Genomic DNA, 139,298 nt, shown 5'->3' on the forward strand with positions numbered 1-139,298 from the left:
AGTATGTCTGTGTCTAACAGAGCATATGTCTGTATCGCAGATGTACCAAAGTGAGGAAACTGTGTGAATTTGTGTGTTTGGGCATGTAAGTAGAGCATCTAGGCTCTTCAAACTATAATAGGATGTACCAAAGCATCAAAACAGACTGCCAGATTTATTTTCGACTCTGTGGTTTACACTTCACTTGAGCGCCTCACTCTAAAATCACATAAAACCACCCACATGCTTTCACCCTTGGCAGTCATCATGAGGATATCTTGACAACCTGAGTGGACTGATAATGTGTCACACTGCTGTAAAGTTAAATAACTCTTGGGTTGAACCATGGTCTGATTTTATACAGAGTCCCACAATATTTAGGACAGAGGGGACTGTATACAAGATTCATTATTGGTTAATGATTGATGATTTGACTCAGTAGCACAGTAAACATATACAACTGTGTTATGGAAGCTATAAATGTGTTAAAGTCAATAAAACACAGTAAGGTATTACTGCATTGCATTATAAAGAAATATATCGCATTATTCACTTGTTCCATTTATACAACAGAGAAGTAAGTAACATTTTGACAGTTAGGATGCGGTCACACTTCCCTTTGTACCAGGAAATTCTGCGGGTAACAGGCTATGATATAGTAATGATATCAGATGATAATAACACAGTACTTTAACATAATGGTTTACATGATTATGTAACATAGTATTTATCCAAAGTAATTCAAAGCAAACCATGGTACAAGAACATGTCGCAATCTGGCTAGATGTTTATAATGAAATTATAATTTAGCAGTCTGCCAAGTTCAGCAATTAGCGATATCTGGAATTCTGCTTGAGGGATGCGAAACAGGGAACGTTCTCAGAACTTTAGCTAAAGTTCTGGCAAGGCTTACCCAAAGTTATGATCAAACAATAAAATAAAACAATAAAAGTTACTTTTTGTCAAAGTTTAGTATTTTTTGTACTGAAAAAAAATCTGTTTTTCAATATTATTACATTATGATGAGACCCCATTTATCCTCAAAATCAACATTATTGAAAAACTTTTTTTAGTACAAAAAATGCTAAACTTTGACAAATTTTTAATTTGTAATTTTTATTGTCATAATTGTTATTTCATAATATGTAGATATAAATCCAACTGAAAAATACTTGTGAAAAGATGTCTTTCAGTTAATAGTGGAGCTAAATAGTGGAGCTCTGCAGCCATCTAGTGGTAAAAGTGATAATATTTTTGACTTTTAAAACTGCATTTTCCAAAAGATGGGCAAAAATCTTACACTAAACTATGTCAAATTATCCATGTTATCCCCATGAATGAAAGTTAGAAATGTGGGTCTTTTATAAAGTGAATTTTACATAAAATGCTGTTTTTGTATAAAAACCTATTTAACAAAATATTTATTTATTTATTTATATAAATTTGAAAGATATGACAAATCATCCAAAAACTGCACTAATATGAAGTAAAAACATTAATAAACAGGGTAAAATTACATTTGTTTTTAAAAAAAAAATTGTTACAAAATTACATTTTGTTGCCTGGGGTCCCAAAAAGACCCTGAGTGTGACTTTACACTAACATAAAAACAAGATATCACTCCAATTTTTTTTTTTTTTTTTTGGATCTAGAAAGTGTTAACCAACAGTGTACAAAGTTTCATGTCATTTGGACAAAGATAACTTTTTTTTATTTTAGCAAACGTGGTTTGGGCCCCAAAAAGACCCTAAAGACCTTATAAGGGTTAATTGATGATATATCATAATAGAAACATTGTAAAAACAAATTGAATGATTTCACTCAGTTATTCAATAGGTTTTAATGATGTCTGATATGTCTAATTTTTGGAAATATTAAATAACCCCATTAATTACAATAATGTGGTCTATTTTTATCTTTTTACATCAAAATAAAAACTTAAAACCTTTACTCCACAAATCTAAAACTATTGTGTCAACAAACCCCTCATTAACAAATAGACACAAAAAAAAATTAATATTCAACATAATACAATGTCATAGATTATTTTACAGACACAAAACTAGATCAATTAACCTCAAAACTGACTAAATCTCACAGATGTTGATATTCAAATGAAATGACAAAATTAAAAACAGTGTAGCCATTCATCAAAAATGCTGGAATGAGATTTTGTGCCATCTATGATCAGATCTATGGGCATTAGTGATCTAGGAACACGGCCAATCAAATCCGAGGATCGGAACTCAAGATTATTTTGAGATTCTGTTTTGTCATTTGATTAAACTGATGTGAATCAATCCACATGAAGAGCATTATGTAAGGTTGAAAAGGTCACATGCGCTTTCTACATTTTTGTCTGAAAGACTCACACCAACAGAATAAGGTTGATGATAACACTTTATTACATTCATTTATCTCAACAGCAATAACAACATGATTCTGAAATCAAATGCTTACTAAACCAAAGCCGGCCAGTAGATCATGAGGTAGAAGATTTCAAACGGTTTGGTGCTACATATGTTTAGAATATTCACAGCTGACAGGAAAGATGCAAAGATTGTAAGAAGCAAATTGCATAATTTATGTGCACATCAAATTATCTACAAATGAGACACATTCTAAAGGTTGTCCAGTGGGTATTTGGCTTTCTTCATCATTACAATCATTATGGGACCTGATGCATTTTTTACTAAACACTCTAGTTGGTTCATACTGGCAAGTAATGTAATCCATACACTTGTTCTGCTTTTTTCGTTTACATTAGATAATTTCTAATACATCATCTGTACATAATTTCAATGGAAGTGTGCAAAGCTTTTGGTGATGAATTCAAGGACTTGACCTAGCAAAACATTCTTGATATTTCAATGATTATCAGTCCAAGAAGCTTGTTCAATAAATAAAACAATCCCTCGAAAAAGGGATCCATTTTTCTAATTTTAAATAAATCACCCGAAACAGAAACTAATGGGTCCTAGGTAGATTCTCTGTGCCATGGAAAAATAAAAGAATGCATTTGATCCGTGACACATGCGGCTCAAAGTGACTCTTCAGTAAAACTAGCCAGAATCCAAAGTGACAAAAAAAGTCTGTCATATATATTAATATTGGCATTTCTTAAAATGTAAACAAAGCTTTTTCTTTTAACATCCAAAAAGTCCTAAACACCAAAAGATAAACCATTCCTGAACATTCATATTCTCAGACATAGCATATAAGCTAGCTAGTCCTTATGAAATGGGAATTGTCTTACCTGTTTTACTAATATTAATTGTCTCTTTTTGGAGTGGAGTTTGGGATTGTGTCATCATCTTAAGGCATTTACAGTGTGCAACTCCAAAACATTCCCCGCTATTTCAAAATAAGGAATGTTTCAATGAAATATGATGATTAATAACTTCAGACAAAATGACCTTTTAACTCAATGACCTCAGTTAAAGCATAATGAGGTGGTTAATACATCAGGCATGTACCAACTAGCATTCACAATCATGAACACCGGCACACCTCGGCTGTTGAAGGCCGGAATCGAGAAGATCATAAATAGATTTTTCTTTCTTTAGATATAGTGAATGTTGATATCAGTAAGTGAACTTTAATTGAAACATCCGGACTTGGATGACTGACAACTCTGAGGAGCAAGGATTTGTTTTTTGGATAACATCAGGTAATATCTTTGGCAAGATAAAAGATATTTCGTTTTTTCACCTTGATGACATAGGTTGGGATTACCCAATGAAATTCCACCAGGATTACGCATCTAAATTCATCATGTGAGCTTCCATCTTGAGGAGTTTTTAAGTCTTTGGTAAATGGCGTTGATGATGAAAAGTACATAAAGCAGACAAGAAGAGCAGTAGTAAGTCCTTTTGTCTTGAGACAAAAAACCCTGAGATTTATATTTATATATAGAGGACATATCTAAAGATGTCCTTCGCATTGTCCTTGCGTGTTAGGACACACAAAATCACCAACAAGCAATGTCCTGAAAGCTTTTTCAAAATGTAAAAAAAAGGGGAAAACACACAAGGCGTAGTATCTGTCATTTGGACATAGTATCTATCCTCAAAGTCATCCGAGGTAGTGCTGACTGGAGAGCCCATGAGAATCTCAAGTCTTATTTTCTTCATAAGCAGAAACTCTCAGAGTTATGATGCTGGAAAACATCTTCTCTATGTGTTGGCCAAATGGTTGAAAGGAAATGGAGATGTGGAGATTAGATATGGCGGCCTGTGAGGAAGTAGAGGGGACGGTCCTCGCTGCAGTTGGCCGTCTGAAACTCATCTCGCAGACGAAACTGCCACTCATCCTCCAGCTCCAAACGCACAATAGTCTGACGCAAAGAGCTCCGGTCCTGACAGATCACACACAGCGTGGCGCCTGCAGGATGAGTGAAAGAAATGATGATGATTTAAAGCTTCTTACAGGACCTCAAAGTGGTTAGAGAGGTGTGCTGTCATTTTTATAGCAGCTCTGATGGACAGTAATATTTAAAGGGATAGTTTACCCAAAAATTTAAATTCTGTCCTTCATTTATTCACCCTCAAATTGATCCAAACCTGTAGGAACTTCTTTCTTCTGCAGAACACAAAAGAAGATTTTTTTAAGAATATGGGTAACCAAACCGTTGATGGAACCCATTGGCTTCCATAGTAATAATAATAAAAAAATAAAAATACTATTGAAGTCAAAGGGGCCCATCAACTGTTTGGTTACTGACATTCTTCAAAATATTTTCTCTTGTGTTCAGCAGAAGAAAGAAATTCATACAGATTTGAATTTTTATTTTTGTGTGAACTATCCCTTTAATATGCAGAATGGGATTTTGGACCAATAAGATTGCACTGTCCATTTGAAGTTGTTTTTAGAATGTTTAGTTCTAAAAACAAGGTTTTGTACGGAAGAGGATTAGGGCCAAGCAATAATAAAAAAATAAAACCATCTCGAGATTAAAGTTGTTAAATTACGAGAAAAAACTGGTTAAATTTCAAGAAAAAGGTGGAGATAAAATGTTGAGAATAAACTCGTTAAATTACGAGAAAAAATTGGTTAAATTTAGAGAAAAAGGTCAAGATAAAATGTTGAGAATAAACTTGTTAAATTACGAGAAAAAAGTTGTTAAATTACGAGAACAAATTTGTTAAATTATGAGAAAAATGTCGTTAAATTTCAAGAAAAAAGTCGAGATAAAATGTTGAGAATAAACTCGTTAAATTACGAGAAAAAAGTTGTTAAATTACGAGAACAACTTCGTTAAATTATGAGAAAAATGTTGTTACATTTCAAGAAAAAAGTCAAGATAAAATGTTGAGAATAGTGTAATTAAATTACGAGAAAAAAGTCGTTAAATTATGAGAACAAACTAGTTAAATTTCGAGAAAAAAGGCGAGTTAAAATGTTGAGAATAAAGTTATTAAATTACGAGAATAAACTCATTAAATTACAAGAACAAATTCATTAAATTTTATCGCGAGTTTATTCTCAACATTTTATCTCGACTTTTTTCTCGAAATTTAACAACTTTAATCTCGAGATGGTTTTATTTTTTTTTATTGATTGGCCCTAATCCTCTTCCGTAGTTTTGTGTTTGAGATACTGCTTAAAAATAAGGACTACCATTCCAAAGCTTGGGGTCAGTAAGATTTTTTTGGAAAGAAATTAATACTTTTATTCAGCAAGGATGCATTACATTGATTAAAAATTACAGTAAAGCCATTTATAATGTTCATCAAAGAATCCTGAAAAAATATATCAAGGTTTCCACAAAAATATTAAGCAGCACAACATTTTCAACATTGATAATAATAAGAAATGTTTCTTGACCAGCAAATCATCATATTAGAATTATTTCTGAAGGATCATGTGACATTGAAGACTGGAGTAATGATGCTGAAAATTCAGCTTTGCATCACAGGAATAAATTACATTTTAAAATATATTCAAATACAAAATGGTTGTTTAAAATTGTAATAATATTTCACAATATTATACTGTAGTTTTACTGTATTTTTTAAAGCAGCAATGGCGAGCAGAAGAGACTATTTTCAAAAACATTTAAAAATCTTACCGACCCCACACTTTTGAACGTTAGTGTTTGTTGGTGCTTTTGTTAGGAGTTAATTTTTTATAATATTTTATATATTCCAGCTGTAAGAAACTCAGCCTTACCTTTGAGGAAGTTGAATTTCTTCAGGAGGCTTGAAACGACAAAGGAATCACACAAATAGAGCAGCAGCCCACTGAAGGCCACGCATTGATAATCCACATTCACAGAGTGAGGCCGAGAGCTCATGTAACACACCTGAATCTGTAAACACAAACAAAACACAACTAATTAACTAATATGCACAACAGAATCTGCTTTCAGTCAAAAGTGCATCTCTAATTAATTCTTTTAATTTCCTGACAAGTCAATACTTATCCGTTGATAGCTAACTTTTGTTTTATAAGAAAAAGTGCAGCATGAACATTTTTCAAAAATTCTAATTTTCTGTTTCATGAAAAAAAATAACAGCACACAGGTTTGGAGTGATATTTATGCAAGTAAATAATCAAAACAGGTTCATTTTTGGGGGAAAAAGCCCTGTGAGACCCCCAATTTATATTTTTACCTCTGGGCCGAGGTTGAGGTAGCCATCTATGGACAGCACGGGGTTAGCGCTGTTACAGTGGGCCAGAGGAAAGAGACGATGGCTGCAGGACTGCAGAAACTTCTCCAGCAGGAACTGAGCAGGCGCAGACAGAAGTGTGTGTTCACTGTCCGGAGCGCACACATACTGAGATGCACACACACGCACCGGGGTCTCCATCCTCTGCAGGAAAAGAGAGGTGGAAGAAGAGGTTGTTTAGGAGCTGTTGGTCTCTTACAATGATACTGTTCTTTACCAACAACTGTTTTGTTTTTTGTTTTCTTGTTTTTACAGCCCCAAAATGTGATTCAAATGTCATTTATTCCTGTGATGGCAAAGCTGAATTTTCAGCATCATTACTCCAGTCTTCAGTGTCACATGATCCTTCAGAAATAATTCTAATATGATGATTTGCTGCTCAAGAAACATTTCTCATTATTATCAGTGTTGAAATCAGTTGAGCTGCTTTATATTTTGTGGAAACCGTGATGCTTTTTCATGATTCTTTGATGAATAGAAAGCTCAACTGAACAGCATTTTTTACAATAGAAATATTTTGTAACATCATAAATGCCTTTACTGTCACTTTTGATCAATTTGTTCCATTATTGTTTAATAACAGTTTTTTTTTTATGTATAATACATTACATTGATTTATACCTATATGTAATTATAGCAACTGCACAAATGTAGGCAAACACTGTGAATGTAAATTTTAGGGAGATATAAAAGGTAAATTGTTTAAGTTGCCATGTTCATAATAGCAAAACTGGTTTTGTAGCGTCCACTAGTGAGCATATAATGTAACTGCAGTTACCGTTAGCTATGCTAACAAGCTAATATTAGTGTTTTGTATGTAATATGAGTTTGAAGCGGCCTTTCTGTTTTGAAGGGACATAATGAAGCTCACCATAAGTTTGGGCTTTATGAGGAAGTCTTTATGTCCGCCGATGGGGATGTGTTTCTTCATGATGCTGAAGTGATTGAACCGACAGAGCAGAAGACCACTGCTGTTTGCCCTCAGATTAAAGTCCACCTCTTCACATGTGAACCTACATACACAAGTGCACACATTGGTTCAGACTCTACTAGTTGTCATAATTTATACTATCCTAAAGTTCTCCTCAGTTAGGGAAAAAACCTATATTTATGTGGCAGTACTCAAGAACTACATGCTCTTCCTCTTCAGAATGTAAACACTCACCGGTTGAGGTCATACTGGACGTTCTGAGTGAGGTCAACATTCAGCATGATAAGGTCATGCAGGTGACAACGAGAGAAAGGGCTTGCGGGAGGTTGAGAAGACAAACTACTGCTCCATTTCCGTAGGCCACATATGGCATACATAGAGATCTTAGGAGTGGCCTCCATGTGCTGTAGGACGCTCTTCAGCGACACATTCATCACCTCACTGAGAAAGAGACAGAGAATCCATGGATGATAGATATTGAAGATATTCCAATGAACAAATCCGTATATGGATCCTTTCATCATTACATACCTGTTGCCCTCGGGTCCATGTTGATGGGCGTTCCACAGGACGCAGGAGTCATCCATCATAACTATGAAGGGCCACACATCCTGTCGTTTGACGCCCTGCTCCTCTTGCCTGTTTCTCTCCAGCTCCAGGTTGTGGTAGGACAGTTCCTTGATCATGAATCGAGCCGCTCCTGAAACATCACATAAATACAGTCAATGTGTGTTATACACAAGCTGAATTTTCCAATATAAAGAAGCATGAATATTTCACTAGATAATGAATGCAATAAAAACAGAAAAGCCAATAATTATTTTTATACAATGGCTGAAAGCAAATATAAGTGCATTTTTAAAATTCTATACTATTTTATCTAAATTAAATAAGTAAAACGCAATCCTCTTCATTATTTTGGGCGGTACTCACCCACTCCTGAGTTGTTGAACATGGCGGGCAGCACCAGAAGGATGTGGTTGGGCCAGTATTTCCTGTAGAGGGGCATTTCATACTGCTTGACCACCAAAATGTGCAGGTGCTCGGCTCCCTCCATGGCATGGTAGATGTTGAGAAGCCCGTGCTCCTGGCGGCCCGTTGTGGGTGTGAAGATCGGACTTTTCAGCATGCCAGACTCCTGAGGCGGCAAACAGAGCAGCATAGTCACTTTAAGACAACTTGTGCAATATGTATAAAAAATTTTTTTTAAAAAAAACACGAGCAATGACTTGGAAACATACTTTTTGCATCACTCAGATATCCAGGTGCTCCTTAATTCAGGATATATCTCTAAATTGATTTTGTACTGACCTGAATGCAAGCCGTATGCACATAATTCATTTTATTTTGTGGCATTTAGTAACTACTATCTTTTGAAAGTCTATCTCTGAAAGTTTATCTTTGAATTTCGTCCTGTGTCCACTGTTCAGATGTATTTGTCTTTATATTTCTCAGGCATAAGCTAGCCTTTTTGTTATTTCTAATTATGCTAATTACATGATTATCTAAATATTTGTCACGATCACCAGATGGAATGCCCTTGATAGCCACTAGAGGGCGCTCCACCCTGGACTATTGCCTCACATGGACTCCATTTCCCATAACCCACTGCCCGGACTAATCAGCCATGATTACATTCAGCTGTTGCTCATTAGCTTGTCAGTTTCTGCCTATAAAAACCTGGTTAATTCAGTCACTCTTTGCTGGGTCTTGCATGTCTGTAATCGCTGCATTTCTGTGCCTATTCAAATCGCATTTCTGGAAATCCGTTTCAGTCTGACCACTCTGATCGGATTTCACGTGGTTTATGTGACTTTCTCACTTGAATGTCGGATGTTGTTAAAGGAAACATTTTTTCCATTACCATTGAAAAAAGGTTTACCTTTAAGTCAACTATATAGACTAAGACATATTTGCACTTCGGAGGAAGAATTTGATGTGCAATCTAAAATTCTATACAATCACTTTAGTTCAAGAGGATATCCATATACTTGGTTCAAATCAGCGTTTGATAAAGTTAAAAATTCTCAAAGAAGTCTATTATTAAATAACAATCAAACTAAAAAAAGCAGTTTTCGGTAAATTATATTCTTATACTAAACAAAGTCATCAGATAAAGTCTATTGTCAATAAATATTGGTTCATTTTGGCTTCAGATCTGTCATTACAAGATGTTTTTAAACATCCTCCAATGTTTACCTATAAGAGATCTCAAAACTTGTCAAACATGTTAGTTAGATCAGATGTCGTATATGATGACAAAAAAGCATACATTCAATGGTGTTTTCCATGCCGTAATTGCACATCATGTCTCTATTCTGAGAAGCTTTACGTGCCCTGCTACACAAAGAGTTTTTCATATAAAATCATGTATAACATGTTCAAGTAAGAATGTGATTTATCTACTCCAGTGCCCATGTCCACTGAGATATGTTGGAAAAACATCCAGACCGCTAAGGGTTCGAGTTAGTGAACATAAATCAGCTATTCGCAGACACGATGTAACTTCCCCGATTGCCAGACATTTCATTGATTCTAATCATCGTATTGAACAACTCACTTGTATAGGTATCGAAATAGTAAAGATTTCTTGCCGTGGTGGTGACATTGATAATAAACTTTTGAGAAGAGAAGCTTTTTGGATGTTCAATTTAAAAACTATGTCTCCTGTAGGTTTAAATGAAGACTATGACCTTTCTTGTTTTCTATAATTCATTTATTTTTTTATTTATTTTGGGTACAATGTTTATGAATGGCTTGCTGCCTGATGTGTTATTGTACCCCATTTATATTTGTTGTTGATGGAGCTATTCTGGCGTTTTGTGTTTGAAGGATCTATTCTGGTCCCTTGGAGATCGTTGTGTATCATTGCTAGATTTGTGAGTTTCTTGTCAGATATGTGATTTACTCTTGTCGTTTAATTGTGACCTATTATAGACTTAAACTGAAGTTTGAACTAATTATGTGATTGTTTTAATCATGATTATAAACACCTGTGGATTTAGAGTATATTTTCTATATAAACATTGAGAGTGAATGAAATTGTTACACTGATGAAGGCGAAGAGCCGAAACGTTTGTTGACTTATCTCCTGTGAACTTCTGTTAAAGTCTCTTTTAGAGTGCAGACCTTCTGTCTTCTTAAAGGAAACATGCTAAAAGGCACTGCAAAAACAAGGCTGTGTTGTTGTAGATATTCCAGAAAACGAAAAAGCGCCATGGACACACAAATCAGATCTGAACCTTTGCGAGACACAGTGTGGATGTTAATAATTTTAGATCAGATTCCAATCGGATACACAAATAATCGGATTTGGACTGAAAGTCTAAACGTAGCCTTGGGTCTCCGAGTAATTTCATTACAATATTATTTGTAATGAAAAAGCAAATATTCAAACATCCCCTCTGGACATCAGTATTGGCCATATTTTTTATATATATATATAAAGTGGCAGTAAAGACATTTATAATGTTACAAAAGATTAAATTTCAGATAAACACTGTTCTTTTGAACTTTCAATTCATCAAATAATCCTGAAAAAAAATATTGTACACAAATATTCTGTACAATTGTACACATTAAATGTTTCTTGAGCAGCAGATCAGCATATTAGAATGATTTCTGAAGGATCATGTGACACTGAAGACTGGAGTAATGATGCTGAAAATTCAGCTTTGCATCACAGGAATAAATTACTTTGTGAAATATATTCAAATAGAAAACAGTTATTTTAAATTGTAATAATATTTCAAATTTTTTACTGTATTTTTATTTAAATAAATGTAGCCTTGGTGAGCAGACGAAACTTCTTTTAAAAACATTAAAAATCTTAGTGGTTCCAAACTTTTGGACTGTACTGTATATATATATATATATATATATATATATATATATATATATATATATATATATATATACACTACACACACATATATATGATAAAATAAAAACAGAAATATTATCAAATATTATTGCAATGTAAAATAACTGTTTTATTATATTTTCAAATGTAATTTATTCCTGTGATGCAAAGTTGAATTTTTAGCATATATATTAGCTTGCACCCCCTTTAACCGGACAACTCACACAAAAATGAATATTCCATCAAAATGAACTTGCCCATATATTATTACAAAACTTGTATGCTCATATGATTTCAGAAGACAGCAATAATTTTACAGTGTTTTTTGGGTTGGATTATTATCATTATTTTTTTTTTTTTTTTGGAGCTTGACAAATGTGGTCACAATTTCTCCTTTTATTTTTCCACCCAAAAAAATTTAATAAATAAATAAATAAATTAAAACAGCTTACAGGTTTTTAATAACAACATGAGGGTGAGTAATTTCATTTTTGGTTAAAGCGACCAAGCAAAAAAGGCTATTAATTTGTTATTTGTAAGTACACTAAACTTACCTTGTCTGAGAGCAGTGGGAGCCGCATGCTCTCTAAGTGACTGCCCTGCTGGCTGAAGACAAAATGAGGCTCTTTGGCTTTAGGAATGATAAAGTGCAGCTGGACTTCCTCTCCCAGCATGGATGAGCAGAACGTGAAGGCGTGGAAGGTGCAGTCCGACAGCTAGAATTAGACACGCAGAACATCTTACTATAGCCATGTACCTTTCTAGACTTGCTATTACTTGACGATTCATCATTTTATGTTTGAGGTGTTTTTAAAATATGTTGATGCATCACATGATCAATCACATATGCCCTCACCTGAGCAGCAGGAGCAGGCTCACTGTAATGGTGGCACTGCTCACAGTGGTGAAATGCATTGTGGGCCGCAAACAGGCTGAGTCGAACAGACACTGTGTTTCTCTTCGGTGGCTCAACTTCTGCTTCTAGTCTTTCTACTTTAACCCCTGTGTTTCACGTGCAGATGCAAAACAGCACATAAACATACTTGTACAACATTTGTAATCTGCTTTGAAACAAGGCACACCATAATAAAAAAAGCAGTTTGATACCGTTTAGTGTCTTTGGCATCCTGTCTGTATACACTGGACTTGCATATCTGAACTTGTGGTCACGGGGGTAGAGGTCAAATGGCAGTTTGCGGATGTCTTCCACATCAGGCCACTGTGGCCCACTAGCAGGGGGAAACTTTGATTTGTCTTGCAGATCTAGAGAATTCAATTAAAGATCATTAGTGAAAAGATCAAGATGAGGACCATAAGGTGGAGTATTTTAATAAAGTGAATGCCGTTTGTGTGGCTGGAAAAAATAAAAAAGGACAAGGAAGCTTACCCTCCTCCAGCTCTTCTTCATCATACACATCCACCTCCAGAAGGCGAATCAGCATACGGAACAGAATTCGTAGAAACTGCAGATATGCACCTGTTTTTCCAACCTAAAACAGAGGCAGAATGAGAATGAGAAACTGGATGCTCAGCAAAGAGGTCATTGTAAATGGTTGTGGCTTAGCAACAGACTTTGCCTCTATATATATATATATATTTATTTATTTATTTTTTGAAAGGTCGGTTTATTAAAAAATACAGTAAAAAACAACAATTTAAAAAACTTAAATATTTCATTGTTTTACACTTAAAATGTTTTGTCTATTTTAACTGTATTTTGTATATATATATATATATATATATATATATATATATATTATATATTATATAATATATTATATAATTTTTTTATATGATATATTTTTATATTATATTTATATTAAATTTATATTTTGTATAAATTTTAAGTTTTAAGTTTACATTTTAACTATTTTTACACAATTTTTATATTTTTTAAATTTTAAATAATTTTGTATATTTTGTCTGCTTTACCTGTGTATTTTATATATTTTAACAATTTTTTATATATTAATAGATTTTATGGATAAATATTTAAGATATTAAGTATATAAATAACTATTTTTGTACATTTTTTCTTTTAAATGTGTATTATGTATATTTTAACTATTTAGCTTTTTAACTATTTTTGCACATTGTGTATTTAAAATGTATATTTTATATTTGTATATTTTAACTTTTTTTAAAAATATTTAACTATATATTTATATATATTATATGTATATTATAATTTTTTTTTTTTTGAAAGGTCGGTTTGATCAAAAATACGGTAAAAAACAACATTTAAAAATCTTAAATATTTCTTTGTTTTACACTAGTAAGATGTATACTAGTTTTACACTAGTAAGATGTATTTTAACTGTATTTTGTATATTTTAATTTTTTTTTAAATATTTAACTTTTTTTGAAAGGTCTGTTTGATCAAAAATAAAGTAAAAACAAAACAATCAAAAAAATCTTAAATATTTCATTGTTTTACACTAAAAATTTAAGATAATTTTGCACATTTTGTCTATTTTAACTGTATTTTGTATGTTTTAACATTTTTTAAAAATATTTAATTTGTAAAATTATTTGTATATATTTTGTTTGTTTTAAGTTTACATTTTTAAACTATTTTTAAACACTTAATTTTTAATAATTATAAAATAATTTTGTGTATTTTGTATATTTTGTATATTTTAACTATTTTTTACAGTTTAAAAGATTTTTATAGATATTTATCTATAATTTACCTATTGTTTTTTACTGATATATATTTATATATCTTTTAAAATATTTTGTATATCCTACATGTATTTTTGATCACTTTATTGTCAATAAACACCAGTAATAGTGATGACTGCCTTAACAAACACCAACAACTAAAGAAAAATACAGTATTTACAGTAAAAAGAAAATCCAGAAAGTACAATATTTGATTCCCTTTTAACCTTTTTTAAGCTACTTCTCACCTGTGGTGGCCCACTCAGCAGAAGTCTTCTGGGATGGGGTACAGCCGGCCCTTCGTAATCTGCGTGGTGCTGCCTGGCTGTGGTCCACTGGCGATAGTAGAGGGACTGCTCTGCTCCTCCGAGAACGTGAGGAACAGGCGGTCTGAGCGGACTGCTCCATGCCACATCAGCGTGAGGCAGCAGAGATGCTGAACTGGGCTGACCCAGCGACTCAGGGGCCAGCAGGGTGTACGCCGCCCTGGACAGCACCGCCGTCCGGGGGAAGACCTGTGTCCTGTTACATTCACGTGGAGCCTGCGTGGACTGGCTCGGTCTCTGAGCTGCTGGAGAGGAGGAAGAGGAAGAGGACGAGGAGGCAGAGGAGAACGAGGACGTGGCGGAAGAAGAGGGTGCCTGGGAGTCACACTCCTGTTTGAAGCGAATGGGAGAGGAGCAAGAGTCTATTGTATTTCTGCTACCGGACGGGTCGCTTTGCGAGGAGGGTTTGTCGAGCACACTTGAAGAACTGACGCCATTTTCTGTAGTAGAGCCTGAAAGATAGGAGAACATTTTATGAATTATATGAGGTCATGTGACCACACAAGACAAGAATCAGGCTCAATTTGTTTCCAGTGTCACTCACCAGAGGTCCTGGTAGCAGCACTGGCATTGCTGGGTGGTCTTTCCAGCTCCATGTGGAGATCATCATGTTCTGCTATTTCTCCTGAGCTCCTCTCTTCATCTCTCTGTCTCTCTTCTCTACCTGATGCAGTTTTTGTCTCAGGTATTACTCTGCGTGTCACATACGAACAGGCCAAACCCATTTCCTGTTCCAGTGCTGTACGTGTCAGGTAGCTGGAGTCAATCAGCCGCAAGTCACAGTACTTCAGTGACCTGAACAAAATCACACACAAACACGCTTAATCTTCATGTGACCCTTCAGAAGTCACTGCAGCGTTTAGTTTAACTAGTAGAATCTTATTTCATCTTTTGGATAGTGCAGGATCTTGAAAAAAACCAAACATGTATTGGGATAATGCTACTGGACAGTTAAATGAAATTACAGGGAAAGAGGTTCTAGAACATCCTGAAAGATTTTCTTTACATTTCAGTCCAAATAACATCAACATCTAATAATGAACATTTTAGAACTGTAGCTGTAACAACTGTAGTAACCACAAGGTGGTGTTCTTTTAAAAATAAATAAAAAGGAAACCAAAAGACTGGAATGCACTGTGTATAATTTAATTTATCCAGGTCATCATGTAATGACAGATAATATTAATATCTCTCTCATATTTGAACTAGAGATTTGCCACCTGAATCAAGCCTGAAGATACTCAACAAACTGACAGGTTTCAAGGTTGCAGTTTTTCTTGTATAGCTTCAGGATTGCTTTTAAGCTATGTAATTCATGAAAAAAATTCATTCATTATTATTATTATTATAAATATAAAAAATAAATATTTTTAGGCAAGCAAAAATATTTTCTTTTTACAGCTTCAAAAACAATACTTTTTTTAAATTAATTAATATTTGTTTATTTATTTAAGACCAATTTAATGAAGAAATTAAAAAAAAAAAATAATTTTACCAAAAATATGTTTTGACAGTTTTAATGATTTTGAACATCATCTTATGCTCACCAAGGCTGCATTTATCTGATCAAAAATACAGTTAAAAAAGTGATTTTGTGAAATATTATTACAATTTTAAATAACTGTTTTCTAGTTTAATATATTTTAAAATGTAATTTATTCCTGTGATGTCAAAGCTGAATTTTCAGCAAAATCACTCCAGTCTTCAGTGTCACATGATCCTTTAGAAATCATTCAAATATGATGATTTGCTGCTCAAGAAACATTTCTTATTATCAATAAACTGAAAACAGTTGTGCTGCTTAATATTTTTATTGAAACCGTAATACTTTTTTTTCAGTATTTATATGCGTCCGTATGTATATATAAAGAATAACATCACATAGTTGCCATGGAATACCTTGGGAAGGTCTCTCCTAGAGGATCTTTTCCTGTGAGGATGACAATGCATGGAAGTCCTTCCAGATCTTCATAAGTATGTGGGACCCACTCTTCATTTTTACAGCCCCTCCAAGCCTGAAATGCACAGATTATTAATTTAGAACAAATTTTGAAGGAGCACATCTTCATAAAGGGATCTAGTTCTTACCCGCAGACGGGCACAGAAGTGGACTGGCAGGCTGATCTCCGCAGCAGGGCTTCCCAGTAGCACTGCAAAGCGGTACTGTAGCCCCAGCTTGTCCCGGGCCTCTTCCAGCCGCTCCTGCGCCAGCCGTGCCAGCTGCAGCGAGGGTACGCGCACCAGTAGCATGTGCCCGCACCCATGCCTGCTGCGGCCTGGCACGCTCAGTAGATCCTCCACCATGGCGAGGGTCTGAGGGGTCACGTGATCCCGCAGTGAGGGGGCCGCTGTAAGGGCCATCAGAGCCTCTGTGTACTGCTGTATCAACAGGTAGCTGCGGATCACCATGCTGTGCAAATGCGGGTGCCTGAAAACAATGAGGAAGTCACAATGAGGGATAAACTTGGACATGGATCTGAGTCTGAGATGAGCATAAAGCTATAATGACATATTTACAGTGTAACGAACAGTTAAAGGGTTAGTTCACCCAAAAGTGAAAATAATGTCATTAATTACTCACCCTCATGTCGTTCCACACCCGGAACACAATATTAAGATAATTTTGATTAAATCCAATGGCTCAGCGAGGCCTCTATAGACAACAATGGTACTTCCTCTCTCAAGATCCATAAAGGTACTAAAAACATATTTAAATCAGTTTATGTGAGTACATTGGTTCTACCTTAATATTATAAAGTAATGAGAATGTTTTTTGTGCGGCAAAAAAAAAACAAATAACGACTTTTTAACAATATCTAATGTTGGCCGATTTCATAACACTGCTTCTTGAAGCTTCGGAGCTTTACGAATCAAATCAGTGGATCGGAGCGCCAAAGTCACATGATTTCAGCAGTTTGGCGGTTTGATATGCGATCTGAATCACTGATTCAAGTCAAAAGATTAACGCTGTGAAGCAGTGTTTTGAAATCGGCCATCACTAGATATTGTTAAAAAGTCATTTTGGGTTTTTTTTGGCGCACAAAAAATATTCTCGTCGCTTTATAATATTAAGATAGGACCACTGAACTCAAATAAACTGATTTAAATATGTTTTTAGTACCTTTATGGATCTTGAGAGAGGAAGTACCATTGCTGTCTATGCAGGCCTCACTGAGCCATCGGATTTCATCAAAAATATCTTAATTTGTGTTCTGGAGATGAACGAAGGTCTTACGGGTGTAGAACAACATTAGGGTGAGTAATAAATGACATTATTTTCATTTTTGGGTGAACTAACCCTTTGAAAGGGAAGGTAATTCACTTTAAAGTCTCATTTCGAACTTGTATTTTTATTTTAGACATACAGAATTCAGCTGTGAGAATATGAAAAACAGACTGACCTCTGAAGCAGGGTTTTGACCATCCGCTCAAAGGCGTCGTCACATCGAAGGATTGGACTTGCTACTCCCCACTGCAGGGATTTGCTGTAGTCCTTCAGCCCAAAGTAGACCAGGTCCTTAGGAGAAGCCTCACCCTGCTGGTAAATGCAAACAGTAAAATTTTCACTTTACTGAGCACAATCACAATAGTGTTCTTTTTTTTATGTAGCTCTTGCTTGAAAATGCGTCTATGAACACATTTAGGTCATTCATTTTAATGTGTCTGATGAATGGAAATCTCTGGCATTAATATCATACTATAATGTGTTAAAAATGTGTGAGTTGCTTAACCGATTATGTGAACTTTGATAAAAACTGCTGAAGTGAAGTTTTTTTTTAACAATGTTGTAATTTGCTTCTAAAATTCCTGGGATCTAATCTGCGCCACAGAATGTGCTGGAAAGACATCAAGAGTGAAAAAAAAATAAACATTAATGGGTCACTACCCTTTACGAAAAAAAAAAAAAAAAAAAACTAGAACAAATACATATTTAAGATTGGGGCATGAATATTTAAAGTTTCAATATTAGTTATTGGAGAAAAAACATACTAATTGACCACTTCACATTGATTTAAAGCTGCTGTCCGCGATTTTTGGCCCTCTAGCGGTTAATAAACAGAACTGCAGGTGTCTTGCGGAGGAACATTCTAGCCGGAGCTACTTTTCTCCATGTAAGTCTATGGTGAGTCACGCAGTTTCTGTGATACTCTGCGGCGAGTCCTACCAGTCGGGTTTGAAATAGTCAGAATATAAACACTTATTATAAGTGTACCATAATGATTCAAGATAAGACAAAAAAACGGTTTGGAAAATGGATTCATGTTGTATATTCTCATTATATAATTTTTGTACATTTTTAACACCCAAAAAGTTGCGGACTTGATGGATCTGAAATGGTCAATATTCATATTCATGCATTTTTATTAATATTTATTTTAATCATTTATGGCTTATGATTTATCAGTTTCACTTTTGATTTGCTATATTTATGTACTTCTACTTTACATATTAATTCACATCATATTTTCAAGTATTCACTTGTGATTGTACCCTTATGGTTATTCTTATTTTATATTTAAGAGTATAATTGTTATGTTCAATTGTTCTTCAAGTGTTCCAGTGTGACAGCCAGGTCACGCTGACACGTTTGTGGTTAGACATTGGACGCCTGCCAATTACGGCAGAAGTGATGTTTTTTCAGAATTAATGTTTGCTGACATTTAATAGTGTAAGATTTGCAAAATTCCCCAAAGGGGGTCAAAACAACTCTTATATCTATTTTTGACACTGGACCAGTCTATGACAAATGGGTAAAACCATTTAACCTTTTCTTTTAATATAAAAACATCCGTTTTTGTGGGCTGAGAATTTCCATGTACGCTTATGGTGGCCTATAATATGGACTGAGTTGCTGATAATTCAGCTTTTTTTCTCTACTTTGCTCTCCTGGGCTTCTGCTTCCTCTCTCTTATCTGCAAATGTCGTAATGTTTTAATTCTTTTTGATTTTCATCTATTAGATACAATACTCTAAATTTATTATTCACTATTGACTAATACTTTATGATGGTTATTTTACCTTTTGGTTTTATTAAGTATTTTCATTATCGATTTAAGTTTGCGTGTGAGGCTAAATTTAATTGTAATGAATAAATAATTTTCCATCAATTTTATCTACTGCCTGGATCTCATTTTCCCAAGTTTTTGCATCAGGACTGCAGCTTTAAAATAACTGTTTTCTATTTTAATATATTTTAAAATGTAATTTATTCCTGTGATGACAAAGCTAAATTTTCAGCATCATTACACCAGTCTTCAGTTCAGAAATCATTCTAATATGATGATTTGGTGCTTAAGAAACATTTCATTTTATTATTATCAATGTTGAAAACATTTCAGGATCTTTTGATTAATGAAATTCAATTCAAAAGAACAGCATTTATTTGAAATATAAATCTGTTGTAACATTATAAATGTCTTTAATGAAGCTTGAGTGACCGAATGGAATTCAAGCGTAGTTCAGGCAGACCACTCATTGCTAACTACATCAGCTGACGCTCAGCTGACCAAATTACTCCACCTACTCTAATCAACTGTATTTAAGCCCAGTCAAACGTACTCTTCTCAGTGTGTCGCACAGACATTTGCACCCACCACCAGCCCTTCACCTCCTAATACCTCCATTATACAGCGTTGGATCTTCTTAAAACATACAACTATTTGTCAATCTTTTGTAACTGTTGTATCTCTTCTGCATTGTGTATAGCTAAGAAATATTTGGTTACTGTCAGGCTGGGGGATTTATCCCTAAGGATGTATCTTAACTGTCTAGTATGGCAGCTGAGCCCCTTGATACCAAAGCCTTTCGCCAAATTCATTTTGTCAATAAATTTACTATTCTCAAAAGTGGTCCTGACTGAACTATCACTTTTGAGCCAGATTTTTCTAACAGCATGAATCAGCGCAAACCCTCTTTTGGTGTTAAAAACTACTGTCAGAATTTACTAAAGACACACAGTGAAAAATTAGTGCTGAAAAGGCATGGACACAGTTATTTTTGGAGCTGACCTTATTGCATATGCATTTGGAGGAGTATTAAAATGAATCACGCAAGGTGATTTATTAAGGTTTGTACTCGTAGATTGCGTTGGTCATTATGGAAATGATCCAGCTGTGTCTGTTCTTTAATTTGCACGTCATCAGTATATCAAGCACAGAGCTTTCCACTTCTCTCATGCTAATTTGCCTTGTTTAGTAAATCTGGCCCTTGGACTCTTTTCATCCTTACAGAATAAATGTATTCATTTCTTTTTTGTTTTTCAATCTTACTGACCACAAACTTTTCAACGGTAATGTATGCATACACACTTGTCAAACATCTGATTTATCTGAAATCTTATCTGTCCTCCATAAATTCCTTTACAGACCTTCTTGGGGTCAGTGAAACTCACCAGGTTTTCAGTGTTGGGCCAGTGCACTTCATTCTGGGTACTGATGCGTGACTGACGGCTCTGCAGGGTGAACGGGAAGCAGCTGACCTGCAGCACCAGCAAGTTTATTGCTTCCAGAACCTCTGGACAGTTCACCACGCGGTCGGCCAATCCCTGCAGCTCCCCGTGACAAACTGACCCCGACAGTGCGCTGACGGAGAGAGAGAATAAAGACAAGAATTCTTAAGATGTTGTCAGCGACATTTCTGACAGATCCTATTACAAAAAACGTAACTGTGTTTCTTACCTGGTCAGGTCAACGTGCGAGTTGTCGTGAATAAGGACGAAGAGTGTATAAGGATTCTGCTTGACCTTCCTCATGAAGGCCTCCATTTTTGTGTGGACCTCCGCGTCCAGACGCACCACATACTTGTCAGACTTCTGTAGAGCTAATGACGCGTCCTCTATACCCAGATCTATCAGGACGCCTAGCAAAGACATGAGTACGACAGCAACGTATAATATTATTGCAATGACTCTTTTATCAAATTACCTTTCCTGGCAAGGTCATTGGTTTTTTTTTAAACAGTGCTCTTGACATTGAAAACAAGTTAAATATTCCTTAACTCTCACTGTCAAGATTTTCAATCATTTATGACGCTTCCCAGCCACTGACTTGTTTTTGTCAAGTTTTTTTCAGCAGTTTTTCACTGTTATACAGTAAGCTAACGTGATCATCATACATTCAATAACATATAAATAAAAAAATGCCTAATGTTACCCAGGTACATGACTGTGCAAGTTTTGGCGGTGCTGATGGACTCGATCTACTCCATATATGTTTTGATCATCATTCTAAATCTGATCCGGACAAAAAATTATTTTTGTTCCAAATGTTGCTTTTTTATAAAACCAACCCACATTCAAGTGTTGATAAAGAAGAATGCATGAAGCTAAAATGGGTTTTCTTGTTTAGAAGCAGATTCTCTGTTCTTTCTTTTGACATATTGAATGTGCAGATATTCATACAACTCAATATTCTGGGGCCTAAGAAATTATTGTGAAAATGTTGAAAAACGCTGGTGCTGACTGGAAACTTTTTTAAAAACCGTCGGCAGAGAAAGAGCTCAAATCAGCCATATAGTCTCTTCTGCAGTGACGTACCTGATAGTCGTATTCGCTGGACTGTTTGGTGAACCAGGACGTGGGAGGGCGGCACCAGAATCAGGAAGTCTACCTTGCAGAAGCGGCCCAGATCTAAGCTCTGACTCCCGGAGTCAGCGATAGCACACACCTGCGACAAAAGGCTGCGTGCAACGCTCAGCTGAGGAGGGTGTATCTGAAAGCCATCACTCAGCAAATCTGTAACACACATCAAAAGTCAAATAGCATTTACAAGATTTGAGTGTCCAGATGAAAATGAAAAAGAGTCAAACATGCCAATAAAGCATTTTGAATCTGAAGGGTTTGAGACAAACGGAGACAGCAAAGGCTCACCTGGCCCTGATTCTGGTACCATGGCTGCAGCCTCTTGGGAGTGAATGTATTCGGTGAGATGTCCCTGAAAGGGCTGAACCACCCTGTCTTTGCGTTTTCGTTGGTACCGAACTAGCTGTTTGTCCATGTTGTCACCTGTAAGACCGCAATCAATTTGAAATATAGAAAGACATACACGTACTACCTTTCAAAACTCTGAGGTCAAATCTAACAAAAAAATATTTTTTTTCCAATTTTTAAATAAATTCTGCTCCTTTGAGCTTTCAATTCATCAAAGAACCCTGAAAAAATATATCATGGTTTAAACAAAAATATTAAGTACCACAAATATTTGACAATAATAAATGTTTTTTAGCACAAAATCAGCATATTATAATGATTTCACATGAAGGATCATGTGACACTGAAGACTGTTTTTACTAAATTTTGATCAAATAAATGCAGCCTTGGTGGACAAAAGAGAATTCTTTAAAAAACATTAATAAATCTTACCGACCAAAACTTCTGAATGGAGGTGTACAGCTGATAACAAGTCAATTTCACTGAGAAATAATTGGACTAACAGCAACAATCCAAAATTTGACTTCGCTTCCAGCATATAAATTTTGAACGGTGTGGTCTAGAAACCTAATTTCTCCCTTGATTCCTTGAATTGTGCTACATTTAGTCGAAAACATTTCATCAATTTTTCAAACCCGTCCTTTGAACTAGTTCCTATAATCACCAGAGAGGGCGCAATGACCACACAAATCTACTCCACCTTAAAATATGTGTAAACCTTGTGTGTAAATTAATTTTTAAATAGAAGACATTAATAAGTTGATGAAAACTTTGATGGATTCCACTAAATTTGTGCACTGAGACTCACCTAATGAGGTGCTTTGGAAGTGTGAGGCAAGCACACTAACTTTCCCTGTGATGAGCTCATAGCTGATCTCCTTCAGAAACTCATTTGTAGTGAGCATGCTCTCTGCCAAGGCCCGAGACTGATATTTCCCTAAGAAAAACAACAGCACGCGTTCACATATAAGACAATAACTCCAACAACAAAAAACGTACAGCTTATCAAATTTCATGCACAACCTGACATTGTGTGAACTCCTTAAAGGGTTAGTTCACCCAAAAATAAAAATTCTATCATTATTTACTCCAAACACATAACACTTCTCAGATTTCATTAAAAATATCTTCATTTGTGTTCCAAAGATGAATGGAAGTATTATGGGTTTGGAACAACAGGAGGGTGAGTAATTGATAACAGAAGTTTTATTTTTGGGTGAACTAACCCTTTAAATGGCATTCTTATATCATGTAAAGGTCACCAAAATGAAACTATAACTAAGAATAAGTCTCGAGAGCAGCAGAACTTACCCAACACGAGCACGCAGAACTCATTGACTCCACTTTTGGAGGTGCAGATAATGAGCACATAGTTGGGCAGACACTGCTGCTGCTGCGGTGGCGTTTCACTCAGAGAGCGCAGCGACTCAGAGATGCCCTCCCCCAGGGAGCCGTGGGTGGCCAGAACCTGAACGCTGCCCCCTGACACACTGGCTTCCATTCGAGCTAACCAGGGCAGCTGGGACGGCGACATGGGAGGGCCAGTCGGGCCACACAGCATGGCCTTCAGTACGATCTGCTCAAATTCTTCCCGTAACGGGATCTGCTCCGTACCTGCATTAAATACAAAAAAAAAAGAACAAACTGTGGTCACCTCACTATAAAGCAAGTACTAATTGCTCTTGTATAACACTTGATCTTGATGCATTTGAAATAAGGTATTTAACAAGCTGTGCACCTTTATCCATGTATCATAAGTGTGCAAAAGGTGGACTGATAAATTCACGTTACTAATGCATTAAAGGGGTCACGACATGGATTTTTTTATTTTAATATGTTCCTTTTGGTTCACTATATGACAGACAAAGCATTATGAAATCATTTACTTACGGTTTATAATGCAGCTGCTGTCAGATCCAGTACAGCTGACTGCTTCATCTGTCAACAAATGTTTCTTTGCGAACTCTACATTACACTGTGCCTTATGTACAAAACAAAATGCTCCGAACAACCAAAAAATCCTCAGACGAACCATCCACTCACTTCCAATGCACTTGTTTCTGACTCTGGGATCTTACTGAAGTCTGTACAGGGATGCAAACTAGCTGTTTAAACTGGACACGTCAAAGCGAACGTTCTTTCACTCTTCCATCTGTCCTGTTGACAGACTCAAGCACATGAAGTATGTCAGAAACTGAATGCGCATCTGTATACTATATCCAGTGTAGACAGCGTCAGTGATTATAATGGGTTCTATTTGCTTTTGACCCGACGCAACGCTCGCATCTGGTGTAGGCTAATATCAGCAGTTAGGTGACTGAATGCCAGCAGGCGGGGCCTGTGGTGCAATGATATATAACTATTCGAAGATGTCTTGCTCTGGAGGCAGTCATATGCAAATGTAAAACTCGCAATATCAAAACGGCAAAAAGGCAAATTTGAGTTCTCATGCCATGACCCCTTCAAAAGTTATTTTCAAAAATGATTATCTGTGTTCTGATGTCTTTATGTCAGTATTATTTACCCAGTCGAGCGAGGTATTGCAGTGTGAGCAGTATCATGGTCTCTGTGGTGAGTAACTGGCTTGCCGACATGCCCAGACTGGCGAGGGTCTTCTCATTGAGCTCTCTGCCCTTATAGCAGCTCACCAGCAGGGGGCTCACCACCAGATCACCCACATTGCCGAAGAAGTATGGTAAAGTGCCTTGACCTGGAGAGGAAATTCAAACAAACCATGCAGTCACACATCCAAACAGTTATTAGGGAAAAGATGATCTCAAGAGATCTAGTTAAATTGTGAGCTGGTGTGATGAACCTATTTCTGTAAAACTGAAAATGTCATGCATTATTATTTCTTATTTCAGATCATGCTAGATCAACAGAAATAAGAAATAATAATTAAGAATCCTCATGCCTATTTAAGATATAAATTAACAACTTTAAAAGAAGAATGAAGAAATACAAAGAAGTAACAATAAAGGATGATGCCGACTTAACAAGATATAGATTAACTGCTTTATAAGATTTTCTTTTCAAGAATTCCGTTCTATTTATAATGATATCAGGACAATTGCATCCTTCTGACATTTTTAATTATGCTTACTAAAAATATCAAAATATTAATTCCTAAAATAAAAACATTTTATGAAGACAGAGCACTGACCAATGAGAAGGACTGGCCGGACCCCGGAGGAGTTCAGAAGGTTGTCAGGAATTATGACAGTTTCTCCCGCTGTGATTGGTTGGGGTTGTATGACGCCTGACACTGATGGAGGCTGTTGATTGGACAGGGACAATAAAGAACCTGGAACAAAGGAGCAAAACATTAAATGTATTTTTTTTTTTACTGGAACATATAGCATGTGCTGTCAAGCATTTGTGGAAACCTAATAATACTTTGGATGGATCTCTTCAGCCTCTCAAGCTTTGTTAATGTGACACTCCAATCATTGGTGAGGACAGGAAAACTAAGCTACAGGGATCTCCAAGCTCCACTCCTTCCATTGTTTCAAGGCATAAACCCTCCAAGCTTCTGCTAAACACTTCAGGACCTAATTTAACGTGACCTTTCACCCCTGTTTTTATGGAAACAATGAATAAGTCATCCTTGTGGATGTAATATGTCATGTCCCTTGGTACTTGTTAAAATAAAAAGTGAAGGTAATCAAATTCATGTCTGTTTTCTGCTCTGGGACACGCATAAACAGATGGAATCAACTGACTGCACAGACAAACAGTGTAAAAAAGAATAAAAACAAATCGACTAATTAAGCTAATTAAACTAATTAGGCTAATTAAGTCGGACCCACCAGAGCTGCACGTCAGCGGTCGGATGGCTGGCACAGGGACAGCCGTGGCTGGGATGGGCACTAGAGAGGTGGGGTGCCAGCTACGGTGGCGCTTTTTGGGTGGTCCTGATGCCATAGAGGATGCTGCAAGAAAGAGCAGATATAGAAAAGAAAATGTTTTTTATCATCAAGATAATCATTTCATTTTATATTTTGACCAAATGCAAATTTCTTAGTGTAAACATTTGAAGAGGCCATCTAAAAACATCTGCTGAGTTAATATAGACTATTGCTGTTGTGCATCAGCGAGATGATTTGACCACTAATGACATGCATGAGGCAGCATTGTGATTGGCTGGTTTAATTCTTACCCGGACTGTCTCCAGGTTCTGTGGCCCTATAGCCATGATTAGGTGTGGCGAGTGGATTTGTATGAGGGGGGCTCAGTAGACTGGACCGCCCGTCCATACTCAGACCATTAGTTAGACCGTTTACTCGCAGGGCAGTGGGAACTAAACAACAAATACATGTTGGGAATTAAAGAAACAGTGTGAATATATATATATATATATATATATATATATATATATATATATATATATATATATATATATATATATATATATATATACACACATACACACAAATCATACCTACTTAGGATATAGATTAACCATTTTTAAAAGCGTTTTTTGTTAAAAATATATAACAAAACCTTTATACACACAAATCATGAAAAACAATTCAGATTAAAATGCATTCAAGTATTTCCCAAGTGCCCTGAGGGGTGTCATGTTTTGCACACTAATAGCTAATGTCCACTTTTCTGGTGACAGACTATGCAAACTCCCCTACCTACACACAAGCACACAAATTCAATAGGGAGGAAAGCATTCTTGCGCATTTCTGAAGGAGAATGGGTCCTGTGGAGCACAATTTATTGATTACCTTTAACTCATGGCATATTGATAATGAACTGCTAGGCCACTTTTGCATCTATTATTCCTGACACATTCACAAATAGGACACATGTGTTAAACATAAATCATTGGGAATTTGAAGCGTGGGTTGACATTAAAACCCTTAATACAGAATTCTACTCTTGTATTGATGACTTGGAGTGCGTTTATATGTGTGTGTTTGCAAAAGTGTGTACAGGGGTTGTGATGTGTAAGCAGCCAATACAAATGACCTTCTGAGAAGAGATTAATTCTGTCCTTTTGCAGAGAAAAACAAACAATGAAGCAGCCAACAACATTTGAACCACAAAGTTGACGGTAATTAGCTTAATGCTAAGGCTGAATGTACAGTTTGGTTTGTTCTCTAATTCAAAGTATGAGAAATTATGACCAAGAAGCACATTGAATTGTCAAATTCAACTGACTAAATTATTAACCCCTCAAAATTATTGCTTGAGTTGAACGTTTTAATGCAAAAGCAAGTTGAACTTCCATATATGGCTTTTTAGCTTGGTATTATGAGCAATCAATGCTAGTTTAAATAAAAAATTTGGACAAATATATTGTACCGATTGGTAATGTCTTGGTCCCGTGAGTCGGTGTGTTCAACGGTTTGAGGAAGCCCACCTCTGGGGGTCCAAAAATCCCTGAGGATGAGCCAGATTGCATGCGAGCAGGAGGCGAGTCTGTGGATCAAAGAACAACATATTATAAATGCAGCTTTACTTTTATACTGAAAATGGAAATTAAAAGGTTTGGCACAATATTTGGTTAAAAGACCAAAATTTGTTACATTTGGTTACAATAATGATGAGCTCTTTTCCTATTTTGTGCAATGTAAAAGACTGTTATCATCACTAATGAACGCACTCTGTGGCCAGCTGCCCGGCTCTCTGAATGGTGTTGTGAGGAAGAAAGAGACAATGACTTGCTTTCTTTCACCAAACACTGTTGGGTAAACACTGTGTGGCCTCCAGCCAGATGTCACCAAATGCTGAGTAGCCCCCCCCCCCCCTATTTAACCTTAGGTTTCACCCCCCACCCCCATATCTACCCTCCCCCAGAACAGAACATGACCTCTGTGCATGCAGGACTAAGCAGAAACCAACAGAAGATGGACATCCTCCCCTGGACAGATGCAGCATGTGTTGTCTTACACTGGACCTCCTATGAGGTTTTCACAAGGAGAAACATCTCTGTGCAGGCCCTTTTTTAAATACTAGAGAGCTTGGCACACAACATTTGATGGTCCACACCTACACTCACCTGAGAGGGGGAAGGGAGATGGACTGTGGCCATTTGTATCTCCATTTTCCTTGCTGCTTAATGAGGATGAAGAACTAGGCTTGGACGAAGAAGCACTGCTTGAGAATGGCCGGGTCTTACAATCTGTGAAAAACAGCATTTATCTTTAAATTCTCAGTTAATGTTGAGTGAACCGTCACCTTCTCATTGTCAAATCAAACAGGTTCAGTAACAACTTCATGTTTTTGTTTTACTCCATGTTATTGGTCTGGTATAGGCTGCAGATAATTTCAGTGAACATTCAAACTGTATATTTTTTCTATAATTTCTAGGGAATAAATCATCAATTATCAATGTATCAATTTGCAAATAAGTTTGAATTTGCAATTAAATAGACATTTCAAGGAATTGTGTAATAACTTTAATAAACTTTCATTTATTTTATGTTTAAAAATAAAGTAAAATATGTAATTAACAAAATAAGAACAAAGATAATACAATTTAGAAATTCTTAATATATAAAGGAAGACATAATTAATTATCAGTGTATTAATTTGAAAATAAAACACAAATGCAAATAAATTTGAATTAGCAATTAAATTACATTTAAATTATTTAAATAAATTTTTTACTTTAATATTTGAGGTTATTTAACATTTAAAAATTTAGCAGAAAATTCAACAAAAATTTAAATTTGGAAATTATCTTTAAATACAAGGGTTAGTTCACCCAAAAATTAAAATTCTGTCATTAATTACTCACCCTCACATCATTCCACATCCGTAAGACCTTTGTTCATCGTCGAAACACAAATTAAGGTCTTTTGATGAAATCCTAGAGGTTTTTTATCCTCCATTGAAAGCAACAAAATTAACACATTCGGTGTCCAGAAAAGTAGTAAAGACATCTTTAAAATAGTCAATGTGACTACAGTGGTTCAACCTTAATGTTATGAAGCGACGAGAATGCTTTTTTGCTCTTTATTGGCCGTCTCCTGCATCAGCATCACACGCATGCCTCGTGCTGCTCACGTGAAGAGGCATCGGCCAATACTGAGCCACTGTTTGGACATAGAACCTAGAAGCTGCAATGAAAACAGCGTACCAGAGGACAGACGAATTTGCTGAATAAAGTCATTATTCTTGTTTTGTTTTTACACTCAAAAAGTATTCTCGACGCTTCATAAAATTACGGTTGAACCACCGTAGTCACGTTGACTATTTTAACAAAGCTTTTACTACTAATTTCGTTGCTTTCAATGGAGGATAAGAAACCTCTCAGAATATCAAAATATCTTAATTTGTGTTCCGAAGATGAACGAAGGTCTTACGGGTGTGGAACGACATGAGGGTGAGTAATAAATGACAGAAATTTCATTTTTGGGTGAACTAACCCTTTAATCCATTTGCTCGGACAGTTAATCGTGAATTTAAAACTAAATTTAAACAAGGCATTATACATTATCTGTGCCATCATGCAACATGTGGGTACCTTTCCAGCAGATGAGGGCTCCCTTGCACAGAGCACCCTGAGAGTTCTTCACCAGGTAGTACTTTAAGTGCTTCTGCTTCTTCGGCTGAGTGGATAACTTCAGGTTAATGTGGTTGGAAAACTCTGTAAAGTAGCGGAATCCTTTCTCACCACAGCCTACACAGTTCCCTGAAAACCCTTCATGAATTCACAAAAAAATACATCAATATGCTTGCGAAAGACTAAAAGACTACACAAAGTATTTTGAAAAGTTTTTGACGTAACATTTCACAGATTTGTAGAATAAATTATTTATTTAACTTTATCCTACTGAAGTAGGTTGTGAAATTGAATTGGAACCCCAACCTAAAAGTGCATTTTTCCCATTCTCATCTGGCAGGAAGCGCTTGTCCACTGCACAGACAAGGATGTGCTCTGGGATGCTGGGCGATTTGGCACCAACCAGCTCAAACCCTGCGGGAACCTCAATAGATTCTGTTGCCATGGAAACCAGGCGTAGATCCTTTCCTGCTTGACAGAACCCTGGGCACAGATGACTTGAGTCAGCGATATAATGAAGATCGGCCATGTTGTTATAGCTAAATGTACAATGATTCAAGATTTACACAAAGTTTCAATGCCAGTGTCTCAAGTTTTGCAATGTCATTACCATAAATTTCACCTTGACACTGACTTGACACTTATTGTGTGTTCACACTTGGCAGATTTGGATTAAAACAAACTCTGTTGCAAATGCTCTGTTAGTACTGTTCATTTGAATAAACGTGAATGCTGCCGAACACTGTTGTGCACCAAACAAGTGGACCAAAAAGATGGCTCTTGGCCCATTTTCAAACAAACTCTAATGTATCATTTTCTATTTTGATCTGGACCAAAAGAACTAAACTACAAGTATGAACATACCCTTAAAGTTTGCTCTGTTTATAACACCCTGCTTTCATAGGACTTGGAATATATGGCATACAAGTTGTATTGACTATTGTTATTGTACTTTATTGTGCTTTTTTTGCCACCTTTAACAACATATTTTGCATAGCGGACATAATCTATTTTCCGTGAATGTGCAAGACTTCCAATTCATTAGCTGCATTAGGTAAATTACCAGAAGAAGTGCAGTAAATGGACCAATAGCCATGTTTCCATTACAGATTTGTGCAAAATTTTTGCGATATAACCAATATTATGCAACTAAAATATCTTTTTTTCCTCTTACAAGAAGTCATTCCAAAAATCATGGCAACGGATGTTGGTAGGTTTACGTAGCCTATATCCCAGCCGCTGCACTAGCCATTATTTTTAATCAAAGGAAACATAGGCGTGTTATCCAAGCATTTATGACAAGGAAAGCCTCTTATACTTGGGAGCGGCCACGTTTTCCCCTCCTATCTGCTTCGAGGATCTAAATTCAAATTGTGGCATTTCTTTGTTGTTTAGAATGCAGTAGTCCCATAATACTTTTGTCTTTTATGAGTTTAATGAAGAACTTTTGTCTTCTGTCCAAAAATACTGCTCCCTCTTTAAAGAATGATCGACTTTTACATACGCCAGGTGACCTGTAAATACGGAAAAACTATTTCCATAACAGTTTTGCAAAATTTTCCTTTTTCGAATTGCCTGAAAATCCACCTAATGCGAGCATAAACATTTTTTGCGATACATGGAATTGATGTGTTTCCATTAAGCATATGTTCAATTCGCAATTTTAATTTGTACAGTTTAAAGGGTAATGGAAACACGGCTACTGTGACCAATGTGTTTATGATTATAAATAAAAAATGATTTGAAAACAAATACCATTTTTCAATATCAGGCAGCATAACAGACTGATTTTAACTAAATTAACTGAAAGTGGATGACACCGGAAGCCTTGCACATTCAATTTAAGAATGGCCACACCTACTCTTACTTTAAAAAGAGTCAGTAAAATGTGTTTGGAACAACACATGTTTTTTTTATGTTATTACCATCAATAGTGCAGCAACCATCAGGAGGAGGTCCCTGCAGGTAAGGCAACGGTGGGCTGCTGGTGTCTGAATCATCCTCGTCATCCATATCATCAATGGAATTGGAGGACTGGCAGTTCACCAGCACATGGCTGGATGGGTCGGACCTCAGACTCAGGTTCATTTTGGGCTTAATATCTGGAGGGCAGAACCAGGAACATGTGTGCTATTGCTTTACATATACACATACATGAGCTTTACAAATACGTGTGCACATATGAGCTTTTTGATGAATTTGTAGAAAATCACTAAAGTAAGTCTCTTCATAAAATGCAAATTATGACTAATACCAAATCATGATGTGAAGACAAAATGTCTTGCTTACCTTCCAGGTTGCTAGGATACTGATCGGGCTCGAGATACAGCTGTGTGAATACAGGCTGTGGATCACCACTGCTCGATCTTAATGAGGCCTCTATAGAGTTGTGAAGAGCTTCCTCAAAGCGGGCAGATTTCAGCTGCCCTGCGTATGAATTCCCCATGGTCTGAAATGAAACCGCACATTATTCACATATTCATTTTGTTTAAATCTGCCCTATATAAATACCACATACACACACATCACAATTGGTTCAGTTTTATTTTAAACTCGAAAAAAGAACTTTTCATTTTCAAGGAAATCCGTTTATAAGGAAGATGAGAAGGAAGGAGACATTAATATAATGTTCTGATGGACTGCATGAATGAGATTTTAATTTCACCCTGAACAAGGCTATTTTTAGTCTTTCGTAGAATAGTCCTTGAAACGTTTGCTGCAGTATTAACAGTCCAGGCACATTTTCCTGAGCTTGAGCATGTTTTTGAGACAGTCAGACACTATACTGTATCAGAAGTGTTACAAGGCCTAATTTCAAACAGTGGGACCTACGCAAATCAAATTGTAATGGAGGTCTGATCAACTACATTGAAGTAAAAGGTAGCCTGTGTCACTAAAACAACCATCCTTAGGACTTTTCTGCAGACTCTGATTTGTTTTGTTTTGTTCAGACATACTCAACTATAAAAAAGAAAAATAAGGGATATTTTACAGTCAGTAAGACATTATCACAAAAGAAACTGTGATGGGATCAACAAGTCCCTGATGCTAATCTGAAGGGTCCTACATCGCCTTTAAAGGGTTTATTTAGCAATAATTACAAAGCTAACTGTACATTATCCCAGAAATATTTCAATGCAGAAAGGCGCAGTTGACCAAAAACAATTGGGTACTCCAGAGAGCCATGAAATACATTTTTTAATACAAATAATTATTAATAACTGTAGCCATTTATTAAAAGTAGCCCCTGACAAGTGACAACCTGTCACATAATACAGCTGTTAGCATGTAACTAGCAACTTTTACCTTTGAGCTACATGTCAGGTATAACCATGACATCTGTCAGACCATCTGCTCTGAATTAACACTTTCAATTGCACTTCTGATTGCATTTCCTTTACTCTTTTTAAATTTTTTTCTTGTGACAAAACAAACAAAGGCTCTGTATTGTTTGCTGTTTCGATCCAGATGACAATCAAGAAAGCAAATTACGACAAATGAATTTGTCGCCATCAATGACTCAGCAGGGCCCAACATTTCACATAAAAACCCTTTAAGACAGCTCTCATATTTGATAATTAACTAAGTGTATATAACAATAGAACTGTAACAATAGAAACATCACATTTAGAAAATATTATCAATAAATGACATTGTTCATAGACTTGATTGCCTATTATCATAGGAAGCCACTATACCTTTGATTATATTTCTTTAGCAGTAGAAGGACAGGATCACCTCTTCTCCATGGTATATCAATGTTGAACCGCAGTACTCCTGCACCTACAGACATATGGGAAATGGTCAGACACAAGACAAGTTTCATTTACAGTATAAATGCCTACATAACTTTGTTTGGGCAATAAAGTGAAAATATATTGGGAAAACCAATATAAAAGCCAATATACATGAGATATTCCCAGAGCAGCTCGGACTGATCACTGCAACTATTACAGCATCAGAGACTGGGTTTATTATGATTTAAATGCACTGAATGAAGAATTTATTATGATACTAATCAATAAGAATAATAGTGAGTATTAATTCATGTATTATCTCAGATCAGACAGTTGTTTGTAAAGTAGAACAGATTGCAGTGATCTTCAACATATGTAGCTGTTAACTGATAACACTGAGGGATGAGTTATATGACACTATGACCTCAAGGGAATGTTTGTGGAACGCATAGGGGAACCTCCATGTCTCTTACTTCCAGACTTACACAAAGACTGATGGGACAGGTTTTGTTCTTTTGGCCTGTTTAAAACAAGAGTGAAATGCAGTAAAGCCATCAATCAATCAGGTAAATACTTCTGTCAAGAGTATCCCAAATTTGCAAAGAATATATGACCTGTATACTTTTGAAAATCAGAAAATAAAATATATGGGGAATTTTTATTGTTAGTTTTTTAAAATCTAGATTACAAGATGGATAGATCTATTTAAATATAATGACCTCTGCCAAGTGACACCAGGATTAGCTTTAAAATAAATACAATTACAAATAATATAGTATTATATATCTGCATTTATTTGATAATTAAGTGCTTTTTGAATGAGATCTAATTGAGATTGCTTTCCTAGGAGGCATGCTAGCATCAGATCCACTTGAAAAACCTTCCTCTATGAGACTCCACAATGGATTTGGATCAGTTTTTTTCAGATAAAAGCAAAGAAAACAAAGATTTTTAACATGGCAAATTGTTGGTGGGATAATGCATGGGTCATGTGGACAACAAATTGCACCCACTTTTTTTTACAAACAGCTCACTAGAGGCCTGTTGGGCCACGTTTCAACTAATCACTCATCTTGGTACTGTGGTAAACAGAGAAAAAGTGAAATAACATTGCTTGAGCATAGTTCGGTCTTGCCTTCAGGGCTCTCAGGGTCCAGTTTGACTGCTAATGACATTTAGGGGTGTTAAATGCTAATGTGGACATGCCTGCAGAGAGCCCTGCCTTTAGGCCAAGAGCTCTTTCAGCTAAGTCACCTCTTACTGCTTCATATATAGGTTTTCAAATTGTTTTCTAATTCTGTCTGATTATCCCTACAATACATTAAACACAAAAATCTGACTAGACACAGATTTACATCTAAAATGACACCAAGCCCCTTTTATTTACAAAAAAAAAATGAAGAGAAAAATAATGTAGTTAAATTCTGCTAAAAACAAATATGACACTTAAAGTGTACAAGCAATGAACATATAGGCTACGTTCTTTCTTTCAGCAAAATGAGTTTACTGACAACCTAGGACTTAGTGTGACTCAAATGGTGTGTTTCAAGATTTCCCAATACCAACTAAAGAAATCAAAAGCTCTATAAATACAAACAAGGGGATCCTGAAATTGCCAAGATGGGAAACACAGCCAAAACAAACCAAACCGCAGACATAATTATGCAAAGCTGCAAAAGTTAATTTACTTTGCTGGTAATGTTTGTTTTGTCACAGATTAACAATTTTAAAACAATGTGCTCCAACAGACGCAACAAGTACAGATTTCAGACCACTGTTTGGGTGCCACATGTAGACTGATGCATTCGTTTCTTGAGCTAATTTTGTGAAGTAGATTTTAATATGTTCATTTAAAAGGTCTTTTTATTAATAACAACAGAAGAATGAATACATTTAGCATGGCCGTTATTAGTCGGTGGTGCAATTTGTCTGCTTCATTCAATAATGAACAACATGCTAAATATATTTATGTCTCTGCAATTTTAGAGTGCAGATCTTTTTGATTTCTTATTCTTGTAAAAGTTCTTTGGCCTCAGTACCTGAACATGTTTGGAAAGCTCTGTTTTATTTATAATATATTTCTAAAATAGGTGGAGGTCAAAAAGGTTTAGATGGAATGTGCCACATGTGGCAGTAAATGTGGCAACAGTCCCACACTGCACTGTACCACTAAAAGCCTTTCTCTCAATCCACTCCCTCTTTTGTTTCCTCTCTTATCTGCATAATTACATTAAACTGCTGACAATGGGAGAGGAGAGCTAGCTTTCAATAAACTTTCAATGAACAAATTCTACTTTTTGTTGTTTCACAAAAATGTCTGAAAATGAAAATGTATAAAGTACAAACATACAGATTAAAAACAAGAATTTAAAGCAACACACAATTGCATGTTTTCAATGATTCATATATTTATGTACATCTAAACATAAGAGTAACACTCTATTTTGTAAAGTTTGCTCAGCCCACATGACTGTCCAGTTCACACTTAGTTTATATTACATTCAGAGATACTCACTTAAGGAAAGACGATTTAAAAAGCAAAACTTCAAGCAGGGAAGGGGGATGGGACAGAGATTAGCTAATGCAAAAATGCAAATATCTTTAAATAAATGGGGCGCTAAGAGCCATGGTCATTGACACCATGTTAGCAGGAGCTGGAGAGTGTCAAAGAATCTAACATGACGCTTCTGTACCTTCATAAGCAGCCAGGGTGTGGAGTGTGCCTCAACGATTCCCACTGAAGACCTTAAATCAGATCACTAAAACACAGCCTATTTCCATAGCAAATGTCCTTTGGATATCCAAAAACAGCGTGACAGTATTCCTTGTCCTTGTTGTGAGCTAGGAGCTCCCTGGTCATGATAGTCCTGAGTTGGGGCAGCAAAGAATGATTCCAGGTACTCCAGCAGGCCAACCTTTCTGTCCTGCACTCAGTGGTTCTGGCTACACAAACCATCTAACACTCACATACACAATCAGCAGGCCCTCCCCCTGTTCCTTTTGCCTCCTCCCTCTTCTTGGCCATTTGCTCTGTGGGGCGAGAGGGGCATTCTCTCAGGACTCATTCATCTTGGCCCTTGCTGACCCCCTAAGGTGACAGATGCTGTTGTGGAGAGGGCCATACCGCCGAGCATGGCACAATAGAGGCAAGGCGCCTCTGCACGCCACACGCGTGCTGTGTTCGCAATGCATGATGCGCAGATGCCCCTCTCTCAACATGACACCGGAGACTTCTAAGTTCCATGCTCGCAGATGGGGGTACAACGTAAGGCAAGGGATCGTTTTCCTCCCCTTCTGCCACTCCCTGTTTTATTGGGGTCATTTTACTGATAGGACACACCAATGGCAAACTAGGGACACTTGCTAAAGAATGTGGGGTCGGTCCGCAGTTTGTCCGTTGGCCTTGCCTGAACTCACGGCCCTCCCCTCACTGAAGGTTGACGATTAACTGAGAATTTAGGCCCATTGTAAATAGCTGAATGGCGAGGACTCATCTGGTCAAAATAACTTGATAGGAGATTGATGTTTTGCACTTTACTGAATTGATCATTTCCTACCGTGTGCCACAGAGAAGTGGCTCAGAGGAAGTGGAGGAGATTTGAACGCAAATACAGGAGGATCAGGTTCCCCTGGTGCTTCAGGCTCTCTCCAACAATGACTCCATCTCTCTTCTTATCTCGCAAGATAATAGGAAAATATTCTCACTCAGTTCACTCTTTCATTTTGGGGCAGAAATTGAAAACAGGAAGAGTAACAGGCGGTATTTAAAAACAGCAGTACTGCTCTATTTGTGAACTGGTTCATTACGACTTATTATGGATCCAATATGCACCTCTAATAATAATCTCGCCCTACTCTGACATAAAGTGTTACCTCAAGTTTCATCAGCCTGACCCTATCTGATGACTTTGAAAGGTAAATATACACAGTAGATTTAATCAACACAGCCGAGATCATGTTTTGTCTGCAGCATGTAGTAGGATTTGTTAATAATTGATAACAGCCTTGTCCATAGAACAAAAAGCTGACTTGATGAAATGGTCAAAGAGTGTGCTGAGAACTGTATCAGTGTAATGCATTTGTCAAAGTTAAAAACACAAAGAATTTGTCAGGCAAACAACAAAACAGCCATGTCAACAAACCAATCCATTAGAGTCAAGCGCTTGGTACGGAATACAAATAAAAAAAAAATAAATAAAATAAAAACATTTAAATAACCTTGCAGGAAATGTGGTAGATTGAATTATAGATGATTTTTGATCTGGCTGTACAGTAAACGAGTAGTTTATTTTGTTTTCACAACTCTTGTTGTAGCAAAGACACAACAGTTGGTCTAAATCGAGCCATATACTTCTTCTCACCCTAATAAGAATTAGTAGATAGGGGCTAAAGCAGTATAGGAGTCAGCTTTAAACAATGACCTCCCACCCTCAGAGGGCTTTATTAGCCCCCCAGAGTCATTAATGCTGTCATTCCAGCTAATCTGGAGGCTTTGTCTAAACATTGTTTATTTTAATTGCAAGGTTTCTCCTTCAGATACCATTTGGACCACACAATGTCCCCAAGGGTTTGTTATCGACAAATGCTTCATATTCAATATCTGAAACTACTTTCTTTTTTTTTTATTTGTGTGAATAAATTTGAAAGGCTCTTAGCCAGATTTTGTGTCAAGACTGCAAAAAGAAAAAAAAAAAAAGTATATTAAAATACTGCACAAGTTCAATTTTCTAGGAAACCAAAGTGCTGATTCAAGTTTCTGGCTTTAACACTATCAGACCTTAATAGGTCACTGGAAAAGAAGAAAGAGAGCAAAGCGGAGGTTTCCTTTGCTCAATTGAGCTTGTGGATAGAACAAAAGAGTCAGTGAGTGAGCTAGCCCTCCTCTCGCCCATCCTTCAGCACTGCTTTGAGTCTCCAGCCCTGGGCACTGACAATGGGAAGTATCTTTTCCACTGCCACCTGAGTAGAGATGAGTCATGTGGTGGTGGCTCTTTCAACATCTTCTGGAGTTCTGCTTTGTCTTGTTCTCTACTTCCTTTTGAGAAGCACTCTATTCTCTTGAGGTACAGCAAAACTGCCTCATTCCGGAAAGACAGCACCATTGTTTACATCCAGTGAGACAAATACAACTTGGTGAATTTCTGGACCAACAAAAGCCCAGTTTGAGGTGAACCACAGCACTACTAAGAACTAACCACTTACAGAAGTCTTTTAAAAAAAATCTCATTATCCAAAGAGGCTCTAACTTAATCTAAATTTGGACCAACAAAAGCACAGTGTGAGGCCAACCAGAGCATAAATTCTGAGTTCAGAATGTAAGTTTTAGAGGTGTGACTTTTGCTCCTTGCTTTCATTCAGAGAATTGCTCAATCCAAATCCAACTGGACAAACCTAATCCAAAAATAGCAACTTAATCTGAATCTGGACCAACAAATGGCTTCTCTGGCTTCTTTCTCAGAAACACTCAATCCAAATCCAATGCCACAAATTTAATCCAAATGGAGCAACTTAATCTAAATTGGACCAACAAAAGCATAGATTGGGGCATAGATTATGAGTGCTATATCTAAACTTTGAAAAGAGAACTGTTTGACTGTCTTATTGAGTGTGGGTTTTTAGAAGTGTGATGAAATTCTCATCCTCGCATGGTTGTAAAAAACCAACTGAGCATCACATACATGAGGTGAGAGCAGAACGTGATTTTAACGTAGTGACAAATGAGCATCAGCTGGGTAGGAGGGAGAGATCGAGGTGGCAACTGCCACAGCCCATCAGGGTCTTCAGGAGCTATCTACTCAGTGTCAGAAAAAACAAATCTACCCTATCACAGGCCAATTACAACAGCCTGACAATGTCGCTGTCACGTGAAAGCCAATGCTGCCCCGGCACATTCGGCCTCTCTTACCACATAAGGTCTATTCCGGGCATGAGGCGTGGGGTCTCACGCCACTTGTCACACCGCTGGCAGGTTGTTGTTCCCTAAGCCCTGCGCTCATTTGCCTATTAAAGCCCTCTCACAGACTTCCTGCTGGGGTCCTGAAGTGCAAATAGGGGCTTTTCCAGTGAGGCCAACATAACCAGGGCTGTGGAGATAACCTCCTCCACTTGGCCACACGAACCAAAGAGGGGGAAGGGAGGCTTGGGGGGGAGGCAACACAACAAGCTGAAAGCCAAAGCTGAAATCGGTAGAAGAGAGAAAACCCTGACTGGTCAGCTAGGGATTGGCTTAAGGGGGGTGGAGGTGACAGCCTGGGGAGAGGATTAGTTCAGCAGTGAACGGGGGTAGTGGTGGGCCAAGGTTAGCCAGGGTTTAAGGGGGTGGAGGCCTGGGAGGTTCAACAAAAGGAGTATTTGGGCAGATGAAGAAGTCATCATCATTAAGCCACTGGAAGTTTACTGTCCAGTTATAAAAGTGACTGGAAAATGAGAGGGGCAAGAGGGCAACCCCAGAGATACGGTCAGTAGACTGCAGCGGGGTGGGACTGTGGGAGTGCTGGGCTCATTTATTAGAGTCAAAAATGGTCTTTGTGTGACCGAGGCACTGATTAGAGTGTTGACCTTGCCATACATTCAGCCAGAGTGAATGGCTTTAATTTAACCTTCAACTAAATCCTGCACTTAGACAAAATGCTTTATGTCAGTAATTAACAAAGACCCTTGTGGAAAACCTCCTATTAGTGCAATTCAAGAATACAGACAAGAAAACATTGGAAAAATATGAATTTACAGCACCATATCAGTTATTAATTATATTAGAGATTTTTTAATTTATCAATTTTGGTCAAAATATCAATAATATTTAATTGTGAATGCTCATTTTCTTTATTTTCACATTTAGCTTACATTTGCCATCCTACAACTCCCACTTATAGTTAAACTTTAAAAACATGAATACTGTTAAATACAATCTTTCATAAATGATGCACGTGAATGAACAAATATCCAATTTTCATACTGTCACGCTTAATTTAACCCGTATCATTTAAAACTATTGATTTTAGTTTTTAGTGTTTAACTTAATTTGACAAATTATAAAAGTATTTTAACATTAGCCATTTAACAGTTATTGGCCAATACCTGAAAATAATTATAAACCAGAATTGGAGTCACACTGGAAAAGCATTGGGGTCAAAATATCTGAGGTGGCTTCATTTAGAAGGCACCCAAAATGATCTGCTCAAGTATAAATTCTCAAAGATTGTGTGTGAATCTTTGAGCAATCCTGCACATCTGGTTAACTGGAAAAGGTCAACTACAGTTTTACACCTCAAAGCCAAAGTGTTGCTGCCACATGCTCAAACAACCAATGATGACAACAATATTGGGAGTTATGTGCATGAATATGACCAATTTTCCTAGATAAGGAGTAGATTCTCAACAATAAAACAGTGAGACCTAATCTTTATTCCAAAATCTATGGTGTCCATGGGAAAATCAAGTGTCCTGATACCATGACAACAAACAAAGAGCTCAATCTGGGTGAAGAACAGCAAGGCTGCTCTGGCCAATAAACCGGAGACCTGCCGATGAACCCAACCCTGCATTTTACAACACAGACCACAGCTGTTATTCACTAGGGACAATAATAGTTCAACTAACAGATTAAATGCATTTCTTTTTGCTGTATGATTTATTAATTGTTTACTGTTATGCACTGAAAACTGGTGGACATTTTGAAATAGACAAATTTAAGTGTTTATGTTCCAATGTAAGTGCTCTTTTTGGCTCAAACAATTGGTGAGCTCACACATTCACCTCATGGTTCATAATGGTTTGTTTGTCCTGCTCTTGTTTTCTGGATTAAATGGCCTTTATAGTCAGACATTTTTGTTACAGTAAAAAAAGGGCTCTTGTTTAAAGGCTCTGTGTCACATGAAGCACATATTATCAAAACAGACAAGCCTTATCAGGTGACAAGGGCCAAAGAGAGGTCAGATGTGTTTCCTGACACAATTCCTCATGCTTTAACGCTTCATCCATCATTATTCAGGTGAAGAATGGCAGTGCTGGTCAAGACACCAATACAACCAGATGTAACTGAGAGACAAAGCTTAGAGAACTATCATAAATAACAACATTATAATGTACAGTATGATAATGGAAATGAATATTCATTATGAGATTTGCAAAACATCTAACTAATTAAATTATTAGTGTTTTTATAATTAGTGTTTTTTAAAGATTAACTTTAAGTGGCCGTGGGATGTTGGCAAAAATAAACGTAAGAATTGGGAAATGAGCATGAACGACATAAAAAATAACTATAACAAAATGGTTCTAATCTAATTGGAACATGTCTCTAGTAAACTGTTCATATCTGTAAATTCATAATTTCAATGTTCTTCCTTTTGATTCTTTGAAACTCTTCAAGTTATACATTTTTTGAAAGTTCTTACATCTCTCACTAGACTGCTGTGATGACAACCAAAATGACAGAAGTCTAAAAGGTACATTTAAGTTAGATGCCACTTAATACCAAAATATGAATATATTACTGAAATGAAAGATTTTGCTGTCATCAACAACACATAGATGCCTTTTAATCATTGCCAAAGAAATAAATAATTTCCAAGAAATTAACAGCTCAGAGTAGAATCTCAGAGTAGTCACAATATTTATAACAAAGTGAACACAGCAGAAAACAACTAATAATGACATCAGTACTGGCCACTGAGTAGATAGCTCCTGAGTTATGGCCACTGACATGGCAAGTTATGCCTAGACATGGCTAGTTGGATTCCTCAATGACCAGAGTAAGATAAATATCCAGGCAAAAAAAACCTAAATGATTTAAATAAAAGCATTTGTAACTCAGAGCAAAGAAACTACGCTTTCCCCTTCTGAGAGTCACAAAGCCACCTTGGAAAAGTAAGTGACAAATGAACAATGAGGGTCTTTAATGTTCTCAGGAAAGACCCCTGTCCTCACCTCCTCCCCACTTCCTCGCGGAGCGCTCAACTGTATCCATCATGCTCCTCTTCCTGACCCCAGGCAGCCTCTGCCGCATCAGGACTGCTATGTGTGTGTGTGTGGTGGGTAACAGTAGTGTCATGCTGATAAAGCCGAGTGAGTTGCCTACGGTGATAGGGTCGACAATTTAAATCCTTTTGCTTCTTTTTTGTTGTTGTGATGTAACAAAGGCAGGTTCAACCTATTGTCCAGTGCTGACACAGACACAAACCCTTTCCTTACAGTCAGACTCCTCTCAAATCAACTCTGATCTATCAGATCTGAAATTACTACTCTAGATTTGTTTTGTGATGTGCTTCAAGTTACTCTAATTAATGATGAAGACACGTTACACCAGCCAAACAGTTAACTCATCCCTTGGTATGCAGGGATCCATTGTTTTAAATGTAAAACAATAATTGTTAACAGTAAACCACAATGTGAGAATATGAAATCTCTTTCAAACAGCATGTATTTATTTACTGTACATTGGTGCCAAGCAAGCATGTTTGTGTTGCCGTTGACCATATTTGATGTGTGTTGATCAATGTTTATATGTGAATAAAAGCCTAAACGAAATTTGTTCATCATAAAAAGAAATCATGTCTGTTCAGAAGCTTTGGATTAAACTACCCAATTCATTTGGATTATGCTTACAAGGGCTTTATGAACTTTTTTAATTGTCAAAGTTTTGGGTGAATGGACTTTCAATGTGACAGAAATCTTTCAGTTTTCATTAAAAATATCTTTATTTGTGTTTCGACGATGGATGAAAAGACTTTTGGGTTTGGACCGACACAAGGGTGAGTAAATGACAGAATTGTATTTTTTGTGTGAACTGTTCCTTAAAGGTGAAGTATATAAGATTTTTAATGTTAAAATATATTCTCTTAACCTAGTTTATCATTCACTGACTACATGCCATTCATGGGTTTATCTCCCCAAAAATGTGTAAACACTGAGTTTGGGGCGTGGCTACTGTAGCAGGCGAAGCCAGAGGGTGTTTAGGCAGTGTGGGGCCATGGCTGATGCGTTGCATGGGAAAGACATACAGCTTTGGGTAAAGGAGTGCAAGCCAAACTCAATTTAGACCTTCAGAGATTAAATAGGTCATGAACACGTCAAAGCGAACGGGGCATTGCGATGCAGTGCACTACAATGGACGATTCAATACATCATGATGCACCCATTCAAGAAAGACAAATTTACCAGTTTATAATGTTTACTTTGATATGCCTCAAACAGCTAGGTGCCACTAATACTGTAGGTGACACAAAACAACATACTTCAACTATAAAGAACACTGATTGAGCCATAGACTTTAGACATGCAAGAAAGCAATTAAAGAAATCAAACACTTGCCCGACTGTATGTGCGGCACACAATTTCAACTATCTTACAGCAACAGGTCTAAAGAAGACTTCTAATGTAATATACAGAGAGTTTATCTGAGAAGAAGCAGCCATCAAGACAGTAGCATATGTTCCTCACGGGTAAATATTTGCCCTCTGACTTATTAATGGTAAGGCCACAAGATGCTTCCTGAGGTCAGCCAAAACACAGCAACTCCAAAAGTACATTGAATTTGTAATTACTATATTGAAACTGAGAGACCCTCTAAATGGGACTGTAAATGTACTGTTAATTTCAATGTTAAAGTGATAGTTCACTCAAAATAAAAAAAATAATAAAAAAACTCATAATTTACTCACCCTCATGTTGTTCAAAACCATGAGACTTTCATCCAACTTTGAAACAAAATTTGAAACAAAAAACACAGACGCAGTCAAATCATTTATATAATGACCAACGCAATCTACCAAAAGAAGTGCAAATTAGCGTTGGGTCAACACAGGTGCAACTTGTTACATATAATATAACGTCTTTCTCTGGCGTCCCAAAGAAATTAATACGAGTGGAAAATATTTTCTCCCTTCTTTCATGCGCTCTCTCTTCTCTGGGGTGTCTCCTCCTAGCAGCAACAATTGCAAAATGGGTTAAGACATGCTTTTTTTGGGCGTTAAATAATGGCGCAAATAATTTGACTAGCGCAAATATTAGTAAATCGCGTTGATTCATTTAAATACTCTCCTCCCATAAATTTTGTGTTTGAAAGGGGGACTGTGGGACTGAACTTATTAGTAAAAGATCACTGTTTTGACCAAGATCCATTTATTCATGCAGTAGAGACAGTATTCTTCTGAGATCAGGTGAGGATTCGAGCCAACAGTTTTTTCTCTCTCTGTCTCAGCTAGAATGTGGAGTCCAGCATTGGTCATGGTCACCGTGACTTTGGCCAAGCCCGCCCCCATTAGCTTTCACTCCCCACCCCTCACCCCATCTCCCCTGAGCCAGTTGTGGTGACCTTGGTCTTAGCCGAGTGTGTGAGAGGCTTCATGCAGAGCACAGAAGAGGTCGAAGATTGCTAAAACATTTTGATAGAGCTCTAGGTTTAATCAAAACAGAGTGTGGAAAAAAGAAACAGAGTGTGATTTTTATGAGGTTCATCGCATTCTCAAAGTGAAGGAATCTCTGAAGCATTTCCAAAAGAAAATGCCAAGTTTGACAGGTTCATTCAGTACCTCCAAAGAATGTTAAAAAAAAAAATGCTGTGGAGTTTTTGTGCATGTGTTTGATAATGTGAGTATAAAAGCAGAGAGCAGCTCTACTTACAAATATAGTAGATTTGGCCTTGCAAGTCATAAAATAAGAACAAATTAAAGAGCTTCATGGTGATCTGAGAGAATAATGATTACTCCAGACATTTGTGTGCCCTGCAAAATAATAAAAAAGTGTTATCGAACAAATCAAGTGTTATCTAACAAATTAGTTAGCAGCAGGTTTCCAGAAAAACACACTCGCTATTCTGTTAATGCAAGAACATCAAGTTCCCTATCTGTCAGTCACTTCAACATTGTCCAACCGTGAGTGCTCGGGACAGAGGAGTCCACTCAAGCCCAATGCTCGTGCCGCCTCCAGTGTAGTACGCCAGCCTCCTTTTATGCCTGTATGTCCGTGGGACTGGCTGGCATGCAAATTCCACTCGCCAGTGGAATGTACTGACACTGTGGGTTGCTTTTGGGAGTTCCAAACACCTCTGACGTATTCAGAAAAGGCCAATGAAACTGGCGAGTGGAATTTGCATGCCAGCCAGTCCCACGGACATACAGGCATAAAAGGAGGCTGGCGTACTACACTGGAGGCGGTACAAGCATTTTGCTTGAGTGGACTCCTCCGCCCTGTCCTGAGCGCTCACGGTTGGACGATTGGTACCTGGGGTCGGGGCACGATGTACAGCCACACTCTGCCCTGGCAACAAATCTAGCAACTTCTTGGACAAACCTTATCTAGATTCCGTTACTCGCCCACTTGTCTAAATTTATATTAATATAGATCAGTGGACTCACCAGTATGACCAGTTTTAGCAAGTTTCAAACAAAAGCAATTGGCAACAATGTGTGGAAGGCACCTTTCTTTGCAAGAACACAATTATTGTCTTAATCAGGTTAATATCAGAATATTGTTGTCCATGTAAACGTACTCAGTGAAAGATCTGCACTAGGGTAGTTCCAACCCAAAGATAATCCAGGAACTGCGCTCAGCGATCGACTACGCCCTACGGGCTATGAAGGTCATAGGCTCTGAGTTGGGCAATGTCCACAATTGTGGTGCAGGATCACCATATGTGTCTTAACCTTGCAGAGATTCGGGATGCCGAGAAAGTGCACTTTCTCAGTGACCCCATTTCTCAAGATGGCCTATTCGGCAATACATTCAAGGATTACACACTGGAGTTCTCAGCAGTAAAGAAGCAGATGGAGGCCATCAAACACATCGCCTAGGCACAGGTCCTCTTCTACCTCTAGATCCCCAAGATGCCAAGCCCTGCCTGCTCATCGCCGAGAATTGGAGTCTCTGCGAGCCACTCACATTTCGGGCGACCTTAATCACGCAGCAGACTTGCTCTCGCAACAGCTTACACTCCATGGAGAGTGTACACTCCATCCCCAGGTGGTCCAGCTGATATACAGTAGATTCTGAGAAGCACAGGTAGACCTGTTTACTTCCTTTGAATCTTCCCACTGGGGCCCCCTTGGCATGGATGGACTGGCACACAGCTGCCCCAAGGTCATGGGCTTGAGAAGTACTTGTCCGCGTTCACCCTTAAGGTGTACATGGTTGCGATAGCAACAAACCATGCCACTGGGGTCTCTGGGGAAGCACAACCTAATTAGGTTCCTGAGAGATGCACAAAGTTTAAATCCTCTGAGACTGAGCCTCATCCCTTCTTGATGGTCCGTCTGACTGCACTCACCTCCGTCAAGAGGCTTGGGGTCCTCCAAGCACTCTATGTTAGCAACATGCCTAGAGTTTGGTCCGGCAGATTCTCATGTTGTCCTGAGACCCAGGCCTTGCTATGTGCCCAAAGGTACCACTACTCCTTTCAGGGATCAAGCAGTGAGCTTGCAAGCAATCCCTCCTGATGAGGGAGACCCAGCCCTGTCTCTGTTGTGTCCAGTATGTGCTTTGCGTATATACTTGGACTGTGCACAGAGCTTTGGATGATCTGAACAGCTTTTTGTCTGCTTCGGAGGTCAGCAGAAGGGGAAGGCTGTCTCTAAACAGAATGGCCCACTGGATTGTGGATGCAATTTTTCTGGTTTACCAGGCCCGATGCATACCATGCCCTCTGGGAGTGAGAGCTCACTCTACCAGGGACGTTGCAGCCACTTTGGCTTTAGCAAATGGGGCCTCGTTGGCAGACATCTATAGAGCTGTAGGCTGGGCTACATCCAACACCTTTGTAAGATTCTATAATCTCTGTGTAGAGCCAGTTTCTTCTGTGTAGAGCCAGTGTCTTCTGGTGAACCCAGAACAGCTTTACTACCTTCAAGCCCTCATCAGTGGCCAAGTTTGGCAGAGGAACTTGTGGTATGCCCCTTTTCATGTGAGCCTTTGTATTTGGGTTAAGTGGTCCATATGTGCTGATTATCTTGATTTATGTTGTTACATTACTTTATTGTGTCTTTATTAAATCTGTAATACATTTATGTTGGTTCTGTATTCTGAGTGAATTTTTTTTTTTTTTTTTCAGAATAATAGAGATGCTATTATTATACGATATAATGAGAAGTACCCCTTTTTTATGATTAATCTAAAAGTTCCTGCCTCAAATGCTGAGATCAGTGTTGCTATTCAAGTATGGAAGTGCAGCTATGTAGGACAGAGCTCACACACAGACACCTCGTCCTTCATCGTGACATGTCTTCCTTCCAGCCAAGCTGCTGGCAACCTCTTAGATTTGTTTCCAGACATGTTTCCTAACAAATGACTGGAGGCCAGTGCAGATAAGCAGTGTGCACTGAAGACATTAGCCTTTTGAAGGAGAGGAGGAGGAGGTCCAGGGCCCATCTGCTCCAGATAAGAGCCATCCTGCTCGTCAGCGCCCAGGATAACCATGACAGGACAAGGAGATGCACATCCATCTGTGCCACATCCCAGAACACTAACACATCAACACAATCATCTGTGCTCTTCCTTCCTTTTAAACTGTACAAACACAGTTCACTTACCTCTAGACATACTTCATACCTGAAACATGCTCTCTTTGTAAATGCTGGGGCATAAAGTTCACACATTCACAGCCTTGTACTCAATATCAGGGCCATAACCACTACAGACACTGAGGGTGGACATGTCCCATCTAAAATTAGGTTCTTAAACATTACATTGCCTCCAACTCCAACTTTGAATATTTGGTGACATCCTTGCTCAAAATCATGATCAGATATATACTGTTACTTAACACAAAACACTTTTAAATAGGGGACCTTGTTCCCTAAATTATTGTTAATTAAACATACTAACATTTTTCAATTATGCAAATAATCTTCTTTTTTTCAGTTTTTATTGTATGTTTAGTATATGGGTAGTTGAGATTACATTTTTAAGCCAGTGTCCTGTGGACTGACATGTTACAATTTAAGTAAAAATATTTTAAAAGAAAATCTGTCAATTCTAAGCTGAGAGAATACGTGTGATATTTGTTATTAAACATTCAAAAAATCATGTCACATCTGCAGGCAAAAAAGCGATTAAAAGGTAAAAACCTAGAGATATATATTTATATACTTTTTCTTAAATATATGAACATTTTAGCCTAAAATCTCAATGTTGAATAAAAGTTAGTGCACTACTAATATATGGTTGTTTCTTTATTGTTAAAATTTTAATAAAACTAGAACATTTAATAAAATCCTTTCGGTCCAAGGCAGCACATGATTTATTTTGCTATTGGTGATGCTTTATCTTGTACAGTAAAACTTGCCATGTGGGGAGAAAAAAAACAGGGTGACAAAATGTAAGAAAACAGCTTTCAGGTCCAAACAAAGATATATTAGCTGATGTGAAGGGCTTTGGAGGGGAGCAGCCCACCTCCCGAGAAACGATCAATGCACATGAAAGCAAGAGGTCACCAACCTTTGACATCTCCATTCAGAGGGGGGAGGGGATGTGATCTTTTGTAAAATTAGCTACATTGATCCAATTGTGTGATATTGTCAAATCCAACCCCAGACTGTGTGGCAGACACTTCTTTGAAATGTATCTTTCCAGAGCTAAATAATGATACCCAAATGCTTCATTAATTAATAGACTCATTAAAAAGCTTGCATTTTGTTATATCAAAGTGAATATTGTAAAATAACTCATCACATTTTAAACTAATCTCTAACTTAGGTTTACTATCATTGAGTTTATAGTCACAGTAATGAGAGAACATTTTGATGATTTGGCACTTATTAAATTAATCAGTATCCAGCTCCCTCTGTCATTATTACACATGGGAGGGAAAGACAGTGCAAAGAAGAGTTTCATGCATTCTTGCCCTGTCGTTAAGAAGGGGACAGGTTAAAAGTTTACAAGCGGACAGGCAGAAGACAGCCAGGTCTCTGCTGCAACAGGACATGGGTCACTGCTGATTCCCAGAGCCATCAGGTGGGGGCATAGACCAATGGATAACATCAAACTTCAAGGCGGAGGTAAACTTAACTACAAATTAAGCATGCAGTTTTAAGCAGAGAACAGTTTTTAACCTCAGATCGAGTTTATAACAGACAAAAAAGGGGGGGAAAAAATCAGTGAAAAAGGTCATGGAGGCCTTTGACTGTCATAGACAGATGGTCAGATTCACCATGAACACTTTATGACAGATACTGAAGGTCAAGGAATGGTCAGTTTGTACACTGTCATTACCACCTTGGACTTTTTCACATTATTGTGTTGAAAACACATCAGAAAATCACATGACACAGAAAAACACAGAAAAGTTTTGACAAGTTTTGTGACAAAGCACTTTTAAAGCAAAAATGTGACTTTTTAAAGAAACACTCCACTTTTTTTGAAAATAGGCTCATTTTTTGAGTTGAGTTTTACCATTTTCGAATCCATTCAGCCGATCTCCGATCTCTGGCGGTACAATATAATCATAAAGGACTGTGGGAAATTTTAAAAAATGTCAATAATGGTAAGCAGCCAAATTTTATATTCCTAGAGAACACAGTTTATATATTAGTAATTCATCTGAACCAGAACCATATATTCTAGTGGAATGTCTAAATATTGCAGAGATAAAGAACAGATTGTGTCCTCTTGCCTGACAAAGCAAATATTGCATACTCTTACAAGAGAACATTGTAAATTTGAAAGGGTTTTCAGAGTTTTATTCAGAATATTTTTAAATATGTTTATATACATGTGCGAAAGCCATGTAAGACCCAAATAAATATACTGTTAAAGACCCCCTGTGGTGAAAATCAATGTTGTTTATATGTATATGTGGTGTTTTTAATATGCTTTAAGACAAGCCATGTGCAAATTCACGTCAACACCATTGATGAGTATTTTCTCCTGAAAACTGCAGTAAAAAAAGGACAGTCTCAAACCCACAGCTTGAAATCGCTGGTGTCTGTGACGTCACAAACTACGTTTTAACCAATCACATCAGCGTGCTGGCGGGCATTAGTATATCATTAACAGCAAACGAGCAGGGGAGTCTCGAGAGAAGCCAGGTTATCCAGGTATTTTTATGTTGATATGAAAATCATGTAGATTTAGCAATATGTGTATGATGTATATTACGATGTTATGATGAACTATATGCCTTTCTCCACCGACGTTGTTTGCAGCGTTTTTAAGGATACTTTTTGAAGGCAGCTGTTTGACTCTGACATGGCAAACAGAAACATGGTTTGTGTAACATTAGCAACACATTATTTTATATTTTGGTGATCAAAGATGAGTTTTAAGGGATACAATTATTTATTACGTGGGGATTTTAAGAAAACAAGATGTTAGCCAAATTATTGGGAAATAGCTTAGTATAGAAAATCTTTCCTGCAGTTCCACTAGTTTTGGCCAAACAGACAATAAAAAAAAATTAATTGAGAAGAATATTAAGAAATGCAACACTGATATAAAACAACCCAAAGAAACACAACTAAAAGTGCTTTATTTCACCACTCTCTGGGCTACCAGATTCTGACTGGTCATCAATTGCAGCATTCTGTAGTCAAATATTTTGTACAATGACATGTAATAAGAGGGCTAATACACAGTTAGGGTGATAGTTCTTCACATCGGGGTCCTAATCCCCTCATATCTGGATGAACATTATGCCTCACTTCACTTCTTATTCCTTTTTAAAATAATTTAAGCATCTAGTCATTTTTTGACTGAGCAAGTGGTGGTTTGTGTGTGAGCAAGAATTGTACAAACCGAACAGTGTGTCCTGAAACGTTTATATAAACACATAATAACTCAAATGGATTTTCAGACATTCTGCCTGCCAAGAAACACTACAGTGCACCACAGTAATAACATTTATAGCCTCTCACTTTTCACCAGAAATCATTTTACAATAAATGCTCAGAAATGCTGCAGAAGCTAACAGAATGATGAGCACCATTTAATAAAAGCAGTTTACTGAATCAATGGAGTATTTCAAGTAACTTTTATCAGCTAACAACATAATAGCAGTGATCAATTTGCTTCTCCTGCTCACTAGCGGACAGCTGAATGCTGAACCTTTTCCTCTGACCTTCACCTGGTAACCATGGCCACAAGAAGAGGAAGCAACATTTATCTGTGCTCCTTGAGATCTGCTTCTTTCACAATGAGGCAACATTTTTATCACCCACATATTATATTTATAGGTTCAGGTTTTTGAAACAAAGTGCAAAACTTGTCTCTGATCTAGCAAACTTTTAAAATCTGCATTCCCTGTAGAGCTCAAAGAAGCTATTATTATCTTGACTGATGCACTGTTGATGAAATCCACTGGAACAGGCTGCTTAAGAAAGACAAAGATGTTTGTCTAGAGAAAGAAGCAACTGCTGCCTGAGATTGTGGTGAATTTATTCCAAGAGTTTCAAACAATAGAAGGGATTTTAACAGCTAGATAGGCATCTGTACATGTGAGATGTTTGCTTTACTGTATTACAGAGATGACCAATACACAGAGAACAACAAAATAGGGCCTTGAAATGATTGCCATCTCTTTTGAATTTGCATTAATGTGTTTGGGTTGGTAAAATGTATTAATGTCTTTGAAAGAAGTCTCTCATGCTCACCAAGGCTGCATTTATTTGGTCAAAAAACAGTAAAAACAGTAATAATATTTTTTTAAATGTAATTCCTGTGATGGCAAAGCTGAATTTTCAGCATCATTACTCCAGTCTTCAGTGTCACGTGATCCTTCAGAAATCATTCTAATGTGATGATATGATGCTCACAAAACATTTTTTTTTATCAATCATTTGAGGAAACCATGATACATTTTTGCAGGATTGTTTGATGAAAAGAAAGTTCAAAAGAACAACATTTATTTGAAATAATCTTTTGAGTCTTTACTGAATTTCATGTGTCCTTATACTGAATAATAGTATTAACTTCTTATATTACTCATACTCATAATGAAAATGAGTATTATAGGCCATTATACAGTATTTGGCTATTTTCAATTTACAACATTAGACAGTGTCCAACTAGCCAATTAATATAAGTGTTATCTTTGTGTCAATGCAAAAACATGAATTATAACATGGGCATGTTCATGACAGGTTTTGTGAGATTCACCAGACTATTTTTAATAAAAGCCATCTAAAAAAAAACAACAACTGCATAAATACTAAATATTCGGCATCAACTGATTAACTGATTGAAAAGTGACACTATAAATCAACACCAGTAAGAAAATGGCATCTTTAATTTTAATGGTAATTTAAGCAACTTAATTGTGTGCTGATTTTGCTTATCTTTGTTCAGTGATTGATCATCATGTTACACAGATCAATACTGGATACTGAAAGCCAGCCCCTCTTGAATTTATTGATATCCAATATAGTTTATATTAGATTTTCTTCCAACCCCCTTCTGTTATGACAGAAAGAAGATCAGCACACACATGGTCATGTCAAAACATATTAGAAGAAAGGAAGAGTATATGTAATATCTCTAAGGAGGAGGCCTTGTAAAACTGTTACCGTGGTAACAGGAAAACTAAAAATAAGAAATCAATCAACAATGAAGGGTCTAAGTCACATTCAGCTGTGTTATCTATGTAGGAGATGTCAAGCAGCTTTCAGCAGAACCTTTGTGTCCTCCCTGCAGGTTCCTGGCCCACAGAGACAAAGGGGTTTCATGTATAACCATGGATAAGAGCTTCAGAGTGAAGGAGTGCTTAATTATTGGTAACCAACAAACAGCAAACAATCATTGGCTCTCTTTTCAATCAGTCCTTTGGAAAAATGTCAGCCAAATGTAGAATTTAAACTTAAATGAATGGGCTTCAGGAAGAGGAATGACAGATGCTGTCTTAAAAGGTGATGGGCCAAAATGGAACCAAGGAAGCTGTTTAGCTGAACCATGAACCATGAAGATATGCGAGCACTGTGTGTAGAATATTGGACTGTGAAATGCATGAAATATAGATAAAATATTGAGCAACTAATTTAAATGACAATTTGAAAACCTAGACAGTTGGTGAGGCTGGATGATGTTTTATATATCTACACCCATTCACAATGATTTTCAATGTTATAAAATTGAGCAACATTGTGAATATCACAACGTTAATGCTTTAATGAAATTAACCCTTGTGCACCAATTTAAAAACGTTACTCTGAGGTCCTTGGCAGATTATTGCTGAAGTTAAAAAGTTCAAAAATTTACAAAAAATATATATATATATTTATTTTATATAAAACCATAAATCTAAACAAGCTTTATCCCAAATTTGAAGTTGATATCTCAAAAAATTCACTTCCAGTAAGATTTTGTTTGGACACAGTACCAAACGTTTTCCATTAGATCGATTTGTGATTTGCAAAACAGTATATAATTTCTCTCTCTCAAACATTACGTTACACACACAATTTATTTTAGCACATACACACTCTCACACTCCGATGAAATTAAAATGCAATCTATACATTTTCTAAATGCATTTTATTCATCTTATTGTGAATGACTCATCCATGCATATTTCATTTAAAAAACGTTATCGTAATATTTAATCAAAATTTCATAACTCGACCTGCCAGTGAAAACAACAGACTTCTCTGACGAATGCCAGACTTCTCTAATCATTTAGTTGCTTAAACCTGTCTCTTTCTAACAATTAGCTGTAAGCTCACATTCAGACCTGGTTCCATCAAGTCAACAACCAATGAACAAAACCAAGTCCTTGCCCTATATTTTTTTCTTTTTCAATAATCCATTTCACTCAGATGTCTGTCACAAAGAAAGACACAGAAGAAAAGATCTGTTACTGCTTCTGTTTTTAAACAGAATTTAAACAGTGAATTTATTTGGCTACAGTGGCGTTTGGTGTAAATTTTGCTTCCTCTGGGAGAACAAAACACCATTTTATGTCATTTCAGAGTGAATACATAAATACTAAAATTGTGTGTCACCAAAGGGTCTAAAAAATATCGAGACACATTAATCAAAAATGTTCTAGTTAAATCTCCTAGCAATAGTCGGTAGTTCAACACACCAAGAGGGCAGGACCAGATCAGAACCTTGACTCCTGGAAAGTAACACTATTCCTCCTCCACCCCTCCAAAAAAAGGGAAGCCAGTCAGTCAAAACCTCTTTTAAGTGAGAGAAAGAAGCAGAAAGAGATGTCTCCTTACACGCTACGTGAAGACTGACTGATGTCAGCAATGTAACAGAGGCTATTCTTATCTCCTCCAGATTAACTTCCAATTGTTTTGGGCAAACAAAGGCTGCATCTTAGGAAACCACCCCCTAAAGGTCCAGATGGTCACCGTCCAAGACCCCTGACCTAAAGGCTCCGCCAGGGGACACAACTACACATGCCTCCAGCACCACAAGGCCACCCAGCAAACTTTGTCTTTTCAGCCAATCAAACAAGGGATCGCACTTTCATAAGCTCTAAGCTTGTGCTGATAAAGTGGCAGCTTAGCCAGTTGGTCTGGCTTACTAATCACCCAAGAGTGGTAAATTAGAAGCAGGAGGAACCAGATTGAATTACCACTAAAGACTGATTGCATAGAGAGTGTACAACTTAATACCTGACCAATGCCAACTTGATTAAAACCTGACCTCACTTGAGCCTCCGTTTCTCCCAAGGGTTCTTCTTCATCTTATCTAAACACCTTAGGGAGGTCTGGCTGCATACTGGGGATTGTAACACTATTCTTTTTTTAAGCTGATTTTAGGGGAATGGTTTATATAAATTTGAAAAGAATTGACCAGTTTAACAGGTACAACGAGCACATCTTGTTTTAATGTGGCTTTTAAAATAATTTTACTGAATGTAAATATAAAGCATATAAAGCAGTCACTCTTGCTTAGTGAATATTCGCTTCCTTAGAGGGCAAGTTCAACCAAAAAAAAAGAAAATTCTGTCATCATGGTTATCATGTCCTTCTAAGACTTTCTTTCCTCTCTAGAACACATATTCATACAGCTTTGGAAAGACATAAGGGTGAGTACAGTACAACTTTGCTGATTTTCAACCAGTTTTGCGTTACAATGTTGAGTTAGTATATGTAATATAATAGTATATCCGAGTTACTTGCAACGATAATTCCCCATTTATTTGTGAGCAAAAATTTTTTTTGTTATTCAAAATTTTAAACATTTTAAATTTTAAAGATTTATTTTACTATTAAAAATATTTTAAAAAAATATTAAAGGGATTTTTTAATTTTTTTTATTTTAATATGTTCCTTGAGAAAATGAATGCGCATCTGTATACTGTATCCAGTGTCAGTGATTACAATCGGATCTATTTGCTTTTGACGCGACGCAACGCAACGCAACGCTCACATTGAGTGTCAGCAAATGTCAGCCATTAAGCAACTGAACACCAGCGGGTGTGGCCTATGGTACGATGACATTACTATACGTTGATGTCTTGTCATATGCAAATGTTTTTTGCCAGTGTGACGTCACAGGTTACCCAATATCAGAACAAGCTGTTTTTGGAGCTTGATTAAATAAATGCTTTATTTATAATATAAGGAAGACATTTTAAAGGATTAGTTCATTTTAAAATTAAAATGTCCTGATCATTTACTCACCCCCATGTCATCCAAGATGTTGTTTGAAGAAGTTTTTGATGAAAACATTCCAGGATTATTCTCCTTATAGTGGACTTCAGTGGCCCCCAAAAGGTTGAAGGACAAAATTACAGTTTCAGTGCAGCTTCAAAGGGCTTTAAACTACACCAGACGAGGAATAAGGGTTTTATCTAGTGAAACAATCAGTCATTTTCTAAAAAATGTTTTTACATTTATATGCTTTATAAACACAAACAATCGCCTTGCAAGTGCTTCCGCCAGACCGCCTTCCGTAATCTTCAAAAAGCTTACGCTGTATATTGGAACTGGCACTGCGTTCGTTCCATAAGTAGAATAGGTAAGGTGTAGGACATACAGCGTAAGCTTTTTGAAGAATACGGAAAGGAAGACCTTCTGTTTAGGGTCCATTGAAGTCCACTATAAGGAGAATAATCCTGGAATGTTTTCATCAAATACCTTAATTTCTTTTCGACTGAAGAAAGAAGGACATGAACATCTAAGGTGTGTCCCAATTCGCGTACTTGTGCACTATTCTATGACGTTTTTAAGTATAAATAGTGTGAGTAGTGCGTTCACACTGAAAATTCCAAAAAGAAAAAGTGCACTTTAAATACCCGGATGGTGCACTAAATTAACGGAAAAAACTAAGTGTGGAATGTTGGACACTTCGTGCACTCGACTGTCGCAGCTTTAATTACGTAGTGGAGGGGAAGGGAGGATCGGACTCCGTTGTTAAATGACAAAATAACCGTATGCAATTCACGCACTACATGGATGAGTGCATAGTGCACAAGTACATAAACTGTAAACCCGGATAAGTAGAATCTACTTAAAAAAACCGAGGTAACTCGTTGCCTTAAATTTTTTAAGTAATGTTAACTTAATAATTTGAGTTCATTTAATTTAAAATGTTTTGTAATATTAATTACTTTGTAGTTATTATACATAGTATATTTAAGTTCAATGTACTAAGCAAGTTAACTTGCCACCAATCAAAATGCATCCATGCCTCCCATCATGCATTGCTGCATGAATAAATTATGAGCTGAATTGTTTTAGTAATTTTCTTTATTCTCACTATTTAAGTTTTGCTGTTTTTCTGTGACTTTTTAGTAGCTTGTTTTCTAATGTTCAGAGTTGAACTGTTTATCAGAATATGTTGCTTATCAGAGATTGAGCTCTAAATGAGTTCAGTGATTCAGATCAAATAATGATTATGTGAAAACATAATCAACACCACCTGATCATCTTATAACTTTGCTTGTCTGGTTAGTTTTAATGCAGTTAAAACTGCCCAAACAAAATTTAATATTAAAAAGTCAAGGGTCAAGAGCTCAACTAAAACAAACCCTGATCTCGATGGTGGACGCAACCCTTGGATGACATGGGGGTGAGTAGATTATCAGGAAATTTTAATTTGAAGTGAACTAATCCCAGGACGTTTTAATGGTACAAAGACCTCAAAAGATGAAGGCAAATTTGGTTTCTCATGTCATGCCTTCTTTAAGCCGCAAAAACTGTTTTCATCAATGACAATACTCAGAAATGTTTCTCGAACATCAAATCATTGTATTAGAATGAATTCTGAAGGATCATGTGATGCTGAAAACTGGAGTAATGATGCTGAAAATTCAGTTTTGCATCAGAGGAATAAATTACATTAAAATATATTCAAATTGAAAACAGTTATTTTAAATTGTATTTCACAATGTTACTGTACTTTAGATCAAATAAATTCAGCCTTGGTGGATGCATATATAGTTAGTTATAATAATATGGTCAATTTTACAAAAACAAAATAGGTTGAAAATGTTGTTTCATGCGGACTCCACTGGCAGTGATTTATTTTATTGTATTTACATTATTTCATCAAAAAAAAAAAAAAAAATAGTGGAATTTTCTTCACCTTGACTTCATGAAAAAGAAGTCAGCTGTATGACAGCAATAACAGCTTTCTGAGGTGTACTTTCAGTTTCATTGCCAAATGCATGTTTAGGAGTCCAGCTTTCTCATAGCTGGCTTTTGACTTAGGCTCCGAAGTGTCTGTGACCTCTAAGGCCACTAAGCAGAAATGTTCAGGGGGTGGGAAAGAATGAGGCCATGAGGACACAGGAATGTGACCAAAACATTGCCTTTAAACCTTCAGGTCATAGGACCTTGAAGGACATCAGATGAATGTCCAGTTTAGATGGGAATGTGGTCAAGATAGACTGGTTCATAGGCACTGCACCAGGAATGCAACCTAGGATTCCCTGAGGATCACTGACCGAATATGAGACTTTACAACCTTCATATACAAGACATCATTCAGTTCATGACTTTAAGTACTTACAGCTAACAAGAGACAGTCACAGACAGCTGATATACAAAAACGCTCAGACTAGAAGTCTTAGGTTTAATTCTGCATCCAATCCAATCAAGTGTTGTTCATTACAAAAACTCAAACGAGAGTAGTTGACATTTAAAAGATTGAAAGCGGTACCTTGCAATGTGACATGCTATACTATTTAATTTTTTTTAATATAATAATCACTGCAGATATAATCATGTGTCCTCATATTAATTGGGCAAATATACAGAATATTTGGTTTTAAAAAAAGTGATTAAAAAGTCAGTTATTTTATAGCAATGAAATATGAGACCCATTTTGGGTTGAACAGTTCTTAAAAATATTTTAATAATCTGAAGAACCTTTTTTTCCAGTATAAAGAACTTTTTGTGAAAAGGTTCCATGGATGTTAAAGGTTCTTCTTGGAACTATTGATGCCGATAAAGAACCTTTATTTTTAAGAGTGGATACACTTTTCTTTACATATTATTCATATAAATTTTGACATTTAAAAAATGTTAATGTCCATGTTTAATGTCCACGACTTTCAACAGTCTTAAAAAAATAAAGCTCACCCATATATTAATGACAGGAGCGAACCAAAACAAGCAGAGCCCGACATAAACAAACAACAAATGTCCAGCAAGCTCTGTTTTGACGACAGTGTCAAGCACACCTAACAGTTTATTTTAGACTGTTTATTTTCTACAACTTTATGACCCTTATAGTGTGGTTTAATTTGATGTATGAGCCCTAAACACGTGATCGTTTTATAAACTCTGCGTTATTTCACTCCCATTAAGATTATTTCATTGAGAAAGCATAAACGTTTAGCAACATTAGAGGCTTTGGAGTAAAAGCCTACATTAATCTTTATCTTTTCAGTCCTGTAAGTATCTGTAAATAAGTGTTTTGAGATGACGATAAAGTTAAAGCCACAAGATATGCTATCAAGCTTTATTGATTGTTAGCAAATTGTGTAATTTTGGTATTTTTTTCGGAATAAAAGAATCAAGGTTTTTATTTGAATCTACAGCAGTAAGAATGTATCTTTTGGCCAAACTCAGTTTATTTGGCATCAGTTCTGATTCAACCTTGAACCTATGTATCACGCATGAGAAAATGAAATAGCATAGTTTCCGAATAGTCTCTGACTCTGTCCGGTGAGCGGGTTTGTGATAACTTACCGAACTCTGTGAGCAGATGAGCGGCTTCGTCCAGATGTAGGAGCTCGGCTTTCTCTTCGCTTCTCTTCAGCAGATTTCACTTCATTTTGGCTCTCGCGCACTGACTGCCGCTGGGAAGCTCGACATGACGTCAGGAGGACTGACTGTACGTTCTGTCACGTCACGTACCATTTGTTTTCGGTGTGTATGTCTGACCAAAACGACCAGCTCCATGAAACAAACAGGGACAAACTGAGGATTTATAAGAGTTACTCCAAGGATAATGGCGAAACGATATTCTTAATAATAGGCTACACATTTTTAAATCACAATAAACTTGAATAAGCCCTAACACATTGTGCTTAATTATGCGATAAAGTAAAATAAATAATCATGCCTCTTTCATAATTTAGCTATCAATGACTCCCGATTCCCGTCTTGCTTTAATAACAAACTAGAACGTTCTAGTAGGCTGCAGTGCACTTACTAGACCAACAACAGTTTGTGAGAAACTATTCAATTGTTAACTAGGCTTTATTTGGGAATGTAATAATGTAAAAAAAAAAAATGCATTAATCAAAATGTAAAAAAAAAAAAAAAATAATTCATGAGTTTACAAATTCTGGTGGCTTTGTTTTGTTTTGTTTTATTTTATTTGTCAACTAACAAACTGTAAAAAAATCTTTTAATTATGGATGATACTTCTTTTATAGCGTATAAACAATCAAAATAAATAAAATCAGTCATAAACCGCTGTCACAAGAGAGATTTGCATACAGTAAACGCTTCATAAAATTACAGAATCTTAAATCAGGTAGGTAAACAATATACACCAAATTCTTATCATGATATATGTGGTAGGAATATCATCTGAGAAATAATATAAAATCAAACCATAACAGCTTAATCAAATACAAGGGCCACTTGATAAATTAGAATCTTTTGATCAATCTTTCATATAGACGAGAATACAGCGCCCACTGCTGGAGGTTAGATTAAAGCCTACATCTTTACTGCTTTAACCAATAATAAAAAAATATTTTTACCCTGTAAGTGAGATTTCAAAAAAAAAAAAAAAATTTTAACTTACGTTCTATTATATACAATTTAAAAAGCTCTATAATAGACATTTCTACAACTATACAGAATCTCGTCTACATTGTTAGGTGAAACAATTTCACTGTTGATTCAGTACCAAAGCCAGCATAGAGAGGCTGAGTGAATGTGGTCTGGACTGTGTGGATGTCACAGAAACTGTAGAAGGACAGAGTTCATGCACTGTGATCCACTCCTATTTTAGAGGATCTGGAGGACACAGGGAGTTCAGTTACTATGTTATTGTGTCTCACCGTGGAAGAAATCCTAACTCATTTATTGCTATACCCTGTGATCCGTCTCTGTCTAACCTTCTTATAACCCTCTCACCTTCAAATTAAAATTTTCTGATAATTTACTCACCCCCATGTCATCCAAGATGTTCATGGCTTTCTTTCTTCAGTCGAAAAGAAATTAATGTTTTTGATGAAAACATTCCAGGATTTTTCTCCTTATAATGGACTTCAAAAATTTTACAAAATGAGTGATGGTTTCGCTAGATAAGACCCTTATTTCTTGTCTGGGATCGTGTAGAACGCTTTGAAGCTGCACTGAAACTGTAATTTTGACATTCAACCGTTTGGGGTCCATTGAAGTCCATTATAAGGAGAAAAATCCTGGAATGTTTTCATCAAAAACATTAATTTCTTTTCGACTGAAGAATGAAAGACATGAACATCTTGGATGACATGGGGGTGAGTAAATGATCAGGAAATTTTCATTTGAAAGTGAACTAATCCTTTAAAGGGTTAGTTCACCCCAGGTTCACCCAAATGCTGTTCCACACCCGCAAGACCTTCGTTAATCTTCGGAACACAAATTAAGATATTTTAGTTGAAATCCGATGGCTTACGGGTGTGGAACGGCATGAGGGGGAGTAATAAATGACAGACTTTTCATTTTTGGGTGAACTAACCCTTTAAGGGAGGCATGAGTATCAAGGGCAGTGGAAATGCAGGTATTATTTGGCAAGGATATCAGGAGCTAGCATGTTCAGTAATGTCAGAAATACATTAGTACATATGAATTAAAGTACATATGAATGTTGTTTAATAAAAACAAACAGATCATTAAGAACAGGATTTAATAGTGACATTACTAAACACAGTAATCAAGTTGACATGATAAATACAACACTACACATTTGTGAAATTCATTTTTTATATGAACAATTATGGGGAAACATATGTGCCCATTTGTGCTGCAGAAGCTGTTAGCTATACATTCATAAAGACATAATGCAAAAAACTAACTAACTAAATAAATAATCTTAAGTCTAAATTGCGGAAAGCTTACTTAGTACCGTTTACTGTCCATTATGACATTCAATCATAACAAACTATGGCACAGGGCAGGCATTGGTATTAATTAGGATCTGCTGACGTTGCTTGGTAACCTCACCTGCTTAATCTTTTAGTCACATCACCTTAATATTCATAAGCCAAGCTTTCTTTTTCTTTTGTATGATTCCGTTTACGGCACTTCTCATTCATTTTTTTTATTAACCAGACAGATATACAATAATATACAGAAATGTACATATTAATACACAAAAACATGCCAGAGCGTACAAACCATTGATTCATTAATAAAAAAAAACTGTATATTCCTTAAATATATGACACGTCTCCTTGTAAGCCAAGCTTTCCACATCCCCAGGATTCGTACATTCGTGACGCATCACAGCACGTGAAATGCTAACCGGAAGTGAGTGAAACCAGCAATGTCTAGCCGATAAACGTTGTTGAAATAAAGATATCACAGTCATATTAAACATGCTTCCGATAGTGTGTGGACAAAATTAAACAAATAAATGCAGTTAATTATGATCACTTGCAGCAATGAAATTCTTTAAAAACTAGTGAGGGCTTTAATTAGCCAGGCAGATGTCAGTTAGCAGAGAGGACATCATTGTACAGCTGTACATTTAATGTTGCTTACCAACGCGGCTCACACACTGGGTAAATGGAAATATTTCTAGCCTGACAAGGCTGTAATGTGAATCCGATACATTTGTTGCAATCGAGGTGCAGACAGTTATAGAGTGAACGGGTAAATATCCAAGGTTTTTGCTCTGCTTTTCAGTATTTTTGGTTCGACAAACGCACTGGTGTCTGTCTGAAATGTAAACAACAGCAAGCGTGGTTTCACTAAGGTCCGTAATATTGATCTTAACATTTATAATGTTGGCGATATCAGACAATTTGTGTTATGTAAAATCATAAAAGAGCTTTCTAAATTTGGTATCCGTACGTATTTGTTTATAATTCTAGGCGATTTTTGTACAGACTATCTGCAACCCCATTCGATATGTTTTTTAGTTTGATATCATTGAAGATATTCGAGATTTATAGTGATTTGTATCACTAAATATTAGTATTTTGATACCACGAAACATGACTGAATGATATTCACGTGCTATAAACATGCATGCATCTTTTCAACTGACTGTGTGTCTATTAAATATGAAACATAATTGTTTGTATGCTTAATTTCTCCACCAATTCAGTCCCTTTTCTATGTACTTTCCATTGCATCTTTGCAGTCAAGTTCTTGTATAGATTTGTTCCTGACCAAAACATTGTTAGTAATCTTGAGAGGGGTGTATACATTATTTTTGTGAATCTTTGTGCTTTTCTTTAGGTGAATGAGCGAGGCTGACTTCTTTCCCTCTGCTGATATGGCAGAGATAAACCGCATCCATTATGAGCTAGAATATACAGAGGGCATCAGTCAACAGATGCGGATCCCAGAGAGGCTCAAGATTGCCTCCAGCTCATCAGAGGAACCGCCTGGTCTCCCTCTGGATGCATCCCACAGTACTATGATGCATGTGCCAGAAAGGATTGTAATTGCAGGTATTAGCAAAGTTATGTTGTGGTTTTTAAGTAAATGAAATCTAAAGAAGTGTTAAAGAGAGCAGCAGTCAACTAATGCCCATTTTTTTTAACTGATAAAGGAGATGGCAATGATGCTCGCTTCGGGAGACCCAGAGATCTGGATTTGATACAGTCCACGCCTCTAGAGACGGTTGAACTGAAGACCCCACCACGGGTTCTTACCCTCAATGATCAAACTTTGGACTTCCTTGAGCCAGAGCCAGAGCCAGAGCCAGCAGGCAATTCCACTGCTCAGCCAAGAGACGAGGTAACAAATAAATCAGGAAAATGAAAAACTTTGAATAATCCTGTCATCCTGACATGTGACTTCTGAAGTTGAGAGCTGTTGTCTTTTCACAGATGCGATCTCACTTTAGGTCAAGAAGGGAGCGCTGTAGGAGTGAGAACTCAACAATGCGTCGCAATGGACAGATAAACAAACAGGATTTGTGAGTAAACAAACATGCATTAACCCTCTCACTAACTTTTTCCGACACATTTGAATTCTTATCCCTGTAAATATGAAATGATAGTAAACTCTTTAAATATATAAAAGCATATGTGTTTTTTTGAGTATCATATCTGATATATCAAATATGGCTCATATAATATGATATAGTAAAAATATGGAGCTCATATTCAAGGAGAAAAATCACCTCAATTTTATTCAGAATCCCGAACTAAGCAAATATGCAATTTGGTTGCTGATATTTATCATTTATATGGCCAAAAAGTATGATGAAATTCTGATAGCTTGTAATATGAGTAAATTATTTTTTATAACGAATATAAATATCATATATATATATATATATATATATATAGCTAAGTACAGTCCAAAAGTTTGGAACCACTAAGATTTTTAATGTTTTTAAAAGAAGTTTCGTCTGCTCACCAAGGCTACATTTATTTAATTAAAAATACAGTAAAAAACAGTAATATTGTGAAATATTATTACAATTTAAAATAACTGTGTACTATTTAAATATATTTGACAAAGTAATTTATTCCTGTGATGCAAAGCTGAATTATCAGCATCGTTACTCCAGTCTTCAGTGTCACATGATCCTTCAGAAATCATTCTAATATGCTGATTTGCTGCTCAATAAACATTTATGATTATTTTCAATGTTGAAAACAGTTGTACTTTTTTTTTTTCAGGATTCCTTGATGAATAGAAAGTTCAAAAGAACAGCATTTATCTGAAATACAAAGCTTCTGTAGCATTATACACTACCGTTCAAAAGTTTGGGGTCAGTAAGAATTTTTATTTTTATTTTGTTGAAAAGAAATTAAAGAAATTAATACTTTTATTCAGCAAGGATGCATTAAATCAATCAAAAGTGACAGTAAAGACATTTATAATGTTACAAAAGATTAGATTTCAGATAAACACTGTTCTTTTGAACTTTCTATTCATCAAATAATCCTGAAAAAAAATATTGTACACATATTTTGTACAGTTGTACACATTACATGTTTCTTGAGCAGCAGATCAGCATATTAGAATGATTTCGGAAGGATCATGTGACACTGAAGACTGGAGTAATGATGCTGAAAATTCAGCTTTGCATCACAGGAATAAATTACTTTGTGAAATATATTCAAATAGTTATTTTAAATTGTAATAATATTTCACAATATTACTGTTTTTACTGTATTTTTAATTAAATAAATGTAGCCTTGGTGAGCAGACGAAACTTCTTTTAAAAACATTAAAAATCTTAGTGATTCCAAACTTTTGGAGTGTAGTGTATATATATATATATATATATATATATATATATATATATATATATATATATATATATATATATATATATATATATATATATATATATATATATATATATATAACATACTGTATATATATATATATAACATACTGTATATATACAGTGGTCAACATTTGAAGTGGATCAAAAAAGTTAATCAAAGTTGTCTCAAGAACTAAGTTGTCCTAAGAAGAAGGTTTTAAGTTTTAGGACAACTTTGATGAAAGGTTTTGATCCACTTCAAATGCTGACTACTAATATATATTATTTTGTGGATTTCTGTGCTTTGGAAATGTTTTGTTGACACATTTAGACATTTTGTGTGTTTTTTTTATCAGAAAGTGTGTTGGCTGTAAGCAGATAGGTAAACAGTACTTGTCCATGTGATTCATGCATCACAATCATGTCTCTCTTTATTAGTGCAAGCCCATCTCCATCCCGTGCTCCTGTCCGCGCCTGTCCCCCTCTCATCAGCCCTGAGGACAGTAGTCAGAACTTAAACAGTGCCACTGGTGTCCTCTCCTACATCAAGAGCACGACTCGCAGGGCTTACCAACAGGTCCTCGAGGTGCTTGACGACAGCCACCGCAGGTAAATAAAGATGTGTGTGAAAAATAGGACAAAGTCAAATGCAGGCTAATTTAAGGTGCAGTTAGTGATTTCTGAGAAACGCTGTTGAAAGTGGATCGGACCGAGCACCACAACACCCTTGTAGCCAATCAGCAGTAGAGGGCGTATATACTCATGATGAGGGAAGAGAGAGAGAAGAAAGGGTTATAATCAGGCAAGTTAAAGGGTTAGTTCACCCAAAAATAAAAATTCTGTCATTAATTACTCACCCTCATGTCGTTCCACACCCGTAAGACCTTCGTTCATCTTCAGAACACAAATTAAGATATTTTTGATTATTTGATGTACGTTCAAAAAGCGTTAACTTCCGCGATGTAGCACACAATGCCATGACGTTCTACACATTGGGTCTCATTCATGAAACATTCGTAAATATACGAGTAAATATGCGAGTGATTTGCGCGTAAAGAGACTTTCCCGAAAACTCTTCTCCTGTTTCACAAATACTTCGTAAACGTCAGAAGTGACAGTGAAATGTGTGTGTGTGTTAATGAATTCCAATCAGTCGTAAATGGGACGCGCGTGCATGCTCATTCTCAATTACCATAAATCCCGCCCCATTAAATCGACTCACAACTATATATGGGCATCATATTATGACACCAAACGAAGGATTTTGGACATTTTATAGGAAACAAGTTCCATAACAAATAAGGGGCCATTAGTTTGCCCAACCGTATTGAAATCTGTCCATTATTTGATTAAAGTGCTCCGTTTGCAGATGCTATTACTGGCTCTCACAATAAAAGTAAAAAGAAAAAACGGATGTAAACTATATATAATATTTTTTCAAAATGCTGTGTAAATATGTACCTTATTAAGGTGAATTAAAATGCAGCCTTATTAATGACCAAAACGTTCGGCTGTTAAACGCACTATTTACGCGTGGCTGGGAGCAGGTGTAGATTTCTTTCGTACCAACTAACATTTGGAAAATACGAACATTTTAATGAATCCGAAAATTTACGCCAGAACCACTTTACACACGATTTACACAAAAATTTGTTCTGCTCGTGTTTCATGAATGAGACCCAATGACATGATGTACTACACGTTATAGCGTAGGGCATAGCGTAGTATGTCATGGCATTGTGTACTATGTTGTGGAAGTTAACACTTTTTGGACGTATGTTGAATGCGTATGGCTGTCTCGCCGGAAGCTTGTTATTTTACATTATAAAGTTTTAAATAAGCATATTTGTCTTACACAAACGCATTGATTTGCTTCAGAAGGCCTTTATTAACCTCCTGGAGTCATATGGATTCGTTCTTTTCATTTTTGAGTACCAAGGATAGTTTTAAGTATATCTCCGATTGTGTTTTTTTCTGAAAGAAGATGGTCTTAGGATGGCTTGAAGGTGAGTAAATCATGGAATAATTTTCATTTTTGGGTGAACTAACCCTTTAAATTGCTGTCTATGGACAAGTCATATACTTCTTGGATTTCATCAAAAATATTTTAATTTGTGTTTCGAAGATGAACAAAGGTTTTACGGGTGTGGAATGACATGAGGGTGAGTAATTAATGACAGAATTTATATTTTTGGGTGAACTAACCCTTTAATATTAAAAAAAAGATTTCCAGCGCTGGAGAGACCTAAGCAGGAACGCCTGAAAATGGACGCAGAGGTTGCTTTGTTTCTGCTTCATACATGAGTAACATTGGTTTTACTATGTTTGACAGAACTAAGATATGCTGTTGTTGTAATGTTAGTAACAGGACAGTTTTGAGTGTCATTGTTTGTCTGGAGCTGGTGTGCTGCTGCCGACTAACAACCTACTCTTGCTTGTATATGCTCTTGTGCACTGTATGTTCATTTTTTGTTCTTACTTGTAGTTAATTCGTCATCTTCGCTATATTTTTCATGAAGCATTATTTTGCTTTGCTTCAACTATGATAGAGACATCCACTCTTGCATGTTTGTGCATTTTGGGGCGGAGCAATGAAGGGAGGGGTGTGTTTGTTTGGGTTAATTTCAAATATCAACAGTTTCTCAGAAATTGCTCACTGCACCTTTAAGTTATTTTAAATCATCATAATTCATTTAATTTTTAAGGGAATTAAAAAAAACAAAAATCAAATTAAGTGTTATTTTTCTTTTTCGTGTAGTCGGACAGCTCTTGTGACTTTTGATCCTAGTTTGGAGAACACTGCCGATGATGCTGTCTTAACGGACGCTGCATCACTGCGACGACAGGTCATGTCTCACTACTTTGCCTGTAACTCTTGTGTTCATAAAAATGTTCCTAAGTCAGGCATGTTATTTTTCCATATTTTGTATTTTCTGACCTAGGAAGTATGGTCATTTCCGAGAGAAAAATCGATGTTCTGCAAAATAAGATTATTATTATTATAAAGATTTTACAATAGCATTATTATAGTAATGTTCCTTCTCAGTTTTCATCTTTAGCTGATCACATGCATGATTAATCATGTGTTTTGATTTACTGAACAGATCATCAAGCTGAATCGAAGACTGCAGCTACTGGAGCACGAGAATAAAGAACGCGCCAAGCGGGAAATGGTCATGTACTCCCTCACTGTTGCATTCTGGCTGGTCAACTCCTGGGTCTGGCTCCGCCGCTAGACACCCCTCTTTTCCACTCATCCTTGTGTCTAACAAAATAAAAGACAGTTCAGTCACATGTATATTAGGTATTTTCTCATTCACAGACCTTTCAGTTAGTAAAAAGTAAAAAGAATAATTTAACAGTTGCACTACTTTCAATAACACAAGGTCTAATTAAGCTCAAAGTGTGTAGTTATGTTTAATTTATTGTTTTTGCATTTCATATTGTATACTGTTTTTGTAACTGTTCTGTATGAATAGTTTGATAGTCCAGTGCAATGTGATGTAAAGATGTAAATTATTGTAATATTTCAGTAGACATTCCATTTTTGTGAATACATTTTAGTTGAAATATTTTGAGTCATTATTTATGCAAGAACATATTTAAAGTTGTGGGATCACCAAAGTATTAAAGTGTAAAATGCATAAACTATATTGCTTGTCACTGCATTTCAGACACTTGATCACTAGATGGAGTCTATCCTCCTGAATTTTATTCCTTTAAAATTTTTTTTTTTATTATTAATAATATCTGTGAGCATACATGTTTATTAAATGTCACAGCTTGCTAAAGTCTCAGAACAAGGCCACTGCTTAGTGACATAATTTGTAACATTTCTGGAACAAAATGTAGTCATTTTCAGGATGCGTCAGTTCATCTGCAAGATTTGGCCCTAGTGCCATGGGCCCCTGTCACAGGGTTTATCCTCCAGCTGAGCAATGTCTGTCCAGTTGAACGCACAGAACTTCAGGGTCAGGAACGGAGGATAATATAACACTGACGAATAACTACTGTGTCTATATCAATATTTCCTGGGAAAACCCCTAAATAAAGATTGCACACATCTCAAAAATTTGCTTTAGAAATCAATGTATTGTTTTATTTTAATATCATTGATCATAAGCATGTCACTGGCATACAGTCCATAGTTCATTTTGCAGTGATATTTCTTATTTGTTGGTTTATGTAAACATGAAGTCTCATGTTTATGAAGAACAGGGTTCCTACACATTTTGCATTTTAAAATTCCATACTTTTCCAGACCTCCTTTAAAACAATTTCTGCCATTGGTAAGCTTTGTATCCTTTTCTATGTTTTATCTGCTTTATGTTTGTAGTCCGAGTCCTACTGTCTTTTAGTGATTTTTAAATTAGTGTTTGATTATTGAAATAAAGCATTCACGTCTAGGCTCTTATAGCTTATAGTGCATATATTTAGCAAAATGCTCCTCTTGAAGTTCATTTTTGTAGCTGAATAATGAGTATTTGGACACTGAACGGCTTTTCTGAGATAGGCTAAATGTGACATTTTTACAAGTTGTTTATTGACGCCTTTCTGCAGTTGAAACACTGATTGATTGTTTGCATGTGACATGATACAGATTTCAGTAAGTTGTACTGTATCTTTTAACATACCTTCGGATGTTCATTCATGTTTATTTTGTGCTGTAACTAGTAATGCGGTAGAGATGTTCGGTTCAAGAGCGCTACAGTGATCTGTCACGCCACAAATCACCAAGAAAGATCGCGACTTTTCGATTCTTGTGAGAATCTTGTGACACACACTCAATTCACATAAATGACGTATTTTGATTCAAAACGGCTAATTTCGCCAAAAAGTGACTAGTTTGCAGGTATGATAAATTAGAAAAGTGAATAGAGCCAATAGTCTGGAAACACAAATATTTTTCCATACTGTGATTTCTTTTTTCCGTATTTTTCAGCATCTCACGCCATGAGCATGTGTTGAAATCAAGGCAACAACAACAAGGATAATTCAGTTTTAGCAGCAAGTTATGTTTGACCATGAAAATAGTGTTCTTCTGCTCATAAGCTTTGCCTTTTTTTTTTTGCACCAGACGTACCACTGATCCATGGGTCCAAAAAGTTCCAGTTTGGTCAAATCCCTACATAAAATATTCTTCCACAACTCCACTAGTATATCCAAATGAATTTAAGCATATACAAATCAGACTTGTATGTTCTTCTTGGTCGAGAATGGCATTCAGAAGAACACTATCTCCATGGTCAAACATGGAGGTGGTCCAGTATTGTTATGTGGGTACTATGCTGTTGCAGGAAGTAGAAATCTTGACTGTATGAAGGACATCAGGAATTCATTGAAGTATCAAGCCATGTTGGCAAAGATGATGAAGCCTTTGATGCTACTGATAATGATTAATGGACTTTCCTGCAGGACTGCCGTCCCAAAGTATACATCCAAATCTACTAAAGCTTGGTTCAGGGATCAGTCATAGAATGTTCTTGACTGAGTGGCCTGTACAGTCTTCAGATTTAAATCTCATTGAAAATAATTGGTGGAATTTGTAGAAAGCAGTGGTAACATGGAAACCAAAGAATATCAGTGATCTGAGTAATTCTCGGAATCACTCAAATGTGTCACTCAAATGTGTATTGATAAACTTTGTATAATACTTTACTGATGCCTTTGATGAATTGTTTTCATAAAATGTTGTTCTCAGCAGCAAAATGTCTTGCAGGTTAAGGGGGTTGAATAATTTTGATTGCAACTCTAATTACACATAACAGTTTGCACTTGACACTTGGTGTGGAAAATATATATTAAATGTCAAAGCTTCCTAGGTCACTGCTAACTAATATCATGTTTATAACTTCTGAAACAATATTTAATAATTTTCCAAGTAATAATGTGACATGCTAAGGAGGACATTCTTGGCCTTTCTGTGATTGCAGATGAATTTTCTTTATGAAAATATGTATATGTGGTTTAATGATAAACATGCACACACACAGATGCAGCAGTATAACTGTAGTAACTGGTATTTTGGAGGAAACTTTTGGTGACCATGGTAAATTTTAAATAATCAATAAGGTTCGAGAGGCCGTGCTGTATCATGAATAAGTCACGGCTGAAGGCTGTTGTTAGACACGACACAAAGCGGAGTGCCTGCAACCCCTTCAGCCGTGACTTATTCACGATACAGCACTAGCCTCGAGTACCTTATGGCTTTTATAAAACGGTTACCACACAATACAAATATTAAGGCCAGAAATATGTAACAATGCACCTTTATGAAGTAAACTCTTACTAAAAGCCTTCCTTCCGCCAGAAAAAAAATAGTCCCTGACCGTGAACAGCAACAGAAGGTACATTATTACGCCATTAGATGGCAGCAAAGTCTTTATGAGTGTGTCAGTCAGTAGCGAAGACTTTTACATTGAAAAGACTGAATTGTTGTAAACACGGAACAAGACACAACTGACAAATGCTTTGACTAGCGCTGTCAGTCACGGGAAAACCCCTTAACTGTTATAAGGACAAGATAATACATTGGACATTTAAACAGATTTTTTATTATGAACATAGGACTGACCTGAAGGAAAATACTAAATCTGAATGCAGTTACTAAACTCGCTCACTCGATCTCTTTCTCACAATACTCTTCTACATAACACAGTAAGCTTCAATGAACAATATCATTTGAGAACAAACAGTTTACATTGCTAAGAGTGGTTGCTAAGGGTGTTGTGTAGTGAAACACAGAACCGTTGGGTGAAGCGGTCATAGCCATGTTTTATTGTGAATCATGGACAGGAACTAACTGTTTTATAAAAGTTAATATACCACAGATTATTGTACTGACAATAAAAGTGATATTTTCGTTGAATCAGTGGCTGTCTCAAAACGACTTTAAAGAGGATCACAGTGTGGAATGATCCACTCAATGACACTTAGGAATAAACAGGATATAAATCCTTTGAAGCATGAATTTCAAGAAAGAAGGAGGAAATATAATATACTGACTTGTACATTATTTACAGAATGTATGTTATCTATTTGTAGTTTTAAGAGCTTAAAGTTAGCATAATATAATGGTTAATCTTGAAATGTAATTTTTCTGTCAACAAAATTCCTGTTAAATTGGCTGGTTTTCACAGACAAGCCTTGCTAGCATGGAAATTAGTATACAAGCACAATTTCTCACCCCATAATTATTTTATATGGAATAACAAAGATACTATTCAAAAACAAATCATTATCTATCATACTTGGTTCAGTGAAGGTATTATGTTAGTAAGACAGTTGCTTAATTCCCATTTGTTGTCATATTCTGAATATGGATCAACATGGAGGATCCTTTTCAGAATATTTTCATTGATAATGTTGATGTTCTAAAACAAGTGTAGCAACAAGGTTATAAAAAATGCTCTTCTGTGTCTTTTCCTGCTGCAAGATCTTTCTGGCCTTCTTTATTTGGTAATATCTCTTGGGTTAAAGCATGGAAACTTTAAAATAAGTTCTGTATCAATAACAAAATTATAGGGAAGTGTCTTATAAAATACGTCATTAGAATTTATCCTGGAAAGATTTAAGCTCAATATTTCCTTTACCTGTGACTTTTGTGGAAAAGAAAAAGAAACTATTTTGCATCTGTTTTTTCACTGTATTTATACAAGATTATTTTGGAAAGATTTAGAATTCTATATTTAATAAAAAACTTGATTGTATGATAGAAATGTGTGTATTTGATGTACTTTTTATACAGAGAATGAAAACTTGAAATGTAAAGAACTACATATTATACATTAGGAAAATACCATATAGGCTACATAAGATTAAGTGGGCTCAATGTAAACCAAATTTTCCACAGTTTATAAATGACTTTAAATTATATGTTAATCTTTTGGAACAAACCAAAAACAAAAAAGCACTGAAAACGTAATACTTCCTTCTTTTTTTAATCTTTTTTTTCCCCTTAATGTTAATATGAAAATGTGAATATGTAATAGGCCTACCTCTTTTTCTTGTGGCATTGAATAAAAAAAAAATTAAAAATCCTGCAATAAAGCTCTTTCGGGTTCTGATTGTGATGTTGAAGCAGTAGAGGGCGCTCTCTCGGTCTGAACACACACTTTTCTTTCTGACCTGGAAGAAAAACGAAGTGTCAGCTCGGCCCTGCTTGGCACAGCAGTGGACGTGGAACGGTTAGTGTATTCCCCGCTGTAGGTGATGGATCCGTCACCGTGAGAAAGCAGACATTTGTACAAAGACTGCGGAATATACTACAAACCAATGAAGGAAGCTTTCGCTTGACCTTGGACTCCGCCGGTGAAGGAAATAAGTAACTATTGATTAGCATTTTGATTGTTTGTGTTATATTAGCGTACAGATGCTCACCAAAGAGAAACACGTCTAGTACAGCTGTTGTCCTGTTCTCATATTCACTGGCTTCGCTCGCACGTCCTTTATAGTTATGGCTCCGATGGGCATTCGGCTGTCGCCGCTCGGCATAGCCGTGTTCTGCTTACTGGGAATCGGTGTGATCTATCACCTCTATGCGGGAGTTTTATCCAACAGATTCGCCTCGTTCAGACAGAAGCCGAATGTGGATCTGAGAGACCTGCTCGCGTTGTCCATGGAGGCTGCGGTGCAAGGCGGACGGGAGGTGAAGAGGATCAGGGAGGACAACACACTGGAGGAGAAGTCAAAGGGCAAAACAAAAGAAGGGGCCAGTGAAAAGCTCACGCTGGGTGATCTGAACTCCCACCGCAAGATGTTCTACCTAATGAAGAACACCTACCCTTATATACAGGTACAGGTGATCTGTGCTTGAAGATGGACTATACTTTACAAAAATACTTTACATGGTAACCATAATCCGCTCAGGTACACAGTTAATTAAGTCATTTTAATAATAAATGAATATTGCAATGATGATATATTTAGTGGCGCGAGGGCAGAAAAACCTGTCACTTACATCCAACCATCCAATCAATTCGCGATTTACAAAGTCAAGTCCCGCCCAACATGTTTCTTGTTTGAAAAGTCGTTTCACTAGCATATGCCACAATAGAGTGCCCCAGGGATGACGCGTTTTTGTAGGCAAAACCCGGAAGCGAGTTAGCATTTTAGGAGTTCCGGTTCCAACGCCGTAAAGTCTATGGGTTTTTTGAATGGGTTTTTGCTAAATCGCCTGAAATAAGGTCTGTGGTTAACAAAGCCTCTAAATACTTTCACATTTTGATCTATGACATAAAACACACCAGATATAACCAACTTGTGAGTTTTTAAACTTTTACTGTGTCTTAAAATCGGCGGTTGCTAACAAATTGCTAAAAGGGACTACTTCCTTTGGCGGGGACTTCAGACGTCATCATTAAAAACGGGACATTTGGACAGCATTTCTCATGAAAAAGTGGAAAAGTATTCATAACAGCACAGATCATAATCAGTGAGCATGTTTTTAAATAGAGTTGTTTTTTAAATACAGTTTGAGGACGCTTGGTGGTGACGACGTTGATCCGCGACCATGGTGTTTTGTAGTCCGTTTATAGCCTACTGTTAGCCTTTTATATCTGACGACTTTATTTAGGCTTCAAAATCTATAAATGTTGTGTTAACTTGTAAAGATTATCTTGATAGAAAAAAACGTGTAAGTGTCATAACCCTTTGTTAAACACAGAGCTTATTTTCTGCGATTTTCCAAAAGTCTATGGGAAAAATGCATAGGCTTTCGATCGAGGGAACCCGTGCGCTGCTAACGTCCGGGTTGGCTTACAAAAACGCGTCATCCCTGGGGCACTCTATAGGGAGGAAAAATACTATCGCAACTTCTTCTGTTCAAGTCGACTTTAAATACAATTCTTAAAGTCACTGCACCGTTAGAAGCTCCGGTTCCTATAGAACGCGCCTCCGAAATGAGAGACACAAGAGACGCGCATTTCGGATTGCGCATGCGCATTAGCTTGATCCAGCCTGGAAAATACAGTTGTTGTGTTTTATGATTCGAGCGTCTAGAAGCAAAATGTACGAGACAGTTGTTGTCAGATTTCATTGGTGATTTCAAATATGAAATTTAATCGAAAGCTTGGCAAAAAGCTTTGGAGAATTTGGTGTTTCCCCATTCAAAGAGATAGGAGCTGCACTTGCATGCCCAAGAGGCGTTTCAAAGATGGCCGCCAAGTGAAATGACTTGTCTTAAAGGGACTTTGATATAACTTAGTCCCTGACAAAAGAGAATGTCGTTATGCAAACAAATATCAGCATCCAGAACCAGACATATCCGTTTTATTGTGTGCAACAGCATCCGTCCATTTTTTCATTGGCTTTGGTTCTCTAATGCTGCATCTGAATATGCCTACTTCTATACTATATAGTAGGTAAAAACAGTATGTGAGCCAAGTAGTATGTCTGTATTCATTCAGAAAACACTCAAAAAGTACCCAGATTACATACTTCCAGCGAGATTCTAAAGTGCGCATTGGATGGACACTTTACCATCCCACAATGCAAGCGGAGAGGATTAGTGAATGGAGGTGAAGCGACGCAACTGATGCCAAAGGTCACATGACAATGACAACATGGCGGATGTAGTACATCCGAATTTCATTCATAATACACACATTCATTCTATATAGAAAGTACTTTTTTAATGGTTGCAAAGTCATTTTCAAAGCAACTGTAGTACCTGCTAAATAGCTATTTATGGATGTTGAGGGGTAAATGATCAATACTTTATTTTGCCAGTGCATTTCGGCACACAGGCCTTCATCAGGGCTATGCCTGCTGTACAGTACAGTACAGTATACAGCGATTTCGGATGCTGCATAAGTATTTTTTCCATGCACTTTTCCCATAGGGAAAAAACCAGCTATGAGATGAATCCCAACATTACAAACTTTTACATGAAGCAAAAAAGTATTTGAAAATCAGATAAAAAGACACAAGAGGGAAAGGACTGCAATCTCAGAAGCATTGCGAATGACAACAACAGATAAATATTGATTTAAAGACATTGATTGTGTAAATAGATCAATTCTGGTCCGTTTGCCTCAGGCAGTCGCACCAGTTGCACCACCTTAAGGACAGCCCTGACTGCTAAACATTTTTGATAAGGGTAAAAGATCCGGCAGAATATATTGTAAATGCGAAATAAATGGTCACACTGTAGAACCCTAAACTATTACTTTTCAGTTTTTAACCACTAAATTAAGTAAATCGCTGTGTAAATGTTCTTCAAACTGGTTTTCTTTCCTGTTTGCAGGTGAACTCAGAAGAACATGTGAACGCAGAAGGTGAGGCCACTTTGTGGACACGCATCATCCCTAAAGAAATTCTGGCTAAGATCTCAGGGGGGAAGGAGGTTCCTGCAGACAAGATCACAGTGTGGATCGATCCACTGGACGCCACTCAGGAATACACAGGTCTGGTACAACTCTTTATATATAAATCATATCATATAAATCAACTGCAGGTTTTTCAGGAAAGAAATATCTTAGATTTGCTACTATGTTTGTGTAGGTTATCCATGTAGGATTTGTAGTTTCATTGTGTAAGTTCTGCTGTTGTAGTAGTATGTAAGTGCTGTACCAGGATGTAAATCCTGTTTGTGTTTCAACAGAAAATCTCCGGAAGTATGTCACCACCATGGTGTGTGTGGCTGTGGACGGGAATCCTGTTATAGGCGTGATCCACAAACCTTTCACTGGGTACACAGGTGTGTTTGAGCTTTACAGACCTATTCAAAAACAGATTACTAGGTGGCTTTGGATACAGGATCTAGGAGCTATTTTGTTTGTTAAAGGTGCCATAGAATGTCTTTTCAAAAGATGTAATATAAGTCTAAGGTGTCCCCTGAATGTGTCTGTGAAGTTTCAGCTAGAAAAATACCCCATAGATTTTTTTAAATTCATTTTTTTAATTGCCTATTTTGGGGCATCATAATTATGCACCGATTCATGCTGCAGCCCCTTTAAATCGTGCGCTCTCTGCCCTCCTGAGCTCTCGACTATAAGTGCAGTTATACAGTGCATAAACAAAGTTCACACAGCTAATATAACCCTCAAATGGATCTTTACAAGATGTTCGTCATGCATACTGCAAATTACTGTTAAAAAATTAAAATAGCGACGGATCTTGTCTCTGTGAATACAGTAAGAAACTATGGTAACTTTAACCACATTTAACAGTACATTAGCAACATGCTAACGAAACATTTAGAAAGACAATTTACAAATATCACTAAAAATATCATGTAATCATGGATCATGTCAGTTATTATTGCTCCATCTGCCATTTTTCGCTGTTGTCCTTGCTTGCTTACCTAGTCTGATGATTCAGCTGTGCAGCTCTAGACGTTAATACTGGCTTGTGTAATGCCTTGAACATGGGCTGGCATATGCAAATATTGGGGGCGTACATATTAATGATCCCGACTGTTACGTAACAGTCGGTGTTGAGATTCGCCTGTTTTCCGGAGGTCTTTTAAACAAATGAAATTTACATAAGAAGGAGGAAGCAATGGAATTTGAAACTCAATGTATGTCTTTTCCATGTACTAAACTCTTGTTATTCAACTATTCAGAGGTAAATTCAATTTTTGATTCAAGGGCACCTTTAATGATTAATAAACAAGAAAACGCATAATTAAAATTATATTAATGTGAGACTTTAAGATAATTTTTAGTGTCTTTAATGACAATTGCAGTAGTTGATAATTGTTTATAAGGGCAGTAATGGTCATTATACCTACACTGTCCTGTTCTTTTTTTAATGGATTCATATTGTGGTGCTCAAACATGCTCTCTCATCCTCAGCATGGGGTTTTGTTGGAGAAGGATCCAATGTGGCGCCTCGTGCTTCCTACAACACAAACTCTCCTAAGGTGATTGTCTCACGCTCGCATTCGGGCAAGGTGAAGAGCTTCGTTCAGGCTGCCTTTGGCAACAATACGGAAATTATACAAGCAGGGGGCGCAGGTACTGCATTCTGGAAGATCATCTCCTATTGAAATAGATATTTTGAAAAAAAAAAAAAAAAGTAAAATAAATATATGCACTGCCTTTTGAAATTTGGGGTCAGTATGATTTTAACTAATTAATTAATAGTGAGAGTAAAGACACAAAAAGTCTATTTAAAAATAAATGCTGTTGTTTTAACATTTCTATTCCTCAATGAATCTTGAAAAAATGTGTTATGGTTTCCATAAAAAAACTGTTTTCAACATTGATAATAATAAGAAATGTTTCTTGAGCAGCACATCGGTATATCAGAATGATTTATGAAGGATCATGTGACACTAAAGACTGGAGTAATGATGCTGAAAATTCAGCTTTACCATCACAGGAATAAATTGCATTTTAAAATATATTCAAATAAAAAAGTTATTTTAAATTGCAATATTATTTCTCAATATTACTGTTATATATTTGTATATATACTATATTTCTGATTAAAAATTCAGCCTTGGTGAGCAAAAACGACTTCTTTCAAAAACATTTAAAACATCAAACTTTTGAAAAGTAGTGTTTTAAAATATTATTTTTGTTGTACAAATATGAATATCAACAGTTAAGTACCATAATTAATAATAAAAATAATTCCTTAATATATATTATATATTTTTTTTAAAATAAAGGCATTTTAATTAACTGTGCATGATCGAATAAATAAATAATTAATTACTATTATGTTTACTTAATACATGTTGCTTGTGTTATTGTGAATTATTCATTGGTTCATTTTATTCTAAAGTATAAAAATGTTTGTAATAGTTCATTAGCATTTATATTTAATAAACATTTAAAGATAAAATATTAGTTATAAATTCAAATAGCATTCTTATATTTCAACCCCTTGTCAAAATTGTCATAATCCACTTAATTCCAATTGGATAAAATTTCATATCCCATTCTACTTTTTTTTCTTATGGAGTACAAAATAGTTATGAATGCCATTTCAAAGGGACTGTGGCATTGGAAAATACAACTGTACTTTGATTCAGAAACCTTTGTGCTTTCCCCCTACAGGATATAAGGTATTAGCTCTTCTAGATCCCACTGATGAGGAACAAGAGATGGCCGATGTGTACATCCATGTGACGTACATCAAAAAGTGGGATATCTGTGCGGGCGATGCCATCTTGAGGGCTCTTGGTGGTCAAATGACAACTCTGAAAGGAGAGCAGATTGATTACTCGGGGTCAGAAGGAAACACAGGCGGCCTGCTGGCCAGCATCAAAACTGACCACAAAGGATTGGTGAAAAGACTCCCACCTTGGGAAGAGAACAAACAATAATAAATCACCGCCCGGTCCTTTCTCCAACACTCCCATGTTCTTCAGTACCACACAGGTGTGTAGATATATGAGGAATAAGCTCGTGATACGAGACGACTGATCCAACACCGGTAGCTCAGTTTAATGTGTAAAGAATACCCAAATGACTTTGAGAACTGTTAGATTTTACACAAAGGAAGTGTGCCTTTGGCTTGTACGAATCATTAGTATGACACAATTTAAAGAATGTTTAAGTACAAATGAAGTAAAAATACAGGGGTCAAATCATGAGGTCACCTTTATTTTAATAAAAGGTGAACTAGTAGCTCTATTTCATGTTTGTTTTTTGAGGATGTCGTTTTCAAACTGGTTTTGGATGTAGATTTAACTGTGAATCCAGATAACTTGAATATGACGTCCTTGTGCGTAGCACTACTTCGCATAATTGACAACATTGTTCCCCTTCTGATGGCGTTTTTTCGGTTTTCTGTCAGATCTCAGTTTGTACAGTTTATACACTGATACCTGAATTGCTGTGTGATTAGACTACAAAGGTTTAAGTACCATTTGTAAATAAAACTATATAATATAGTATGTTGTTTAAAGTTTGAAATCCTATTTTGTTTCTAAGGAAAGTTGGAAGTTAAAATGGATTTAACAGAGTAATAACTCAGAAGTCGTCATTCAGATGTTGATCTATCGTAGGGTTTTTCACTGTGATTGCCAATTTAAAAACATATTTTTGTATTTATACCCTTTCAATGACTGTTTGTTGAGTTCACTTGGATAGTCATAGTACTGTTTCCCTTCTGACAAAAATATTGTGTGCATGAAAAAAAGAAAATAATGGGGAGGGGGAAAAAACTGCATGTGCCCTTTTACAGATCTTGTCTGAAATTTGAGGCATGTTATTTGGCATCACATTAATTGACGTCATCATTCTGCCTTTAATAAATAAAGTATATGGGTTTTATGAAAAATGAAACTTCATATTTTTGGTGGTGAAATACACAGTTGTGAATTATGTCCAAAAATGCTTCGGTGGAGGGAATTCATAATATTAATTCATAAAATATAGTTAAAATGAATTCAAACAAAATTAATGAATTAAAACTAAATCCATAAAATGATCTGTGCACTAGATGGTTATGAATATATGAAGATTTTCACCTTTTATTTTAAGACTGTACTTTTATTGCATTTAAGTTAACAGATCATAAAATGGTTCTTATCAGTATTTGTCTATTACACATCATAAAGATGCTCATAAATGTGAACTTAAAGGAGCATCTGTTTTTCCCACCACAAGGTGGCAGGTTAGTTTTAATCTCTCTCTCCTCTCTCTCTTTTTTTTTTTATTTAATTTTTTTTTTTTTTACATGCAGTAGAGCAACGAAAGTATGTTTTATGATCGTGGACACATAAAGAATTTCTTGACCAGCATAAACTGAATAGTTTAAACCGGAAACCTGCAGTGAGATGTCAAAACGTACACAGCAGGCAGTGAAACCAAGCCGCTCGATTCTTGTTTTTCATCACCATCACACTCATGCAGCATTAAATGAGTTTGCCAGCACTTCACAGCTCACGTTTTACATTTCTGCAGATGTCTTCAATTATCACAGCATGCCATTCTAACCCTCTGTGACAGAGCCTCCACTCCAGTGTGTGTGAACCCCCCGCGAGGATGCGGAATTACACAAAAAAGCATGTCAATCTCTCGAGATGGCTTTTATGGAAGAAAAAATAAATCCATATTTACAGTGGATAAATCTGCGGGACACATTCATATGTTCGAAATAAATGTTCGACATGATTACAAAGAGTGGATGTGTATGCTTCCTCCTGATCAAAAATTATAAACATGACTGGTTGCTGATGATGAGCATATTTATGGATTATTGCATTATTCATAGTTACTATCTATTATCTCACTGGTCATATTGATGTGTTGCTAAAAGCCTTGGTGCCATTTTCTTTGATGTGCTAAAGGGAATGCTTTTTATGGTGTTTTTATTCAGCCTGGCCCAGCTCCAGAATATGGATGTTCTTGGTAAAATGTTGATTTACTTAACAGTCAGCACACCTCATGTTTCTATAACTTTTATGTTCCAAATGTTCCTTTTATTAACACATAAAATATATGAAAAATATTTTATTTAAATATTATATACACACGCACTCACACATATTTATACATACATACACACAATACAATAAAATACAATACATAAGATATCTGAAAAGTAGCAAAATTTAATTAATGCATAGTAGCCTAAATAAAATTGATTTAATGTCAAAAACTGAAACAAAGAATATGTCACAAAAATGATTGCAATCTAATCGAAGCAGTTTTCACAAATTAATTAAACAAACGTCTGAATGCACAGGACATGGAGCAGAACAACCACGTGAAAAGTAACATTAACAGACAACTGAATTAAACCAAACACAGGAATTTAAATATGCAGTGAACTGCTAAAAAAATGTGACAGCTGACAGTAATTACACAATGAGTAACCTACAGGAGACTAACTAGAAGATTGCAATATTGTGAAAACCTAAAAATGAACAAACGCCATTGATGCTCGGGACAGTTGACAGGCCAGTGCTGCACCACCACAGAAGTTTAAGCCTTGCCCATTTAAATATTCAAGCACAAGAAGATGCGAAAGGCAACTCAATTCGTTACTCGCATGCTGTGTGGGAAGTTTAAACATCCGTAGCTCGCACCCAGAAAGCTGCGTCTCAGACAGCCCAAGATACTGAATTGAGTTCTCTTTCATGTCTTCTTGCGCTTAACAGACATATCCTTGTAAACAGTCAGTTATGTCTTAAAGGTGCTAAAGAGGATTTGCAATATTACTTGAAACTGTTTTTACTAACTGATAAAAGACTTTATTAGGTGCACTCAGGGCCTGAAATTAACACCCGCCAACCCGCCAAATGCGGGTAGATTTCAGCTGTGGCGGGTAAGACAGCCTAGCCTGGTAATACCAGACTCTGCTACTTCACTTTGCTTCGTAGACAGAGTCTGGAATGACATAATAGAGAAGTGTTTACTCTCTCGCTAGGGGGCGATTGTCTGAAGTTTAAAATCATTGGTTACCCGTAAGCCAATCAGATACGTTTAGTTATGACGTATGGTATGCGCCTTTACAGCCTCATCGAAGCACAGGCATCATGCATCGAGCTCAAATCTATGATTGAACTTCCATTGTAAACCTGTTGTAAACACATGATGATGCGAGCGAAATACCGGAGTGAACATGGCTGTAAACGACTTTTGCAGATTATGCGAAGTTAATCTACGCATACACGGTACAATCACGGGCTCTAAACTTATTTTTGACAGAGTGAAACAAGAAAATATTTGTAGCCAACTCTCAAATTTAGGATTAGATCTTTTAAACACAGCTGGCTTCAGTTTGAGTTGAATGTTCTCCATAACCGAGCAAACTGCATCCCGTGTCTCAGCCATTTCCGCGTTCGGTTTTCGATTTCTCTAACCTAACAATGTAAGACTCGGCGCTTAACATCTACGTCACGGCTCTCAGCCCGCCCTCTGTTCGTTGATTGGCCCGGCTGTTTCCAGACCGGTGGTAAACAGAAAGCTCTGACGCTGTCTCAGACTGAGTACAGAAGCGAAATGAAATTGAGCGGAAGTAGGAAGTCTGACGTAGTCAGGCTAAAGACAGCCACTCCCACTAGCCAATTTGGCGGGTTGAATATAATTTCAGTTTACAGCCAAAGGATCGTCGAAGATCGTCGTAGCACAACATTACAATCCAATCACACAATTCGTTATTTACATGCAGTTAGTGAAGGAGGGATAGGCGGAATTGCGCTAAATGACACACAACAGAAGCGCTCTCTCGCGTGCGCTCTCTCTCTCTGTCGCGAGCGCGATCAGTTCTCCTCGCGCCTGAGTAGCCAAATACACGTGCACACAGATGTCTAAATGTCCATCGTGTGGAGTATCTAGCGTGAATACAGTCGGTTATGGCTTAAGTGGACGTAAACAGGTGAGTAATAATTGAATATGCGTCAGTTACGTCCATGCATTCAGCTGCCCAATTAAATAGGTCATGTTAATCAAACAACAAAATATGTTAAATAAATGTAGGCTATATGTGTATCTATAAACCTAGTGTATCTGAAAAAAGATTATTTTTAATTGCAATTAGCTTCTTTGTTCTTTTATATAGCCTAACAGAAAATAAATTTTTCATATTAGCCCATGTTCATATTGTCCACCTCTTGCCCACCTGTACATACCAGCTGATATACAATGTAGTCTTGATCTAGGTGGTCAATCTGCATTTAAAACTTTGTAAGGGTTTTAAATCCTCTAAATCAAGTAAAATGACTCGAAATAAAGTAATTTAAGCATAACAAAGTCAACTTTAATCATATAAAATGTAATTTACCAACATCAAAATTGTGGCCAGTGAAAATGCTGAGTGGCTAGTAACTTTGGAAAACCACTAGCCACAGTGGCTGGTGAGCAAAAAAGTTCATTTCAAGCCCTGGGTGCACTGAAAGGAATAATATTAATATACATCATCTGTGCACGAGGTAGGGCCTTATAAACATCAGCCAATCGTTTGCGCGATCATCGCGTAAATGATTGGCCCTCTGGCTTGTCAATCACTGCCGTGACGTTCCTTGTGAGAGACGTGCGCGGCTGCGCGCTCCAGTAACTTTCTACACTCCACAGGCGCCGCATGCAATGTTTTTGTCAGGAAACAGGATTAACAACTGCAGATTATGAGTTACCTGCGGTGAGTCCGACATAATGAATCCTCTAACATGATACAGCGAATGCCGGGGGTAAACACTCGTGTTCCAATACTCGTGCACGAGTTTTGGGAGGCGTTCCCTCGAAATGAGCTGTGAAGGAGGGGGGTTGTTCTTACGCATGCGCTCATTTCAAAAACTCACTAACAGTCTTTGGTTTCTCAGTCGACAAAAAGATCCTCTTTAGCACCTTTAAGAACATAAACACTTGAGGGAAAAAAATGCATGTGTATCAGTATATTGGATCTGTGCATTCGCTCTTAAAGCTGTCTGTTTTTAATGTTTATCAAACAACAAAAAACAGAAAAAAAGACTTACAATATAGACTGAATAACTTTTGTTATTAATCTACAGCATGTTTTATGGCTGATAAAAATATCAAATTTTATTTATTTAACTATGATAATCGAAATAAAGCTCAAATAAAATAAACAAATTCATGATTTATTTTGTGAAAATAGACAGACTGACAGAGAGATAGATGTGAATAATTTAAAAATAATTTGCTGGTTAAGAAAAAAAATGACAAATATTTCCTGTGATGCAAATAAATCTGTAAATCCATTGGACTTTGTGTAGTAAGTGTGAAACAGAAACTGGATGAGTTACCCAACAAATCTTTATCTTATAATCATTATGCCTTCGAGCAACCCCAGCTGTCATCCGATCAATGTACTATATGGCACATTGAGAGGAAACAAACATCTGCTACTCAAGTAAGCACATTGTTATGAACCTCTAATAAATCAGATTTAAGATGAAAGCACTGCACTATTTTAGCATTTAGAATTGAATAAGAAACACTGTATATGAACTGCACTATATACACAGGCAGCTGCCAGTTCATATCCCTCTACTCACAGTTTCTCTGACAGCTGATGTTTTGCCTTCAAGCAAAGTGTTTAACCTGTTTCTACTCCATAGCATGGCTGCCACAGAGTTTGACTTTTATTTGTTACCTGTGGCAAATTGGACTAGACATATGTAAAGCAAAGCACTCATATGTACCCGTGCAAGCCTGATAAAAAACATATTTGATGAGGGGAAATAATCTTTCAGTGGGTGTCAAAACAGTTCACAGGGGAAAGTCTCTTGACATAAGAAAAAAAGATGGAAGAACCGGCTCAGAGCGCACAACTGAAATGACGTGTTGATGAACATTCCCATGGGTAAATTATCCTGACACCATCAGAACACTTGAACACTGCTGAAGAGCATGATAATCCATGTGTGCTGAGAAAATGGCTCTTACCGTCATGTGGGAAGGCTATTGATACATTATTTTGATTTTGTGCATACATGGTTTAGTTTTGTTTGGAGTGATCTCATGAAGGACTTGGAAACTTTTTGGAGTGATCTTGTGAAGAACAAGGAAAATGTGAAGAAATCTCTTTACTGTATCATTAAATTTACAGATCTAGCCCACATAATATTTCAGTGAGATGCAACCTAACTGAAGAACTGATGCAAGATGCAACTTTAATTTTGTAACTTGTATGACTCTTTCTTGGATTCCAGCTTGAACTTTATTATACGCCATATATGAGGTGTTGCAGGCTACGAAGTCTGATATTATTTCTCTACTGCTGAATCTTCACCTGCACATTTGTTTGGGCTCGAGGAAAACAGAATTCGGTGATTCAGAGCGTACGACGGAACATACACCTCTCTCTAGGCCATTTCTTGCTTGGTTATTTACGCATAGAGGATAATGGATTAACGGAGCCCAGGCATTTGGCATCAACAGTATGGCACATTGTGGGAGGGGGGGCACAATGAGCCATAGCACATTGCTTACGAACAGGAAACTTTGTGAGATATGTGCGAAACTCAGAGCAGTCTGTTGTGATCATTGAAATCCCCTTAAAGCCATAATAAAAACAGTTAAGTCCTTCAACAGTAGCAACTATCAATTAGACTTATGAGAGTCAATATGTAGGCCTAGTGATTTTCCACAGGGCAACAGCTGTTTAAGTAGATGGCTTTATATATAGCAGAAATAACCACTTGATTTGTTGTGATGTGTCACTTGTGTGACATGTTTGTGCAAGCAACTGAATTAATGAAGCATTTTCAACCTATATGCACTGACACTCCAACAATACTAATAAGACTAATGCTTCCAAAACAAGTCAAAGCTTTATTGTCATATGTGCAAAAGTGCAATCAAGTACAATGACATTATTTTTGAATGCTTCTTCAAAGAGCGAAGACAACATACATTTGGCATTATCAACAAATGACTGAACACATAACTTAAAACAATAAAAATAGATTAGATAGCAGTTACGGTCCTCGAATATGATTGGCTGAGCACTGTTGCAAGAATGCCAATATTTATTTGTTTAGGTCTCTTTTTTGTTCATCCCCCTTATTTATGACCATCAGCAGGTCAAATTAATGGCAGTGAATGCAAAAACACGTACCAAGAAAAAACACTGATCACTGAATTTGATCTAGGTCACAGAAAACATTTATACAGATCTTGAGTTATCACAGACCCAACCAAATAACACTGGTGTATTATATATATATTATATCCACAATCCATCATACACCAGTAAGAGTCTTTTGGAAAGTCATGGAAATGCTATTGTGGATTTATATTTCTTTTGCTGCTGGAACAAATTTTTTGTTTACCCAAGTATGACACCTTCTGCTTCTGAAAACCCCGGAAATGAGATAAGCAGTAGGGATTTTTCAGTGAATATTTCTGAAGAAGGATCGTTAAACTGATAGGTGGCTTATTAGTTATTTGAATTATACACTAAACCAATTTGTTTCGAAACAATAAACACCAGGGTCGTGTAATAAAATTGCTGTCCGAATCCAAATCTCTGTTTTTAAGAAGTAGTCAATCCAAAAGTCGTTTTGTAAATCCTTTTTTGGCCACTGCCAAGCACCAAGTTACTATACATTCGTGAAAATCAGCATGAATTTTAAAAACAGACTTTTATTTCTAAAATGCTGGAAATAGGCCATTATTATGGCAGCAACAGGTATGCAATAAAATGTAAAAATATTTATTTTATATACATTTATAAATAAAGGTTTTTGCATGACTAATAATTTTGCTAGCCGATCAAGTAATTAGGTCAAATGTTTACCATATGTTTACCAAATGAGAGGCTGTGTTAACTTATTTCTGCTAATTTCCAGATTTTTAAAATAACATAAAGAGATAAAATGTGTGACAGAAAACCATAAATCTAAACGCACAAGTTTAATGACATTTACCTTCTAAAATTTGGAATAGCATCATGCTAACATGCCACACTTACAATTTCTACTAAAGATATGATAGTAATAGTAATGGTAAATGATATTCCGAATTTGGGCACTTTTTATTAATGAGTTACTGAATCACAGAGGTGGAAGTAACGAATTAGCCTACAGCTATTCACGTTACTGTAATTAAGTAGTTTTTTCGGGTTTTTGTACTTTTTTGAGTACATTTTTTAATCTGTAATTTTACTTGTAAATACAAATTAAGCTAATTAATCTACTTCTCTACTTGTAAAATCACATTCCATAACTGAGTACACCAACAATTTGAATTAATTTTGAAACCATATGGCTCTGCTTTGACCAGCATATATCGGTAGCCAATAAAGTTATCCGATTGTTAACGGACCAATGAAAACCAGCGGCGCGTTCTCATTCTATGATCTCCACGACAGCGAGTTTGACACACACCCGCTCCTCCTCCTGCTGTCACTCGTTTCAATAGAGTCTGGGAACGTGACGTCAGCAGCGCATTGCATTCTGGGACATTAGGTCACGGACAGTACAGTAGAGACTAGTGGAGGAAGATGTTAAAATTTATATTATACAGTTAAAAACATATTAGAATGGTGAACGCTGGCTGTGGTATGAACTATATGCATATACTGACCAGCGTGGAAAACGAATGTGAAATGGAGCGCCATTTTGTCCCATTTTCGGGACATTCTAAAAAGCTTAACGTGGCGTAATGCTGGCGTAATGTAAGTAAACATCATACTAATAGCCCAGAATTTGAACGCAACGCGTTTAATTTCATGTTGAACGTTTTCCTCCCATAGAAACTGTAAGTAATACAGCAAAGCAGATATGAGCCCAGAATATGAAAAGAACCCGTCTTATTACATGTTAAGTCACTGTCCATTAAGTGTTTTCTTTATGGGAGGAAAATGCTTGTGTTAAATGTGCGTTCATATTCTGGGCTCATCTGCTTTTCTGTAGTAAACACCAAACTAATAAAGCATTAGCATTAGTAAATTAAGCCACGTTAAGCTTTTTCACGTTAAGCATGTTATAATGTCCCTCATTTTCTGCCTTCCGGCTTAGAAACACAATGGTGAAAGTGAAACTCAAAATAATTTTGACCAAAATGTGGCTTAGTCATTTGTATTTATTACAGATTAATAACTTCTGATCCGTTTAAATATGTACGTGCTCATGCCATGAATAATGTACGAAAACGTTTAGAAATGTCGTTTGTGATATAGCTCGTTGCGATCACTCTCCGTGTTCATAAGCAACACCATTGTTCAGCTTGTCTCGGTAAAAAATCATGTTTATTCCATTTAGGTCCAGTAAAACTTACTTGGTGTAGCGACTCCACAATATAATTCATTTCAGAGCTGCATTACAGATGGTCATGCTGTTATGTTATCCCTTAATGCTTTAACATGAAGAAATCAGGGCGATATGATGATATTCTGGCTGAGATCAACCCATATTGTGTTTATTATTTTGTGTTTATTGTGTTTATTAGAGATTCAAATATTATTCCATTTATTTTCAGTAAGTACAAGCAGCTCTTTAAAAAATTAACGTAAATAAAGTCGTTTTTTTCATCTGGTGATTTGTATTTATTTCTTTTACTTTCTATGCATTGTACGCTCCTGAGCGTGACATAAAACATGGCGGCGACTACCCAGAATGCAACGCGCAGTGACGTAGTTTGCCAAGCTCTATACAGCGTGGAATGGACTATATGCACGGGTTACTTCCTGGTTGTCGTTAAGCCAGCTCGAGCACTTCCGGTGAACTGTTAGCTGTTCATTCTGTAGTCGTTGTACATTGACACAAAACCATCTATGGTTGACTTTTTAATGTTGTATTTATATTTTAATGCAGTTATCACATTTACCTAATTTGCCAATAAACCAGTTTTATTGATTGCAATAAAGACGAAGCTATTGGGACTGTTTAAAAACGCCGTGTCTGTAATTAGACACGCACACACATTTTTTCCCCAGCGCTTCAAATGTTATTTTTAATGTGATGACCACAGACATTATTTGTTCATCCTTCTGAGATTGTCCCCATTGTAAAACCGAACTTTTAAAAATGTAGGAAATTTAACATTTGATAGAAAACACTTATTTAAAAATAAAAGACAGTAATTAGCATTTTAACCACCAGATGGCGGCAAAGTAGCATTTATTTGCGCACATATCAGCCATTTCCTCTAAACGTTTTTCACTTCGTTTTTGACTAAATATTAAGCATTATAAAATAACTAGGTTTAAAATACATTTTGTCAATGTGAAGTATGAAATACTCACAAAATCTTATGAAAAACAATAACTTTTATTGTGAATTACACAGAAAGCGAGCACCGTGCTCTCCCTTTGTAATCACAGCAGCTGTCAGTCAGTGCAGCGCAAGATCAATGATTTCAGCACACTTGTGAAAACACACATTTTATTGAATTAATCTAACTAAAGTGCACAATAAATATTTAATTTTTGAAGTTTTTTTTCCACATAAAAGTGTGAAAACTAATGGTCGAATTGAATTTAGCCGAGGAGGAACATTGAGGTACGTCTTTATTTTTATTTTTTTTTATGCTGTCTTACGTTTGAATAACTAAATTAATGCTATGCCACACTATTTAAGTGATTATATTCTGATTATAAACTAAGTATTACACTGATGCTCAACACACCAGCAAATGACATCTCACCGGAAGTTTTCGAGCTGGCTTATATTAATGCGGAAGTTCTAAAGAACGCTCCGTGCATATAGTCCATTGCAGGTATTGCGCATAATTTGAATCATACCCCCAGGTTTGTGGAGAGCGCATTATTGTAACGCGAGAGCACGTTCATGTAATGGCAGAAAACGTCGCGAGCTCTCAAATATACAAGTGAACTGCCTCTCCTCTTATACTGCGCGCTCTGTGTAGTGTGCAATAGCGAATCTCTCCGTGCTCTTAAATTAAACGTTGTCAAAAGTTATCAAACAATCAGAATAGACTTCTATGTCTGTCCGATGAAAATGCTACAGGAAATCTAATTGGCTGTAGGCCTAAGTGAAGTGCACCAGAAAGTCTCAACAAACAAAGGTGGATCTTTAATTTCTTTAAAGATGTATGTTTCAGAATGGAGCATTTGTATGATTTTTACATATAAATAACCTAGTCTGTTTAACTGCATCACTACAGACATTATAGGTCAGACCATTCTGATGTTCTTTTTATCTAAATAAACAACATATTATATGACTCTTAAAGGGTTAGTTCAACCAAAAAAATGAAATTTCTGTCATTAATTACTGAACACAGAACACAAATGAAGATATTTTTGATAAAATCTGAAAGCTTTCTGACCCCAAAAAAACTTTTGCAGGCCCAGAAAGATAGTAAAGACATTGTTAAAATAGCCCATGTGACTACAGTGGTTCAACCTTAATGTTATAAAGCGACCAGAATACTTTTTGTGTGCAAAAAACAAAAATAACAACTTTATTAAACAATTTCCTCTCTCTGTGTCACTCTCTGACCCTGTTCATGTGAGCACCACAGCGCATGCATGTGATGCTGACGCAGAATCCGGCCAATAATAAGCTGACGTTCTGACGTAGAACCTGGAAGTGCTGCACTGTGTTTACTACGTCAACAGTGTCAGAGAATGACATGGAAGAGAAGAAATTGTTGAATAAAGTGGGTTTTTTTGTTTATTTTGTGCACAAAAAGTATTCCGGTCACTTCATAACATTGAGGTTGAACCACTGTTGTCACATGACTGTTTTAACGATGTCTTTACTACCTTTCTGGGCCATAAAAAGTGGTAATAATGTTGCAGTCTATGGAGGGTCAGAAAGCGCTCTGATTTCCTCAAAAAGATCTGAATTTGTGTTCTGAAGATGAACGAAGGTCTTATGAGTTTGAAACAATATGAGACTGAGTAATTATAATTAAAGGTGCTCTAAGTGATCCTGGGTGGAGTAACTTTCTGTTGACGTTCGAAGTGTTGTCAAACAAAACAGAGGCTAGCTAGACCCTCCCTCCTCCTCCCTCTCCCCTTCCTGAAACCGTCATAAACGCGCATTTAAAATCATTATTGTTGGTTATTGGCTGGAGCATGTTTATTATGTTTTGTGGTCCAGGCTGCACCAGTTTGTTTTTATTGTCATTTTCGGAGCTTGTGGTGACTACAGAGACCGCGTTTTTTTACAGTGTTTTCAGGGGACAGGCAGCTAGCGGATAGTGAAGAGATGTTTGCTGTATGTGACAAAAAAACGTTTTGGCCTAAAAACGCGTGACATCACTTAGAGCACCTTTAATGACAGAATTTTCATTTTTGGGTGAAACTAACCCTTCAGGATACAGGGCATATAAAAATTAAGTGTTATATTTCATATACCTCAACAGAATTGAGTTAATTTGTTTTATTTGTTCTTATTTTATTACTGTCTGTTTACTTGTCTTTTTTGTAAATTCAATTGAGTTTGAAATCAAGCTTTCTTGTGCTGCTTATGAGCTATTGCAACAAAGTTACCCTATTGTAAAGACACAAATACACAGAGTGAGCAAATATTTAAGTGAGATTATTGTAATGGTAATTGATCAATGTTATTGGTATTTAAAATGATACTGAATATTGATCATTTGTGTTGTATTAAAGTTAGAAATTCCAGTATTGTGACCACTTATTCATGCACTTCATGAATAAGGTGAAAGTGCTTTGTTGAAAGTAGCTATTTTCTACTGATTGAATATCGTTTGGCAATTCATTAAATATCACCGGATAAAAAGTAAATAATTTTAGTACTTTGAGTAGTTTTTGAGAAGAGTAATTTGTACTTTTACTCGAGTACTTTTTTGACACCAGTACTTTTACTTGTAATTGAGTATTATTTCAGCAATGTAACAGTACTTGTACTTGAGTACAAATTTTCAGTACTCTTTCCACCACTGCTGAATCATTTACTCCAAAAATTTGTTCAAAAACGCCGATTCATTTAGAAACAAAACAACGCTACTGTGTGCGAACTGTTTTTGTTGGTGAAACAAGAATAGACAAAGTAACTGGCAATACTGTGTCTGAAATCTAAGTTACACAACAACTTCTTGTTTATTGAATTGTTGCTTGGTCTCCGCACTAGCTGTTATGATGGACGAATCACACTCTTTCTTGTGTTACTGATTAAATAACAGTATAAATTAAATTTACAATGTAAGAAAGAGATGTAAAATTGTACTGGTCTTAAACACTGGGGTAAAGACAACATGACTTGCAAGATAAGCAAAGAGCCGGAATTGCTTCCGTAGGTCAACATGTTTTTTACAGCCCTCTGCTACTCAGTTTAAACAGTTTGCGAGTTTTGAAAAAATTATTGCCTGCAAATTGGGGGCAATAAAAGACAGACTCTTTTAAGTTAACACCTATATGGGTAATTATCCTTAAATGACAACAGTGGCAAATTAAAATGTCTGTTTTGTCACCTTTGTTGAGGTTTCCACCCAGTATATTACTCTGAGATCACAGTGGTGCTAATTAAAAGAGTGGACATGCGTATATGAATTACCACAGGTCCAGAGAATTTAATTAAGTTTGCCTTATTTATCAGCTACAGAGCTGTCACTCAGGTGTATTTAATAAATGTGGCAGGATAATTGCAGGTCTGTGCTCTGGCTCAAAATAAGCCACTCATATAGTCTCACATATAATCACTCTTAAGCCTCTGCAATTAATTCTCAGAGTTATCTGACTAAGATTAGAGCTGACACCTTCCTGCAATATTCTATGCTAGTTGAACTTCATCTAAACATCATCTATATTTCTTTTACATATTTATCTTTGTCCTTCTCAGACATTGTTTTACCTCAAGAAACCTCTGAAAGAGTGTTGTAAAACTTGGAGTAGTTTGAAGTAGTTGAATGCTCAATGACTTATCATGTCCCATTGAGGATGTATCAGAGTTCTCAAAGCAAATTGGAGGAGCTCCATAATGTGCTTATGGCCTCTCACCTCTATTCCCTTCAGCACAAAGAGAGTCCATACCATAAGCACAGCTCCAGTGAGGAACCCTTCCAAGCTGGCTCTTGATTGTTTATGAGAACTTTGAAGGAATTGCATTAATTCCTCACCATACCCGTGGTGTAATTTGGTGGTTGATAATATTCATAAGGCACTTCAATTAGGCTGATGAAGATAAGCAAGATAATTTGACTCTGTTTGGTCATTAAATTTTTTTTTTTTTTTTTTTTGGTTTAGTTTTTTACCTCAGTCCATATGTTTTGCAGATTTTCAACCTGCTTTGCATTGTTACAATGTTGGTAATACATGTAAATGAACAATGTTTACTTTTTCTCTGTATTACCTGGACCGAGAAATTCACGTTTATTTGTCCTGTTTTATGTCGTCCTGCAGACTTTTGGCAACTCTAGGAATTTAGTGAAAACTACAGATTATACTTCCGCATTTTTTCCTACCATTTGGTCTAAAACACTGTGTTCGTAGTCATCTATTTTGTAACATTGACTACAAATACTAAGGTTTTTCAGATTTTCCATCACTGTGTTCCATACAGTTTGACGATTCTTTGCAGCCTTTAGCCACTGCTTACAAAACAAAAAGCGAAAATAACTCTCTCCCGCTAAACATTTACCCTTTGAATTCTTGCACCTGGGAGCAATACAAGTCAACAGCATTGTGACTAAAGCTGGGTACACACTGTACGATTTTGGCTTTGATTTGGAAATCTGAGAAACATTTTATGAATCCTAAAAGATTCCTCTTATCCTAAGCTAAAATCTGTAGTCTTTTGGCGCTATTCGCTAGTTTGACATGTTCACCGACAGCCGATTAATAACCATTAAAAATCTAATTTTTTCCTGCCAGTGTCAGAAGTTTTGAGGCACAGCCCTGCAGTGTGTCTCCTCCAGTGTTGGGGGTAACACATTACAAGTAACTTTTCGTAATCAGATTACTTTTTCAAGTAACTAGTAAAGTAATAGATTACTTTTTCAATTTACAACAAAATATCTAAGTTACTTTTTCACATTTACTGACTGACAGCTCTCCTGTCTCCATGTTGAGAGAAATAAAGTGCAGAGGTGTTGTGTGCGCTGTGTGAACATGAGGGTTATTGTAGTTCTAGACTAAATATGAGCATGCATTTACTCATCTCATTTACTCATTACGTGCACAAAAACATTCAGTGTTCCTCAAAATGAATAAAAACAGCGAAATATAATCTCAGAATTTTACGCAAACCTGTAATATTTAACTGTATTAAATTACACAAATATACTTTGTGTTTAATCTCACTTATTAACCAATGTCTTTGCTGCTGACCTTCAATGATCTACTTAAACAATACTAATAAGTAAAAAATACTTTAGATTAGATTTAGAAATAAGAGTGTTGAACTATTTTCTCTTGTACCCTATTCTTCTTTAAACCAGTGGCAGAATGGCAACACAACTGAAAGGTTTGTTTGAGCTTCGCCCTCTACTGTACACATTTAAATATGCATTTTTTTTTTTTAGCCTGAGGCTTATTCATTTCACTTTTGATGTGAAAGGGCTGAAAAAATAGAACTTTTTTTGTTTTCATAAAAACAAACAAGCAAGCCCAGCCCAGGTGAGAAAAAGTAACGCAAAAGTAAAAGTAACTCATTACTTTTTGTAAAACGTAACTAAGTAATGCAGATAGTTAATTTTATGGAGTAACACAATATTGTAATGCATTACTTTTAAAAGTAACTTTCCCCAACACTGGTCTTCTCATATGACAACCTTCAAATAAAAAAAAAACAATAGGAGCACAGAACCTGATGATACAATTAGTATGACAACAACAAACCACCACTTGCTTTCCACATATCATCTTTGTTTGTTTTTTTTATTCAGTTTTTCTTTTCAGGACAAGCCATGATCAGAATTAACACTAGGATTTATAATGTAAAACTCTGGACAAGTCATCTTGAAGGCAAGAAGTCTTGACTGCCATACGGTCTGACAATAATGACAGCTGAGATCCTACAGTGTGACATGGCTTACTGCTGGGATCATGTGTCATACAGTCTGAAAAGGATTTTTATAAATCGTACAATGTGCACCTGGCTTAAATGTTTGCTAAGAAGTATTTACCTACTAAAGCAAGACACTATTTGACTCTGGTCAGCGGTATCCATAGCAGACTGGGAGTGGCCATGGATGGCAACATGCCCAGTGCATTATGGGTGTTGTGGTTTTACTACTTATTTGGCCGAAGGCAACAGCCTTTTTTTCTAGTCAGGCAGCACAGATTTCAAAAATGTTTTTGCCATTCTACTGCATAGTCAGTCAAGTTTTATTAAAAGCCAATTTTGCCAGAGGTAAAGTACTTTAAGTGTTCACCAATGTCAAAAAACACTTTGTCCTTTCTGCTTTGACAGTCATAGTCTTCTTTTGTGCATTTCCTGTTCGTGTACCGCCCCTGTGGCCTGCCTGAAGACATTTTCAATCTATTATAATGTTTCTTCATGCGGCGGACTGCATGACTATCTTCCTCAGGCTTTAAGTAATTATCCCAACCATCTGCCTGCATCTCTGCAACAGATAGGGGGGACCTTGACACCCCTGTGTTCTGCCTTAGAGAGTGCCTTCGAGCCCCGGGGACACAATGCTTTGCGTGCCGCTTTGAAGACATCAGCGGAGCTACTCACAAGGTCATCAGCAAAAAGAAAGCATGATGCTGGATGACAGTGTAAAACAGGTGAGAAGTTGTTTTTGGAGAAGGTGTGGGAAGCTTTGCTGGCTAATTGATTACAATGCAGTGTTAATTAATATTTTTGCTACATTTGAACTCTATAAACTGAGAAAATTTTCTATTATTTATGCGAATTTGTGTAGATTAGATAAGACAATACAGACCAGATATGGACCAGAGCTGAAGAAAATTTTGTAGTATATATCTAAATAGTCACACTTTAGATTAGGGTACAATTCTCACTATTAACTAATTAATAACTATGACTTTTGCCTCAATAAACTCCTAATTACTGCTTATTAATAGTAAGGTAATTGTTAAGTTTAGGTCGGATTAAGGGATGTAGAATATGGTCATGCAGAATAAGGCATTAATACGTGCTTTATAAGTATTAAGAAACAGCCAATCCTAGTAATATGCATACTAATAACAGTGAGAATTGGACCCTAAACTAAAGTGTTACCAAATAAACACATTAATACATTGAATTATTTTAATGAATAAATAAACTAATTTAAAAAATAAATACATTGATTTGAATTAAAATAATTAAAAAAATAAAGCAACTGGGGAGCCGTTTATGACACATACAACCAAATCATCCCATCTAATCTTAAAAAAAAGAATAAAAACGACAAAAACACACAGCTAACTTATTAAAACTAAACTAAACTAAAATGAATGAAAACAGAAACCATAAAAATAACAATTCAAAATATTAACAACAAAATATAATAGTATATCAGTAAAACTGAATGTTTTTGTAAAGTCATCCACTTCTCCTCATCGCCTCCACTCTACCTCATCCCATTCCATAAATAGACCCTAAAACACAAACTTGAATGTATGACTAATTCATTTTTATTGTGTTATGTTAAGCATTTAGCTATATGAGTGGTTTACATAATGTAAAAGGAAGCACCAGAGCATAAAAAAGCCTTTATGAGAGCAAGTGGGAGTACTTTAGGCATTGTTTGACTATAATAGACATATGTTGTCCAGAAATGTTCTAGTGCTGTCCTAAATTGATAGTCGGTGTATATGAACAACAGAATCCATTTGAATTAAAATTCTGATTTCTTGTGATTCACATTTGCTTCTGATGTATAATTACACCATTTTTACCTTGAATAATGATTGTATCACATTAATGTGATTCATTATTTAAACTTCTGAATAATTTCTCTCTGACAGATATTTCATGGAAGTATTACAATTTAATAAAACCACAATAATTATTCACATTAGCGTGTTCCAAGCATGAGGTTCGCCGAAAATATGTTGAAAAGACTCCAAACAACATTGTATTCTTATGTAGAATCCACTTGGCCTACAAAATATAAGTACCATGAACCCTAACAGAAATGGTCTCTGAGCTGTGGGCTATTATGTGGTTCTCTATTGTGATTGAAGTGTTTGCACTCAATAAAGAGCTTTATAAATGTTTACCCCTCTAAGCAGAGAGAAAAAGTGCTGTTTCCTTGGAAAAGCATGGTCTTTCAGAGAAAACACAGGTGTCAGTCTACCTTTCCCCAGGCTATGTCTACAACAGGAAACCAGTGAAGCACAGAAAACCGGGTGAGTGACTTCTGAGCCGAAACTGACTAGCAGTGGAAACTAAGCGATGATCAAAGACCCCCTCTCAGCATTCAGTATTTACTCAAGGCATCCTAGAAGAATTTAAAATTGCTAATGTGCAAAATGGCCTTGCTGTAATGTAAATATGTATAAGTATATGGATGGATTTTTTTATTTTGGCATCAATGCTAATATGAAATTCATGTTTATTCCAGCAGAGGTAATAATGTTGTGCACCACAAAATAAAATGCCCTAATAACAAGTATATATATATAGACAGAGAGAGAGAGAGAGATTTATTGAATTTTTTCTTTGTTATACCTTGATGTTCAAAGTTTTATTGGGTAAAAAGTGTGGGCTTGTGTGCGTGTACCTTTTTAACACATGTCGACTGATTCCTTCCTCTATCCTGAATAGCTGTAACTTTCACATCTCCTGCATTGACACGCCTGAAGTGGAGAGGAGCAGAGAAGGTGAGTCATGTCTCATTATTCTCAAGAATGCAACTTCAAAGCTGCCATGGCAGACAATACATTATAACCTCCTTTCAACAGCCATTCAACAGAGCCAGCTCACATCTCAAGTCATTATTCATCAAGTGCAATCTAAAAATTGATAATAATCTTAAGTGTATATAATCAGAGGCAAGTAGAGAGGTTTTTCAAAATGTTCCTGTCTGTTAGTCAGGAATATGTACAGAGTACCACTGCTAACCTGTCAACAAACACTTGGGCTTCTGTTCTAATTGTGATACCGCATCTTTTTAGACTTCTAAGAGGGTAATGTGATTTCATGTAATTAAGAATTCCCAGTTGCCCTGTATTCAATTTCATTTCACAGTCAGGGGCTGTGGATAATACTTTGGGTAGGCTGTGACATCAGAGAAAAAATGACCTACATTTTGACTAGAAATCTCTTTGCAAATGTCAAATTTGCCAACTTTAAGGAATAGTTAAGACAAAAAGACAATTCTGCCATTATTTACTTATTTCAAACCCGTATTACTTTTTTTGGAATAATAACATTTCATAGTGACCATGTCTGTTAAGCTCCAAAAATGACAAACACACACGCTAAAAAAATCACCATACAACCATAATAAAAGGATAAAGGAATGGTTTTGTGGTCAGTGTAAATACTCCAACATGTTCATTTGTGTTGCTATTGGATGACTTGGGTTCGGTCCATCCCAGGTCATGTTCCCATACATTCTGCTTTCTTTCTTTCTGTATCCAAACAATATAGCATTCAACTCTTGTGCTATATTCCAGTAAAGGTGCAGCAACATTAAGCAAAAATGTACATACTGTAAATATTAATGCACAGGATGAGATTTATGAGATTTTTAAGAGATTTACAATGTCGATAACTGTGGAAATGTGTAATTATAGTCTGTGAATAGACTCCATACACAAATACTGAGTAACTGGGGAACTTATTTCAGACACAATATTGCCAATTAGTTTTTCTCCAATAACATAAATAGTTCTAAACGAAGCCAAAGCCACATAAACTGTTGCCTGATGCTAAGAAACAACACACTGCAGTGGTATTTAATTTCTGAAACAAATTAACAAATTAGTTGAGTGAATGATTCAATGACTTACTCACTTGTTTCCTTCCTGAATGAATCAGTGTTTTAAATAGACTTGGAAGACTTTGGTTGGAGTCCATCACAGGTCATCTTCCCATCGCATTTGCCTTTCTTTCTCCCCTCTCTCTTTACTACTGTCTACCAATAAAATGGAGCAAAAAGTCCATACAATACAGCTGTTGCGCTACATCCCAATAAATGTGCAGTAACATTAGCAAAATTTTGCTGGCAAAAAGATCCATTGTCCACTGTCAGTAGTAATGCACAAAGCAGCATTTTGTTGGTCAATGTGGTGAATTCACATGAAAAACTTGAACTCGATGCATGGGGAAATGTTTTGCCAAAATTCTAGATTGCACAAATTCTTAACTCTTTTCCATGTTTTCACTGTTATATGGAGCCCGATCACACGAAAATGCGTATCAATAATACGAGTGTGCAATGTCGTGGAATGTATACGCCAAAATGAGTTTGGGCGTGCATATGGTACGTAGTTTTTCGCGTACATATGATACGCACTTTATGGCATATTATATGCACGAAACCCTCACCCCTCCACCCCCATCCTACCCAAGAGCCAATGCATGCCATAAAGTGAGTATCATATGCACGTGAAAAACTGCGTACCATATGCACGCCAAAACTAATTTTGGCGTATATATTCTATGAGATTACACACTCATACTATTGATACATATTCTCATGTGATCGTGTTGTTATATGATGGGGACACTATTACCCATCTTCAGAAAGAGTACAGAATCAAAAAAAAAAAAAAAAAAAAAAGCCACTTTCGCAAATTTTTGTTCAAATTGTTGCTTTTTTTTTTTTTTTTTTTTTTACTTACCTGCATTCAAGTGTTGATAAAATGCATGAAGCTATAGAAAAACATTTTTGATGTTGTTTAAAAGCAGAGGCTCTGTTCTCCCAGGTGAAAAAAAGTACACTTCCATAATGTAAATTTCACTTCCATCACCTTAAATGACTAAAATGACAGGAATTGTTTAACATAACAGGAATGCTGAACAGTTCCAAGAATTTTTGTAACTTTTTATCAATTAAATGCCATATTAGATGGCAAAAATGACTCAACATTCTGAGTGCAAATGTTTTGAGGAAATATAATTACTTTTTGATACAAAAGAAGTTGAAGTGATGAATTTGACTACCATGTTATGTTGAAACTGATAGGCAATTTAAAGGCTGTCATTTGTCTATCCTTCATCATCTAAAGCTTTGCAATGGCACCTCTTTAGTGAGGGAGCCATGAACAGATTTTACAGCCCTTCTCATACATATTAATTTAGAAAGAGAAAAAAAAAGAAAGGATTTAGTCATCTAGCAAGCCTTGCAATTACACATTTTACATGAATAGAGCAATATTCAGAGCAATCATTCCTAATAGGCGAATATGCAAATTATTCTATTTGACATTTTCCTTTATCATGCATTTCTCAAAGACGATGTTCATTCAAACACTTTTCTCCTGGAGCAAAGACAGTCAAATCATTATATTTTTAGTAAAAAAAAAGGTTTAACCTTATGACCCAATGGTCCTAAAATAATAATAATAATAATAATATCACATTTACTTGAGTTTAAAAAGGTGTAATTAATAATAATTTGGTCCTTCAACCCTCCAAAATGTCATTGTTGATTAAGGTGTCTTGCAGGCATTTAAAGGTTTTATGATTTAATTTAATTTATATCTGGAAGTTCATGCATGGTTTGTTTTAGTATTACAGAAATGGGAAGATCCCTAGGTAAAAGTTTAAATCAAAATTAAGAACAAAGTTTGATTAGCTATGCAAATTTTTGTTGAACAAATTTTTGTTTTCTTAGCATAAGAAAAAATAAAGGATAGCCACGACTTTCTGAAAGAGGAATAAAGTGTAGAAAGATTGATTGCATCAGTCAGAAGAAAGATGTGAAATTATATAATTCCCTCAGCCAGAGTAATTATTTAATTCCAAAGTAATACAGCACAAATTATAGTTTCATCAATTTAAATTGTTTAAATTAAAATATAAAAAATTAGGCCTACAAGATTTATATGACATTTACAATATCAATAACTGTGGAAATGCGTCATCATAGTCTGTGAATAGACAACACAAATACTGAGTAACTTATTTTAGACAAAATATTGCCAATCAGCCTACTTTATGTTTGTGAAACGCATGTCACATGACGTTCATGAACACTGGGCATGCGAGTACAAGTGTAAACAATTGCCGCTTGTGCATGTAGGCAGCTGCAGTATTAAAAAAATGCAGTTTTACTGCACAATGACTGCTAAAAATGACAACAAAGCCAGCAAAGATTACAGTTCAGTCTCCATGTCATTGTTTACATGGTCGTCAAGGATACGCAGAGCGAACGTGGGCAGCCACGGCGTCATTTTCAAAAGTCTCAATTTCGGTCTGTTTATACTGAAATGCAACCTCTGTGTTTTTAAACTAAAATGGGGTCTGCAGCGTTTTAGAAAGTCTCCCTTTTCGAAGTTCGAAAACGTCGGTGTAGCATAACCGTAGCAAAACGTATGCATTTTAAAACAAAAAAAATCACTAAACAGGGCCTAAATTTGCTCTGTTCATGAAAATAGTTCCACACAAAACCAAAGCCACGTAAAATTGCCTGTTGCTAAGCAACAATCCAACAAAGTGGAATTTCCTTTTCTAATGAATCAGTGTTTTTGAGCAAATCGTTGAGTGGATGATTCAATGACTTACTCCTAATTACAGTCGTTTCTTTCTTGCATGAATCAGTTTTCTAAATCATATGAATCATAAGTCATTTGTCACCACCTACTGTCAATGAAAAACCTCCAACACACAGTCTGTCTAGAACAAATACAGGCAAGCAGATCTGTGACAAACAGTGAAAAATCACAGTGCTGTTGGACTAGATATCAGTACACTTGGCTTGACCATTCAGATTCAAGGATTGCAACTAACTTTTTATTAGTTAATACGTGGCTTTCATCATCTGCTCAGTTTAATGGGGTAAGTATCCCCTGTATTTTTCAGCATCCATGATATAGGACAGAGATATATAGATAAATTGAAAGAAATGATAGAGTGAAAAGTAGGGCAGCAGTCATCCCTCTCCAATGTCAGACATTTTAATAGGCCCTTCTCAGTGTGTTCCCTGTAATTTTACTGCATTACACTAACACCGCATCAGCTTTCACTGGCTTTGATGAAAATGACAATAATTATAGCAATTGTGTTCTCTACCAGGGTAAACAAGGCTGGTAATGTATTTTGTGACACCTAGGGTCCCTGCTGGAATAGTCACAGCATCGAGTCACACCATGGGCCACACCACCAAAGCTCGGGAGACCACATGAAAATTGGACGAGCTCTTTCAAATTATCAGCCAGCGTTTCATCAAAGCCATGCTGTCAGTAAATGTTTTCACAGAAAGGGAAAAGGTCATGGAGGTGTGTTTAAGATTGAGGCGAAGAAATTGTTGTCACCTAAGAAAATGGAGTCATGTATCAGCATGTTATTTACAATATGGGTATTGAAAATAAGCCTAAGACATACAGATATGGCTTTCTCTTGACATCTAAGAAAACAAGTCATGTGGTCAGGCTTTCTTGCATGTTATTTTTCTCTTTTTGTTCTGCATGTAAATAATACATATTATCCATGATTCTAGGGTAGTGACCTTCATAGGAGGCAGAACTTACAATGAAGATGCCTCAATGTTCATTTTAAGAAAGCTGTTTATCTTATGGAGTCAGCCATGGAGTGCATATGTCACGGATTCAGCAGGCTCCACCATCACTACCTCACAACGATCTCACTCACCTCACTCTCCTCCAACTGTTCTTGTAAGTCACGGCTGAAAGTTACATACTCACCTAGATACGCACTTACTCCAACAGCAATGAGGTGTGTGCTTCACTCTGTTCCCTGGTCCATCTTCACTACCCCCTCTTCAACCTGTTAAAATGGCAAAGACTCTGTTATTCCTCTCATCCATTATCCAAAACACCACAATACCTTTGATTAACTCACCTGCGTGTGATTATAGCATGTGTGCAATAAAGCTCTGTCGTGAATACTGCTAACCTCTGATGTTCCCTGACAGCATAACTTCCCTGACGGTCATTTGTTTATAATATGAACAGTGACTCATTATTCATTTATATATTTATTGTATGTTGTATTTGAAAGTACATTTTTTGTGTACTTTAAAAATTACCTTAAAAGAATATACTTAAAGGATTAGTTCACTTTCAAATTAAAATGTCCTGATAATTTACTCACCCCCATGTCATCCAAGATGTCCTTCTTTCTTCAGTCGAAAAGAAATTAAAAAAAGAAACAGTGCAGCTTCAAAGTGTTCTATGCGATCCCAGATGAGAAATAAGGGTCATATCTAGAAAAACCATCACTCATTTTCTAAATTTTTTAATTTTTTTGTTTTAACCATAAATGCTCATCTTCAACTAGCTCTCCTCTTCTTCTCTATTTGAATTACAGCAGTGTAGACACTGCTAAGTGTATTACTGCCCTCCACAGGTCAAAGTTTGAACTAAATTGTCATATTCAATATGCTAGTGCAAGTATATAACAATTAGTTCAAACTTTGACCTGTGGATTAAATCCTGGAATGTTTATCAAAAACCTTAATTTCTTTTCAACTGAAGAAAGAAGAACATGGACATCTTGGATGACATGGGGGTGAGTAAATTATCAGGAAATTTTCATTTGAAAGTGAACTAATCCTTTAAGTGTGAAAGGTAATGCTATTTATAATCAAAAATGTATTTCATATTAAAGGGTTAGTTCACCCAAAAATGAAAATGTAATTTATTACTCACCCTCATGCCGTTCCACACCTGTAAGACCTTCGTTAATCTTCGGAATGCAAATAAAGATATTTTTGTTGAAATCCGTTTGGCTCAGTGAGGCCTGCATAGGGAGCAATTACATTTCCTCTCTCAAGATCCATAAAGGTACTAAAAACATATTTAAATCAGTTAATGTGAGTACAGTGGTTCAATATTAATATTATAAAGCGACAAGAATATTTTTGGTGTGCCAAAAAAATAAAATAACGAATTATATATTGAAGGCTGATTTCAAAACACTGCTTCATAAAGCTTCGGAGTGTTATGAATCTTTTGTGTCGAATCAGCAGTTCGGAGCGCCAAAAATCAGTAAGACCTTTGTTCATCTTCAGAACACAAATTAAGATTTTCGATGAAATTTTGTTAATATTATCTGCAATAAGTTTTTAAATATACAGTGTATATATACTTTTTATGATTTGAAGTAGGCCTACACTAAAACTATGTAACAGTAACTATATAACAGCTTGTACATTTTTAAAATCTTTCTAATTCAGTTGTTGTTTTTGAACACACAAATGTGGACAGGGTGCACAATTGACCCCGCAAAGATCTGACAGTGCCACTGCATGTTTTATGTAAATATTGATCTTTGTATGAATTAACGGAGAAAGTGGACGTATTTAATGTTAATTTCAATTAAGCATTTAATTGATGTTGTGTCCAGATGAAGAACACAAAATGTACCTGCAAACAAATGTGAATGACAAACAGAAAAATGTGCCTTTGAAATGTTGGTGTTTAAAAACACAGCTAGACATTGCAAATTTATCAGCAAAAGGGATCTAGGAATCATTTCAGACATCTCATAAATTATAAATTAGATGCAAGTTATGTAGCTAAATATAAATGTGCTATGTGCAGCAGCAGGTCACATCAGATTCACCTGCTGGAAAAAGAAACAAATAAAAATTGAGCATGGCATTGTTTTGTTCTGGTTAATGGACGGGTTTCTCTTACATCAAAATAGTATACTGCATGTTCTGTACTTGAGCTGTACAAATGGAAAAAAATCCTTTGAACTAAGAGTAAACCAAAGTTAATACTTTATTCAAACAATTTCCTGTACCCAATAATCTGTTGAGGATCCTGAAGGACAATCGCCCTTGTGAAAAAGTTTGCTTAATTGAACATACAATGTACAGTGTACTACAAATCTTAAAAATATATTTTAAAAAACTGTACTTGCACTTAAGTGAACTTAAAGAGAGTATGCTTTCATGACTAAGTTCATAGCTAATTTAATTTAAATTCAAACTATCATACATTTTCATTTAATTGTAATGTACTTAAAGGGATAGTTCACCCAAAAATGAAAAGTTGATGTTTATCTGCTTACCCCCAGCGCATCCAAGATATAGGTGACTTTTTTTCTTCAGTCGAATGCAAATTATGATTTTTAACTGCAACCGCTGCCCTCTGTCAGTCAAATAATAGCAGTGGATGGGAACTTCAACTATAACAGTAAATAAAACTTGCTTAGACAAATCAAAATTAAAACCTGCGGCTCGTGACGACACATTAATGTCCTAAGAGACGAAACGATCGGTTTGTGCGAGAAACCGAACATTATTTATATAATTTTTACCTCTAATACACCACTATGTCCAACTTCGTTCAGCTTCCTGTTAGTGAGGTCAAAAAACGCGTTGTGTTGACGGAAGTGATGTCTCGCCCATATACTTCAATGAGCGCGAGACATCACTTCCGTTGTCAGAGCGCGATCAGACCTTACTAACCGGAAGCTGAACGAAGTTGAACATAGTGGTGTATTAGAGGTAAAAAATTATATAAATACTGTTCGGTTTCTCGCACAAACCGATCGTTTCGTGTCTTAGGACATCAATGTGTCGTCACGAGCCGCAGGTTTTAATTTTGATTTGTCTATGGAAGTTTTTTCGACTCTTATTGTTCAAGTTCCCAATCACTGCTATTATTTGACTGACAGACGGCAGCGGTTGCAGTTAAAAATCATAATTTGCGTTCGACTGAAGAAAAAAAGTAATTTACATCTTGGATGCCCTGGGGGTAAGCAGATAAACATCAAATTTACATTTTTGGGTGAACTATACACTTTATTTTTTAAGGTGACCTTGTTACAGTATAACATTTAAGTACTGAGTAATATTAATTAACAACATGTTCTTGTATAGGGTTAGGAATAGAGATTGGTTTATGGTTAGTTGCATTTAATTCTGCATAATTTATAGTTATTAGTAACGTGTAACAAAGACACCTTAAAGTAAAGTGCTACCAAGTATGCTAAAGTATAAAGTAAACTTCTTTTTTTCACCAAAAATGGGGGAAAACAGTCCAAAAATAAAAACAATTAATAAATGATGTGCTGTTCTACATTCAAACCCCTCTGTTGAATTAATAACTACAATGACCAATAATGTAATAATTGCAGGAAAACTAAATTTATTATCTTCCCCTAAGGTTATATTATCACACTCAAACGTAGCCCTACAGAGCAGCTCTTCCTGTTTGCATAGCTCACCTTCAATGTTCGGTATCTTATCCACTCAAAAAGGTGTAAATATAAAAGTTATTGCTGATGGCATATCAGTAATACATAACAGAATAGCCCAGTGTGTGGCAGAATTTAATTAACTGTTCCTGTCATTGGTGCTGTTCGGCCATAGCCTGAGTGACACTGTAATTATGGTGGTGATATCCCTTCTTCACCCAGCAGGAAATTGAATATGAGAGCTGATAAAAAGTCTTCTCATACCCAAACTACACAGTACAATCATATTTAATTGTGCACCAATTATCTTCGTTTATTTTGTGGAAGCTGATTTTTGTCATTTCATTTTAAACTTCACCGGTTTTGTTTGATCAAAAGTGAAAAAAGTGTCATTTTATGAATCATATGGGAATTCAGAGGTTTATATTAAAGGAATAGTTCATCCAAAAAGAAAAATTCATTACTATTATTTCTTCTATTGAGCACAAAAAAAAGTTATTTTGAAGAATGTTGGTTCACAGGGAGGTTTCACAGTGATGCCATAAAAAGAACCATTTTGGGTTCCCCAAAGAACCATTAGTGAACATATCTTCAAAGAGCCAGTTTTCCCTTTTGTTCAATAGAAAGGTTCCATGGATGTTAAATGTTCTTCATGCAACCATCATTGCCAATAAAGAACCGTTATTTAACCAAACAGTTTTGCATTGACTAAAAAACACTGAGATGTTTCTCAAAATATATTCTTCTATGAATCACAGAAGGAAGAAAGTCATGGAAAAAGGTGAGGATAAATAAATGAATTTTGATATTTGGGTGAACTATCCCTTTAAGTCTCAGTACTTTTGTGGACTTGTGCGCATATTGGAAATCCAGCAGGTCATGTAATGGAAGTGTTTTAAACAGTCAAGGCTGTCATGTCCTAAAATAATTGTTAGTTTTAAGCTTTTAAAGGGCAGAGTACTCACACAACAGGTGCTTTGTTGTTCCCTCAGGATTAACTTACACTCATATCTCATGTGTGCTTGTCATTTAGTGAAAGCTTTTTGTCAAAAGTGACTTAGAGAGTACTTAACGCAAAGATAATCTGGCTGGTCCAACCTAGGGTTAATGGGATCATTCACCCAAAAAATGTATTACAGATCAGGCATAACATTATGACCATTGACAGGTCTCTTTATCACGGCACCTGTTAGTGGGTGGGATATATTAGGCAGCATGTGAACATTTTGTCCTCAATGTTGATGTGTTAGAAGCAGGAAAAATGGGCAAGCGTAAGGATTTGAGCGAGTTTGAAAAGGGCCAAATTGTGATGGCTAGACGACTGGGTCAGAGCATCTCCAAAACTGCAGCTCTTGTGGGGTGTTTCCGGTCTGCAGTGGTCAGTATCTATCAAAAGTGGTCCAAGGATAGAACAGTGGTGAACCGGCGACAGGGTCATGGGTGGACAAGGCTCATTGTTTCACGTGGGGAGCGAAGGCTGGCCTGTGTGGTCCGATCCAACAGAAGAGCTACTGTAGCTCAAATTGCTCAAGAAGTTAATGCTGGTTCTGATAGAAAGGTGTCAGAATACACAGTGCATCGCAGTTTGTTGCGTATGGGGCTGCATAGCCGCAGACCAGTCAGGGTGCCCATGCTGACCCATGTCCACCGCCGAAAGCGCCAACAGTGGGCATGTGAGCATCAGAACTGGACCACGGAGCAATGGAAGAAGGTGGCCTGCATGAATCTCGTTTTCTTTTACATCACGTGGATGGTCGGGTGCGGGTGCATTGCTTACCTGGGGAACACATGACACCAGGATACACTAAGGGAAGAAGGCAAGCCGCCGGAGGCAGTGTGAAGCTTTGAGCAATGTTCTGCTGGGAATCCTTGGGTCCTGCCATCCATGTGGATGTTACTTTGACACGTACCACCTACCTAAGCTTTGTTGCAGACCATGTACACCCTTTCATGGAAACTGTATTCCCTGGTGGCTGTGGCCTCTTTCAGCAGGATAATGCGCCCTGCCACAAAGCAAAAACTGGTTCAGGAATGGTTTGAGGAGCACAACAACGAGTTTGAGGTGTTGACTTGGCCTCCAAATTCCCCAGATCTCAATCCAGTCGAGCATCTGTGGGATGTGCTGAACAAATAAGTCCGATCCATGGCGGCCCCACCTCGCAACTTACAGGACTTAAAGGATCTGCTGCTAACATCTTGGTGCAGATACCACAGCACACCTTCAGGGGTCTAGTGGAGTCCATGCCTCGACGGTTCAGGGCTGTTAGCTACATTCACAAGCACAAAAATAATTTGTTTATAATTGGATTGATGGCTCAACTGGACTGAAATGCCTTCATATAAACACCTCAATCAATCCGACTGAGCTCGATCTGAATGAAAATTCAATCAGATTGAAAGGCATGGTGTAGTCCTGAAATAATCCCATCAACAGGAAAAAATGAAACGTGTAAATCTGAATATTTTCTCAATCTGATTCAAAAATTGCATACATGCGCAGTGCCATGATGATTTAATCTTCTGACAAATGCATGCTTTCTTTTTAGATATGTCCTCAAGGCAAAAGCGACAGTTATACTTGCGGCAACTTTTTTCAGTTTTGAATGTGGAAACTGGGCACTATACATGCATTGTTTGGAATACATCTAATGCACAAGCAAATGAATATGTGAATCGGATTTTGGTTCATAAACAGAACTTTCAGAACCTGAAATTGGATTTGATTTATTCTGTTAGATGAAAATGTGTGCATGTAAACATATCTTATGACAAAATAGAGGCAGATTTTGTTTAAAGTAGCTTCTTTAGTGTTTTACAGAAGAAAGAAAGTCATAGGCCTACATGATTGGAAAGACATGAGGGGGAGTAAGCGATGAGAGAATTTTCATTTTTGGGTGAACTATCCCTTTAAGGTTAGCACCAATTTTAATACCGTGATTAAATATGCAAAAACCTGTCAACATAAAATACAGATTTACAATTTCATAGCTCATTAATATGAAACTACCACTTTGTTGTAGAGTTTATGAAGATAGCATGCCAGTGGGAGTGAAATGGTGTGCTAAACAAGTATATTTCCAGCTATGACCCCCCGGCAAGCAAAACCATCATCACCTTGTAATTCTCCTGAGTTTAATGGATCAATATGAAGCTTTCAAAATCCCCAGCAGCACATTAAAGCTATAGTGGCATTTATTCAAATTGCCACTTAAAACAGGTCCACACTGAAGTGTTACTTGCAGTCTCCATGGCTTCTCATTTTGTGTTTTATTTTATTAATTTACAGATTATATTCATTGTCAGCCTAGAAGTTGGATTTTTATCGAAAACCAATATGTTAGCGTCGAGATGGTTGTTACACTGATCCATTATCAAAAGATGTTTGATTCAGAATTCATAAAAAGTGTAGACCATTTTTAAAAGCTGAATGAATGATTAACTCTACTTAATTTAAGACAGTGACTAAGTGCTTGATTATGTGCAGAGGTCTGTCAAATCTGTCCTCATAGAGTCTGCTGAATTAATAAGAACAGCATTACTTCTTCTTCTACTCTAAAACTGATTAAAATTAATTACCATTCCCCAGAACAGGGTTTCTTAATTGGATTCAAGAAATGAGTTTAGTAGCCCTGATGTTGTCTTTGAAATGTTATTGCCACCATATTTCTACCTTCATAATTAGAGAAATGTGTTTACAAGCGTTAATTGTGGTGTTCTGAAACGTTTAGTTATGCTCATAGCACTGTGATATTTGATGTGAAGTCATTTACTCATGAAGCAGAGGTTTTGGACCGAAATAGATGTACAAAAGAAGAATTAAAGGGTTAGTTCACCCAAAAATGAAAATTCTGTCATTTATTACTCACCCTCATGTTGTTCCACACCTGTAAGATCATCTTCGGAACACAAATTAAGATATTTTTGATAAAATCCAATGGCTCAGGGAGGCCTGCATTGCCAGCAAGATCATTTCCTTTTTCAATGCCCAGAAAGGTACTAAAGACACATTTAAAACAGTTCATGTGACTACAGTGGTTCAATCTAAATATTATAAAGCGACGAGAATAATTTTTGTGCACCAAAAAAACCCAACAAAATAGCGACTTTATTCAACAATATCTAATGATGGGCGATTTCAAAACACGTAAAGCTTTACGAATCTTTTGTTTCGAATCAGTGGTTCAGAGCACGTATCAAACTGCCAAAGTCATGTGAACTATTGAAGTTTCAAAACACAAAAGCTTTGTTTATCCATTTTGGTTCTCTGAACCACTGTTTTGAAACAAAAGATTCGTAAAGCTTCGATGCTTCATGAAGCAGTGTTTTGAAATCACCCATCACTAGATATTGTAGAATAAAGTCATTATTTATTTATTTTGCCGCACAAAAATTATTCTCGTCGTTTTATTATATTAAGGTTGAACCACTGTAGTCACATGAAATTTTAAATATGTATTTAGTACGTTTCTGGGCACTGAAAAAGGAAATAATCTTGCTGGCAATAGAGGCCTCACTGAGCCATCAGATTTTATCAAAAATAAACAACAGACTTCTCTGATGAATGTCGGACTTCTCCAATCATTTAGTCGCTTAACTTCCTTTCTTACAATCGACTGCAAGCTCGCATTCAGATCTGCCTCCATCCAGTCAACAAACGAAAGTCCCTTTAACTTACATGTTTTTCTTTTTCCAAAATCTTTTTTACTCAGATGTATGTCACAATAGATTTCTAGATCTCTGCTTCTGTTTCATCACAACATTAAAATATCGAATTCCATGCAGTCAATAGGATCAAAAAAAAGAAAAAAAAAAGAAAAAGTATCCTCTTCTAAATCTCATTTAATGTCTTATAGCAAACAGTTTAAAATGAGTCTAAAGAATTAGCAGTCATTTACAGTATCCAAAGCTTCTGAATGATCCTCATTGGTCACCGTGATTTTGCCAAGTAAGACAACAACATATTTTGTTGATCCTGGAACAACATTCCAGTCTGAAAATTAAATCTTAACCCTATTCCTACCCCTAAACCTAATCCTACCCATAAATTATCCATAAAATCAGAGAGGAAAGATAACATTGATGTAGAAGCACCTAACCCTGGTTGCAAGCCTAAACTTGACATAAACTGTAAACTTGTACCTCACAAATCTGATTGGCTGATTGAAATGTTGTTCCAAGATCAACAAAGATGTTGATCCAGGAACATGTCTTACTTTGCAAAATCACGGTGACCGATGTGCATTATCGTCCTGGCAACCAATTTCTTATACTTCAGGCCACTTGGAATCTGCAATAGAATGATCTATAATTTCCTGTGATAACTTTTGAATTGCCTTTAAATGACGTCAGTTTTGTATGGGCTCAATGAGGAAGAGTTTGACTTTTCCTGTACACTATGATTCAATCAAATGAGCAAATATCCATAAAATGGGTCCTTAATGTTATGATACATCTATCACAATGCTGCAACAGATGTTTAACTCTACAGACATAATATTATGGATGCAAAACAATGACCTCAGACAAAACAGTCATAATGATATTGATATTGATCATGGTTTACACTGCATGGCAGGACAAAACCACATTGAGAGGTTGGATTGAGTTGGATTGAAACACACTAGTCTATTATTTCTCGAACACTTTGTCCTGTCTTAAGAGGTATGTTGTCTACAGCCTGTATTAGTAATTACCATGAAATGCTCTGAAAAAACAGCATTCTCTCTTCAGCACAATGGGCCCTAAACAAAATCTCTGGAAAAATACTGTTGCTTTGTTGTCCGAAGGGAATCAACTAGCCTGTTTTTTAAAAATGATGTCCAATGTGGGTCAATAGAACACCATGTTACATTAAAAGCAGTAGCAAAGTGGACTGCATTACATTTCATAGCATGACAACAACTTGCAGTAAAAAATAAAGAAAAAATACGTTTTGGTGTAGCCTACAGGGTTAAGTTTAGACTTATATTGTGGTTATTTATTAGCCACGTACATAAATATTCACAGAAATTACTATCAAATGCACTTTTGATCACCTTAAACTAAATATAACTCGAATATAGGAAATATACATTCGCCTAACTGTTTCTCTCAGGCAAAATAAGAAAAAAAAAACTTTACCGCCGTCACTCTTTGCGTGAAGCTTCCTGCTGACGTCAGATGAGAACGGCGTGGCGTCATGAGGGGCACACTGCTTAAAAGTTGTGAGTGACCGTCGTTTCTGAACAGAGCAAGTGTGGGGTTTATCCTCGTGCTGAGAGATAATACATACTTGGCTAAAGACGCTTCAGCACCAGATCTGGTGAGTGATCTTTCTCTAAAACAACTCTGTCCATCATATTCAGCACTACGGTGGACACTGCCAAGAAACTACTGTGAACAGGTAAACTTTGCACAGAATTTAAAGTAGAATGATTAAAACGATTAACTAATCATTTAAATAGCTGGATGAGTTAGTTTGTCTAGTGATGTGGATGTGCAAATGCACTTATAGGCTATTTTTTTGTGCGCGCGCATTATAGCCTGTAGTTAAAAGTATATGCGTATTACATCTATGACAAATTTGTTAAGACTATACAACAGCTTGCTTTATATTTTCCACATGCTCATGTAAGTAAAGGTAAAATGCTCGTTTGTAGCCCATGGCGTTAACTATGAACTCCTGGTGGACTCTGGCTTTGAGCGCCTGTCTCGTGCTGATGGTTCGAGCTGAATGCGGCAGAGACTGCGCGCTATGTGTTTACCGACTGTTCCATCCACAGACTGAGATCGACACACTGGTGAGTTTCATTTCCCTATAGCCTATATTCAGGCAAAAGTCATGTATAATGACGCTAGATTTTAATAAAATGTGCAGCTGTGTTCTTAGGACAAGAGTATTTTTCATAGAAGTCAGGTAGGGGCTAGTTGTCACACGTGAAGTTCATACAATTTATTCATTTTAGCTGATATTAATACAAGTTGATATTCTTAAATGCTATATTTTACTCTCTTTTTTGCTTTTAATGACGCTAGATTTTAACAAAAGGCTTGTTCAACAAAAGACAAGTTGATATTCTTAAATGCTAGCTTTTACTCTTTCTTTTTTTTTGTTGTTGTTTCATAATTGTTTTACTGTTTACAAAATGGCAGATTCAATTGTGATGATTTACCGTTTATAACGAGACAACATGTCTGGCTATTGGTGAACGGCTCACTTCACTGTATTTCTTTGTCCTATAATGGAAGAAATGTTCAATAGCTTTTTGTAGTCAAGTCTTTTACAATTGAAATGACTTTCAAACCTAAGCCTACCCTGAGAAATATTCACTGGAGTAAAGTGTATGATAACTAGTCCTAGTCCCTCCTATATTTAAGCCTAAGCAATGTTTATTTGTAATAAAGATGTGGGTTAAATGAGAAACTGAGAGACATTTTTTTTTTTACTTAATATAAGACAAGCTGTAGTTGTTTGCAAGATAAAACAAGCCTTCAGTGGTTCTTAAATCATTTTCCTTGTGAAAAAGAAGTACTTTAGCATATTTTTAATATACTTTCAAACTGAATGTATTGTTTTTGGACTCTTAATTGCATATTAATAGTATTATAGGTTAAATTTATAATGCAGTAAGCTTTTTTGACCCACTTAGGTACATATTTATATGTAATTTTATAATTACTTATTGTCTTTGTAATATGGTTATGCCGATTGCAATTGCTGATAAGCATTTATGGTAAACTAAATTATACTTTAATGTCATTTCTATTGAAACTTATTGATTAATTTGTAAATGTGTAATGAAGTTACAGTTTAGAACATTTAAACTATAATAACTCTTATGTAATATTGAATAACACTACAGATAAAATTATAATCAATTACTGCATATGTGCTTTAGTATGTCAGAAACACATCAAAAGTGTACTACTTAAAACATGAAAACAGTACAACATGATTTAAAATGTACTTTATACTACAACTTTTGACATTAATATTTTAAAAGCTTACTTAAGTGTGTTAAGAAACAGAATATATACTTACTTTAAGTGGCCTTTTATTTTATTAATATTATACACTTTCAATGTTATATTTTTAAGACTTAAAGTATACACCACAAGTGCAAATTCAATACAAGTGCACTTCTTTTTCACAAGGGTTAGGTGACATATATTTCATGTATAAGGAAATGTAATACTTGTATGTAGTTCTTCTGTAATAACTTCAGTAAAACAATGCATTTTTCCTCAACTAAACTCAAATAATACACCAATTTCCAACATCAATCTTTTGATAAAGTTAGGCTTTGAATTTGAACAAAAGATGGACATTATAGACTCTACAATCAAATGTCTGGTTTAAAATTTTGTATATGAATGCAGAATGCATTCAAGTGATATAATTTTCACTTAGAGTTGTTTGTGCCGTTGCATAATATTTTCAAATCAAAAGCAATTCAAAGCAAGTTCTTCAAATCTAGCTCTCTCTCTTTCGTGTTGCCATGTTTTCAGAGTTCTTCAGTGAATCGTCATTTTCCAGTGTGCAGGGGTGCATTTCCCAAAAGCATCGTTAACCAACTATGGTTGCAAATTCCACTGAATTCTATTGGTAATGATGGAAAACGAGTTAAAAAACTTGCGATGATGGTTGGCTTTGGGAAACACACCCCAGATTGTCAGACGTAATTACTGCCACTCGTCATTGTGCAGCAGCATTGAACGTTAGCAGACTGAATGTGTGTGCCCTCTGGTGGACCAATTGTTTCTTTGCATTGATTGGTCATTCATTTCTCCTCTAGACCTGCACATTAGAGTGTGAAGGAACTGTGGACTCCAGAAAACTAGAAGACTGTAAAAGCATCCTCACAGAAGAGGATCGCCTTGCAATCGACAACCTTGGCAAGCAAGAGGAAGAGAGCCCAGGCCATCTACTCGCCAAGAAATACGGTGGCTTCATGAAGCGTTATGGGGGCTTCATGATTAAGAAAGCAGCAGAGATCGGCATGGGAGCCCCAGTTGACAGTGACGGCACAGAGCCCATCAGTAAGAAATACGGAGGCTTTATGAAGAAGGACAAGGCAGAGGACGGAGCCGAAGACCATCGGATGGAGCTGCTGAGAGAGATCCTCAGAGTCGGTCTCACCTCAGAGTCAGATGAGGAGCATGATGGGGACATGGTCAAACGTTATGGTGGCTTCATGAGGAGCATACAGGGGAACAGTGGTCTAGAGGAGGCAGGGAGAGACCTGCACAAGCGATATGGGGGGTTTATGCGCAGAGTGGGCAGGCCTGAATGGTTGGACACCCAGAAAAGCAATGGGTTTCTGAAACGCACTTGGGAGGACGGAGGCGAGACGGCACTGCCTGACATGCAGAAGAGATATGGAGGATTCATGGATTAGAATTAAAACATGGACACCCATCCTAAACAACCTGTTCCTACTTTGTGTAGAGCTTGCACTGTACCAATTTCACGTGAAGCCATTTTTAATTACTATTTATTTTTATCTTTGCTGCTGAATATTCCTCCATAATGTACAATGTACATTTGTGTTCTCTGTGACTAGGGTTTGTGTTTAAAAAAAAGGAAAGAAACGAATATTTTCCCATTCTCTACACTTACAATGGAATCACCCATCAGAAGGGACATTTAGTAAAGACAGAGGACAATAATCTAACTATTTCTGGGTCACATCACAATGAATGAAAAGCACTTTTCACTGTGTTGCTTTGTTCTCTGAAAATCTCATCACATTAGCTAGTCTGCTTCGCTCATTGAAAATTGTTGTGAGGTTAAGTTTGCTGTCTGCACTTGATGATTAATGCATTCCTTTAACAACTTTTTAACAGCCTTTGTTCTTGTTTAAATCAAAGCAACATTTTTGAGCTATTAGCTGTACAGAATACAATAAATTCATCTTACTGCAGAAGTGAAATGTGTCAATGAGATATGCGTTTCTTATAAATTAATTCATTCCGCTAGTGGAAGATGTTCTCCATTATTAGTGTGTCACTGCCTTAATGGCCCTCTTCAGTAGCTTATTAAGTCCCAACTTTTCTTATTTTTAACTATACTTGACCAATAATGTCTGAGAGGGTGTACTGTTTTGTGAATATGGTCAAGGCTAAAAAGCATTACTAGGCATGATGTAAAGTTAAATTAAGCAGATGTTACATAAAACGGTTTACTCAAGGCTAAGTATTTTAGCAAGGTTTTGCTATCTTTGTGGGGTCCCACTCAAAAACATTGTCTTTACTAAAGGGGAAAAAAAGATACTAGAGCATGCATGCTTTGGATGGATGTATGGATGAAGGGTGATTTCTGAGCACTTGCAGGGCACTGATGATCCATCTCAATCACTATAGGGCTGGGAGTCAATTCTTTGAACAGTCGACAGCCTGATTACTTTATGTTCACCAAAAAGACTCAGTGATCATTTGATGCCTCTCTGGGATCGTACACAACACAAAAAGTTACACTATTGTACTGTTTAATAGAAGATTTTCAATAGACATTGCAGTCAAACAGCCCTTTTTTTATTACATTTCAAGAAGAAGAAGAAAAAGAAAAAAAAACATTTGGGTACATGTAAAAAATCTTTTTCATATATGTTTTCAAATGGCAATTTTTTGGTCTGAATGTAAGGTAAAGCCTTACATTCTGCAAATATTTTTTTCAGAATAAGGGATGTTTTTATACATTTCTTATTTCTTGTAATTGCATTTAATGAGTCATAGAATACATTTTTACACATACACAGGTTTGTAGTTTGTGGGGACATTCCAGAGTGTTACAAATTCTGACAATGGAAGAACAACAAGGAAACAAACGGAGTCAACAGCTGGGAAGAAGAAGAGGTGTAAGGATGTGTGGTAGAAGGATACGGAGGCAAAACAGTAGATGAGGTCAATATTGTAGGCATGTTTCTGATTAAATAAGGGCCACTATTATGGACCATGTTCTCAATCAATCAACACACCTTAAGGCTGAAGCGGGTCAAAAGGTAAAGCCAAAAGTTGAGAAAACAACTGTGTCCTTAATCATTCAAATTTTGTAGACAGTACCTGTAACCAGACAGTGTGTAGCGTAAGTTACGCTTTAGACGCAAGTAGAAACCATATGGCCAGGAGCTAGTTATTTTACTTTATAACATGTTAAATTTGGATATTTTTCTAAAACAAACACATTGCTTTGCTTTAGAAGGCCTTTATTAACCCCCCGGAGCCGTGTGGAGTACATTTATGATGAATGGATGCACTTATATGAGCTTCAAACAGGTGGTTTCCGTGCACTTAAAGGTGCCATCGAATTGAAAATTGAATTTACCTCGGAATAGTTGAATAACAAGAGTTCAGTACATGGAAAAGACATACAGTGAGTCTCAAACTCCATTGTTTCCTCCTTCTTATATAAATCTCATTTGTTTAAAAGACCTCCAAAGAACAGCGAATCTTAACATAACACCAACTGTTACGTAACAGTCGGGGTGTACGCCCCCAATATTTGCATATGCCAGCCCATGATCGAGGCATTACACAAGGGCAGCCAGTATTAACGTCTGGATCTGCACAGCTGAATCATCAGACTAGGTAAGCAAGCAAGAACAATAGCGAAAAATGGCAGATGGAGCAATAATAACTGACATGATCCATGATATCATGATATTTTTAGTGATATTTGTAAATTGTCTTTCTAAATATTTTGTTAGCATGTTGCTAATGTACTGTTAAATGTGGTTAAAGTTACCATCGTTTCTTACTGTATTCACGGAGACAAGAGCCGTCTTTATTTTCATTTTTAAACACTTGCAGTCTGTCTAATTCATAAACACAACTTCATTATTTATAAATCTGTCCAACAGCGTGTAATGTTAGCTTTAGCCATGGAGCACCATCAAACTCATTCAGAAAAAATCTATGGGGTATTTTGAGCTGAAACTTCACAGACACATTCAGGGGACACCTTAGACTTATATTACATCTTTTAAAAAGACATTCTATGGCACCTTTAAAGCATCAGGGTGATTATTAATATAACTCAGATTGTATTAGTCTGAAAGAAGAAAGTCATTTACACCTAAGATGGCTTTAGGGTGAGTAAATCATGAGGTACTTTTCATTTTAAAGTGAACCAATCCTTTAAGATCTCCTCACAATAAAAGCTGTCAAAGGAAATTTCACATTTTAAGCAACAAGTGTTTTGACAAGGTTTGGAAAAGAATATTGTTTATTAAAGTTATTAAAGCATAAATATTACATAAAATAATAACAGCCTCCCCAGACTGAACAACATTATTATCCATCTTCCCTCTAAAGAAAAGTGTGATTCAAAAATGTTACAATTAAAATTATTGTTAAATGAGATTACAACTCCCAATGGAAATAAATCTTCCAGTTAATTCGCTGACCAAAATGATTCATCATCAACCAGTAGAACAGCCCTAGCATTGAACACGAATCACAAGTTTACACAACTCCCAATATTGTAGACATGTTTCTGATGAAATAAGGGCCACTATTGTGGACCATGTTCTTAATCAATCATCACACCTTATGGCTGAAGCAGGTCAAGAGGTAAAGCCAAAAGTTGAGAGAACAACTGTGTCCTTAATCATTCAAGTTTTGTAGACAGAACAGGTATGTAACCAGACAATGTTCACTATACTCCTATAAAGCTATATTACAGTAGCCCACTTGCATTTTACATTATACAGTAAAATATACTTTATAGAGACATAATGTATAAAGACATAATACACCGTATATACACTGACCAGGCATAACATTATGACCACTGACAGATTAATTGAATAACACTGATTATCTCTTCATCACGGCACCTATTAGTGGATGGGATATATTAGGTAGCAAGTGAAGTATCAAAAGTGGTCCAAGGAAGGAACAGTGGTGAACCGGCGACAGGGTCATGGGAGGCCAAGGCTCATTGTTTCACGTGGGGAGCGAAGGCTGGCCCGTGTGATCCGATCCTACAGAAGAGCTACTGTAGCTCAAATTGCTCAAGAAGTTAATGCTGGTTCTGATAGAAAGGTGTCAGAATACACAGTGCATCACAGTTTATTGCGTATGGGGCTGCATAGCCGCAGACCAGTCAGGGTGCCCGTGCTGACCCCTGTCCACCTCCAAAATCACCAACAGTGGGCATGTGAGCATCAGAACTAAACCACGGAGCAATGGAAGAAGGTGGCCTGGTCTGATGACTCACGTTTTCTTTTACATCACGTGGATGATGGCCAGGCGCATGTGCGTCACTTACCTGGGGAACACATGACACCAGGATGCACTATGCGAAGAAGGCAAGCCACCGGAGGCAGTGTGAAGCTTTGAGCAATGTTCTGCTGGAATCCTTGGGTCCTGCCATCCATGTGGATGTTACTTTGACACGTACCACCTTCCTAAGCATTGTTGCAGACCATGTACACCCTTTCATGGAAACTGTATTCCCTGGTGGCTGTGGCCTCTTTCAGCAGGATAATGCGCCCTGCCACAAAGCAAAAATGGTTCAGGAGTGGTTTGAAGAGCACAACAACGAGTTTGAGGTGTTAATTTGGTCTTCAAATTCCCCAGATCTCAATCCAATCGAGCATCTGTGGGATGTGCTGAACAAACAAGTCCATGGAGACCCCTCCTCGCAACTTACAGGACATCTGCTGCTAACATCTTGGTCCAGATACCACAGCACACCTTCAGGGGTCTAGTGGAGTCCATGCTTCGATGGGTCAGGGCTGTTTTGGCAGCAAAAGCGGGACCAACACAATATTAAGAAGGTGGTCATCATGTTATGCCTGATCGGTGTATATATATCAGTAGCGAACCATGACTCTCGAACTTTGGACCTCCTCCCTAATCAGGAAAAAAGTAAACTTAGCTTAAAATCAGCCTAGCTTTCTATAATACTGCATGTGTTACCTTTGACAAGAAATCCCATAAGCAAACATCAGAGTGAGTATGAGAGTTATCACCAAAGTTAAACAAAAAGTAATAAAATGCAAACCATCGTTACAAAAAAAAAAATAAATAATCGCATGATCACACAATCTGTGTGTCATTTCAGCGTAATATGGTGACAACTAGCCACAAAACCAACAAAATTTAATGCAAGCTGACAGCACTCAGACTAAAGCACATTAGTGACAGACACTTCCGCATATTGATAATAAATCATACCATTAGACTGATTAAACGTATGTAACAGACCGTATTAAACTTATGCTTTGGGAAGAAATTTAACTATTATGCAAAATTACAGCAAATGTGCATGGTCACTAAGTTAATAAATTTACAGACTGACCAGTAAGTATGCAAAATAACTGTTTTCTCAACTAAAGCTTAACAGTGGTGGCTGGAATAAAATCAGCCATGTAACTTTTAGATTACGTAGGATGTAACGTAGTATGTCATGCCGTTGGATGTTTTTCTAGCCATGCAGTGTACAGTTATTATGATGAATGGATGCACTTATTTGAACTTCAAACAGGTGGTTTCCGTGCACTGCCAATTTAAAGGGATAGTTCACCCAAAAATGAAAATTTGATGTTTTTCTGCTTACCCCCAGGGCATCCAAGATGTAGATCACTTTGTTTCTTCAGTAGAACACAAATGATGATTTTTAACTCCAACCGTTGCCGTCTGTCAGCCGTATAATGTGGGTCAATGGGAACTTCGAACCTATCGTTTTGTGTCTTAGCCGCAGGGTTTAATTTGGATTTGTCTAAGCAAGTTTTATTTACTCTTAGAAAAGAAGTTCCCATTGACCCACATTATACGGCTGACAGACGGCAACGGTTGGAGTTAAAAATCATCATTTGTGTTCTACTGAAGAAACAAAGTGATCTACATCTTGGATGCCCTGGGGGTAAGCAGAAAAACATCACATTTTCATTTTTGGGTGAACTATCCCTTTAAAGTTTAGGAGCATCAGGGTGATTATTAATATATCTCCGATTGTATTGTTCTGAAACATAGATATACACTATATACACTATATCTATGGTTCTGAAAGAAGAAAGTCATTTACACCTAAGATGGCTTTAGGGTGAGTAAATCATGGGGTACTTTTCATTTTAAAGTGAACTAATCCTTTAAGATCCCCTTTCACACTTTAAGCTGTCAAAGGAAATTTCACACTTTAAAGGGTTAGTTCACCCAAAAATTCTGTCATTTATTACTTACCCTCATGAAGTTCCAGGAAGCATATCGGAGCATAAATGAATCAGCGTGTCGAATCTGCTGTTCGAACCGTCAAAGTCACGTGATTTCAGCCGTTTGGCAGTTTGACACATGATCCGAATCATGATTCGCACACTAGGGCTGCGTTCCAGTTCGGTTTTAGACACGCACTCACGAACTTCCCTAAACACTTCGCCTCGGGGGAATCCCTGCCGCCATTTTGAAGTGCGTTCCACTTCGTGAAGTGGACGAGGGAAGTTTATATGGACAGACCCTTGCTCCCTCGATTTTGACAGAGGGAGCGAGTCTACTTCATATGTACACTTCAGGCAGCTCCATAACCCACAATGCAACACGATTGTGACGTCACCGCATATCGCGTTTAATTAACCCCACCACAAACAACTCAATGATATATTAATTATTTTTTAAACATTTAAAACACACATATATACATATAGGATGCTGTATTAAACAAATTTGTAAGGGGAAAAAATAAATAATAAATCAGCTCCATTGCGGATTCCAAGTGATCAAGGGCTTAGGACGTTCCAGTTCAGCCCATACAAAGGTTCCGCCAGAAGTGGGCACTCGTGCAACGTAAGCAATGACATCCGAGTCAACGAGACCGAGTGAAGTTAGCGAGGGAAGGGCATTTAAAAACCGAACTGGAACGCAGCCTAGGCGTTTCTCAATGTCAAGGAAGGATCGGAATTTCAAACGTTCGAAAAATATCCCATGTACAGGAAAGGATGCATATGTGTAGCCTTCACGCTCTTCGCGCTCTAAAATCACCCACAATCCTATGCGCGCAGCTTTGTGATCTTGTTAAAAAAAAAAAAAAAATGTCGGACGTTAGCGGGCAATATGCTTTCAAATGTAAGTATATTTACGTTACCAAACATTTGTTATAACTGTAGTAAATATGTCAGATAAATAAAGTTTAACGTTTAAATGCCAGTAAATTACTACCTTATTGATATTATAAATTATACAAATACAAATTCCGTTATTGATGGCTAACTGAACAGGACCGTCATTTAACAATTGTTAGCTTGGTTGCCGTCACCGGCATTTCTTTTACCTTTTCACTGATGTAATGACACAATGATGTGCACTTGCTAATCTGTTCCATTTACGTGTTCTCCGAATGCTAATGAGGAGCCTCGCCTAGCCTCTGTAGGAAGTGACTTGGAAGGACCAGTCCTGCCAAGGAAGTATCCTTGACATTGAGAAACGCCTATTCATAACACTCCGATGCTTCCTGAAGCAGTGTTTTCAAAATCGACCATCACTAAATAAGTCGTTATTTTTTTGTCGCTTTATAATATTAATATTGAGCCACTGTACTCACATGAACTGATTTAAATATGTTTTTAGTACCTTAATGGATCTTGAGAGAGGAAATGTCATTGCTGGCTATGCAGGCCTCACAGAGCCATCGGATTTCAACTAAAATATCTTAATTTGTGTTCCGAAGATTAACGAAGGTCTTGGTGTGGAACGGCATGAGGTTAAGTAATAAATGACAGAATTTTCATTTTTGGGTGAACTAACCATTTAAGCAACAAGTTTTATTGACAAGGTTAAAGTTATAAAGCATAAATATTACATAAAATAATAATAGCCTCCCCAGACTGAACAACATTCCATCGGGTTAAAGAAAAGTGTGATTCAAAAATGTTACGATTAAAATTTTCATTTAACAATAATTTTAATGGTAGCTAACATTTTTGAATCAATGAAATTACAACTCCCGTGGAAAATAAAGCTTTACCTCCTCATTGCGCTGACCAAAAAGATTCATCATCAACCAGTCGAACAGCCCAAGCAATGAACACGAAACACAAGTTTACACAACTCCCACAAATCAGTGCGCAGAGTCAGCCGAGTCACGTGACCGCAGTGTTTCTCACCCAGCCCATCCCGTCCCTTGGACCTACTTCACCGGACCAGGTAAACTCCAGTTAAACTGCAGTTACTGGTTAAGCAGAGCGTTTTGTGCCCGTCTGTAGTCTCTCCACCAGTGCGAAGAGGAGGAGTGGGTACTAACGCCATTCTTAACGTCTGTGCGAGCTCTCATCGTGGTTCATGTTCATTTGAAGTACAAATATTTATTTACCGACTGCGACCTGCACGAGAACAACTCACCATCCGGGGACTTTGTATCTCACACAGTAAGGTAAACCGTGTTACAATCTTTAACAGACCTCCTTCAGGCTTATATTTTTTCTGTATATAAACTTTCTGTATATAAAAGTTTGTAATAACTGACAGGCACATGAACTATCAGTTTACTTTTCATTCAGCGTGTTTCTGACTACACTGGTTTTCTGTAGTGTTTGTGTAAGTCTTAGTCACACTCTGAATCATTGTTCCTTTTTGTCATGTTATTCATTAGGTCATCTGCACATCTCAAAATGAACTTTCTCTTGGAGACTCTTCAGCTGATAGTTTTAACCATCTACTACCACCTGGAATCCTTCATAAAATTCTTCATCCCTCAGAGGAAGAAAGATGTGTCTGGAGAGATTGTGCTCATCACTGGGGCAGGCAGTGGTATTGGCAGACTGATGGCCCTTGAGTTTGCCACACTGGACGTCTCACTGGTGCTGTGGGACATTAATGTGGATGGTTTGAAAGAAACCGCAAAACAGGTTAAAGAAAAAGGAGCATCAAGAGTACATTACTATCAGTGTGACTGTGGTGATAGAGAAATTGTCTACAGAGTGGCAGAACAGGTAATCCAAGTTCAAACCTGCTCTTGTGAGCTGTTTGCCTGGAATGAAGAGTATTTAATTCAAAACTTTAAGTGGTCTGAGTACATAATTGGAGTTATATATTATATTTTTTTCTAACATTATTATGCATATCGAAGGTATTAGTACACACCTCTGCATCACTTAACTTCTTAACACTTGATTCTGATTGGTCGGTCCTGTGACATTCTGCATTCCTTTATTTTTGCATAATGATTGCTAAGCTACTGTTGACCCTGGCAACCAATACTTGATTCTGATTGGTCAGTCATGGCATTCTGCTGTGATATGTTTTTGCATAATGACCTTTAAACTATTGGACTGTTGACCCACCCTGACAGCCAATACTTGATTCTGATTCATCGGTCAGGACCACCATCATCAGCATCGCTCTAAAAGGTTTTGTTTTGTGATAATGAACCCAACCAGTCCCAAAATCAACCAATCCCAACCAGCAGCAAACTGAAATCCTTTTTTATGTAAATTAAAAGTCAATTTTAAAAAATTATTAATGCATTATTAATATTACTCAGTAGTTTGTCATAATATTCTGAAATATTATACAGTTATTACAAAAATATTTTTTGTAAATTCATGAACTAGTAGTTGAGCAACAAAAATAGGTCAGCTTGGCACCCCAAGTTATTTATTTTATTTTTTTTTAAATATTTTTATTTATGGCCAACCAAATCTATGGTACACCATAATATAATGAAATTGATATAATGACATTTAATTTGAGAAAATTAATCTTTTACTCATATTGATTATTTGTCTACTTCTAGGTAAAAAATGAAATCGGCGATGTCACCATACTTATAAACAATGCTGGAATTGTCAGTGGTAATAAGTTCATGGACACTCCCGATGCAGTTGTAGAGAAGACACTCAGAGTTAATGCAATGTCCCACTTTTGGGTAAGACTGATATATTTTTTACTTTTTTTAACCCCTTATCAAAATTTATATGTAGTCTGAATATCTTGTTTTTCTTTGAAGCCACTATTCTGTATAAATGTCCATTTGTGTTTATGCCTCTGTCTTAGACATACAAAGCATTTCTGCCCGCCATGACAGACAAGAACCATGGACATCTGGTCAGCGTTGCAAGTTCTGCAGGCTTGATAGGTGTCAATGGACTGGCAGGTAAAGCATTCACCTATGTCTTTTTTATCTCTTACACAACTACTCTCTTGCCAGAGGCGCTTTTGGAACAGTAACAAAGTCCCTGATGGCTTTTAGTCCATGTTTGGCAAGACATTAATGTTTTTAAAGTTTGGGAGCAGATATGAATGAACACTAATCCTTAATACAAAACTTCTAGATCACAATCTCTGTGTGGTTTTGTCCTTGTAGTTGTGTGTTAAATAAAAATGTAGACTTTAACAGGAAACGGATATCTGAGATGGTGTAGTGAATTCCTGTGATGTCTGTGTTATCTTTGCATGTGCCCAGGATTTATTACTACATGGAGATTTTAATGAGCTGATGTCTGAAATGCCTAAAACGTTTACCTTGCAGCATCACTACCAGGTTTGTACAAACGTCTCCTATCTTGCCTATCTTTTCTGCACAGATTATTGTGCAAGCAAGTTTGCTGCCGTGGGGTTTGCAGAGTCTGTGGCCCTCGAGCTGATAGCTGCGGGGAAGGATGGAGTCAAAACCACAATCGTCTGCCCGTACTTCATCAACACAGGCATGTTTGATGGCTGCGGGACAAAGTAAGCTAGCACACTCTTCATCCCTAACCAAATTTTGGATTTGAAGCTGCTGCATTTGAACAGAGAACTGTAGATGCCATTTAAGGAAAAACGCCTGCTTTTGAAATGATGATCAATCTCTCAATATTGTTTCATTCTCAAATTGTCAAAAGGATATAATTTCAGGGCTATTCAATCTCAGTTCTTTGTCATTTTCCAATTAGCCGTAATCAGAATCTCTGTAGGCAGGATTTTGCACACTGCTTTGTAAATGTATACAATCCAAATAGAGACAGAGACTTTGACTGTGCTTCATGGAGCTTGACAAATAAAGCATCATTGACACAAATGCAACTTCACTCAATTACCATGATTAGATTTTCCCAGGGAAAGAATGTTTGTGTCTCTAAATGGTTTATTGCAGCAACTCTTTCCCAGCCATTGACGAGATTTTTTTTTTTATCATTTATGACACAACTCTTCCCTGCCATTGACATGTTTTTAATGTTACTCACATTTGTATATGCACAAGTAAGCTAATGTGATCACCAAATATTCAATAGCATATAAATCAAAACTGATATAAATCAAAAAAAAAAAAAAAATCTAATGTTACTGAGAAAATGTCAAACCCACAAAGAGGTAACAACTGTACAAGCTTTGGGGGTGTTGATGGACTCGATCTACTCCATCTGTGTTATGAACACCGTCTTTGACAAAAACACGTTTTTCTCAGCTTTTTGTTCGAAACCCACATTCAAGTGCCCCTATTATGCTTTTTTTGAATATTTTCTTTCATGTGGTGCAAAGTTTCAAAGATCAAAGTGTACGACACATAAAGTTCTGTCATGACAACTCATGTAATGGGTATGACAATTTTGATATGTTTGGTCTTGGTGGAATAGATCTGCTACACTGCTGCTGCTTCAGAGCAAGTACGGGACTTGCTACTGCCAATACATACACGACACGCTGCTGTGAGCAAGTAAGACATGCTGCTGCTGTACAATACAGCGTACATGAATTACCCATTACCTATAGCAGATCTATACAGGTGGAGCTGGGGAAGGTGGAGGGTTTCTGAAAGTGCGCTGCAATGCTACCCAAGTATTTTGAAGGTTGAGCAGCAAGCTTATTGGCTACTGATACAGCAGGAACCAATCAGCTGTGCCCTATAGATAATGATGTGATTACTAGCAGGTTGAGTTAAAGGATTGTGGCGAGCATTTCAAAATAAACAAATACAAAAGGAAAGTAATGCCGGCAGACCCTCAAGGACGTCTGCCAGCCACACAAACATAATAAAACATAAAATAAAGTCCAGGCCTGGACCTCTCATCCTTCACTGTCATCGCTCCTCCTTTTATGCTTCCAGAGCTCCTCTGTGAGAGACTCGAGGCCAGTGCGCCTCGCAGGTGGAGCTCATTATCTCTCGCGTCACCGTCCTTGCGCCGTTCCTTCACGGCTCTCGCCCGCCCTGCTCGCCACAAGGACCTATTAGCTTGTGCCATCAAGAGTTTCATGACAGAACTTTGTATTTATTAAATTCTGAACTGCCAAAACAAGTCATCAGTAATTCCAGCCTTACTTCCTGCTCAAACCTGCACAGGTTTGTAACAAATTTGCATAATGTCAGCCTACGGTCTTCATTGTTGTGTTGTCGACATGTTGAGACGAGTGTTTGTTTGTTTTTTTAACAGCAGAGGTTCAGTTCTTTCTTCTGATGGATCCACTGTTTAGATATTTATACAACAAAATATTCATGAAAGTTTTGTGAATATGCTAAAAATGCTGGTGCTGGCTGGCAACTTAAAAATAATAGTCTGGTGGGGAAAGAGTTAAGAGGGCAGCTCTCTTGTAACAGTATGCTGTTCATAGCCCTCAGCATGGTCCTTTGTTGTCTGTACATGCCCATTGACATTGCCTAAGGGCTGGGGCTACTTTATGTATTGATTTAGCATTGCATTTGTACCTTGATTTGTATTTGTTGCAACATCTAACAAGTGTGTGTGTGTGGGAGTGAAAGAGACATTAAGGCTATGGATTTTCCTCTTAAACTGGGCATACAAATGAATGTAAATGCACTTAAAAATCCTCTAAGTTCCCCTAAACCAAACTAAACTCAGTCATACAGTCATTTTGGGTTTATTTGTCATTTGTTTGTTTAAAAGAATAGCCATTTAAATCATAGAATGTGCCTTGTGTGCAGGTGGCCCCGACTGCTGCCCATATTGGAGCCAGACTATGTTGCTAAGAAGATTGTCAGTGCCATTCTGACAGACCAAGTTTTTCTTTTACTTCCAAGGACATTATACTTATTAATGGCTTTAAAAGGGTAAGTTTCTTAATGTTTCATATGCTTATCTGAAAATTTCTCCAGGTAAAAAATGTCGTCATTTTTGGAATTTTATCTTTAACGTTTTTTTTTTGTTTGTTTGTTTGTTTTTTTATCTGTAAAAATGTTTCATATTTTAAATGTTTTTATTACTTATCTTTCTAATGTACCCCTCTTTTATTTATTTTTTTCACCTTCAAGTTGCAAAGCAACTGCAAGCATGATATAAATATACTTAAAGGTGCCCTAGAATCAAAAATTAAATTTACCTCGGCATAACATTGAATAACAAGAGTTCAGTACATGGAAAAGACATACGTTGAGTTTCAAACTCCATTGCTTCCTCCTTATTTAAATCTCATTTGTTTAAAAGACCTCCAGAAAACAGGCGAATCTCAACATAACACCAACTGTTACGTAACAGTCAGTATCATTAATATGTACGCCCCCAATATTTGCATATGCCAGCCTATGTTCAAGGCCTTACACAAGGGCAGCCAGTATTAATGTCTGGATCTGTGCACAGCTGAATCAACAGACTAGGTAAGCAGGCAAGGACAACAGCGAAAAATGGCAGATGGAGCAATAATAACTGACATGATCCATGATAACATGATATTTTTAGTGATATTTGTAAATTGTCTTTCTAAATGTTTCGTTAGCATTTTGCTAATGTACTGTTAAATGTGGTTAAAGTTACCATCGTTTCTTACTGTATTCACAGAGACAAGAGCCGTCTTTATTTTCATTTTTAAACACTTGCAGTCTGTATAATTCATAAACAACTTAATTCTTTGTAAATCTCTCCAACAGTGTAGCATTAGCCCGTTAGCCACAGAGCATATTATAGCCTCAAACTCATTCAGAATCAAATGTAAACATCCAAATAAATACTGTACTCACATGAATCGATGCATGCATGCAGCATGAATGACGAACATCTTGTAAAGATCCATTTGAGGGTTATATTAGCTGTGTGAACTTTGTTTATGCACTGTATAACTGCACTTATAGTCGCGCGATTTAAAGGGGCCACGCAGCCTGAATCGGTGCACAGTTAATGATGCCCCAAAATAGGCAGTTAAAAAAATTCATAAAAAAAAATCTATGGGGTATTTTGAGCTGAAACTTCAGACACATTCAGGGGACACATTAGACTTATATTACATCTTTTGAAAAGACGTTCTATGGCACCTTTAAATGACCATAATGGGTGCTTATGGAATGGAAGGCTGCACTCTTGAGGCTGTGTCCTTCCTAATCTAGTCCTTTGGAGGCTTGTAGGCTAGAGTCTTCCTCAGCATTAAATGCTAGAATGAGACGGTCTTGTAATTGCGCCAATTGCTACGTCATAAATGTTTCTGCCCTCGCTGTCATGACTCAAATAATATTAAAATTATAATTTGAAAAATGCTTAATATTAAAAACTTTTATATTAACTGCCTTTTTATGATAGGGGTCATGAATTGAGAAATCAACTTTTCCTTGAGCTTTTGATAAGAGGTCATTGTACTAAAAGAATATCCTGTAATTTTCAGAACTGAAAACTTTCTTCTTAGTCCAATAAAATCTTTTATTGACACCAGGCCCCAGCGAATAACTCATCCCAGAGAATGTCATAGATAGGTGCAACGTTAGCCCCGCCCGCTGGCGTGTTAGTGATATGACGAGGAGAGTAGAGCGATACCGGACTAAAAATAACATTACTTTTCATTATTACATTTCACTGTGGATTCATTATCACAAAATAAATCACATTTCGGCACAGGTTTGCTAACAGACTTTTACGATATGGACTCAACAGTAATGCAACAATATGTAAGTAACTGTGTTAATTCTAATGCCGAATCTGATATGTAATGATTCATGTACAGTCAGATGTTCTTTGTCTGTGTGTCAGTAAATCAAACCAGTGACTAAAAGGTCAACTTCACAGTGTTTCTCTTAGTAGGATGAAAATTATCTGTTTGAAAATTATCTGTTGATTTGTAATGACGAAATCACTGCTTTCATGCGCTCATCATCAACATCGGCTACAGTGTTCATCACTGCAACCTTTCATGCCACGATCTACATATAATGCCATAGATCTCAATGTAATGCTACAATCAACACTTTTCACGATTAGTTAACCTTGTGAGCTGTGATAGTAAAAACATGCTAAAAGTTTTCGAGAGAGTAATACTTAACTATTTCATAGTTCATAGTTTAATGCAGTACTGGTAATTACAACCGCCTGTGGTCTCCCAGTGGTTTACATTACACACAGTTTAGTATTTTGTGATTTAATTACAACAAAACAAAAGAAAACATAATGGCTTTTTCTCAAAAATAATTTTTTTTGTCTTGCCTTACATAGTGAAATTGAACAAGATCAGTACTGATTCAATTTCTGCTAATTATTTTTTTGTGAATTGGAATGTGTGCACGATTGTGGGTTATTGGAACATGTGAAGCATACACTTGATGTATCCTTCAAAACAGGCCGAAATAAGGACGCTAAATGAAAACTGCCTTCAAAGGATCCTTTAAATTGAGACGTCCTTTAACAGAGCTTGATGATGTGGCAGCAGAGATATGCAGCCTTCCTAGGATGCAGCCTTCTGATTGAGAAGCACCCAATGACAGTGTAGTCCAAACCTGATGTGGTCCAAAAACACATAAATTGATCAAAAGAGAGAGTAAAGGCATATATAATGTTAAAAAAAGATTTCCATTTCAAATAAATGCTGTTTAAATGTATCACAGTTTCTAAAGGAATATTAAGCAGCACAACTGTTTTCAATGTTGACAATTTTGTTTAGCACTAAATCTTTATATTAGAATGATTTCTGAAGGATCATGTGACCTTGAAGCCTGGAGTAATGATTCGCCAGCACAGGAATAAATTACATTTTTCATTATATTAAAGGTGCCATAGATAGTTTTTTTACAAGATGTAATATAAGTCTAAGGTGTCCCCTGAATGTGTCTGTGAAGTTTCAGCTCAAAATACCCCATAGATTTTTTTTTATTAATTTTTTTAACTGCCTATTTTGGGGCATCATTAACTATGCACTGATTTTTTCAGCACGGCCCCTTTAAGAGATGCGTTTCCTCTGCCCCACGAGCTCTCGACTATACATTGCATTTACAAAGTTCACACAGCTAATATAACCCTCAAATGGATCTTTACAAGATGTTTGTCATGCATGCTGTATGCATGCTTCGAATTATGTGAGTAAAGTATTTATTTTGATGGTTACGTTTGATTCTGTGTGAGTTTGAGGATATGCTCTGTGGCTAACGGCTAATGCTACACTGTTGGAGAGATTTATAAAGAATGAAATTGTGTTTATGCATTATACAGACTGCAAGTGTTTAATAATGAAAATAGCGACGGCTCTTGTCTCCATGAATACAGTAAGAAACGATGGTAACTTTAACCACATTTAACAGTATTAGCAACATGCTAATGAAACATTTAGAAAGACAATTTACTAATATCACTAAAAATATCATGCTATCATGGATCATGTCAGTTATTATTGCTCCATCTGCCATTTTTCGCTGTTGTTCTTGCTTGCTTACCTTGTCTGTGCACAGATCCAGACGTTAATACTGCCTTTCCTTGTCTAATGCGTCGAACATGGGCTGGCATTATGCAAATATTGGGGTCATACATATTAATGATCCCGACTGTTACGTAACAGTCGGTGTTATGTTGAGATCCGAGTGTTTTCCTGAAGTCTTTTAAAAAAATTAGATTTATATATGAAGGAGGAAACAATGGAGTTTGAAAATGTATGTCTTTTCCATGTACTGAACACTTGTTATTCAACTATGCCGAGGTAAATTCAAATTCTGATTCTAGGGCTCCTTTAAAATAGAAAGCTGTTGTGGAAATACATCTTTAATTGGTCCTTACACTGTCTGAAGCTTGATCCCCGCAGTGGATAGAAACAGAAAAGCTCTGCAGTTAAGTTAAACCAATAAATTTGCTGTTGTCTGTGGAGTGAGTCAGGGATGTGACATGAATAATTTCACTATAGACTATTGATGTCAAAGGAAATCTGCTGCATGGTAAAGAGGGAGCCAGTGGGTTTGAGAGAACTAAAGGTCTGAAAGTTTAGCCTTAAGCAACGGCACGGAACAAAACTGTTTCTCATGCACTGACCTCAGAGGACGGGGTTATGTGTGTGGATTTACTCATCTGCCCGAGGACATTAAGACACTGAATGAATGACAGGAACACAGTGGTTCATTGTGTTCTTGTGCTGACTTCACCTTTGCTAAAATGACGTCTTTTTGTTTGTTTGTTTGTTTGTTGTATTTATGAACTTAATTTAGTTTTATTAATCATTTGTTTTACTCTAAAAAACATGTCCTAGGTATCACTTGTTTGATTTTAGACACTTTAGATTTCACTTGAGAACAGCACATTGCTGTTCTTACAAGACCGTATTAGTCTGCTTATTCATATGAGCGATTAAGAACATCGTACCTAAGGAGAAACACTCACAGTTTCAGTTTCACAGCTGCAACCAGTCTCGCAAGTTGTAGAACTTGTAGGTGAAATGTATTTCCAGCTGTACTAGTGCCTGTATTTCATAACACCTTTAACCCGGCCGTGGCTTGAAAACGAAGGACCCTTAAGCTCTTTCTTATGCAGCTGTGACAATTACTGATGCCATTACTGACAAACCCAGAAGATAAAGCAACACCTGTTTGTGTGGGCTGTGAGACAGACTTCAGTGCATAAAATTGGCCAATTAATTCCAATCTGTGTTTTGTCTTTAATGTGCTTTGGACAGTAGAGTCATAATTATCAAGGCTGCAGTATTTGAATGGGAAGAGGCGTTCTTTATTATTTTAATGCCTTCTGTGCTTTTTTACAAAAGCATGTATAACCTACCTGATTCTAAACCTATCAATTAAATCATCAAATCACAAAATACATTTGTTATTTTATTATTCCAGCATGATGATGAGTGTTGAATCACAGTGCATTAGGTGATAATTAGGCGTGAATGATCTCATTTCCAGGACTGGTCATTATTTTCAGTCCTGAACGCAGATCTTTCACACTTTTTCTGGCCACCTTGCTCAAATATGAAAAAATTTCTCTCATTGTGGATAGGATGTCTTAAATACAAATATACAAAAAAAACAAACCAAACATGATTTGATCTTAGACTTTAACATCTCGCGTGTTCAGAGACCCACATATATGCAAATTAACATATTACTTTTTTTTTTTTTTTTTTTTTTACAGTTTCATCCCATTCAAGCAATCAGTTATCCTGGGTATGTACTTGGGGGCCTTCAATTTCATGGATGCTTTCACAGGACGGGGAAAGAAGAGAGAGTAAATGTAATCTAACAGATTTCTCAAATGTTGACACTTGGTATATTAACACTAATGATTTTTCATTATTTGTAACTACCTCTGCCAAACAGTTATTCAAGTATATCATAATAAAAATGGCTCCAATTACGTACTGTTTTGATATTGGGAGAAGAGGCTTTTTTAACTGAAAATGTACTAGTTTTTTTTTTTATTACAATGTTAGACATAGTTATGATCTAAGGTTGGCCTCATTTCAACAGCAAAATATATGATAATACCAGTAACAACAATGTCAGATGTACTTGTGCTATAGAGGTACACATGACTGAATAAATGTGAAATATTTAATTTTTTTATTGTTTACCCCTGTTTGTACCAGTTCACTGCTTTTATGACCTGAAAGTTCTTTTTTTTAACCTGTCAAAAATAACAGCATACTTTTTGTTTAGTCTAATAGGAATTTAATTATGGTGCCAGAACTGTTTTGATTGAGCTTTGATACACTGCTTTGAGGCTTGCACAATGACTAGCTCTCGTTTTTAATGGATAGGATCCTAGATTTGCATGCATATGGCACCATCTAGTGTTGTTGCACAAAGCATTGTTTTTAAATTATAACTGCCTTTCACAGAAAAAACTGTTTTTCTTGCAGGAGCTATAGACAAATAATAAATGCATTAATGTGTGATAGTGTAGGTCTGTCTGCAAACCTTTAAACCATGTGTTTGTAAAAGATGAAATCAACTGGCTACACAGAATTGTTCAGGCCTTATAAATAGCTCTAATGGCAAAACTAAAATTTACTTTTAAATATACCATATTAAATGGTTAGTTCACCCAAAAATGAAATTTGTCATTAATTACTCATCCTCATGACAAATACATACCCCACCTTTAATTTGTGTTCCGAAGATGAATGAAGGTCTTACGGGTGTGGAACGACATGAGGGTGAGTATTAAATGACAGAATTTTTTGGGTGAACTAACCCTTTAAATCACATTTTACATCCTGAGCCATTGCATATAGAGAAAACATAGTAGCATTTTTATGCAGCTTTCAATTTGCAATCCTGCTGTAATGTGAGACGGAACAGACAACCGTAAAATGCCATGTCTAAGGCAAAGACCACCCTTCAGCAGCTGCTTAAAGTGATTGACATGTCTCAGGTTTAGCTCTTTATGACCTTTCACACAAATGAGAGCAGAGATTTGAATAGGTTGCATTTGAGATTTTGGATAGAGAGCAGAACACGAGGCCTGCAGGGAGGAAGAAATGGATTTTCAATTTATTGTTTGCCATCGCAGCACCTCATTCCACAGCTCATCAGATAGAAAAGATATTCAAAGCACAGCACCAGTCCAGCACAGGGAGGACATTATAAAATAAAAAATACCACACAGCTTTATACTTGTTTTGGCTTATTTCTCTCAGAATGAATTTTAAAGAAATACTAATGTAGATAAATTATTAAATCATATCATAAATGAGTAAACCCGTTTGAAAAGTAACATTTTAAACAATATCTCCATGAACACAAAAACAATTTCCAGTTTTACTCAAATTAGGGTGATGCAAAAATGAGTACACCCCACTGAAAGTCTCTGGAGCAAAGCTAAATTTTAGACTACAAATGTCTAATTTAACAAGAATTCAACCACAGGTGAGTCTAATTATTCGTTACACAGGTGTCTAGCAGACAGTTGACTAGAAAAGGGTGTTAAAACCACTTCCCATTTCATGCTGTCAGCAATGGCACCACATGGAAGAGAAATGTCACAAGACCTGAGAAAGAAAATAATTTCTTTACACCAGAAAGGTGAAGGCTACAAGAAGATCAGCAAAGCTTTACTTATCAGTCAAGTTACTGTAGCAAAAGTGGTACAAAAATTTTAAAAAGATGGAACCGCAACCATCTCAGAGATGTCCAGGTTATCCACAGAAGTTAACACCTCGACAGGAGCGTCTTCTGATGAGAAGGGTTGAAGAAAATCAGCATGCAAGTTCACTGCAGTTATCTAAAGAAGTAAAAAGTCAAACTGGGGTGACTATTTCCCATGACACAATACGGCGTACACTGCAGAGGAATGACATGCATGGGTGCTGTCCACCAAAGAAGCCTCTCCTAAACCCGAGGCACAAAAAAGCCCGCCTACAGTTTGCTCATGCTGACAAAAGATGAAGACTACTGGGACTCTATACTCTGAAATGTGATGAGACCAAGATAAATGTCTAAATAAGAGCTGCTGGTGTCGGGGAGCTGCATTTCATTGATGGCATCATGAATTCACAGATGTACTGCTCTATGCTGAAAGAGAAGATGCTACCATCACTCTGTGCCCTTGGTCGTCGTGCACTTTTCCAACATGACAATGATCCTAAACACACATCTAAGGCCACTGTTGGATTTCTGAAGAAGAACAGGGTGAAAATGATTCATCGGCTCTTGATCTGAACCCAATCGAACACCTATGAGGAATTCTGAAGAGACAAGTTGAGCATCACTCTCCATCCAGCATCCAGTGTCTAAAAGCGGTCATTCTTGAAGAACGGAAAAAGATAGATGTTGCAAAATGTCGCCAACTTGTTCATTCCATGCCTAGAAGAAATCATGGAGGCCATACAAAGTATTAGATGTAGTAGTTTTTGTTGTGGGGTGTACTCATTTTTGCATCACCCTAATTTGAGTAAAAGTGAAAAATGTGTAATCCAAGTTATATTATTAACCTTACTTTCATGTTATAAGTTAAACAGATGTTATATTAAACTTAGTCTTGTCAACATTTTGGAAACTGTTTTTGGGTTCATTGAGATATTCTTTAAAATGTTACTTTTCAAAGGGGGTGCACTCATTTACGCTGAGCACGGTATGTAATAATATTGGACATGCTGGAGAACCTCTAGAAAGCTAAAGGGTAAATTTGGAGGTTATATTGAAGTACACAAAAAGATATTTGAAGCACCTTGAGAAGGGTGAGGAGATTCCCCAGAAGGTGTTGGCTTGAGAAGACCCAAATGGATTCTGTTCATGTTTATAGTCTAGATTAAATTCAACACGATAATTTGAATGGCCAAGTGACGGTCACTTGTTTTGTTTTGTTTTTTCTTTCTTTTGTTTTTCTCGCTTTTGCTACATGATTGCTCGGAGTCGGGTTTCTTTTAATAGTGTGCTAGAATAAAAACCCGGAGATGAGCATAATGACTACTTTAGGCAAATATTCAAATAGTCTAGCCGAATCTGTGCGTTGCTTAAAACTATTTTGGTTGGCAGCAGAAATATATGGACTGGTCAATATTTGTTAGCAACAGATAAAATCACTTGATTGTCAAACTGTAAAAGTCAAACGCAAATATCAGTGCGGCTTGCATTTACAGTCCAGTCCAAAAGTTTGGAACCACTAAGATTTTTAATGTTTTTAAAAGAAGTTTCGTCTGCTCACCAAGGCTACATTTATTTAATTAAAAATACAGTAAAAAAAAAAAAAAAAGTAATATTGGGAAATACAACTTAAAATAACTGTGTACTATTTAAATATATTTGACAAAGTAATTTATTCCTGTGATGCAAAGCTGAATTTTCAGCATCGTTACTCCAGTCTTCAGTGTCACATGATCCTTCAGAAATCATTCTAATATGCTGATTTGCTGCTCAATAAACATTTATGATTATTTTCAATGTTGAAAACAGTTGTGTACTCTTTTTTTTTTTTTTTCAGGATCCCTTGATGAATAGAAAGTTCAAAAGAACAGTGTTTATCTGAAATACAAAGCTTCTGTAGCATTATACACTACCGTTCAAAAGTTTGGGGTCAGTAAGAATTTTTATTTGTATTTTTTTTTAAAGAAATTAAAGAAATTAATACTTTTATTCAGCAAGGATGCATTAAATCAATCAAAAGTGGCAGTAAAGACATTTATAATGTTACAAAAGATTAGATTTCAGATAAACACTGTTCTTTTGAACTTTCTATTCATCAAATAATCCTGAAAAAAAAAATTGTACACAAATATTTTGTACAATTGTACACATTACATGTTTCTTGAGCAGCAGATCAGCATATTAGAATGATTTCTGAAGGATCATGTGACACTGAAGACTGGAGTAATGATGCTGAAAATTCAGCTTTGCCATCACAGGAATAAATTACTTTGTCAAATATATTCAAATAGAAAACATGTTATTTTAAATTGTAATAATATTTCACAATATTACTGTTTTTACTGTATTTTTAATTAAATAAATGTAGCCTTGGTGAGCAGATAAAACTTCTTTTAAAAACATTAAAAATCTTAGTGGTTCCAAACTTTTGGACTGTACTGTATGTGTGGCCTCGTGATCTTGTTTAAATTTAAAGCTCTTCGCTAAATTCAAGGTTGTTTAAATGCAGATTTCAGCTAAATCATGGGCTACGTGTGAATTATTATTTTCTGTAAAACCTACGTTTTTGGTCGATTGAGACAACGTAAACTGGGAGTAAATGCCAAAAAAAAGAAAAAAAAAAGGCAGATTTGTGAATCCTTCTTGAAGGAAAGGAGACAAATACATTGGTTGGACAATGAATCTGAAACACTTAGACCACAATAATTTTTTTAGTATGGTTTAGGACTAGTAGGGCCTCCTTTTGTGGCCAACACAACATCAATTCATCTTGACAGATACAAGTCATTCAGTGGCCAGAGGGACTTTGAGCCATTCCTTTTCCAGAACAGTCTGTGCTGTGCATTGGTGCAGTATCATGCAAATACACGGCACCCCCTTCAGGGTACAATGTTTGAACCATTAGGTGCACATGGTTCTCCAGAACGGTTCGGTACTCTTTGGCAGTGACGCGTCCATCAAGCACAGTAGGGAATGCCATGATATTGCAGCCCAAACCTTTACTGATACACCACTGTGGTTCACCACTGTGGTTCACTCCTGGCACGCAACAGTCAGGGTGGTAAGCCTCTTTTGGGGCACGGATGTGGAAAAGACAGTGTAAGTGGACTCACAAGTGAACATTACATGTTTTGCATTGTCCACAGCCCAAGATTTACACTGCTGGCACCAATGAAACTGACATTTGGCATTGG

At 36.5% G+C, this 139,298-nt stretch overlaps 5 protein-coding genes across 10 annotated transcripts; 4 read left to right on the forward strand and 1 right to left on the reverse strand.

The window, feature by feature from the left end:
- Positions 1–1,940: 1,940 nt before the first annotated feature.
- greb1l (GREB1 like retinoic acid receptor coactivator) lies at positions 1,941–59,796 on the reverse strand. Of its 2 annotated transcripts, XM_067362470.1 has the most exons (34): positions 59,695–59,796; positions 33,581–33,665; positions 32,172–32,331; positions 31,808–31,984; positions 30,189–30,365; positions 29,844–30,020; positions 28,374–28,496; positions 27,677–27,793; positions 26,520–26,660; positions 26,170–26,292; positions 25,524–25,664; positions 24,885–25,070; positions 23,672–23,974; positions 23,169–23,297; positions 22,301–22,435; positions 21,968–22,165; positions 21,111–21,291; positions 20,825–21,014; positions 17,835–17,971; positions 16,522–16,861; positions 16,333–16,448; positions 14,978–15,228; positions 14,356–14,885; positions 12,831–12,933; positions 12,551–12,706; positions 12,300–12,445; positions 11,998–12,159; positions 8,515–8,719; positions 8,113–8,281; positions 7,816–8,022; positions 7,522–7,663; positions 6,594–6,794; positions 6,151–6,289; positions 1,942–4,362 (listed from the first exon to the last, which is right to left on the reverse strand). In XM_067362470.1, exons 3-34 carry the CDS (start codon positions 32,326–32,328, stop codon positions 4,199–4,201), a joined length of 5,823 nt encoding a protein of 1,940 aa, XP_067218571.1. In that variant the 5' UTR covers positions 32,329–32,331; positions 33,581–33,665; positions 59,695–59,796; the 3' UTR covers positions 1,942–4,198. The 2 variants fall into 2 exon arrangements, with proteins under 2 accessions (XP_067218572.1, XP_067218571.1); XM_067362471.1 differs by lacking the exon at positions 28,374–28,496 and having other exon boundaries at positions 1,941–4,362.
- mffb (mitochondrial fission factor b) lies at positions 59,738–69,451 on the forward strand. 4 transcript variants are annotated; one of them, XM_067362474.1, is made up of 7 exons: positions 59,738–59,874; positions 63,412–63,626; positions 63,728–63,915; positions 64,008–64,096; positions 65,843–66,013; positions 68,163–68,250; positions 68,509–69,451. In XM_067362474.1, exons 2-7 carry the CDS (start codon positions 63,416–63,418, stop codon positions 68,638–68,640), a joined length of 879 nt encoding a protein of 292 aa, XP_067218575.1. In that variant the 5' UTR covers positions 59,738–59,874; positions 63,412–63,415; the 3' UTR covers positions 68,641–69,451. The 4 variants fall into 4 exon arrangements, with proteins under 4 accessions (XP_067218575.1, XP_067218574.1, XP_067218573.1 ...); XM_067362473.1 differs by lacking the exon at positions 59,738–59,874 and adding an exon at positions 61,966–62,729; XM_067362472.1 differs by lacking the exon at positions 59,738–59,874 and adding an exon at positions 61,967–62,820.
- A 4,109-nt stretch (positions 69,452–73,560) lies between these two features.
- Positions 73,561–81,650, forward strand: bpnt2 (3'(2'), 5'-bisphosphate nucleotidase 2). The gene is made up of 5 exons (XM_067362546.1): positions 73,561–74,198; positions 76,650–76,809; positions 77,007–77,102; positions 78,202–78,363; positions 79,414–81,650. Exons 1-5 carry the CDS (start codon positions 73,860–73,862, stop codon positions 79,680–79,682), a joined length of 1,026 nt encoding a protein of 341 aa, XP_067218647.1. The 5' UTR covers positions 73,561–73,859; the 3' UTR covers positions 79,683–81,650.
- Positions 81,651–113,184: 31,534 nt separating this feature from the next.
- penka (proenkephalin a) lies at positions 113,185–116,763 on the forward strand. 2 transcript variants are annotated; one of them, XM_067363737.1, is made up of 3 exons: positions 113,185–113,244; positions 113,582–113,722; positions 115,718–116,763. In XM_067363737.1, the coding sequence occupies exons 2-3, from the start codon at positions 113,585–113,587 to the stop codon at positions 116,318–116,320; spliced, it is 741 nt and encodes a 246-aa protein (XP_067219838.1). In that variant the 5' UTR covers positions 113,185–113,244; positions 113,582–113,584; the 3' UTR covers positions 116,321–116,763. The 2 variants fall into 2 exon arrangements, with proteins under 2 accessions (XP_067219838.1, XP_067219837.1); XM_067363736.1 differs by having other exon boundaries at positions 113,190–113,325.
- A 7,236-nt stretch (positions 116,764–123,999) lies between these two features.
- On the forward strand, positions 124,000–135,613 carry sdr16c5a (short chain dehydrogenase/reductase family 16C, member 5a). The gene is made up of 7 exons (XM_067362818.1): positions 124,000–124,287; positions 124,507–124,846; positions 125,650–125,781; positions 125,910–126,009; positions 126,440–126,584; positions 128,773–128,898; positions 134,153–135,613. The coding sequence occupies exons 2-7, from the start codon at positions 124,526–124,528 to the stop codon at positions 134,247–134,249; spliced, it is 921 nt and encodes a 306-aa protein (XP_067218919.1). The 5' UTR covers positions 124,000–124,287; positions 124,507–124,525; the 3' UTR covers positions 134,250–135,613.
- Positions 135,614–139,298: the final 3,685 nt, after the last annotated feature.

This window comes from Chanodichthys erythropterus, chromosome 16 (assembly GCF_024489055.1).
Source record: "Chanodichthys erythropterus isolate Z2021 chromosome 16, ASM2448905v1, whole genome shotgun sequence".
NCBI classification, from domain to species: domain Eukaryota; kingdom Metazoa; phylum Chordata; class Actinopteri; order Cypriniformes; family Xenocyprididae; genus Chanodichthys; species Chanodichthys erythropterus.

What these genes read in the sequence shown, in the direction of transcription:
- penka (XM_067363737.1), top strand. Translation starts at nt 113,585, where the DNA reads ATGGCGTTAACTATGAACTCCTGGTGGACTCTGGCTTTGAGCGCCTGT. An exon ending in AGACTGAGATCGACACACTG is followed by an intron (nt 113,723 to 115,717) that starts GTGAGTTTCATT and finishes TTTCTCCTCTAG; the next exon opens with ACCTGCACATTAGAGTGTGA.
- mffb (XM_067362474.1), top strand. Translation starts at nt 63,416, where the DNA reads ATGAGCGAGGCTGACTTCTTTCCCTCTGCTGATATGGCAGAGATAAAC. An exon ending in AGAAAGGATTGTAATTGCAG is followed by an intron (nt 63,627 to 63,727) that starts GTATTAGCAAAG and finishes TAACTGATAAAG; the next exon opens with GAGATGGCAATGATGCTCGC. An exon ending in CTGCTCAGCCAAGAGACGAG is followed by an intron (nt 63,916 to 64,007) that starts GTAACAAATAAA and finishes GTCTTTTCACAG; the next exon opens with ATGCGATCTCACTTTAGGTC.
- bpnt2 (XM_067362546.1), top strand. Translation starts at nt 73,860, where the DNA reads ATGGCTCCGATGGGCATTCGGCTGTCGCCGCTCGGCATAGCCGTGTTC. An exon ending in ACACCTACCCTTATATACAG is followed by an intron (nt 74,199 to 76,649) that starts GTACAGGTGATC and finishes TCCTGTTTGCAG; the next exon opens with GTGAACTCAGAAGAACATGT. An exon ending in CGCCACTCAGGAATACACAG is followed by an intron (nt 76,810 to 77,006) that starts GTCTGGTACAAC and finishes GTGTTTCAACAG; the next exon opens with AAAATCTCCGGAAGTATGTC.
- greb1l (XM_067362470.1), bottom strand. Translation starts at nt 32,328, where the DNA reads ATGGGGAATTCATACGCAGGGCAGCTGAAATCTGCCCGCTTTGAGGAA. An exon ending in AGCCCTCATCTGCTGGAAAG is followed by an intron (nt 28,497 to 29,843) that starts GTACCCACATGT and finishes TGTTTTTCACAG; the next exon opens with ATTGTAAGACCCGGCCATTC. An exon ending in GTTCAACAACTCAGGAGTGG is followed by an intron (nt 8,282 to 8,514) that starts GTGAGTACCGCC and finishes GTGATGTTTCAG; the next exon opens with GAGCGGCTCGATTCATGATC.
- sdr16c5a (XM_067362818.1), top strand. Translation starts at nt 124,526, where the DNA reads ATGAACTTTCTCTTGGAGACTCTTCAGCTGATAGTTTTAACCATCTAC. An exon ending in ATGCAATGTCCCACTTTTGG is followed by an intron (nt 125,782 to 125,909) that starts GTAAGACTGATA and finishes CCTCTGTCTTAG; the next exon opens with ACATACAAAGCATTTCTGCC. An exon ending in AGGTGTCAATGGACTGGCAG is followed by an intron (nt 126,010 to 126,439) that starts GTAAAGCATTCA and finishes TTTTCTGCACAG; the next exon opens with ATTATTGTGCAAGCAAGTTT.